The sequence below is a fragment of the Passer montanus genome, unplaced genomic scaffold (assembly GCF_014805655.1).
Source record: "Passer montanus isolate IOZ18808 unplaced genomic scaffold, ASM1480565v1 scaffold107, whole genome shotgun sequence".
NCBI lineage: Eukaryota > Metazoa > Chordata > Aves > Passeriformes > Passeridae > Passer > Passer montanus.
The window spans coordinates 361,042-505,220 of record NW_024357281.1 but is presented as its reverse complement, the minus strand read 5'-3'; the positions used below and the strand labels follow the sequence as shown (position 1 = coordinate 505,220).

Genomic DNA, 144,179 nt, shown 5'->3' with positions numbered 1-144,179 from the left:
CAAACAGCCTGTTTAAACCTTGTGCCTGGCTCTGCAGTATCCTTTCTGTGCTATGGCTTTGGGTGTCTATGGCTAAGCTCAGAGGAGGTAGCCCACAGCACAAAGAGAGGACACCTCTGCTGCCAAACTCATTCAACAGCATTCAATCCTTCATACTGGAAGGACTTTCAAAACTTGAAAGTTTGTTTCTTATTTCCTGCTATAGAGATGTAAAAGAAATGGTTCATCTCCTTGAACTCTTTTCTTCTTGAAGCAAAGAGGTCTGCTCATTCCATTGGTGCAGGTGTTAGAGGCCAATAAACAGAATTAATCTATTGAATTAAAGAAAGTAATGAACTTAATGAAAAATGTTGTAGCAAAATACCATTGTCCATTTGATTAATACTGGATATTTACAAAAAAGAATTTTAAAAAGTCACAGAATAATGTAAGTATACTTTATATTACATAATTAATCATATGAACCAGATGCATAATTACTCTAACTTAGAAAATTAATCCATAGAGAATGGGGAGAAGGGAAAGAGGTACAATAAAGAATATTGTTTTTGAATAACATGAAAATCATGTCAGACATATGTATAATTTAATAGCTATTGTTCATTTCATGTCTTATATTTTACATTTAATCCATGTGTTAAATAAAAGATAGGGTGAATAATTCTGTTTTGGTTCCCTTTCATGTCCTTGAACAAGTCTGTCTTGTAGTGTCAGTTATCCTCTTTATCCTTGAGGGTAAAATTATCAAAGAAACAATCTAATGTCATGTGTGGAAAGAGCCAGTTGTGAGTGTTCTGTTACAAGTAAAGTCTTACTGTTGCTTGATCACTTATTTAGCTCTTTCTTACTTAGAAACACCACCTTAATTCATCCTGCTTGCTTCCTGGCTATTTCAGGTGACAAGGACTTTGAAACACATGGTGAGATATGCTAGGCTGTCTGATGACAGATAGCAAGTCTGAAACAGGAAGAAGGAGTCCTGCTGAAAATTGAAATGACAGAATATGCTGTTTCCCGCAGTGAAAACACTTTGCACATCACAAGTAATGAAAATGCATTCAAACTTTCTTAAAGCTTTTTTGCACCCATACACACACTTGTGCCTAAATAAATGTTTTAGACATGTACAGCAAAATTAAAACTCATAGCTGATTGCTGTAATTGATTTGGATGTAGTCTTTAAAATACAATCTATTTACCTGCTACCTGGTGTTAGAAGAAATCTTGTGATCAATGCTCTGCAGTGCAGTTTCTCAGCATAATCAAACCTGTGGTGATTTGCAGCCTTGAACAGGTTTATGCATAAATGTATACATTATCAGTGTGCAGTTGAATTATTCTAAATGCAAAATTCCTTGTGTCTTTCTGTTTCTTTTCAGCAGTATATTTTCATCATATTCAGAACAGGGAAGTATTGCTCCCAAGAAGTTTTCATAATGAAAATGGAAAGGCGGAGCACTATCCTGCTTGAAAAACATGTGGGTTTGTCCATGAAGAGAAAATCTACATTCTTTTGGGGGTGTGTGTATGTGTATGTAAAGTTCATTTCTGGAACATGTTTAGTCTGACAAAAAGTTCTGACTGCATTCTGTGGGTTACAAAAGCCCACAACAGAGGCAATACATTTTAATATAGCATTAGTGTGGCATGCTGCACTGCCTGTGTTGCACATATTGCTCTACTGCTTTAAGACCTCCAAAGGAATATGCATAAGTAAACAAGGGAATAAAAAGACGTTTCATCCATTCAGATGAAAATATACATATATACATATATACTGATGCTTGACTGAAAAATGAAGAAGGTATTCTCTGGTGGTCCGGAAGGTAGCTTTGGCATTAGGAACATGCTATCTTCGTGTGATTGTGATGTTTCTTCCAGAAGAAAATTTAAATTTGACTCTTAGTTTCAAGAGAGATAAGATGAAAGCCCATATGCTAAGACAGAGATCAGTTACCAGAATACAAGTCTGGTCTGCACATCCAGTTGCACCCTTATCCACTGATTACCCACTGCTGATCATCACCTGTTAGCTGGGATGGCAGAACCATCACTGGCTGGTTGGAGACTCTGGTGTTCTGGCTTTGGCAACTCCTCTTTCCTGCTGCTGAGGTGAAACCAGACATCCTGACTTGCCCTTCCTTATTTGTAAGCTTCAACATGTAATATGGGTGCATGCGCTGAATCCCTAGACCTTGCTTACTGACTTCAGTTTTATGTTTGTTAAATACATGTAATTGGGTACCAGCTGCAACAACCTAAATACAAAACTCAAAACACTCCTTAAAATGTCTGTGGACTTCAGCAGTCTACTTTTCTTCATGATCCACATGTAAACAAATTTGCTTGGTATTTTTCCAGTTACACAAGTGTTTTCTTCAATGTTGTCTCATTTCAAACCAAACCGAGGTTTTTCAAATGCATTTTCTTACATAGCCATGGAAAACATTTTTTTCTGAATTAACTGCACTGGTGAGAAGCTGTTTCTAACCTTTTTCTCAGCTAAACATGCACACTGCCATGTTAAATTTAAAAAATGGAGCTATTACTTCATTGAGACGACAGTTTTTACCTGCTGAGTTCAGTAGTGAAGAGAAATCTCATAACAATCACATTAGTGTAGGCAAGTGTATAAACATACACTTTGGGGGAAGCCATCCACACTCAGAAGAAAAAATTCTCAACTGAAGGCTGCAACCAAGAAAAGAGATTTTTATGTTGGCTAGACAAACTGCTACCCTGATCTAGCAGGGCATTTATCTTCATAAGTCTTGAAATGAGGGAAAGTGCTTCCACACAAACTTTTAAATGCCATCCCATTTCAATGATCTAAAATATTTTAAGGGATGCATTCCAGAAATAAGTTAATGCAATTTTGCACTATAGAATAGTCCAACAATCATTCATAACAACAAGGGGTCTAGGAAGGAAGATTTGATAAGTGCAGTCCTGGAATTCCATAAAAGAGATCAATGGATATTTGTAGACAGAACTGCCTGTTACCATAGATATCCTTAGGTAAGTTTGTACAAAACAGCACTAGCTTGAATATTACCACGTTTTCACTAGGACAGGATTACATCAGATTTAACATAACATAGCTGCAAAGTGTCTCACCAGCTCTCACAGCTCATCTGGAAGCAAAGCACAAAATAGCAGACATTTTAAATGTGACCTTCATGTTAGATGTCCTTTGGCATGTGAGAAACATGTAAACAATTTTTTCTGTGCAAATAAGTTCTAAAATTTGAAGCCAAAATTAGAGTAAACCAAGTTAATCAGGGAAAAAAATTTCATGGTTTCTGTTCTAAAGATACTGGAATTGCATGTATTCCCTCTTTCAAAAGAAAAAAAAATCCTAGAATCATGGAATCAATAAGGTTGCAAGAGACCTCAAGATCATATGAAAGTAACTAGCTGCAAATACTGAAACAAGTAATGATTATAAAATATTCTGAAGCACCATTTTGCTCTGTAATATGCTAAAGCTTTCCATCTTTTAGAACAAATTGTAGCAGTTTTTTTCTGAATCATCATTTAATTTGGCAGAGATAAATATGCATTTATCAGTGAAGTGAGTATTCTTTTGAATAGTACTGTATAAAAATGAAAGCAGTGATTTCAACTTTTTCAGCCATTGGATACAGGATAAAAGTTGTTAGTGTGTGCCACAAAGTGAACCACTAATCATTTTTGCTGAACACAGATTTGAAACACACCCTTTGGGATTTCTCTTATGGACCCTACATATTTGATTACATCTGCCATAATTAATTACACAAGCAAGCATAACCATTTAACAACTGAGAATGTGGATCTACATAGCACAAATAGTTCCTTTGAATCCTTGATGACATGAACTTTGAGGTTCAGGATTGGAGCTGGAAGTCTTTCCATCAAGTTCAGTGCCTGGAACAGATACAGAAAATGTAAACTCTCTATGCCAAAGAGCAGCCTGAGTGATTCGTAGAGCTTTGCAGCCACACTCTGCTGAATTCAGCACAGATCCTGCTGATTTCAGTAGCCTAGCTTGTCACATTTTCCTGAGACTGCTGGAAGCACATTTTCTGCTCATTTTCCAGTCAGGTGTGTTACTGGCACACCCTTCATCGGGTTGTAAAGACAAGTCACTCTTTTTTTCTTTTCATTCCCCTTTAGAAAAAAGTGAAAGCAAACCATTCTCAAATGTATTTCCTCCTATGTCCCCCAAAGGACACTACTGGTGAAACATTTGTTTCATTTGCTTTAACTGGTTAATTCAATGCTGCTTATTTCCACTTGTCCTTTTTTTTTTTTTACACAAGCCAGCTTTGGAGAAACACATTTCTTCTCTCATGGAGGACAAGTTTTAAAGAGGCTTCTCATGGGTTTCCATGATAACTCATTAAAAAGTTTTCCAAAGGGTGGAGAAACACATGATGTGCAGTCATAGCAGAACTTCAAGTGCTGGGCTGCAAAATACATTTAGTGAAAAGTACCTACCACACAACAACACTTGTGGTCAAGTATTTCTGAACAAAAAGTATATAAATAACCGCATAAGAAAAAAAGTTTTGTAGAGATATTCTTCTCGAAACACAGGGTCTTGAATCATTAAGTTATCGTTCAATAATTTGCTCTAGCAAATTTCTGAGTGGCTGAAATAAGACACATCACATTGCCACAGCTCACTCCATCTGTGTTCCCAATGGCGAGAGGTACTTCTGTACTGGAAACTGTATGAACAACCATATTGGCATCATGCTGTGCTCAGGCTAAAACTCTCATCAGGCAGAGAAATGTATCAGGAGAGTTTTGTAATTTCCAGTATATATCAGACCACTTTGTAGCATAGGCAGGGAAAACCAGATGTGACTAGACCTGTCTGTGCAGAAATAGCTTTCTTCTTGGGAGTACAGGGTGAGTTCCCCTTGGAGGGTTTGTTACTGGAGAAGGAGAGGTGGAGGATCCCTACGCTTGTTTGCGGTGTTGATGAGGTGGATGTTTTTAGCACAGCTCACTGTCTCTTGACCTGCTGAGCTCACGTCTCAGACATCTCATATACTCCTGTTTATACTACCAAGATTAGTAGGCAGAACACCACAGGGTTTTTGTGGATATTGAAGTAGTGTTTCCTGTTGGGCACTCGACATATTCATATATATTATTAAAGTCTATGGGAAATTGGGTGGTGGAGGGTTTTTTTCTGTTTACTCATTATCTCCCATCCTAACCATATTGATTTTTGTTTTCTGTTTTATTTTGCTAGAAGGTATCTTGGACTGAAGTCTCATGAAAGAGACATTTTAATTACCTCGCATTTTTTCCCGTTGTGAATCCTTCAAGCATTATTGAACCCAAGTTGTTTTTAACTTATTCTTCACTCTTTTAAAGTCTGTTTTCTCCAAAATCAATATTTGATCCTATAGCCACATTTAACCTGTGTTCTACTCACAGACTTACAAGGCTGTTTTGTGAAGGAAGGATTAACATGAAATGAGCACTATACAAGCCTTAAAATGTACTTTTGGATTTTGAAAGTATTACATAAAGATGCACACATCTGCACTACAGAGTCAAAACTTTACACAGAAGAGAATTTTGTTTGCTGAAGCAATAGTTATACTATAATTTTTCAGATTTCTTAATTTGTGAGCTTTCGGACCAGATTTGGACTCAAGTTGCAATGATGTAAATTCAGACTAATTGCTTACCATGTTGGGAGCTTTTTCCTCAATAATAGGAACCAACCAGTCCATTTTTCATTGTACCTCTGGGACTAGTGCCATTGCCTGACTCAGAATGCTGGAGTCAAACATGTTTCATGGCAGAAAATGAGAAAAAAAAAAAGTATTCTTCAGGGTTTGAGAATTCAGGGTTTTTCTGTGTAACCTATAGGGACCCAAAAACATGTAACTGGGGTTTTAGAGATAGTTTTCTTGTCAGCCTCTACTTAAATAATCTGAGAGACAGGCCAAACTGTTCTACATGAAGCTAATCCTTAGCATATTGATACAGCATACCAATATAGTACAACTGCAGTATACTAATCCATATTAAGAATGTGATCGCACCTTAAGTTAACTAACCCATCAACCTTTCGCCTGAGAATATTTGAGCTGCATTTTCAGAAAATTAACAGAAATTTGGATTACCTGAGATTTTGACTGTCATAAAAATAATACAGAGGATTTTCCAAAAATGTCACAAAAACCACATCCTAAAGCCAGAGGCATTTGAGATAGTCTACAAAATTAAAGTTAAATTTGAAAATTTTAAGGATTTAATTAACTAATGATTTAGTTAAGTATAAAGCTTTTTTCTAGACAGACAGAATCACTTCTCCACAAGGATGTTTTACTGAGTCACAGCCAAATATTCTACTGAATATGAAAATCAAAGGCTACCATTTTAACTTTGACTCTTAACAAAGAAGAATTGGCACCTACTTTCATGGAGAATAATAACAACTGCCTGGCCATCCCTAAAGTGTGTTACTGCAGTCTGTGTACTTAATCTCTTCACAGTTGTGTACACTATCCTTCTTAGTTCCTCTTTCTGCTAAAGGAGGTCCCAAAGGTAGAAAAATCAGTTATTTTTATGTTAGCATCAAACAGTTTCTTTTTAAAAAAACAATTAGCTATTTTTTTGTCTTCTGAAAATGAAATTCTAAAACCTTTTGTAAATACCAAAGATTTGAATTAAAAACAAAATAAACAAGATTCCCTGTCAGAGCTTCAGCAGGCCAAGTTACTAGACAGAGGAATCCCATAGGCATGATTGTTAGTCTGCTTTTGAAAACCTCTTGCAATTCCCTTTAGTAAGAAGTATTTAAAATAAATACAGAGGAGCAAACTTGCTTGGATGCCTTCCAGTAACAGAGAAATATAGTGTTGATTTCATGTGGAAGACAAAAGCCCATTACAAAAATGAAAAAGCTTCCACTATCTTCAGTTTTATTAGACAACGTCATATTGTAAAATTATGAATCTCTTTTCATTTTGTTAAAATAATTTATAAAAATACTCTTCATATTCATCTATTTGTATAAGACCATTTTCTCTTTCTTGTTTCCTTCATATATCATATAAGACTGAGCAAAAATTTTACTGAAAGGAGGCATCAGATATCAAGAGCACTGTTTTGAAGAGGCAGTCTTATAGGTGTGTGTTTTCACTGCTTTGAAGACTGTGTTCCTGAAAGAGAAATTTATTTGCACTACAAAACATATTCTTTTTCAATCTACATTTTTTCTTATAAGTAAGTCGTCTTTTCTTTGAGGGAAAATGTCCCTTGGAATTCCAAAGAGAGTTCAAGGAATGTTAATTTTAATTCCTTTTACCTGACAAAACTGAGCACCAAATATAGTATGTTCTTGCTTTTAGGTGAAGAAAGAGAAAGTTTATTTCCTAAAAAAAAATTTACAGAAAACTTCTCTATTAAAGTGCTTGTGCTCAGATAAATGAACAACAAATGGAGCATGCAAAAAGAACCAGTTGAATGATGTATTGCAAATAATAAAATAAATGCAGACATCAATACTAGGTAAATTACTTTTTTCTTTAAATGATGTGAAAGAGGAGCACTTCAAATTATGTTGAACATCTTTTACGAAGGTTCTTCCCTAAGAGCCAAAGCACACCACAGGGCATTCAAAAACATGAAATTACATGAGGACAGCTGGTGTAATTATGTATCTCTTTGCCCATGGTGAGTCTCCCAGAAAATAACTTGCATGTGATTTGTAAGAAAAAAAAAAGAAATTGTTCTAAACTTAAATGTCATTTTATTGTCCTAGCGAAGTCATAGTCATAGACTTCTTGGAGAAGCTAGGATAAAGTTAAATCACTAATTTCAGTCCCACAAGGGCTTGATATGAAGACCTGTTTCTTACTTGTCTTCTGGCAGTTGTAGGAACATTCAAGGAAATTTCTTTCAGATAGAGTTGTGAAGATGAATAATTTAATGTATCCCAAGTGTATGCAACATAAATAACATTCAACAAGATAAGAACTAATTAAAATATTTTTGACAGCCTTCAGAAACTTGGCAGTCCACTCAGTAGATTTTTCTACTGGGTAGTTTCAGAAAGCCCTTCTAAATTGTATGCTACTGAGCACTGTCCTCATCTATTAAAAGAGGATAGTTATCCTTGTATTTATTGGTAGCTTTTCCCTCTACCATTGTCACAGTGAAAATAAACTCACATTATTTATGCAAGTTTACACAAATCAAGGTGTAGATTTTGACATGTTCATCACTTTCGGTTGGCTGCATGAATATTACAGTATTTGTGCCAAAACAGTATCTCTGAACAGTGTTCAAGGTACATTAGCTTGGACAGAATAGCACATAATATGCTTGCTAACTCACATGTTTTATGGAACACCATTATGTATTCCTACATAAATGTACTTTCTATTGTCTACTATTCAGTATTCTGCAGTGGTGCTTTTCTGACTTGTTTAAAAAAGAATTACTTATTTAAATTTATTCTACTACATTGGCTTTTCTTTCTTCTTTTTTTTTTTTAATAGAATTGGTTTTAAACCTTACAAGTTCTCTATTTCCTCAGTTTTATGTTCACTTTAATTACCACATATTTTGACCACACTTGAAATGATAAAAGACATCTCAATTTGTGAAAATAGTGTGTTGTTTGGCAGAAGTGTTATGTTTATTGTTTTGATAGAAAAATCCTTCTGTGTTAACTTAATTTTCTTGAACAGTTTGCTTTTAAAAGTTACTTTATTAATAAGTGCCTTGGAAATCCATGCGTATGTTTATAGCATTGTTAGTTCTAGTTTTCATCTCTTCCAGTGCATTGAAGAAGATTCACCTAACACAAGAAAATTTGCATTAAATTAATATGAGAAATCATTCAACACACATCAGAAACAAAACAATAAGAATAACATTTAGCAGTTTTCCAACAGGCCCCGAATAAAGTATACGTTTTTAAAAGTTGGAAATTTTGATGTGTTTAGGGTTTTCAACAATCTTAACATTTTCAGGTTTTAGCTCTTCTACTAAGCTCATGAAGCACACAGTATTGCAGCATTGTGCAGCAAACAAAACCATTCAAAGTCACAGACTACTGCAGTGAAAAAGAAATTAATTGTTTCTTAGAAAATAGATTTTCTACAAAATTCAGAGAAATGAATTTGTAGTTTCAGAAAAAGGTATAAATTTCCATAATACATGATACAAATATCCATGTTATCAGTCTGAGGTAGCTACTGACCCTCATTTCTATTCCTTTTAAATCTTAAATTCTTCACTGGAAATGGTTATGCTATTGTTTGTCATTTCATGTTGTAGCCTATGTCCAAGCATACATTATATGATATCAAATTTTGTTACGTTGCTCCTCCTTACTGAAAAAGAAAAAATTGTTGTTGAGCTATGGTTATTTGCAGTAGTTTATAAGTAGGGAAGCCGGACTATATCACATCAGGCAAGATGAGAAAGAAGAAAAGAGCACACAGCACAAGAGTGAGTGTGCTGAATTAATAACAAGCTGGTAACTCCAGAATTCAGAAGTGAAACACCCACGTGAAAAGACACAAAAAACTAACAAGAATGTGGAAGGTCAGAAGATAGCAACTCAGGGAGCTCAAGGGATCATCTTGCTCACAGGAAAAAAGGTTTGCACGTCTTCATCTACTTGGGCATATCTTGGACAGCAGATATGAGGGAAGGCAAGCATACAGATGTCTGGCCTTGAGGCATACTGCTCAAGGAGAGTTACCAAGAAAATTCTTGGATGCTAATAGATCATGGGTATAATTCTATTTTGAAGTCTGCACACACGGTAAACAGACACCCAAACAAAAGGGACTCAGAAATCTGAGGATTTATAATACTATTTGTAAACAATAATAATTTGCCTCTTGACTACATACAACATCCCAAACCAGGAGTGATGTACAGCAATCCAAATAGAAAGTCATGACTAAGAATAAAAAAGGAAACCCAAAGCCAAAATCAGCACCTACACCAATGCCTTAAGCACAATTAGAGCACAATCAAATATAGCAAAATATTTCCAATGAACCCATAGGCCCTAATATTTTTCAGGGCTTTACTAAAGTCAAGGGAGAAAGTTACCTTCCCTTATCCATTAAGCCATTCACACATCTGCCATTCCATTCCACATTAAATGAGAGCTTTGAAGAGAATCCCCGCTGACATCTTGAGTTGATATCTCTCTTCCTAGCTCTTAACACTTTTACCTCAGCTGTGGAGTGCCATATAGGTATAGTGGAGATGGAGATGGAGCAAATTGAGGGCAAGAAACTTGCACTTCAGAACTACAAGGGAAATATTAGAAATGGAAGAAAAAGATGGAAGTTATTGAGGCTTCATGCAGATAATTTATGAGGAGTGAGAGAACAGTTGGGTGACAGCATTCTTCTATTACTGGAATTCAAAAAGGAGACTTTTTGCAAAGTAATAAGAAGGGATTTAATAATAGTACTTAGAACAGGAAGTAATAAAGCTGTGAATAAGAGATAGGCATAATTCACATGTGAACTGATTCTTGTTTGCACTGCTATAAAAACACAAACAGAGAGTGAAAATGTGTAGTGGAAGAAGTTCGCAGTTGAATCCTAATGTTTGCCTTAGTGATAACCATGGACATGGTTATCTTTTTCTTCTAAGACTGCACAAAGAAACTTCTCATCTTTGTTTCTGTTTGGAATGAAAAGAGGCAGTTCTTTGCCACTATTAGGCATCTATACACTTAAAAAGCAAATGTAGTTAAATCAGTTGTGTTTCTTAATATTACCTGGGTTACCTAGGAGACATGTCACTGGTTCTGTGCTTCCTGTCTTTGGGGCCTAAAAATACATACAAGGATCTTTTAAGAAACAACATCAAACATGATAAATAACGGCTTTTGTTGTTTGAGTAAAGAAAAGTGCAAAAAATATGCAACTATACCAGAAAAAGCATAGCATTTAAAAAATTCATTTATGTGGACTGAAACTTGCACCTGTGTCAAGCTGTTGCTGAGGTTTCATTGTAAATAGCTGGCCTTGTACTATTTTATAAAGTACCTTGTATTTGTTACAAACCTAGCCATTAATCTACCCACTTCTTGAGGTCCTAATCTGCATGATTTTTTAAAAATTTGAGTGCAGTTGTGACTAGATTGGGAATTATTATTCATTTCTTTACCTCTGCTGTTTAGTGCACTGCTTCTAGTTTATAAATACAAGTAGAAATGGATTAATTATAAAGTAGGAAGTGAAGGTGGGGATAGGAAAAGCAGAATATATAATAGTTTTTTTTTACTCCTGACAGAGCTAGACTGCACCTAGCTGGTTTACTGAAGACTCAGGTAGTGTCCTGGTGTTCATTTCACTAAATACAATAGCTAATGAGAAGCACATTATGCCACTGACATACTTTTCCACTGGAGAGGCATCCTTTACATGGTAGCTTGCAGTAATTTCATGAGGGAACAACTGAGCAAAATCTTTAATTTAAAGTCTGATTTGATTTAAATATGGATTTCCTGGTATTTGTGTTCTCTCCTAAACTAGAGCTAGTACACTGCTTTCTCTTGAAGCTGGGCATTAAGCAGTATTCCAGCTCTGGTGAATGTGGTACTGAATGGGGACGTGATTCTGGCATAGGAGATTTTGCCACGTCAGAAGTTGTGTTCAGCTTTGGGAAGAAGACTCACTGGCTCAGTGGCTCAGTGACTACTGCAGTCCCTGAAAATATTTTAGCCACTAAGTTAGAAGGACTGTGGTGAGCTGAGAAGAAGGATCTTGTTGATCTGTGGATTTCTCTACTGCTTGGTAGGCAGTTTGTTTGAGTCTGGGAAGCATGCTGGCTTCCATCATAGGCCATGATCTGTTGCTCTTCTCCTTATTTTGTGTTCAGAATTCTTTAGATTTGTGGTTCATGCAAAGCTTGGGAGGACTTGTGTTTGATTTTTTGGGTTTTTGGGTTGTTTTCTTTTCTGTGGGAAAATGTGGATGGGATTTTTTTCTGGGTTTGTTTTTTTTTCAGTTAATATTTCTGATGCAATAATGGCTTTTCTTGGCTCTTTCTGTGCTGACTGCTGGTGGTCTATGCATGGCTGATTAAATGCTTTTTGTTTCTGCTTTGTGTTCCCAGTTCCAGAAAAAGTATATTTCTGAAATGTTTCAGTTTCTCTTAAAGTGGGCTAGGTGCAGCAGCCTGTTTACCACTGTGGTTTATGAGTATCTAAAGAACTCCAGGGCCCTTTGTGCTAGGTACTGCCAGACACTGAATGTGATTTCAAAGAGAAAGGAGAGAATCTGCCTGGTGAACAAAATGTGAAGTATCTGTAGGGTCATGTGTGGATTCACCTAGCAACCCACACAAAAGCTAAGGCACTTTAACTCAAGTCTGTATAGATATCTAAGTATTTTCAGTTAGATTCTTCTCTTCATGTGTCTCAAATATGGGTTCTAGGCAATTGTATTTGACCAAGGTATGACATATCTTTTGGCAACATATCTTTTGTATCAAGAAGATACATCATCTTTTGAAAAGGTAAATAATAGCTCTTTGAATGAGAAGAAAAGGATTCCTTATTGTAAGGAGCTGACTTGATGGCCCAAACTTGCCCACAGGACAATGGAGTTGATGGGAAGCTCTTCACAGCTTCGAACCCTGTACTACTCGCTAAATCTAAGAGCATTTTCAGTCACTATTCTACCTGAGAAGCTGTACTTAAAAAATAATTTTCCCACTTTTCCATCTCCTTCCTCCAACTACTGCAGTACTTTTTTCACTAGTTTTTCTTTGGCTAGAAGGTAGCCTTTCGTACAGGTAACTGAAATTTAGTACTTGCTACAATTTGGTTCTATTAATGCCAAACCACAAAATTTTGCAACTGCAAAAAAAACCCCCAAACCTCCTGCCTTTCATCTCAGAGGAGACACCCCAATAGTGTAACTGCTAATGGATTGCATAAGTTCCTGTCAAATCATAATTTAGGTAGCTATATTTTAATCAGTATTCATCTAATGTTACTTACCCAGCATCACAGATTTAATGCCATGTGTTTGCCATTCTTTTTACTTCCAGTGTCTGTATCTTAGAAGACTGAAATGATTCCACTCAATTTAGACTGAACTGCAAGAGTTTCAGATTCAGTGATTCACATGAAAATACTTTTAATTTGAATTCATGAAAAACCCCAACTACTATAAGCCACAAATCAAACCAAGTCAAAATACCCTTTTCCACAGGATTAAGCAAGAGAAGACATTGAGTTTTCTAGCTCACTGATTTCACTGCCTCATGATTCAGACTTGCTGGTTTGCTGCTACTGCTGCAAAAAGTCCAAAGGAAACTCCAAAGTACATGCTCTGCCAAAACATACAAACAGGCTTTAACTGTAGTATATGGGATTCTGGATAATAAGATGATTGTGGCTTAATTCCAGCCAGTTGCTCATTCACTGCCCCACCAGTGGCATGGAGGACAAAATTGGAAAAGTAAGAAAATTAATGGATTGAAATTAGAACAATTTAATGGAGAAAGCAGAAGCAAATACAAACAAAGCATAAAAAGGAATTAATTCATCATTCTCCGTGCGCAGGCAGGTGTTCATCTCCAGGAAAACAGGGATCCATCATGTGTAACAGTGACTCAGGAAGATAAATGAAATTATTCAGAACTTCCTCCTCAGAACCCTCTTCCTCCTTCTTCCCCCATCTTTATCTGCTGAGCATGACACCATATAGAATGAAATATCCCTTTCATCAGCTGTGGTCAGCTGTCCCAGTCATGTCCCCTTTCAAACACTTGTGCATCCCCAGTCTGCTCGCTGTAGGAGCAGGGTGAGAAGCAGAAAAGGCCTTAATTCTGCCCAGCAGTAACAAAACCATCCCCGTGTTATCAACACTGCGTTCAGCACATCTCCAAAGCACAGCTCTGCACCAACACTATGAACAAAATGAACTCTACCCCAGTCAAAACCAGCACAAAAGACCAGTGAATAGGACACATATCTGGGAGCAGATTGTCACAGTTGGATTACGTTCAATTTGTTTTCCTTGTGTAGTAAATCTCTTTATCTTTCAATACACACTTACATTACAGAATCAGGATGGCAATCTTCATTCACATTTTAGGCAAGTAGTTATGATTTCCTTTTCTTGAGAAAGAGGAAGAACTCTGTCCCATAGCTCAAGATCAATGAATGCATCCAGCCCTATAATTCTTTTTATACCTTTGTAAAATATTTCTAAGTGTTATTGCTGAGAAATCATAAAGAAATACAATTTCAGGGGAAATTTCTTTCCATTTGATGCAAAGGTATAATCATACAATAGGAAACAAATATCAAAAGCATAATTTCTCTTCCTTCTCCTGCCCCATTTAATTTTGGCCTAAAAATATAATTAAATATATATTGACTGGTCTAGATCACCAATTGTGAAATGCAGACAATTATCTCACAGTTCATTGATTTCTGTAAGTGCAGTTTATCTTGCTGTCAGATTTTCCTCAGTCACTCTCTCAAAGTAGGTGGAGAAGGAGACATGTTTAAGCAAAGCACATGGAACATATAAACCCCCTCCAGATGCTACACTATTAATGTCTGGTCAAAGAGCTTCTGGTGGAAGAAAATCTATGAAGGGGAAGACACCAAGGAGTGGGAGGTACAGAAGGCATATTCAGCACTCATTTTTCTGTGGCTCATTCTTAGTGAGTCAGTGGTTAAAAGTGCTGAATCAAATGGCCAGTTCTAATTGGGCAAGTAACCACACCCCACAAAACTCGTGATTGTGCAGTTGTTATTTTTCCCTGTTACATTTTGGAGATTTTGAACCAGACCTTTTGGGTAGGGGTCTGTGCTAGGAATTAAGGGGTAGTAGAGGAAAATAAAACACTTGGTCTTGAAAACAGAATTCATTATATCAGACATTGAGAGAAAAGCCTGTGTTCCTGACAGGACTAGGGCATGTACCAGAGTTGCTATTTTCTCCCCATAAAATCAATTTTGCACATTTTAATAGGTATTCTCAGCCTTTTGTTTAAATTGATTGTATTTGAAGTTTTGTAGCATGTAGAGTTTTTGCTTTGGTTTCAGCACAGACCTTTAATTCTTATCCCCACAAACCCCTCAGATGTGTCAAAGCATAATTACTTTCTTGTCAATGCAGAGGTAGCCCAGATCACAATCACTGACCTAAAGTTCAAAGGCCTAATAACTCATCTACAACTTCTTGAATTCCATCTTTTGCCACACTCCAGTTGTTTGGTTCTCTTTCTCCACTAATATTTTCTTATTTTCCATAATAATGAAGATTTTTCTTAACAAAAGATTCATCTCCCAAGCTCAGATACTGAGTAAATTTGATGCATTTTCCTCTGCATCAGTTTCTCTGAATAAATGCCGTGAAAGATGCTTTGACCATAAAACTAGTATTTCAGAATATTAAATATTAATATTGCATCTCTCTCCCTGTCTTTCTCTCTCTTCCTTCATTTGACCATATACAATGAGTTGGAGTCCTTTTTCTGCCTGTCCAAGGTTGTAGTATTTGCTTTTTTCTCTGGAAAACTTTGGATTTTGAGAGTCTACCATGTGCAATTTTGTTTCGAAATTTGGTCACTGTGTGAAGACACATACTGGTAACCAGGGTGACCACTAAACCACAGCTGAAATGCAAACAGTAGATTTGTTTCATTGTCTTGCTAACAATGATGGTCAACACAGAGATTCTCCATCTCACAGAGTGAAATGCCCAATATTTAAATGGGGAGGAGTTGAACAGAAGTGGCTGATCACAGCATGGGGAAAGCTGGCCATCAGTTAGTATGTGGTGAGCAATTGTATTGACCATCACTTGTTTTGCTTCAGTTTTAGTACTTTCTCTCTCTCTATCTCCCTTTGGATAGTAGTAGTAGCAGCAGTAGTAATAATTCCAAAAATATTTTACTTTATTTCAATTTTTAAATTGTCCTTATCTTGACCCATGTATTTTACAGTTTTCTGATTCTCCTACCCATCCCATGGCAGGGGAGAGCAGCAGTCATCTGCATGGTACTTGCTTGCTGGGGATAAACAATAAACAATATAAACAACAACAATATATCAAGTTTCTTCCTTACATCCTACTACAGATCCAACAGACAGCCACACTGGCAACATATAGATTATCTCAACCTGTGTGATAATCTAGTAAAACTCACTCTTTGGAAGCTGTAAATTAAAAATAGAATTTCTCCCTCCTCTCTACAAAAGCTGCTTGTTTTTGTCTAGGCTAAGAGGAAAGTATATAACATTTAAATTACGAAGAGTTACTGAAGGAAATAAAATAGTGAAGTACAGTTTTTTTTTTCCTCAGCAAGAACTTCATAACAGTTCTTTTGAATCTAGAACGAAACTGCAGTGTTTCAGTGAAAAAGGGGAGAGTTAAATAAATGGTAAGTGGATAACATGAGTTAAGGACATCAGACAAAGTAGTAAACATGTCCTTATATCAATCATTCCAGAAGCAGAGCTGTTCATTTTTAGATCTTATTCTAACATGGATTAAAGAATGAACAAGCAAGGCAACTCTTTTTAGTAAGTTGGCTGGTGAGGACAACAGGAAACCTCCTTTTTCCCATTTGTGTTCAAAACCCTTCTTAACATATGAACTGCTAATTAATACTAAGGAGATGTTTATATTTTTGCTTTAAACTAACATTGACTGGAGCTTCAGTAAAAGGATGCTTTATCCTTTTATCAGATATATCTGATGAAGCGCATGCTGGAAAGTGGGAATGAATATAATTCTAGCGTATTCATGTCATAGAAGTGAGGGAAAGCATTTTGGATAGAAAAGAACCCTTATTTCATAGGTATCTGTTTCAGTTTTGTTTTCATTTATATCTTTAATAGATGTATTTAGAGATATTTTATCGTGCATTAAAACTCATTTGACTTGCTGCTCATACTGCAAGGCTTTCCAGAGGCATCTAACTTTTCACATGCTTTGCACCAGCTGATGAGTGTAGGCATCAAGTAACACAGGAAATTAAAGCCTGAAGTTTTTAGCTGAATTCAGTAGGAACCTACTGGCTGGACTGCAGGGTAGGTAGGAAGAATACTCTGCCAATAAACTCTTCAAAATGAGGTGCCTTCATTCAGTTTTTCCCAAAAATTGTATGTTTCAGAGATTTTGAACTGCTAAAATAAAACACTTATTTTTCCTACCCTCCAAAAAATGTACATCTAATGAAGCACATTCTGATATCTTCCTTTATCACAGCATCACTGAACATGCTGATAATATTTCTTATCTCTCTGTTGGTGGAAGAGCCCTGACACAGGTTAAAGTACCAATTTCTCCACCAGTGTGAGAACTGCTGATATTTCAGAAGAATGTAAGAGCAACCACAGAAAGCTCAGATCTAACACACTTCTCGTTTGATCTAAACATTAGGCAACTAACAGAACAGGAAATAGATTCTGGCCCTGGTGTCCCCTGAAGTACAGACCGTCATATTTTGAAACTGAAAATCTCACTCCTACTGTCACAGTCTCCTTGCAAATCAACTGAAGACATTAAAACATACTTGCAACTGTTCATTTAACTCTTAGCAGTCTTATACTTAGCAGTTTCCTACTCTCCAGGGATTAGTCAAACAAGGATTTCTGCTTTCCTTGGTACTGTGATGTTTTTGGAGTCAGTGCTTTTATACTAGATTGAAACTAGAATATATGTCTTTAAAAACCTGATGTCCAGGCTTGAATCCAATTCATCGGGTGCTTTTCAAGAAGCTCTTGCTTGGAGTTCTAAATTATCTTTTCTTCAATAAGGATGGAAAGACAGGAAATTGCTGGTCCAGCTACTACTCTATTGATTTAGATTTCAGCTTGAAGTTGTGGATAGTGGAAGGGATAACTTCAGCTAACAAAGGCACCTGAAAAGTCAAGATTTGTTCAAGAACCTGGCATTTGTGTTCCTGAAAAAGAGCAGAAATATGACACAAGTCAATCAGAAGTATTGATTTTAAATATTAATTCTGAGCTATAGCAGTGTCATTTCTTTCCAGGTTAACAAACTTGTCCCCTCTCTTTCCTTTTCTAAACTAGGTGCCTTCTTGACACTATCTTGATCATGCCTTCTTGACACTATCTTGATTATGGGCATTTTAAAAAGTGAGGAAGGAGATATGATTGATTAATCATCAGATGCTTGTGTTTTCCAATTGCTTCTTATTTTGGTGGAGATCTCCAAATATCACACTAAGGGACTATGCTAGACTGAGAAAATTGTCTGGAGGAGTTTAGTCAAACCAGGTCAAGTATTTAATTTTCCTGCTGCACCAAGATGATGTGCTTTCTAGAGAGGAGTGATCAACTCAGCACAGCAGAGTATTGCATCACAAAGGCTTCTGGGGCATCCTCATAAGCAAGAGGGGGGAACTGTGCTAGGCCAGGGGAAAAGGTGTATTTGCAAAAATATCATTGCATAACTAACTCTATGACCCAAAGCTGCCCCATCATCCTGGGCAGTGTCAATGGGAAAACAACGTCATTTCCTTCAGGATTGCAAATCTTCATCTGTTCATGCATTTACCAAATACAGACTTTAAAAAGCCTTGGACTTCTCTGGGATTAGGCATTGGCCCAGCAGCCACAGGGCTCTTGATTGCTTTTCAGGTGTCTTAGTTTGAAGTCTTTTAGCACTAATATGCACAAGCTCTGTTGGATCATATCAAAGGGGCTAGTAAACTGCTGCTGAGCAAAACAAATAAAATCCATTTCCTTCCTCTCCAAAACACTGAGTAATTTAAGAGATGCCAGTGGGATGAACTAATGAATTCTTAATTTCTGGTTGTTGCTATAGCAATACACTCAACATTTACACCAATGAGCTGAAAGGGAACCAGTTTCTTTATTCTTTTTACATTGGCCAGCTATCGCACAGCAATAGCTCATCCACTGGAGTGTAAGCAAAATAATCTTGGTTGCTGCCTGAAGAGTTAAGGTCACTTTATAAAAAGCTGAAGAAAGCTAATATGTTTGTAGGAGTACTTTTGTATAAAACAGCTGGAAACAGTGCATTATGAATATTGACAACAAATAATTCATTTGTACTTTAGTTCCATGGATTGTATGCCAAAGAATGAAGGACAGTGGGTGCTAATAAAATGGAAACTTCCAAGTATGAAAAGGTTCCAAAAATGTGACTGACTTTGGTTCAGCAGACCTTTGTTGTTTTTTGTGTTCACTGGGGTAGCTCTGCTGATAGTTCCTTTGTTACTGGTGAGACAGTGAAAAACTCTTTACAGTTCTGTGCAGTTGGAAATTACCATTAATAGAAATGACATTATTCCCTTTAAACTTTTCATCTTACTGAACAACATCTAATCACAGTAGTTATGCCTATGACAGGATGCAGTACTGGTTCAACGGAGCAGACTTGTTTTCAATTCCTATTTATCTGGAGAAATATTTCATTGTGAGTTGAATTTTATTATGAAACTTGGCCAAAAAGTCAGTGGCAAAATTCAAAACAGTGAAAATTATTTGAAAGATATTAAAATGGGATAAGATTGGAAAAGATGGTTTTTATTAGATATTCAAAATAAAGCAGCATATGAGTCTCACTCCTGAATAAAATACAATTTCTCAGCATATTCCTTTCAGAATCTATACTGGAGCACTGTTACATCTCTGTTGTGATAAGAAGCTTAAATGAAAGAAGTTATTTTTGCTGTACACCGGTAGATGTACATCACAAACTCTGTTTCAAGATGTTTGTACAGAAGTTCACTTCACACAAATTCCTTTGGGGAGAGAGACCCAATTCTCACACTTGACAGCATTTTTGCATCACAAAGAATAACCACTCTGCCTATTCCTGTTTGAGAGCCTCTGAAACTCTTTCACAATACCAGGAAAGAGAGCCTACTTTCAGATTTGCCAGAACAAATCTTATTTGGTATAGTAAAATGGTAGAAAAGGAAAAAAAATGCCATTGTTTTTATACTGAAAGGTAATTAATAGAAAGTGACAGAGTTGCATACCCTTTGCATACAACTTTTTGGAGGGTCAGGAATAAAAATTTCTCACTGGAATATAGGCAAGTTTCAACCTCATGACCTAATGCTCTAGAGTTATACTTAAAAAAGGTGTCTGTGCTTTGAAAAAAGAATAAGCCACAGCTCCATTTGATGAGCTGTGTGTTCTAGTTGATATCTCAGACATAGTAATGAGTTGATATCTCAAACATGATATCGAGACAAGAACCCTGAGGGGAGATAAGAGGAACACCTCAGGGTCCATTAGCTCTAGGTCTAAACACTGCAAGAGCATCACTCTGCCAGGTCTAAACACGAGAGCATCAAGTGGTTCTCAGTACAGCAGCTCTGGATAAGCTTATAGGGGCTTTGGCACTTGGGGAACACACCCACCCACTCAGCTGGCTTTGAGTGCCCTTGGCTAGACAGCAGTTGAGAAGCCACCCTCTGACAGGAAAGGAAAAGGGTATGGATACATCTTCTTGGCATGGATGTGCCAGTGAAGACATCATCATCTCGAGTGTACCATCAGCTGCTCACCAACTTTCCTCATCCGAAGGAACATTGCTCTCCATAGATTGAACTCACTGTTCCCCTAAACTGGATCAGTCAGGAAGAACCAAACGACCAGAGACTTGCCATTTGAAACAATTCCTCTGTTTTTTGCTTAGGTCAGTTAAAACAGGCTCACACAAATCTCTCTGCTGGCAGGTGGGTGTCAGAGTTAAGTGCAGGCCATGGGGCACAGGCTAGCTGTGACAGCAGATGCCAACAGCAGCAGGACCATACCTTCCTCTCTCATGAGGCACAGCTCCAGGAAACCAAGGTTAAGGAGGGCTGGTACCATGGCTGGGGCCCAGGGTTGGTTGCAGTCCAGCAATTGCCAGGTTAAGCTGCATCCATGAGTTCTCAAGACAGAAAACAAAGAGGGAAAAACAAAGTCGGAGTCAGCAATGCAAAAGGAAAGGCACAGGCACTCCTGCAAGAAAGTGTGGGTAAGGGAGGCTGACAGGCAGCAGCGAGAGTAACAAAAGCTGTCTGTGGTCAAATCTCAGGTCTTGAACTAATCTGACCTTCCTTCCCAAACATATACAGCCTGAGGGAGACATATCTTTTTCTTGTTAGAGCAGTGTGATAAATAAGCAGAAGGCAAAAGGACCCTGCTGTGCAGGATCCAATACAGAATGGATTTGATTTACCCAACAATGCTCCTTCTCTGTAAATTTTCTCCCTGATTGCACTTACAAGAAGCAAGGTGAGAAACTGTTATGGTTTAACTCCAGTCAGCAACAAGCACCACAGCCTCTCATTCACTCAAACACCACCCACCACACTCATGGTAGGGAGTAGAATAGGAAAGAAAAGGAAAATGTTTGTGTGTTAAGATAAGAATGCTTTTAAATAAAGTACTACTATTACTACTGTTACAAATGATATTAAGAATTTTAATGAAAAGGAGAAATAAAGCTCAGGAAAAACCAAGTGATGCACGACACAATTGTTTGCCACCTGCTGACCGATGCCCAGCCTGCCCCTGAGCATCAATCAGACCCTTATCTAAATGACTCCCACAGTTTATACACTATGCATGGCATTCTGTGGTATGGAATATCACTTTGGCCAGTTGGGGGTCAGCTGGGGTCCTGGCCATGCTTCCTTCTAGCTTCTTCTGCAGCTCCTCACTGGCAGATCATGGGAAACTGAAAATCCCTGACTTAGGGTAAGCACTACTAAGCAACAGCCAAAGCATCAGTATCAACCCTACTGTCATGCTAGGCCCAAACTACAGCACTGTACCAGCTAGTAAGAGGAAAATTAGCTCTATCCCAGTTGAAACCAGGACAGAAACTTGCACTGTTCCCTATCATAGAGGAACAAAGGGTTTAACTTCCACCTTGATTGGCCAGGTAGAGAATCATTTTCACATATGGAAAACTGTTCTCAAAGTGAGAAGAGTTTCAAAGATTAATAGCCAAATTTTGTTGATCACCTGTTCCACTAAGCAGACTCCTGAGCTCCCATTTAAGAGCACATTATCTTCTGCATTATCAGATTTCTTCTCATGCAGTGAATCCTCATCAGCTCATAGAAGCAATATGTTCCTCATCAAGTCTGTTCATTTTAATTATTTTTAATAGGCTTTGCTTCTTTGCCCGAGCCTCATCCTCAGTGCCTCTTCAGCAAGCTGTATCAAGGTAAAAAGGAGCTTCCCTTTCAACTTAATTCAGCTAGCACAAACTCCTGAAATCTGGAAGTACCAAATCAATTTGGACTCTTTACAACATTTGCAGTATTAGATATGGTGTGTGGTTTGTCAGCAGTGCTCAGACAAGTGCTTCCATGACTCTGCATGCAGAATGTAATATTTGTGAAAGTACAGATGAGCTTCTGCCCTGGTACACTGCCATCCATATAAGCAACTGGAAAAGAAGATAATATGGGACTGTAAAGGACTGTGCTGTTTCACTTGCAGAATGCTTCTGCTGAACTGCAACTCATTACAACATGCTCTCTGACTGTGCCATTTACGTGAAGCCCACATCCTGCTCCTGTTTTAGGTATTCACCATTAGTCTTGCTCTTGCTTCATTTGCTGTAATGATACATTTCTACCACTTCTGTTTTTCTTCTGTTGAAAGAGAACTGTTGAACTTTATATGACCTGATTCAGATAAACACTGTTGTACTTCATATATCAGTGCAGAGACACTTAAGGCAGAGGCTAACTTAAGTGGATATGATGTTATACAAAAAAATATTGAAAATTACCCAGTCTTCTGTTCCACCAGGAAGGTTATTATCACCAAATTTTCTTCATTTTCAGTCTCTGTCTCTGCATTGGCACCATGGAGTAGAAGGAGCCCTCTAAGACTACAGTTCCATTTCACTGGCCTCACTCAAATCCTGCCTCATAATTCTCCTTGGAATCAATAGTCCTTCCTTACATAAGTGGGAATGAAGCTGTTGTCTTGTCGCACTTCCCTCAGTGATCTCTTTCAAAGCGTTTATTTGCTGTCTTGTCTCACTCTTTGCACATGAACATTCAACTACCTTTTCTTTATTCAGATGGTATTTTGCATCAAGATGCAAGAAGACTTAGATAGTAGCAAAAGATAAAAGTGTTGATAAAAATAAACAAAATAATAGCATCTCTACCTGACTGGCTTCAGCTGTTGTCAGTATCAAACAACTCAGCTCCAAAGTATGAGATTTGGTAGAAAAATCTAGCTGTTTGATTCACATTTTGTAAACATGAATTAATAATCTCAATGCCACAGTTACCATTAGCTGCAACTCTTGACTAAATGTGAATGAAGATATATCAAGTTCTGTATATCCAGCTCAAACAGCTCAACACTGAATTTTTCAAGCAAAAGCATTTGATTAATATTCAAGAGGCTTCAGGTGGGTGGAAAAAAAAAACTAGTACAACAACAACAAAGCAAAAATGCAAACATTTTGTGTTAGCAGCTCCCTCTCTGGCTCCAGCATTCAGTAGGATCAAGCTACTCATGGTGTTGATGATTGCTTATTTGAATATTTTTCTCTTGTGGGGTAACTAGTTATGTAAATATGGGTCTGTTGAGAGAGTAGAGCTGCATGGTGAACCACGACCCAGAAAACACCTTCTACACTTTTCTGGTAGAAGAACCCTTAACCTTTCAGTGCAGTTAAACAGAAAACATGAATCTTACCAATACCTGTGTCACCCATGGTCTTGAGCAGATTTCTGCTCAACATAAACCTTAGGCATAACACTAAACAGGAACTATAGGTAAAAAATCATCCCACATTCACACTTCAAGGGTTCAAACTTTTCTCCCTTTCATTTTCCAGAATTTTATTAATCTGTGCATTTCTCATTTCATCTTTGCTTATGTAGAAATGGAAAAGAGAGGAGGAGCGGATATTTTCATATATTTTGTTAATGTTACATTGCAGTAGGATGCATGACAAGGTTTTGATAGTGAGGGGATGGTGAGACTACAGGGCTAGGTTCTGTAAGGAGCTTCCAGAAGCTTTCCCTATTTCTGATAGAGCCAATGCCTGCTGGCTCCAAGGAAGAGCCTCTTGGCCAAGGCCAAGGCCAAGACCAAGACCCGACCATGGTTGCTCCTCGGGATAATGTATTCAAGGAGAAAAATAACACAGACTAGCTGCAGCCTGAGAAAAGAGTGAGAATATGTGAGAGGAACAGCTCTAAAGGCACCTAGGTGAATGTAGGAGGGGGAGGAAGGGGTACTGCTGGTGCCAGAGCTGAGATTCCCCTGCAGTCCGTGGCACAGACTGAGGCCAGAGAAGTCCATGGTGGGTCAGATATCCACTGCAGCCCAGTGAGGACCCTGCCTTGGAACAAGGAAATACTGTGAGGAAACTCCCCCTGAGGAGGAAAGAACAGCAGACACAATACGTGAACTAATCAGAGGCCTCATTCCCTGTACTCCTCTCCCACTGAGGAGGAGGAGGCAAAAAAATCCTGAATGCAATTGAGTTAAGGAAGAAAGGGAAAGCTGGGAGAGAATGTGTTTTAAGATTTGATTTCTCCCTATCCTACACTGGATATATTGGTAATAAATTAAATTAATTTCCCTGAAGTTGGGTCTGTTTTGCTTCTGATGGTAATTGGTGAGTTTTCTTTCTCTGTCCTTATTTCAACCACTTCACAGGAGAATGAAGGAATAGAAGGCATCAAAATGGAGTCCAACCTAAATCAATCAACATAATCATGTAGTTAGTGACCCTACAGAAAGGAAAGTATTAAAGACATTTATTTCAGTGGTCTGTCTCCAGGTTGAAAAAAGCTGAACCTCCTGAGAGGTTCTGTACTGAGAATGCTTTGATTCATCTAGTTTGTTTTGTTTACATTTCCATTATTTGAACAGGAGTGACTCAAATTAAACAGCTGCCTCTTGCAAATTTTTATCAAAAGAGATTAATAACATATCTCAGTGTATCCCTCCATCTCCTCACTTCTGTTTCATACCTTCCCTGTCACTTTCTGAGCACAGATGCCACTGTTACTCCATCTACCTGAAACTCCTGCCAAACCCATCACTTGTCCTTGAACTGCTATCCCAGTTATTTTTCACAGAGCTTCTTACAGTTCCTTTCTTGTTATCCATGCCAAATTTCCTCTGAATCCATTCAGTTTGTTATGTATTACATTAGTCTCTGTGCAAATTATATAAACTAAATCCTGGGCTCTATTAGGAGAAAGATGACCAGCAGGCTTAGGAAAGCTTTTAGCCCCACTCTGCTCAGCACTGGTGAGACTGCCCTGGCAAACTGCAAACCAATCATGTGCCTCCCTCCTCAAAAGGGATACAGAGAAATAGGAAAAAGGTCCTGCAGGGAACAAGAATGATGGACAGAGGCTGTGGGCACGTGTCCTGTAGGGGCAGGTGGAGAGAGATGAAGTGGTTAAACTTGCTGAGAGGGAACTAAGGCACATGTTGTTCTATTTATAGAACCGAACCAGGATTATGGGGCCAAATGTCTCCTGGCAGCACCAAATGATACTCCAGGAAGCAGCAGTCACAAACTGTTACTACACTGAGATTTGAAAAACCTTTTCAGTGACAGAGTAGGGCAACACAAAAAGAGGTTATGCAGAGACTGTGTCAAAGCTTTGGAACACCTGGTTAGACATAGGCAGAGCTGGTCCAGACTCGGCAGCAGTCCTGCCTTTGAGCAGGAGGTTGATCTAGATGACCCCCAGTCCTCAGTTTGTGACCTGAGATTTGATTAAGCTATGCCAGCATCAGCCACCAGCTAGAAAGTTCATTTTCAGTTCCTAGGGAGCGGATAATGCTGTAAGCCACAAGGACCCCTAACTCAGCTTCAGTGATGGACTCAGAATTAGTGGAATAAAATCTCAGAACAGAGACAATAATTAAGATAGAAAGATATTCTGAATTATCAAACATCTCAACACTTCATCAGCTATTCTCTCTTATGTTTATTGTACCTAGAGAGAGAAATGTGTGATTTTCTTTCATTATTTTTTAGTTCAGTTCTTTAAGTTTTGGCTTGTTATTCGTTTGTCTTTGCTTATGGCCTGCCTAGATTGGTCCCTTTTGATGAAGCTATAAAAGTTATTAAGTAATTCTTCATAGTTATTTAAATTCTGTCTTCTTTTCAGACCACACAAGCAAACACGTTATAACAAAATATATACACAGGAGAAAAACTTTTTTTTTCTTTTTAATATAGAATGGGTGATCAGATTTAATGGGGAACATACATCAGTCTCTGCTGGCACAGGCTGATACTACATACACTCTGGATTAATTGGCAGAAATTAAACATTAGACTTCTGTCCTTTCCTATAAATTCTTCAGCTTTTGATTAGATTTCAGCCCTGACATACCATTGTCACTCTCATCTCACTGATAACATACACAGTGAATAAAAAATGGACTTATTTTGCAAATTCCAAACAATAGCATTGTCTTGGAAAAGGCTTCTTAAAAGTAGTTTCCAATGAGTAAGGGTAATTTTCAAACCCCTTGACTAAATGCTCAGATAATGGATTATAAAATGAGAGATTAGCACTGGTAAGGTTTATCAGCTAAAACAGCCATGTTAAAGAAAATATACTCAGCACCTCCCAAGGATAAGTATTCAGTAAATATTGTAAATGACACGTGAGAAATGTGATACATCAGCACAAATCAAAACTGATTTTTTCAGCACATTTTTATGGAACAGTAACTCAAGTGTTTTTTTAACTTTTTTCAAAGTTCCATTGGACTGGCAGTGGAGTCATCCCAAAGCACATGGAAGCGTAAGTGTTACTGTATTTTTGAAGAAAATATGCAAAGTGTACTTCTGCACCTTTAGCTATATAATACCCACTTAATTGTCAGGTTAAATTTAGTTTATCTCAAGTATGAGGTCCCCAGAACATTAAAACAGTACTGAAATATATATGTATGTGTATATATATATATAAAAATATATATATATATATACAAAAAAATATATTATATATATATATATATATATATATATATATATAAATTTCATATCTATATAAAATTTCATATATATTAAATTTTCCAAGATCAAAGCTGAAACCATGAGGAGACAGAGTCAAATGACAAAAGCACCTTTTGCTCCTGTCTTGTACAAATGTTGTCCACCCACCCCTGTCCAGAATACCTCACCAATTAAATTGCCATTTCATGTTGTTTTCTCACTGTGATTTGGCACTGCACTTTTCTGCTAGAGTGGTTTTTCCTATTTGGCCCAAATGTGAGCCTTTTGTCTGAGATCCATTTTATACAATGAGCTCAATTCTATAGACAGCTGGTTGATTATAATCCTTATGAGTGGGGCTAATCATGAAGCAGTTATTGGTCTGGATTTACTGTCTTGCAAAGAGATTTATAGAGGAAGATCAGTATTATAACAGTTATTTTCAGCTATATTGAGAGAACTCCCTCTCCCCGGCTACCTTTCCCCTCCCAAATATGCTTCCATGGTAACATACACAGAGCTGCTGCAACAGTGAAGTTAATCTCAGAAGTTGGCTTTCCCAGTTCCTAATATACTGAACCGAATCTTACTTGAAATCCTAGTAGCACATAGAAAAAATAATATTTGGCAATCTTCATGTTACTTTTGCTTCCTGATATATTTCCAGTTATCTTCTAATTCAGGTAGTATTTTAAAAAGGACTGCTGTACAAAAGAGACTAGTATTAAAAAAATATATATAAATAATATAATCTTAAAGGTAAACACTCTAAGGGAAATTAGGATAATTCATGCTTTACAGATGATGCACCATAGAAATGTAATAAGTGTTCCAGGGGAGGAGTGGAAGTTGTGTACGTGGATAATAAATTGTATGAAAAAGCTCATGGCATCCTTGGTGCTGGGCACAATCAAATTCTAAAGCACCTTCTGATAACACTTGTGAAAAATGTAAGCCAACATATGTTGTTCTTATCAGGGTTGTTCCTTTTTACTGGGAGGACAGTCACAAGCTCTTTGTTGAAGAGATTTGATAATAAGTGAGCTATATGATTTTGTTATTGAGAATAGAATTTTCTGTGTGATATGTCCTCAAGCACCTATCACTATTGATGCAGAACATCCAGAAATAACTGGCTAGAATAATAAATATTAAAGTATTGTACGTCTTTTATCCCTGTCAGTGCAAAATCAAATTTGTTACACAATTTACACATCTTATTTACTTAACAGGACTTGAAGGTTAAGTTTATGAACAATTGCAACTCTCTTCCAACTAAGAAACTATACTTCTGGTACTGTCATGAACATTTGTATTATGCAAAATATATTTTGGGTTTACTCAAAATCTTCTTAATTCTAAAGAATCCCAGGTTAGCATTAATGTAGCTGAATTAGTTTAGTCATATAGCATACAGGGAACATGCTATTAGTGAATATGCACAAAAATACTTGAAGAAATTTCCAAACACCTTATAGGAACTCTGCTGCAAAATGAGGATCTTCAGAGGGGCATTTATTTACCTCTTTAACAAAAAAACTTTTTCCTTGTTGTCTTACTGTAGATGGACTCCAAAAGAAGCATCAAATAGGAACAGTGTCAAGCAGATTTTTTCACTGTAACTCCCTTTTTAATAGTCTAAACAAGAGCCACAACAAGCCTGTAGTCCTGCTGAAGGTAGATATGGTCAGTTTGTGTAAGAATTATAAATAAAGATTAATTGGAATTGCCTGAGCAATCTGATTTTTGTTACTCTCAATTCAAAATTGTCTTATGCTATATAAATGTTGTTCCTTCCTAACATGCAAGTATGAGAGACAAAACTGCTTGTCTGTATTGGTTGCAAAGACTACCTTTCTAAACATGAACAGCTGCTATTTTGTTCTGGCCTGAAGAGCTGGGCTTTGGGCTGTATGAACATTTTCCATTACATCAGCATGACATTAACCTGCAAGTAATGTCATAGCTAAGGGTCACATCTGCAAACAGATGAGACACACACATAAATGGCCACTTCTGCTTGCAGCCAAGCTGAATGTCAATCAGGCAGTTGCCTGTGTAGCAAGGCAAGTGAGCAAATGATAGAAAATTTCCAGCACATTTTCCCTCTCCAGAGAGAAATTCTGAATGAAGCACTAGTTATACTAACAGATGAAAATTACTAATGCTTTATCATGTCCATCTTTCCATTGGCAGTGAATGGAATCAGCTGGGAATTGAGTTATTGCCATTCACACTGCTGCTCATGTGCTTTGTATTCTTCCAGCACCTTAGGGGAGTCAGACTCTCTGCCTCTGTGGTTAGGAAAGTGGAATTTTGGAGCCCTTTGAGAATTTTGCTTGTAGTAAAATACTGACATATTCAGCCTAAAGTAACTCTTCACTATTATGTTTGCTACTAAGATGCTTTTGTAAACAGTTTAAACTGGTGTATATAACAATTTCTTTTATTGAGTGAAAACAATTGAAGGAATCAGAATGAAGATTAAGACATAGTAACAAGTAGGGTCGGTTTAGTTTTAGGTAGTAAAAGAATGGCATAACAAGGAAAATATTATTCCTGACCTAGCATATAGGAAGAAATGAGGATTTTTACTGAGCTAACTTCAGTTTAAAACTGTTAGAAATGGATATATGCAATCCTTTAAAATAATGTACCTTATTCCTTTCCTTTTTAAAATGCAGCTGAAGAAGGACAGAAGGTAGGGAAGAAGATTATGAAAGACTTCAGGATTGTTCACAGAAGCAACTGCATTTTTAAAAAATCTGTTATATCTGATGCAGTACAGATCAAATTATGGTAATAAAGGATATAGGACATTGCTTTACCCAATGGGACCTATATTTTTTATCAGCAAGTGATCTTTCTCTTGATTTTCATGTTTTAGCAATGGTGAAAAAGGCTGTAGAGTAACTATACATTAGCTATACACACAAATGTAACTTTCTATGAATAGTAGTAACTGTACAATCTTAACTGAGGCTATACAGTCAGTGGATTTGACATGCAGTGGATTTGACATGTAGCCTTACAAACTTGTAAAGGCTTAAGTCAAATTATTCAAAGATATTCCTTCAATTACATATATTCCTTCAATTCACCATATATTGCCTTCTCGATAGCCTGATATCAAGCTTTACAATTAAAAAGACAATTAATTTCAAACATATTTAATGGCTGAGCAGAAAAGAAGTTTTTTTGGCTCTTGGTACATGATACTATTAGCGGATTTTCATGGTCTTTGGTAGAAGAAATTGAATTTCCCAGTACAATGTAGAATTATAATCACCATATCAAACAATGACTGTCTAAAAATGAACAAATATGCATCACACACATGCTCATTTCATTTTTACAGCTTTGATTAATTCATGTCCCTCTTCTTCCATTTATTTGCTACATAAAATTGTATGCATATGATAAAAAAGTTATATCCATTTATTGTTGGTAAATCTGTGTCAACTATATAAAATTGTATAATAAATGAAAGTAAAATTTTCCTTCTAAAGTCATTATGAATTTCAGTAAGGACAAAAATATATTTCACATACATATAATACATTTAATTTCTCCCCTTTTGCTTCCTTATTTCCTCCTTTTCAACCTTTGCTCTAGCAGCAGAGCTAAAAAATACATTTCAGGCCCAAGAGCAGACATTGTAGTTTCCACAACTATTTGATGTAATACACCAAAATGGATGAAATAAGAAGAGAAACATCCAATTTAACACATTTCTGCCGAGCAAGGTGTCACAGAAGAAGCTTGGTGGCTTATCAGCAATGGGAGTTGGATTTTCTATAATCATCTTATAGACAATATCATTGTGTAGTACAATGATCCATGTGCAATCATGTACAAAGTTTTAACAGCAAAACGAATGTATCAATGAAATTGTACTTTGAGTCCATAAATGACAAAAAAACCCCCCAACTTTTGTGAACTCTAGTAATCATTTTGCAATAGTTCATTTTGTTCAGCCAGACTGTAGTATTACAAACATACCTTAATGCTGTTTATAAAGTCAACTTTTAATATGCAATACTCCTTTAAAGAGGCAGCTCCAACAGATCTCTCCAAGTGTCTCTTTTGCAAAAAATTTCAGGAGAATTGGGAAAAGGTCCATAAGGTTTCCTCACTGGAAGGATACTTACTGGAAAATGAGAGATGGAAATCCATCAATTTTCTACTTTTTTGCTATGAGAAGTGATGGTTGACTTTCTGATCACTAGGCTTGAAAATCTAGTCCTATTAAAGTCTAAACCTTTTTGGAGGAACACAACAAGGAAGATGGTCAATCAGGTATATTTTTTCTCATAGTGAAACAAAAAACTGATAGAATCTCATCTCAGAGTATTTCTCAATATCTTTCCGCAAAATAGTGGCTGTTTAACATCTGTCCTCTGGTTGTTTTCTTAGTTGAGCTACCTGATGATTCTAAATACTAGAAGTAATCAAAGGTTTTAGTAGAGTGGTTTTGAGAGAGTTCAAAAGCAGAGCAATTACTTTTCAGCAGTTCAAGCACTCTGAAATGCAGGCTCAGAATATCAAAGAGTCAATCATATCTAGAAATTTGAGTCTGAGGATTTTGGAAGAGCTGCAAAGCTGTAACTTGGGCTGGCAGCACTTCATTTAGGAAGTGTAATTACTGGCCTTTTTCTTCCGCTATAGTAATACAGTCTGTTTTGTTAAGTTTGCATCAGCATGTTCCAAGCACAGTATTTAATCTTGGGATAATCAAGAATTATTATCTAATATAAAAATCCTCAGGCCAGTAGTTCAAATTTTTTTTTTTAGTTGTATACTTGTGTGTGTGTGTTTTCAGTGACTGCAATTCATTTGAAAAGGCAACTCACATGGACAGACAATAAACAGTCAATGAAATTATTGATAAGGAAATACAACAACAACCAGTTCCCTCATCCTGATTTTAAAATCAGAGCCATAACTTTGTATATTAGACTTCTCTTGTGGATCAAACAACTCATGAGTTTCCCACACAGGGATTTAGAGCAGCAGCCCAGATGCGCTGAAGCCAAGACCCTCCCACTCCCCAAGCTGGCATGGAAAGGTGTTAGGATGGCATTTTCCCCCTGATTCTGGCTGTTCTCCCTCTGAATTATAAGGAGAAAGCACACTGATTCCCACTCTGAGAAAGCAGGGGAAAAAATCAGCCAATCACAGCCATTTGAATGTTATTTTCCAATGGAATGATGAATTGCATGTTATGGTCCACGTGAGCATTATCCAGGGAGGAGGAAGGAAAAAATGGTGAGCTAGGACAGCTGACTTGCTTAGGAAGATTTAACAAGACTCCTATCTGCTGAGAATGGAAGGTGTCAAAAAAAAAAAAGGATGTGCTCTTTCTCCTGAAAATTCTTTTCAGTGGGATGCACTCAGCACCTTTTCCCCTATAGCTATCACACTGGCCTTTCCTACATGCAGGGCTCCCAATGTCCTGGAGAGATGATGGTGTGGTGGGTGCCAGGCCAGGCTCGGCACTCAGGGAGGTCAGTGGCTGGGACAGGAGCAAGGCTTGGGTCTCCAAAGCAGCTCCCAAGCATGAATTGCCTTCCCTGCCTCAGGAAGTCCAGCCAGTGGTGCAGTCACCTCTGTCTTGCTGCTGGTCCTTACAGGCTGAGTGCTTGCAAGAGTTTCCAGTGTGCAGCTCAGTGAGGGAAAAGAAATGTGATTGTACTGTGTACTTCATAAAGCCATGCCTTGTGTCTAGCTAGAGCTAGAGCATTAAACAACAGCTGCTCCAAGGGACTGAGATAAAGGAAGAACAGTTTTCTACTTAACTAAGAACCTAAAGAAAGCAGACTTGAAAAAGCTGTTTTGCAGGGTTTTGTAGTTTGCAGTGCATCAGCCAGACCCGCACTCACCAACCTGTAACAGGCACAAGTCAAGGGTGCACATCCAGAGTGATGCCAGATGGAAACAAATGGGTCCTCTCCTGTTTGGATGTCTTGCCACCTCCTGGGATGTGCTGTAGCAGCGGGGAGAAGAGCCAGGAAATACCAGGGTGCCTCAGCTATGAACTCACAATTCGTGGGTAGGGCTGTGGCCAGCAGTGCATCTCAACATAAAGCACAGAGCTTGTATTCTTTTCAAAACAAGGCTTGTTAATTTTAGTTAACACACACACAAAAAAACCCAACAAAAAACCCCAAAACAAATTAGAAAACCCACAAAGCCACAAAAAACACAAGCACCCCAAAAAACATAGCAAAAAACACAAAAAGAAACCAAAACAAGTCAAAACAAAACCAACCAAAACTACTCAAACGAAAAAAGAAAAACAACAGAACCCTCACACCACACCAAGACAAAACAAAACAAACAAAACAAAACAAACAAGCAAACAAACAAAACCAAAACCACAAAAAACACACCACAAAATCTCCATGTAAAATACACCTCCCACTCTGCAATATCTCTACCTCTCTCTGTTTGCTTAGATAACTAATAGTTTCAAGGTAGACAGTTTAGGAATTGTGTGCACTTCAGCATATAACCTTGTTTACCAGCTTAGTGCCACAAAATCCACTGGAGATTTGTGTAGTCTGCACTAAGCCTCAGCAACCATTCAGCAAGAGACTTGTGTGAAGGATGTCAAAATTCCAGTGGTGCCTTTGGGGTAGGAAGAAGATGCAAAGTCTCACAACCATATTAATATTTCATAAATTTAGTTGCAGCTTCTGGGTGACACTTCAGAAAAACTTATCAATTCAGTTCTTGTTGTATTCATTTTCATCTCTCCTCCTGCTTTTAAGCCTATGTGATAAGGAGTAAACCACCCATAGCCCTGCATGACTCTTGGCATCTCACTGAACCTGAAATAATTAGCTTTTGTGAACTGACCTATGTTGCCATGTGAACAGGTATACAGATTCTGAGTATAATGCAGGCAAGATAATTTATCTTGTAGAACTAAACTCCAGCAAATGTTGATCTCAATGAGAGTTCACCACCATCACCAGAACTTGATATCAGCCAGCTAAACTTTGACTGCCAGAAATAAAAGAAGTAGTTGGAATCACCCATGCTGCAGTGCAATGAAGATGCACAGTAAGAAAGCTTTTGTAACAAAGGCAGCTTTTTTTCATAAATCTTCATGTTCACCGAAAGGTCATTATGATGAACACAAGAAACAACTCATCTTGCAGAGACTGAAAAGTGAGCTATTGGTGGGGACTCTATTTCTCTGTTTAGACTAATCTACAATGTGAATTTTTAAGGTTTGCTTAGAACATCTATTCAAGGTAAATATGTAGAACTAGCTTGGAGAACCAACACCATTTTTTATGTTTGAACTTGCTAGACTTTAAAGTGAAATCCATCTTACTTGCATTGAATTTCTTTCCCCTGCAATGCAGCCTTTCTGGTTTTATACTTTTCCAGACACAGCTGCACTTCCATAACTGCACTGTGACAATTGATTTTCATTATTGTTCTTTGTGAGAAAAGCTTTGTGCTTGCCTGATATGTCAACATTTTCTTCGTAGGCTTGAAGAATTACCAAATACTCCTTATCTATTCTGAGAGTAATGGTTTACTTGGTATCTCAGCTGAGCATGTTTAAGCCACAGCTAGGCAATTCTTTTGAATCTATTAGATAAATGGCTAGCCCAACTTCTGTAGATGTTTGTAGAAAATTCTCATAGTTTTGCATTCAGAGTGTTAGAAGTTTGAGTATAAAGTGTTTTCCTCACCCCTGTGTCTCTTTCCATCAAGCTCTATAAGTAACAACAGACAGGGAAGACTAATAATGAAAATTCAGTTTCCTGAAGATTTGATATAAAGCTTTTCTTGAACAATGTAAGGTCTTTTGAAAGGAAGAAAAATTTTAAAAAAACAAAATAACCACAAATGACAAAAAACCAAGTGCCTGTTGTTTCTAGCTGTGTCAGAAAAGTATAAGGTACATTTACTTACATATATAGAAGTTTTAGATCAACAAAGCAACAGTAGCCAGGGGTACTGATGTATAGGCTAGCCAGAGGAAATTCACATCCTGAAGTTATAAAGCAGCTGAAATGTTACCTGTTGACTTAAATATGTGACTCAGAAAGTCAAAGGACTATGATTTGAAGACTTCAAGTTATTTTATCTCAAGTGATTTTCAGCTATCAAACTGTAGCTTTGCTACGGTATATTTTTGTGATCTATGTGTCTGTGCCTTTGGAAGATGAGCAGACAGACAGAAACTAATAATGACAAAGGACCCCAGAGTTTTCTGGTTTATTAATATCTGTGTGTTTATGGTAGAAGTTTCCTGGATTAATCTGAGAGATGTACATCCACTGAAATAACTCAGAGTAAGCACTTACACAGCAGGTGTTTAGGCTGGGTTTGGCTGAGATAGGGTAAATTTTCTCCACAGTAGATGCTATGAAGCTGTGTTTTGGGTTTGTGCTAAAAAAAGGTTGCTAATCTACATGTGTTTTTGTTCTTGCTGAGCAGGGTTTACACAGAACCAAGATCTTTTCTGCTTTTCACCCCAACTCAACAGTGAAGAGGCTGAGGGTGCAAAAGGGTTGGAAGGGGACAGAGCAGGGACAGCTGACCCTAATGATCAAAGGGATATTCTAGACCAAATGTAATCATGCTCAAAATATAAAGCTGGGGAAGGAAGAGGAGAGGAAGGGAAATTTGGAGTTATGGTGTTTGTCTTCCTAAGTAATTTCTATCAGAGGTGAATCCCTGCTGTCCTGGAGAAGGCTGAACACCTGCCTGTCCAAGGGACCTGTTGAATGAACTCATTGTTCTGTTTTGTTTGCATATGTGGCTTTTTCTTTGCCTATTAAACTGTCTTTATCTCAACCTACAAGTTCTCTCACTTTTATCTCATCAGTTCTCTCCCCCATCCCACTGGTGGGACAGTGAGAAGGCAACTGCATGGTGCTGAGTTGCTGGTTGAGTTTGAACCATAACACTGTTGACACAAACACAACCCATAGCTAAGTCCTGAAAGTCACTGGATCCACTGTTAACATGAGACTGAGCACTTTTATTCCTGCAAAACTGTATCTAATGGAAGCCATAAATTTCTAGTACAGCTGAATCTGCTTTGCACTGTACACTATTGCTCACAATGTTCTCCCAGGTCTTGTCTTCTGTGTTATTAGCCCCACTTGAGGATTTAACCAAAGTGGTAGTTAGCATTAAACTAGAGGGTTTGACATTTTATCTTATCCATTGGCATGAAAAGTTGTGTTTGCACTACAATTAACACCTGTTATTAGGTTTGCTACGTCACTAATGTAACAGCTTTACACAGTCTTCTCAATATAGGTTATTTTGATGTGTAGCTGATTTTTTAGATCATTATTAATTTATTCATTACAGTAAAGCAATTTTGGAAGAGATTTTAAAATCTACCTATCACACACATATAAGGATAACGCTGTACAGAAAAGTTAAACATGACAACATGACTTTAATGCTACTAAAACCAAGAAAACAGATTATTACAGCTGTACAGGAAGTGTATTCAAATGTATGAGCACACAGGTTTAGCTGAATTTGAAGCCGTTTTGTTAATTTGTGGTTAAAAAAATTGTACTCTATAGTTGAGCTGGGTCTTAACAGTAAAGATAAATCTTAACAGATGTTATTTCTTGTGGTAAACTGACAGATCTATATCCAGCTCCACTGGACTTCTAACTTACTGTACAGTGGTGTGACATTTAAACAATTCTTATGAGCTTGTTATATTTCACTGAGGCACTCTGAACTGTCAAGAAAGTCCTACAAAGATATCTAGATTTTCAGACTAGACCTGCCAAAAACCTCTTGGCTGGTAGAATTTGCAGTAGCACAATGCATCACTGTGAAGCTCAATCAACTGATTCTTAAGCAACCATTATTGGGAAGTAGGGAGTCTGGTCATTAGTGGAACTGAGTGAGGTGCTAACAGAGAGCACTTTACTGCCAGTTTTCAGAGCTGCATGAGGAATATGCAGAAGGAAATTGAGCCTTCAGAATCTTGATTCCTCATCATTACAGCTACACCCTCAGAAATGCAAAGAAAACAGAGGACCAGTTTTGATGACTTGCCAAAGGTTGCCTTTTACAGCCATTCATGCCTCAGATGATAGTTTAATCATATCATGTGCTTTTCTTCAGACGTCAGTTTGGCAAAAGTCTAGTCACTAGGCTCTTATACCTCTATTTAGCCTTGATTTATCAGAAGTTGCTGCTGTGAAAAATCCCAGACTTTTAGAAAATGCAGAATGACTGCTCTGTTCTAGTGGTGGGAGGTACATATCCTTCTTTCACAGCCCTACACAAAAATGAACTTAATACCACTTGTGAAGAGTTGTCAGGGTATATGAGAAGCAACTATATTCTGCTTTCATCTCTTCAAAGGTTACATCTTCTGATGCAGTTATAAAACCTCTTTCCTGACTTCAAAACCCCATTGCAATCAGGATTTGACCCTGAACCTTCAGAAGTATGGTACAGACAACTAGACTGTAAGAGAAGAACTCCTTACCAAAGACAGTAACAGTAAAATTCAATTTTAAAATATCAATACTGGTTCTTAAAGACTTTATTTTGAAGTTGTTGATATGGCTTCTTTTCTACCACCTCTGCTGAGAAACCTGAGAATATCAAGGGCAGGATGATGGAACTTTCCCTGTTTAACGAATAATAGGGTCAATTGTCAATCATGCTCTTCTTCTCCAGCCTTGGCAGGGAGCTTCTGCTCAGACAAAAGAATATCTAGACCTAAGGTGTTTGGCAAGGAGACATCAACAGGATTCTTCTCTTCTCCATGAAGCGCTAGAAATTCCTAGTGCTTTTGGATGTTACGGTGAAATTAACAAAACTGCAGCATTTTTTTACTCTTTTGAGAGAGTGACACATACATCAAGAGCTCAGACAGGAGGTCAGAAGCAAAAATTACTATACCCTGTCTCAGTACATTTGAGATATTTGATGAATAGACTTTTGGGGTGAGCCTTTTTCCTTTGCTTGCCACAACATCCCATCTGAATACACTTGGAAAAGACTGCAACAACATTTTAATGTTGAAAATTTTAGTTAACTGAGCTGGTAATTTCTCAGTCCAAACACACTTCAAGTTTTCATGGTCAGATAAACTTATAGATGATAAATTTTAAGCTCTGTGACATTTTGACAATTATGATAATTTCTTGAGATTACATCTTTCAGTCAATATATCATGAAATTTACAGAATTTACACTATTGCCACATGACATGTAGCACACATTTCATTAATAGTTCAAATTCTCAGAGACCAGCAAGAGACACTATTAATTCCAAGTGCCACAGGACATGGAAAAGAAGCTCTAATATATCCATTATCTCTGTCAATCTGCATTTTAGATATAACTTATTATTTCTGATATTTATTATTTCTGCTATATTTTGCCTCTGGTCATAGTTTTGGTTTGCATCTGTTTCATGCTGCAGTTTTCTATGCTTTTATGCCAAGCAGTATTACGTTTAAATATACCTACTCTTTATTACTTATTTAAGCAATCTTAGAAAGATGAGTATTTTTTGTTTAAGTTCAGCAACATATCACACACCTTTCTTGTGTCCCTGTAAAAGACTGCTTGAAATGTGAGAACACTTTCTTCCCTTTTCTTTTACTGATATTTTTCAGTACATACCCAGAGGTAGCTGTAAAATTAGATTACAAGGGGATGCAAGTATGTTTAGAGTAATTTGTTTTGTCAGAAACTGGACATGCTCAATGCATTGTAATATCACAATTTCCTTTTCAATGTAGATTGTGTGCAATGATGAAATACATACATTACATCTGATGATCTGAAAAGTGTTAAGCAATTGTCATGGCACTGACAAATCACCACATAGCAGAACATCAAATACAACTGCTAGGGGCCTGTATTTTCCTGCAGAAATAATAAGTAGGTTTTAGACTCATCTATTCAGCAAGCCTCAGGTTCTCCTTTCCGAGTAGTTTCTTTCTAAGAAGTCAGCTCATCCATTCCTGAAGTATATTGACCTACAGTAATTTCTTCTCCATTAGAAAAACAAATCAACGGAATGACCTGTCTCAGTCTGTTCACACTGAAGTGCTGTAATCTAGAGTCTTACTTCTGAATAAATAAATTGCACCAAGTAGATTAGAACCTCTTGCTTCAGGCTTCTGACATCTGACCCAGTAAAGAGAACACAACTCTTTCTGTCAAGGAGATGATGGGTGAAAAGTTATGTTCCATTATGCATAAATACCACATTCAATTTATTATTTTCTAGAAACAGGCTCTTGAACTCATGACATCATCTCATCATCTTCTCACCAAAAAAAAAAAAAGTACAATTTAATACTCAACTGCCTTTGAGGACTACTGCTAACTTTGTTTCTTATATGTGATTCTGCTATGAATCAAATGACAGCACAGTTGGGAATTGAAGGATGGATGATCTGTACATTTCAAGGGAATGTGCTGGCTACAAAATGGTGCCACTACTTCTGCCAAGAGGTTTGAAGTGACACTTGATTAAACTATCCTCAGGCAGGAGCTTTACTCTCTCCAAAGCAAATAATGATGCTAAGTCCACAAGTGAACAGCTACAAGCAAAGCATTACAAAGCGCAGTAATTTTAAAGGGAATGTATGTCTTGCAAAACAGATGGCCTGTAACTTCATGATCTTGTTTATTGAAGTCAGATATCTAATCTTCTGCATTTTAATGTGTGCAGAAGAACTCATACTCCAGCCCATCAAAATCACATCTGTGTTTGCTGCTCAAAAATCTCCACGTTAGGGCAGACAATGCAGTAAAAAGGATTATTCAGTCTCTTCACTGCATGTATCAACTGATTTAAGAAGGTTATAAATGTTGACAGGGTAATGAATGGACACATACTGTTACTGTGATGTTGACAGAAACAGCAAATTGCATGATGTATGCTTTACTCAGTGTGTTCTTATGACTTTCTTTGGAAAGTCCACAGCATTTCTGGACTTATCTGGCTTGGGGGTTCTACTCAAGAGAGAAGCACAATCACTCCTCCTTAATGTACGCTGTGACTAACACTTTTCTTTCCTTTAAAAGAACACGCAGGCATAAAACAAGAAGATACAGAAACTTAAAGATTCAGATATTTCTGCTGTAAGCACACATGTGGAACCACAGTGTGAATATTTAATCAAAGCCATGCATTTAGTCTGTGATCAAGTAAATGCCCTGATTATATTGAGAAAGTCTGCCCTGAAGTTTCTAGTTATGAAGCACAATTCACAAATTTAGATTAAGAGTTCTGACAACTTTGATTATTTCTTTAATTATGCGACCACTTCTTATCAAGAGCCAAAAATGTGAAATAAATTTCAATTACAGGTGTCTGTCGTAGCCAAGAAGAATTTTGAGGCGTGCTTGTAAATAATTATTTTTGTAATAAATAATGATGTAGGGAAAGGACTGGATGACAGCTGGCAAAAATCAATTTCTCTCAAGAGTATTTCACATATATTTTAGCTACCTTCAGATTTAAAACCTGACTGAACATTTGCAAAGTTAAGACAATGAAAAAAAAACCTTTACAGATATTTTTTATTTTACAAGACAAACGGAAGCAAGGACGTGTTTTAGAATTATAATTAAATACACTGAAATACAACCAAAATACAATTTTTCCCTTGCCCTTCCAACCTAATAACAACTGCAGCATCCCAGAGATATGTTTTCTGTTGCAAGAAAACATTCAGATGGATTCCTTAGAAAATAAATATCCTTTTTCAAAGTGGGGTGTTTGTGTCTTGACATAAGACCTGTCCCCCTCCATAGGCAATAATCTGCCATTAATGTCTGCTTTATAGTTTTGTCAGGGCTTGCAGCTTGCTTTTGTTCAGTCTTTGAAGAGTCTTCTGTGAGAGATGATTTATTTCCCCCGTGATTCAGATGTCACTATTTAAAATGCATTCTGGTGAACTTTAAATGAGGGCATAACAAATTAAACAAGAGCAGGCCCTAGGCATTTATAATATAAACAGCTGGAGAACTAACTAATATTTTTTCAATTAGAACAACTCTAGTTCATTAAGTGTGATGGAAAAATCATTTCAGATCTTCAAATACAACAGGTTACTAAACAGTCAATTAACTTTTGAGTCATGTCTTGTCATCCAAAGTGAATGTAAATACTACTCTATTACTTGAACATTATAGCTGAGAAAGAACAATCCATTTCATACCTAGTAATTTTTCTAATGAGGCCACTTATAGGCCACTGCTACTGCCATGTATATTACATTCCTATGTTCCATGCACCTACTGTCTTCACCATTGACTTTGAGTTTTAAGTTCTGTGCAATAACCAAAAAAATAATTGTGCTGCAATAGTGAGAGTGCTGGTTACAGATAGTAAAAGTTACATTTCCTTTCACTTTCATATAAGCAAACTATTTTACAACTTTTATCCATCACTTACTGCTTTCAGTCCTGCATATTGCAGTTAGTAGACCTCTTAGCATGCATAAAGTACACATTTTGAAAAAATGCACTTATGCATAAGAAATGCAAGTGGAAATGTAACTTGAAGTGCAGAATGATTTTTACTCTGTTGAACCATATGCTTTACTGTAAGGAGCAGAATTAGAAATGGCTGAATTTTTTTTTCTAAAATTTACTCAGAAAAAAAACTTCCAGAAGTAAGAGTAAGGAGATGATAATTTGAGAAGAAGCTTTGAAACAGAAAGGTACCATGGGTAGAGTCTCAGCTCAGATAAACTACTATAAAGCAGAGAGTAAACTCTAAGTAGAGTTTAAGTAGAGTAAAAAAAGAGAGTAGCTCCTTGTTGACAGAGGACAAAATCTGATTAAGAAATCACTGTATCTATGACTGTAGGCTAGAGATCTGCACAGCCAAACCCAGAGTTTGTGGAAATAGCTTTCTGAACTCAGTGATTTCTCCTTACTTATGAAAGAATCATAGAACATCCTGAATTGGAAGGGACCCAAAAGGATAATCAATTCCAACTCCTGAAATAAAGAAGGAATATTAACTGAAGAAGGAAACTTCATAGATTTCAGAGAGGAAGATATTTACAGTAATGAAAGAGTTTGCACAGAACTGTTGAGATTCCAGATGTATATACACCATGTTATCTTCAAGAACAACAGCTACTTCTTAATTGTTAAAGCAAGATAATATTTATCATACATGTTTCATGGATATGCAACAGCAGACAGATATATTTTGAAGAAGAACTTTTTAAGCAGAAAGTAATGAAGTAAACCCTGTTCACCAGAGATAACTGCAGCCAGTTATCATCACCCTCCTGACAGGTTGGGTACTGGGAGATCTGAGCCTGAACAGGGATTTTTTTTAACAACTTTTCCCCAGGCAAAAACAACTTCAAAAGACTTTGGTTTAACCCTCCTTCATTTCATTTTTTGTTTCATGAAACAAGAATCACAAGGTCAGAAATCATTAATCTCAATGAAGGCCACAAGGATAGAGATCAGGACCATCCTGAGGGTTTAACACTGTAGCATGGCACTTGGGAACTGCCTCTAGCCTGGGAAATAGCCTTCAGCTCCAGGATGTCTGACTGCTTTTCCTTTGGAGCTGGTAACACTATGCCCAGAGTCAACTCCTATCCACATGGCAGCAAATACTGATTTAGCCAACATGGCTCCTACTTGCTGCTCTGCTCCAAAACTCAGAAAGCATATCACATTTTGAGGGAGCATGTACAACTATATAGAGAACAAAATCCATAAAGCTGTTTTGTCCAGGACAATAACTATGACAATTTATACCTTGGAGAAATCAAAGTTCACTGTTGAATTTAATGCCAATTAAATAGACAATTCACATGCAGCAGCAGCTTTTACAAAAAGAAGAGTGAAAATAGCCCATTTTTAGTTTTTCTATGCAGTACGCTCTTCTTTCTCTATTTCTATAGCCCAAAACCACATCTTAAAAATGTTATTCCCTTCCATATATTTCTGGAAAGAAAACCCATCTTCATTTTCATTCTTATATTTAATAGCTATAGCCTTGTGCTGGATGTTATGCCTCTTCAAACAAGCAACACAGATCTGAATTTCTCTTTCTCTTGTGAAAATGTAATCCTACTCTATGAAAATCTAATCCTCCTCTATCAAGTTTATGGGTTCCAGTGACATTTTCATACTTGTTCTGTGTCAAAATGTAATGGTAGTTTTAAATTGCTTTTACTTGAAACAGAGCAACAACTGGTAAGCATTAAAGGCACTTTTCTCTTCATTCTGAAGAATAATTTGTCTTGGAGAAGAGAGTAAGTTGGTACAGTAACTGTAGAATTGAGAAATGTCAGCTGCATTCAACCTGTCTCCCCAGGAGTGATTCAGTACAGATCGATTTCAAAATAACAATGACAATTAAATGAATGTTAAAGAGCAACACAATTTTGTATGCAATCTCAAGCTACTCTACACTCTTAATATTCCTGTTTGAATGTAATTTTCTGCAGTTATTCTAGTATAATTTTATCCTCATAAGCATTCAGATGAGAACCTCTTGAGCAGTGAACAAAGATAACAAGAACTGTTTAACCTGGAATGTTAAAATTGTGTCTGAAGACATTACTTCCTGTGGGAACAATTACCTCAATAAGTGGGTACCGGGAGAAATGTTCCCTAGCAAAATGTTTTTACATCCTGACAGCTCTTCTCCAATTCTTGAGCCATTTCAGCTCAACACAGTCTGAACAAGTATTTAGACATATTTTAAAAAATAAGAAAGGTACCATATTTCCTGGTAAGTTTCCTTGTCTGTTTTGGTGGGTTCAAAACCCTCAGTTTCACCGTTTTACACAGATGCAGCCGATTGGATTAATACAAGACAAAATTTCTTGGGACAATGAGGCATCTCTTGGGAACTTTAAAAGAATTCTGCTATACTTAGTGAGAGGTAATGCTTTCTAAAAACATCCTGAAATTTCACTCAGAATAATCTCCCTTAAATGTATTTCACTGACATTTACATCCAGAGGAAAACGAGCAATGAGAGGAAACGATGAATGTATATTTTCTCAAAGTAAGCAAGAAATTAAGGAAATTCCAGGTCCCCTAGAAAAGTCTGTATGACCTAGTAAGTAAAGACTTCAGAGTGCAATTTATTTTTGCAGACCTGTGGAGGTTTCTGTCTGATCTGAAATATGTATTCATACTCTCACTCTTAATACTTCTCTGGCATTTCAATTCATAGCTTAGGACCACCACCTGGACAGCTGTCAGCAGAGGTAAGACATGGAACCTACATGGGATGTTTCCATGAACTTCTAGTCCACAAACACCCCCTATTCCGTTCCCTCATGGCTGCTTTCAATCTGTTCTCCACCCAGCCTACATCTTTTCTGGGCATTGCCCCAACCCACGTATAAGACCTTGCACTTGGTCCTGTTGAACCGACTCTTGTTAGTAATAGGTTAGTTCCCCAAGAAACTTTGGGTTAGAGGACCTAACAGTTCTCCCTCAACTCTTTTGGGGGTCAGTGAAACAACTTGATTCTTTCTGTTCAGTGTTTGGGATCTCTTTGTTCCTGAAAGCTCATATAGGGAGAGTTTGGAGTCAGACTGGGCTTCCAGGCTGTGTTACCGTGCACTGTACACTAAAGTGCTTCTGCCTCAGAAGACAGGTATTAAGTACCATTTGACCTCATCAGGAATCAGAAGATTTCATATGCCAAGTCCCTGCATGATTGAAATTCTCTTATTTCAGAAAAAGTGGCCAATCCCCCTAACTAGTGAGCAGTAGAAGTGAAGTATATGCCATTGTTCAAGGACATGAAAAGCCGACAGAACAATTTATGACCAACAATGATGAAGTAGTACAGGAAATAAAACCTCACTTAGATGTAATTAATATGAGAAAGATCTCAGTGACAAGGGCACAATGCACACATTTCGCAAACAATAGTTCATTTTTTCTCTCTACCAGGAATTTAGTGGTGCATGACACCGAGTGTCTTAACCATCAAATACAAGAAAAAACTTTTGTGAAACAGCCTCATGTTAATTTCCCTCATGGAATAGAATGATAAAATACTTTGGGTTAGGAAGAGCCTTTAAAAGCCTTCTAGTTCAACATCCCTGGAAAGACCAGGACACCTTCAACTTGTTCAGGTTGCTCAGAACCACATCCAGTCTGACCTTGAATTTTTCCTGGTAGGGGACACCTAAGTAGTGCTTACACAGGGTCTTTGCTGCCCCTCACTGCACTCATCCAGAGAGGCGGCTGACTTTCGAGCAGCTCCTGAGACCCACACCACAGCTTCTTCACCCTCTTCTGCTTTTCCCTTCTCACTGTATCACACGTCCTCTTCATCAACTACCACTTGCTACAGCCACTAAAAACCACTTCTGACTCAAGTCCCAGTTCACCCACTGAACTCTCTGGACCCTCAATTATATGATTTACACAGCAGAAGCAGAGCTTGGGGCATCTCCTTTGAAATTTCCATTCTTAATATGCTATTTCCTTTTTATCAGGGAAATGTTAAACTATATACACATTTAATGAAATGTAAAAAAAACTAAAAAGAGAGCTATAACTAGTTACACTGAGCTGGGGAAATGGAAAGAAAAATATTTATACCCCCTGGATGAAGCAGCTGTTGCCCTTACAGCAGGTGCTTTAATGACTGCAATCAGTTAGTACCTAGACATTGCTAAGTGGCACACTGAGCACTGCAAGCAAAAGTAAATGAAGCATTAAGCTAGCCATTGAAAAACTTTTCATTTTCTCAATTCAGCAAGGAGGTATAAGATTGCATAAGACCAAAGAAAGTAATTTTATTTACAGATCAAGAAGCTTCCAGATGGTTGAAAAAGGAAAGCCTGACATAAATTAGCACAAAATTTAATACTCCAGGAGAATAAAAAAAAAGTGGATTTTTTTCTCGTGATCTCTTCCCCAGTTTTGTGTCTCAGTGTGCAATTAAAAACTAATGGAAATGAAATTTGCTGTACATACATATTACTGATTACTTATTTTGTAGACGGTAATGTCCAGCCCTTTTAAATTTCTTGAAGTCCCAGGTTTGACTTTGCAAGGCAAATTGGTGAGACAACCTTTAGCATGTGTTTTATTTGCCAATAAAATAGTCTTCTAAAGCAAAAAAATGGCTCAATTTGCAAAAGGATCATGCTGATCGTGACCTTCATTTAACCCGTAGAAAATAACTTGTCTTCAGTAAAGGGCTGATTCTGATGGTTTTGCCTTTGCTGCTGCTGCTGTTAAGATGCTCAAGATTCTCCTTAGACTGTCAGACAATTTATTCTCAATCTACAGCAATATGAAACTCATCAATTTCAGATTACCTGGAAAACACTGTGTAAGAACCCACATTTTTTTCTATCATCTCTCTATCCAATTGTTAGGAAAACCTCCAAACCTAGTAAAAATATATTCACAGATAAGTGTAATCAAAGCATGTGTTTCTCACAGGCGTAGTGTTGCATGGAAATATCTTGGCAACTTGTGTTTCAGAGAATAGCTGTGTCCCTTGCATGTATTTGCTGCTGATCTTGACCTTAATTGTGTTTTCCTGCTGCAGATATTCTGGAGCTGTCTTTGGTTCCAAAAACCTCTGGTTTGCTGATCCATTAATTTCCCTTTCACCTCTGCTAATCCACCCCAGAATTTACTGGAAGAAGATCCACAAAGCCAGCCAGCACTCATCTGGGGCAAGAGGAGATGGAGAACCATAGTCACAGTCAGTCCCACCATATGGTGGTGATAGACGTCTCATTGCTTTAGAAGGCTACACATTTTTGAGAACTTCTCTAGCTCTGCTACAGACCAAATTACTTCTCTTGGTCTTCCATCTATGGATGAACAGGGTTTAAAGTGTTAATTCACATCCTTTCACATGATGGTCTATTACACAGGGCAGGTAAGTAGGTCTGTCATTGTGTTTTCCTTCCAGGACTGGAGAATCATGACCAACAGCCTTTGTTGTCCTGAAATCTTCCTTAGTTTATGATGCAATTAAAGCTTCCAGACTAAAGCTGGGATTATTTTTTTGCCCCATCAAATACCAATGTGACTTGTGTGTATGACCATATAAAATTCTTGCTCCTGGGAAAACATAGAAAATTGTTTTGTCTAGAAATTTCTTCTCAGGCTTATGCTTTGCCACTGGAAAATCAGTTTCCCCAGTGTGCCAAATACAAACAACACATTGTTTTCCTTTTGTGTTTCATTTTACATTCTTATCATCTAAAGAAAACAAATATGTTTTCCCTCCCTATAGCTATCATTGTTTAAAAAGAAACATATATACAACTTGACCTTTACCGGCAGACTGATTGCGTCTAATCTTCCAGCCTCAGGAAATACACAATTCTGAAAATCAAAATTGTACCATCAAAGCATAGCCACAGCATTGGTCCTACTAGCCATGGGGAGAACTCTGAGAGCATAAACAAATTTGAGATAATATCAAAGGTACTTAGTCATCATAGTTCATAAACAACTGACTAGATCATGTGTTTTCACTGCCAAATCACAAATACACAAAGAATCACAGACAGAAAAATTTTGCAGTAACAAACATGACAAATAATTGAATTACATTTCCCTCTTCCTTTTCTCCTTTTCTAAGTAGAACACTCACTGTGATTGTGAAGATTCAATGAAGTATAAGTTGATAAAGATTGATATATGTTTAAAATTAGTCTTAATGAAAGATGCACTGCTGTGCACAGTGTCATTACAGATTGTGACCACAGTTGCAGGTGCACACTGTCGTGCTCATCAGGGATTGCATTGTACAGATTCCAGCTATGGAATTTAGCTACAGGTTCTTCTTGGACAAAGACAAATAAGCTGTTGATAACTCTTTAAATACTTTCTATGGGCAAATATCTAAAGACATCGATGACATATTTGTCATACCTACGCCATGCTTACAAGTTAAATTGCATATTTCCTTGTCTTAATTGATTAGTAACATGCCATGCAATACAATGATGGTTTTCTTTGTATACCTAGGTATAAAATGTGCTGCCACTTGCCCATTACAGGATGGGAAGAAGAATCTGAAAAAAAAATTTAAATCCTGTATTGAGATTAAAAAACCTAATTATTCTAAGAAAGGAAATATTTCCTTGTCTTAATTGATTAGTAACATGCCATGCAATACAATGATGGTTTTCTTTGTATACCTAGGTATAAAATGTGCTGCCACTTGCCCATTACAGGATGGGAAGAAGAATCTGGAAAAAAAAAATTAAAATCCTGTATTGAGATAAAAAAACTAATTATTCTAAGGAAGGAAATATTATTATGATAATAATAATAATAATGATGATGATCATGACAACAACAACAATACTAAAGGAGAGGAAGAGAGAGATTTAAAACCCAATTGAAACAAATTATACACAATCCAATTGCTCAGCACCTGCTCGCATCAATCAGACTCTTTTCTGTGTAAGTCCTCCAGTTTATATCCTAGGCGTGACATTCTGTGTTATGGAATAGCCCTTTGGACATTTCAGGTCAGCTGTCCCAGCCTTACTCTTATTCTTAGCTATTGTCAGGATTTCTTTTTAAATATATTTTCCTTCTGAATTATGCAAGTTTTAACACTTTGATCTTATTTCGATTAATATACTAAATTTTTCAGATGAAAAACTTATATTCATACATTTCTTTAACCATACAAAAAGTTTGATTCCACATTGAAGCAAATACATTAAAAACATAAACAATGTTGACCAACCCAGTATGAAATTTTTTTACAGATTAATAGAATTACAGATAAAAATGCCAAAGTTTTGTTATTGCCAGTGAATCAAAGAAGAGGTGAATTTTTCTACTTACCTAAACAATAATTACCAATTATTAATTATAAAATTAGGCACCAAAAATAAGACCACAAACTACAAAAGGGAGAAATGGAAATTTGAAGAAGTATCTTTGGCAGGTTGGGAAAAGATGTACGACACAAAAGAAAGGGATTATTATGGATCACATTTATATTTGGAATTTTCTCCTAAAAAATCTTTAAGTAATCAGACTCTCTTCTGTTTCCAGTCACTTTTCAAATATTTATTGAGCTGTGCCAGGCATTTACCAGGATTTCCCCAGAAAGCTGATGAATCACAGGCAGCATCAAAAATAAACATACTAGTGGGAATACATGCCCAATAGTATTCAGTGCTTCAAAAGTGTTTCTTCTCCATGAGGGCAGTCCCAGGTATTTTGTTCACTGAATGGTCCTTCTTTTCACCTGTTGGACCTAATTAAGAGGATATTTTGGCAACAGGCTTAAGCAGCATGGCTGTATGAATAGGTTCTTAGTAAGACTTCTTGTTTGATGATTCTAGTGTCACCTGCTCTGCATTGTGCACAAGGTTGTGATTTAAACAATGATATGTAAGACTGGCATTAGAAGTGGCTAAAGTAGAATGTTTAATACTATGACACTCAGGGTGCAGAGGTGTTTTGTGCCTTATGTTTTTTAAAGTTTAGTATTGATCTGCTGTCTAGAGAGAGAAAATATCAAAAGAATTAAAGGCTTAGAAGAAAAAAGAAGAGAACCAAGGTAAGGAAGTAGATGAAAAAAAATCCAGGAATGAGTAACTGGGAGGGAACAGAGTTTTGTTACTAGAATTGCTAGCCTACTTGAAATCTGAGAAACAGGGAGAAAAGGGAACTACTTCTATATTCCTGCACTGTCTAATGATACATGAGTGACTTGTTAGAAAAGAAGCAGCATCCATAACCTCATCAAAGAGAGAAGTTTTAATCTGCAGATTTCATTCTGTCAAATTTCCTATAGAAACCAGAGTACCATATGTACTTTACAAATGTGTTTCACAAATGCATTTATATTTCTGCAACTTGTAAACAAGGAAGTTAAAAGTCTTGTCAGTGAACTATTTCTGTCTGACGTGATATTATCATGTTCACCAACACTTTTGGACTATCTGGGAAATGGAAGTCACTAATGCATCAGCTTTTGACTTGTACTTCTAAGGAACTTTTATGACTAGCTTTGAGCAGTGCCATATTAATTGAAATAAAATAGCACCTAGAGGTATGGAAACAAAATGCATCCATATTCTGACTTTAGTTACAGACATTTCTAAAATGATACTTAAAAAGAAAAAAAAATCAGTGTTTACTGAGGAGGATCAGCCAGGTCTCATTTTAATGACTGGCCTAAAGCTGAGGTAGGTAGTAAATCAGAAAAGCTTACTGGAACAAGGGGCATCTGAATCTGGGCAATTGAAATTAGACAAATGATATCAGACATTCAGTGTTAATAAGAATTGGGTAGCTGGTGACATTCTTAGAGTCAGAAAATAAAGTTGAAGTAAAAAAGAAGAAAGTCCCAAGGCAGGTTTTGATACATTAAAGACAGGGATTTGAGTTAGCTTGGCCATTAGTATTCAGAGCTGAGCAAAATCAAGCAGCAGGGAAGGACAACCTGGTGCAGGGCACAGTGTTCCAGAAGGCTTTTGTACACCTTGGAGTCTTATTAAATTTATGTTGTCGAAAACATGTTTAGAAGCAATTACAAGAAAGGCTGGAAGAGATGCTGGGCAGCAAGCAGAGTACAAAAGACATAAAAATTAGAAAATAATGTAGTACAGTGATATTCAGTACACTATTCAGATCCATATTAGCAACTCTGCTGGGAGTTATTTATTGACTGCACATTGTGACACCATACATTAAATAAATATAAGATTTAGTATTGCCTAGGGCAGGCAAGAGATGGACACATTTTAGATTTGTTTTGGGAGAGGTAGTCCGAAGTTTGCAATGGACCTCATTCTGTAAAGCAGTGAAAAACAAACATAAATTAGTACTTATTTGTTTTGGCAAGAACCTTGAGTAAAATGGTATGCTAACAATTCTGCTAAAGGCATGAAATCCCTAAGAATGCAGCCCAGCAGACAGTGCAATCCACTGTGGTAGAAGATATGCAAAACCATCAGGACATTCATGGAAGCTGCCGAAAATACATAACTAGCATTTAGCAAGGGAAGGCTGGAATGATTTTTCTCTCTCCACTGAGATGGCTCCTTCCTTGAGAGGGTAAGTATCCCCGTTTGAAATTATTTAAGCTCAAAGAAAATGGCAATAAAATGATAAAAATAATACTCAACCACTATACAAAACCAGACAAAAATTTAGACCAGAGCCATGTCTTAAATGCTTGGGACTACAGTGAGTAAAGCTTTCCTTTGCAGATGTGAGCTCCTTTATCTGAGAGAGGGAGGAGTTGGGAGTCCCTTTAAGTCTGCTGGGACATGAACACCAGTGAAGGGACTCAGCACCTTCCAGAGCTGTGCTTGTGACAGAGAAACAGGGCAGACAGTGGTCCACAGCCTCAAAGGCAGGTAAGGAATAAAAATAGTGTTGGGATCCTGGTATGATTCTTCTTGAGGTCATTGTAGACCTAAGCCACACTGCCTCTCTCCCAGGACTGGTCTGTGGCTTAGCCTGATGACAGTGAAGGAATTTGTGCCAAAGCAGGAGCTGGGACTGGATTTACTGGGTTCCTGACTATCTGCACTAGGGGGTGGGAGCTGCACCTCTGCTGTTATGAAAGAGCATTTCCTCTTGCAAGAGACATTGAAAGCTGAAGACAGAAAATGAATGTCTTTCTTCCTTCCTCCTGAGTGGCTGGGACTTACAAAGGGTTTGTAGCACTGATGGGAACAACAGGAGCCATCAAACAGGACAGGAGGGGACCTTCCAGTGCTCTTCCTTGAAAAGGACCCATATTATGGATCTCCTAGAAAAAGTTCTAGAACTGTTTAGATTGGAAAATATCTCTAAATTCATTGAGTCAAATCATTAACACAGCACTGCCAAGTTCACCACTAAACCATAGCCCTAAATGCCACATATGAAGATCTTTTAGATAGTTCCAGGGAAGGGTCTCTTCCCACAAGACTGATCTTGATGGAGAATTATCTTCTTCTTCTTCCTCAGTAGCAGCAGAAAGAAGATATTTATGGAGTTGACTCTTCAGCCCCCACAGTTCAGCTCTGACCAAGTCTAGGGTGACTGACTCACAGCATCATTACCAACAGACAGGAAGGGACAGAGCTGCCACAGACACTGAGACAGAAGCCTCAAGGAGGGGAAGAAATGGTAACAGAGAACACAGTAAACTCCATCATCTGACTCATCCCCTGTTCATTCTTCTTGGAAAAGCTCATTTTGTTCCACAGTGACAAGCTGGGAATCCACAGCGTGGCTGGGGTGCAGAGCTGATGACACACAGGGAAGGCAGAGGCTGCTCAGCATATCTGGTTTAAGGCCCTGTTTCATTCTGCGCGCAAATGTGTGTGTGGTTGCTCAGGTTGATGGTGCATCTTGGAAACTGAGCCACAATTACAACAGAACTATCTCTACCACTGAGGAATATCTGCAAACACCCTCCAAATTGGGCATCCTTACTCCTCTGTGCTGCCAAAGGGAGCAGCAGAGCAGGCAGAGGCATCTAGACACAAGAGACAATATGAAGCTGCTGACTTAAGACAGTGCTGCTATGCTAATATCCTCAGGTGGGTTTATTTCTAATGGGCCTTCATGTCCCATCCTTGCAGTGCTGATTAGGAGTTACGCATTGCAATTTCACTGTCTGGTTCTGCATAATACATACTGAAATAAGCTGAGAGGAAAATGAGGGAGAGACACTGGGAATGGAGGATTTGTGCATCTGGTTAAGAAAGAAGCCATATAGGGCAAAAATGAGAAATAAGAGACACCTGTTTCTGGATCGCCTTGATTACTTTTCACCAAAGTAAAAAACAACCTTGTAAATGTCCTTAATGTAGAAATTAATGTCTTTGTTATTATGCGAGACTGGCATTTTCTGGCATATACACAGCCTGTGTTAGTCAGATTTCAGATGATAACAATTTGACATTCATAAACAAAAATTGTGCCTGAAAGGAAGATTTCTTAATTAACTTGGAAAACAAACAGACAATTCAGGATGTTATTTTTATGCTGCAAAACCGTGGTGAACACATGCGCATGAACCAGCATAGGCAGGGCACAGGAACAACCACATGACCACAGATAAAAGGCCAAGAAGTTTAATTTTCACTAAACAAGGCACCCCAGAGGAGCATCCAGGCAGAGCTGCAGGCACTATTGGGTTTGGTCCATACTAAAAGTTCTCCCAGCTTGGATCCTTTAGCCCTGGCTGCCAGGCAGCATTTTGCCCTCCCTTGCCCAGGCTTTCCCCAAGGAAAACTGGTTCTCACCTGCCCATCCAGGAGATGCTCAGCCATGCCCCACACAGGTTTTTTGTTTTCTACAACCTTATGAAAAGCCCACCATGAAGCATTTTTAACTTTAAAAAAACCCAATCTTTACAGAAGCAGCACATAATGTGACTGCACTTCATTGCTATATGTGATGTATGGCTGTTTATAATGTATGAAGCATTAAGGATATTGGCTCCAAGGCTCCTTGTGACACGTTACAAAATCACAAACAAAATGGATCCATGGTCATGGAATTTATTCTACTAGAACAAATATTTTAAAGAAATTATATACTTACAATCTATAATATAGTAATTTACATCAACAGCAGTAGTAAAAAACACTAAAAAGCGCACAAAGTCTCTGTAAAGCAAAGAGTAAAGTTAGCAAATAAACTCCACCATTTCAGAAGAAATTACAAGCAAAATTTATTCATAATAAAAGGTAATGTTCTAGGTAGCATTTTCTTTCCTGTTTCAGTTTCATTCCCAATAAATCCTGTGTGGTTTTTAACTCTGAAGTGCCAGTTTTCTTTAGAGCTATATTGATTTCTAAATTAAGTAGTTCTAAAACTGTTATTTCCTAAATAGCAATACTGAAATGAGTGAAAGCCTGGTACAGAATGTTTTGCTGCTGACTTCAGTGAAGCAAAATCTTTGTTTCTGAAAAAGCGATCAATTCCTTACAGGATTTAAAACATAAAAGCATACACGTGCACACATACTTTTTATCCTCAAAATAATGTAGAAGTGAAAATACCAAGCCCAATGTCTGTATATTAGGGATATTATCTAAGCCACCAATAAAATATTCTAAGGCAAAATAAGACATTAGTGAGACAGAAAATAAACATAAATGATATTCTGTGGATGGGGCAGAAGCCATGAGCTGCTCTAGAGAAATGAGAGGGTCATCTCAGCAAAATAGATAGGAAAGATCACTACACAGACCAACAATTTTAAGGGCATCTTTAAAACCAGTTCTTAAAAGACATAATACAACTCAGGAGCAAATCTGTTACCAAATTACAAAAAACATACATAACAGAAAACCATTTTAAGAAATTATGTATTTTAATTTTTTTTTACAGACGCAAAGAAAAGGGACAAAATCCCTCAATTTATAGACAAAAAGTCGTTTCTCTTGCACCAATTTTAAGAAACAAGATGGTAAAAATAAGAATTACAGCACTAATCTGAACAAAGCCAAACAGGTAACAGTTCACATGCAGCTAATGTGGAGAAAGCAATGCAACCCAAACCCTAGCTGGGTCACCTTGGGTTCTAGTGCCACCTGCTGAAATAACAGCAGTCTTCCCCTTGCAATCACAGCTAATGAACAATTTAAATTAATCCTCTTCATTAGACAGCAACACAAGAAGAAAGGTCATGAAGAAGATGAAGTGTTTGAGTAATCTAAGTGCACATCCAGCGAGCCATACACTGAACGTAGTAAATCAAGAACCTTCTCTTGAATGATGTCAACCTGCTCTGAAGGGCAGTAGTCATCCAAACTTGATCTGTAAAAAAAAAAAAAAAGCAGCATGAGGCTACAGATATCACAATATCACAACCATAACCACTTGTGTATTCCTGCAATTCTAGGCTAAAGCTTCTTTCAAACTGTGGCAAGTTTTGCCTCCCTCTGAAGCATAGTGTTGTGCTTCTTACCACTACATGTTAAGTTTAATAGAAAGTCTGCAGCAGATCAGGGACATGATCTTTCTTGTTCTGCTCTCTCCCTGAATCTGGCACAGAACACACTGCCAGTCAAAGTTCAACCAAATTATCTAATTAAAGGACACATGGAAAATTTAGATTGAAAAATTGAAATGCTACTGATAAAGTAGGCAGGAAAACTTGAAAAATATCTTCACAATACCTGGCATACAGCATTTTCAACAGTATCTATTAATGAACTTCAAACAGATAGTAGTAAAAACTGACTTTGTGAACTTTTTAGCTGTTAAGATCTACAGAGATGATAGAGGTTTCTCCACAGCAGTGGATAATAACCCGGCAATTGGCCCGGGGAATAGAGTTTTCTTTTATTGCAGCCATTAGCCATACTAGTTCTTGTTGCCAAAACCAGTTTCATATCAGCTTCTGCTATTGCTGCTGGCACTTTAAGAGCACAACTGTATTTTTGACTGATTAAATTGCAATAATTTGTCACGAGCCACACTGTGGTCTTCAAAGTAGATTTTTTTCCGACCAGTTCTTTGGTTGTCCTAGGTTCCTGGCCTCAAACTCCATTCTGTTATTCTAAATAAAACCCTTACAGTCCTGGAAGCCAAACTTTTATCCCATAAAAAGTTTTACTAGAGCTTTAAACAATATAAATGCCTTTCAGTCTACTAGATGAAAACTCGTTCCAGCAAAAGTTTCACTGAAAAAAAGAAATCCTATCTGTGGTACAATAAACCCTAGAGCAAGAGAGTAAGGAAGGTGGGATTTCAGCCCAAGCCACCTATGCTTTAATTAGCTCAAGGAACACAAGTAGAGATGTACAAACTCCAGTGACAGCTATCAATCCCAACACACACAAGGCCTCACCACAGCCTTTACATAACCTGTGCTGAAGCACTGTAAAGCTTCCACTTTAATAGAGCTTAAGAGAGAACTAGTACTATATTGACAGGATCATTTAGCTTCATAAACATAGTCTGGATACTTTGAAGTGAAAGGATCTGCACAGTCATACCGAGCAACTGTCACCAGAGTGGGCTTGGGCAGATCTGTCAGTAGAACTTTAATGGATTGCATGAGGCCTTGGATCTCATCTTCAGTGCTAACATGGTGAGGAAGCTCCACATAATCACAGGTCAGACCAGCTTGATGGACCTGTAGGTAAATTAAAGAGAGATTTAATTTCTGTTGATAAATTATAGATACAGCTTATGCATGTAGAAAATCTTTAGAATATCATCCCTAGCCCGTCAGGTAACTTGCACCTCTTCCCATACTGGGATTTCACCCCCAGCTTGTTCTTTAAACAAGTAAAATTCTGGAGGTTGTATGGATTGTTATCTCCAGTACACTGTACCTCTTCTTATGAATTCAGAGTACGCTGCAGCCCTTGAAAGATGATATAGCTCTGATATGTTACAAAAATAGGTACCTTATTTTAAGTTCTGCAAAGGTGATCAACAGACTGGTGAAATTTAGCCTCCATTCACAGGATGCAGCCCAAGACATCACAGTCCTGGGAGATCACACTAAAGTTGCCTAAATATGGACAGACAAGCAGACTAGAATTTTAGCAGCTTTGAGAGGAAAAGCTGGTCTAAGTAATAAGACATAAAACCTGAGGAAAATTACCAAAAAGACATGAAGTCCTGAATCAAGAAGCAAGTCTGAAAGGAAGTATGACTCTCTCCCTCTCTGTTGAAGCCATGCTTTTGACATCTGTCTGCTTTTTTTGGTCACCTACCATTTCATAGTCTGGGCTTTCCATCCTGGTTTTCAAACTGTGAACTAGTTGAACAAGTGGCTTCATTCTGGAGGTAAAACAAAACCAACATTTGTTACGAACAGTTGGAAACATTTATATACCTTAAATGGTTAGGAAAAAAAAAAGGGGAGGAAAAAAGAGGGAAGTAGAAATGATGGCCTAGGATTTGAAAAGGAAATTTGCTCCTCTGTCATCTTGCACCTGCAAAAATGGAAATTATCAGTATTATTGCACTGTTTCACCAGGTTTCTTATAAAACCCCTATAGTTATACTTGCCTCTGGCAAATATTCCTTGTGCTTCGTTTAGGCTATATCTGCAGAGAAGCTGTTGCAGCTCAAAAGTCATATGAACTTTATAGGAAATACTTCTTGTCACTGTTACAGAGGTCATTCAGTAATTGGTGCATTTGCTGTGGAAAATGAGTGATTTTCCTATCAAGGAAAAGCTCACTTTGACTGTCTCTTTTCATCTGAAAACTTTTCATGTGAAAACATGAAAAAGTTCAGTTTAAAAGCAGAGTAATGCAGTTCAGATGTCTAGTGGAGACTGTTGCTCAGGTACAGTTCCATTAACTTCTGTTTCTCCAAAGAAAGCAGAACCTTTGGGAGCACCAAAGAACTGCTTCTCCATGCCCTCCTTGGTTTGTTGCCTTTTTTGAGAGCTGTGCTACACATGAATGACCAAGGTTTTAGTCACCAAATATGCCTCTATCCACAGACAACAAAACTTGCATGAAGCTTGTACAAGACAGAGCTTCCAAAGCTTACAGTAGTGCAGAAGACAGTAGGCTGCCTTTCTTTTTTTTGTGTCTCTTTTTCCTCTAGAACTAAAGGAAAAAGTGTGTACTTGCACAGATCCTATCCTTTTCTGTTATAAAAATGCTGGACTAATCAGTTCTCAAACTTCTATTTGCAGTTTAGGCCTCTCAAAATTCCTACCCAGGATATGAAGCCCATTTCTGTAGGGTTTCTTCATCATCACTGTCACACAAATCCGCAAATGCTGCTTCCAGATCTTCCAGCTGATGAACACGGTTTTCAACACAATCCAGCAAATCTTCCTTTAAATAAGTATATACAAAAGTATGTTAGGAAAAAAAAGAGGTAAGAACATCTGACTTATTCTATGATTTATTTTCTGTAATGATTGATCTACTGGAAGCGGGGAATCAAACAACTGATTCATTCCAACACATTTTTTCAAGAGGATCACAGCAAATGCCTGCAAAAGCTGTTACACCTTCAGAATCAATCATCTCACTTTGTTCTGGTCTTCCCATCACAAATTTAAAAAAGCCACCTTTTAAATATGTACCTGTCCTTATTCCTGGTTAACTAAGAAATATAAAAAACTATTTGCCAATATTCAACATATCTTTATTTCTCTATTCACATATATTAATTAGGTTTCATTTATTTGTGATAATTAAATGTGTTGAATCTCTCTGTATTAGTGTTCAGATGAGATTATGAAAGCCTGTATTTCCATGTTTTAGAAGCACACAGCACATAAAATAAAAAGTACATTACAGTACTTTCTTGCAGTACTTCAAATACAGCATAATACCATCCTTTCCACATCTGAACAAAAAGGCAAAATACCAATTACGCATTCATCACAGCTCTGATTATCAAGAAAGAGCAACAAGGGAAGGAATGGGAGAGCCTGGAGGGAGGAATGAAAAAAAAAAAAGAAAAAAGAAGCAGCTACCATAAAACCAAAGAAGAAACACCCCACCAAACCTAAGCCCAGTTAAACCACAAAAAGAACAAGTTTTCTGGTGACTTACTAGGTTTTCATTCCTTCCATGCCAATTACCATTTTGTTTACAGAAACAATTTTTCACACTCATACTAAATATTTATGCAATTAACATGTTTAATCAAAACATTTAATAGAAAAAAATTCTAAGATGCTGTTGATTAGCATTCAGCTGCATAGCTTAATGTGAGACCACTTCATTAAGCACCTTTGATAGGTTCCTTCCTGCTGTCGTAACTCATTTTCATTGGGTAAATAAAAAGAATCATTCCTTCATACGTTCCACAAGGAAGCATCATACCTCTGTTGCATTTTTATGTGGCTTCTTGAAATTGTACAACTCTTGCAAAAGCTCATATTCTGTCTTTGAAAAAGAAAAAAAAGAAGAAGAAAATGACTCTTCAAATGAGAAACCCAATCCTCCAAGCGTTCAAAAAAAGATAATTTCCCTACTCTAGCAAGGCAGACAATAATAAGTATAACAGCCTCTCATCAGGACAAACTACCACTCTTTGGATAATCAACACTATTGCGCCTTTTGAAAGGCAGTCTCCAGATACTATCATAGCTTTCTAAGCACAGGTTATAGCAGGTAAAAAATGATAAAGGCTCTCATCTCCCCTGACGTATCTTGCTGCAGGTATTTGGAAGGTAACCTCTGGAAACCCAACCATAGCATTTTGTCCCAGAAGCAGAAGTTGACTATACCCCTGAGTTTCAACAGACACTCAATATTGATACCAAGTGTAAGAAACTCCCCCATTTGGTGGTTGAAATTTTTTACCACATACACTCCCTTAGAAATATTTCTTTAAAATGGAAATACCTCTTTAAAATATTACCATGAATCATTAACCATGATCAGCTAATCTGCTAATTTAGCTTAGATGAGCGTTTCTCCTAGACATAAATATTAAGGCTGGGACTCTTTTGTGAGTGGTTTGAGGCTACTCAACTTCCACACTTACCTGTGTGTACATTTCTTTAAATGGATTTTTAACTGAAAAAAAATCTAAGTCGATGTCCAAAACATATGCATCCCCTTTCTGCAGTACTTGGCAGACATCTTTAGCAATGTCCCTTACTGGACATTCACTGTTTTTAAGATAGCTTGAAGCTGAGCCCTCTGCCAAAGTTTCTGCCCCATTTAGGGCACCTGCATTTTGTATTTCCTTTTTCCTCACACTGGGGATGATGTGATCAAAGTCATCAGGAGCCTCTGAAGAGGAAGAAGTGGCACTTGCTATGTCATCTGTATTAAGCTTCAGTCTTTTAGCAGATGTTACTTCACCATTTCCTTCACGGCTGTTTGATGATTCAGTAGGATTGATGAGAATGACGTGCAAATTTAAAGGCTTCTGGTTTTCTAGCTGATCAGCAGGAACATAAAGACCATCACTTAAGAAGTAATTATCTGTGCCTGTAACCCTACAATTGACAATAACTCCCAGTTAATACACATCTTGGCAAAGAGCTTAGGAAAAAGCATTTTATACTTTAGGGATTCAGAGAAGAATGAATAGATGTTTGATGGCTAATGAAAGCAATAAAACTGTGTAGACACAATTATTTTTTTTAATCCTCAAGTTTAAATTATACTAAAGTTTTTTCTACTTCTTTATTGTGGAATATATTAAATGTCATTCTATATTTATTATGATAGCCCAAGGTTTTAATGGATAAAAAAAAGATAATGCATTATGTGCTACTAAGATTAATTTGAAATTGAATTGCATTTTAAAGACAACATCCAGAATTGACAAGATATTATCAATATTGTGGCACATAAGATTACAAACCTATAGATATTTTGTCTTGATTTTATAATTTTCTGGGAAAATTATGATAGTTGGGCTTGCAAAGTGCCCTGAAGTGCATAAATATTGACTTAGTGAAAGTACAATATGAATTCATAAGTAGAATTCAACTTTTTTTTTACCCCCAACACATTCCCTAAGTAATAAACATGATAACTAGAGGATAAATAGCTAACTATCAATTTAATCCACTTTAAAAAAACCCCACAAAACAACTAACCAACCAAAAGCAACACTGAAACTTCTGCTTACAGTGAAAATTTAAAGAACGGATTTCAACCTGTATGGCAGTACATTAAGCCTTAAGCATCACAAACTCAAATTACAAATAAGATTAGGAAGTGTGAACTTTGGCTTGCTTGTGGCAAGGCCTCATTTGAATACAGGGTATTCAAATCACCATCAATCAACCAGAAAGACAAATCATTTCCTAAGCAGAAGAAATTTGAAGTTCAGTTGCCCAGTGTCTTGTGGATGGATTACCCTCAGTTTGTCAAGGTCAGGGGCTGGATTACAACCCCATCTTGTTGACAAGGCAATCGCAGCACATCTTCCCAGAAACTCTGCAGGGCTCACCATGAGCTCATAGCACGTTAGTGTCCACTCATGATGAGGCTTTTTCTATTGCCTATGAATCTCCTGTCATCAAAATTTTTAGGACATTTGTATGTATGAGGACTCTTTCCCTTTCTTCCGTCATGATTTTGGTAAGCCTAGAACCTGAAGAAAATGTACCTGACTTTCTTCAAAAGGAAGTCTGAAATGTTGTTTCCATGCCTAAGGCCACCAGTGAGAGAGCTATTTGACCATCATGAATTATTCCTATATATTGGCTAAATGATTAAATGTAACAGAAAACACTAGCTTTTTAAAAAAAAATAATTTAGGCTGTCTTTAGGCTTCAGATTCAGAATTTTAGAGCTTTAATTGTTTTAATTAAGGTGGCAAAACAAAGCATTTCTCTGCTGTTTTCTGTTAAACTTGCTTTAAAATATTTATTTTGCTACGCTCACAAGAGACATGATTTGCATATAGCCCCTAAAGCTGCCCAAAATCACAACACTATGAATATGGTGAATGTAAGATTATCATGGACTGCATCCTGCAGAATGATGAGGGCTCTGATTCGAACTTGAGTCACACAATAACTAAGATTCAAAGAGACAACTGAAGTCTCTATAGTCGATCATCTGATCAAAGCAGAACTGACTTCAAAGCTAGATGAGGTTGCTCAGGTGAATTGTCCTTTATCAAATGATGGAGAATTCACTACCTGAGTGCCTGTTTTAAGTACTTAAATAAATAAACTTCAAAAAACAACAACAACAAAAAACTCCAAACAAACAAAAAAACCCACCTCACACTAGAAAAAGTCATGGCTGATACCAAATAACAATTTCACTAGTTAAACCAAAGACCAAATTGATACAAGTGTAACTGCATTAGGTTCTAAGGAAATTATAAATACAAATTAAATGTTTGTTTTTATTTTTATTTATTAGTTTTGTTTAAGAAAACAAAAAAACTCCAATGAAAAGCTATAGAGATGAGTTTTGTATTACTAGTATATGCCAGCAGACAATTTACCTGATTGTTGTTGTTGATACATCTTTCCCAACAAGAAAACTGTGTTTCCCTTCTGAGATCTGCTGAGCCCAGGGTGGGTGAAGCCACACTACTTGAGAAATATGGCCAGCATAAACAGCAGGCATAATCCAGTTTTCAATACTTAATTCACTACAATCAGTAGAGAAAGACAGAAGATAGCAATGTTACTTTCCCTATAAAAATGGTCAAGAACACCACAAATATCTTCCACATCTTGAAGTCCCCTGTGCAAATAATCTAAAAGTAGTACTCCATGTAAGAGCAACATCAACAAAGAAAGAAAAAGAGGGAAATCTTTATTCATAAGACAAACCAAGAACATCTGTAGTAGGTAAAAAAATGTTTGGACATAGAGTGGAATCGGCTTCACTCTTAGCATGGCACTTTGATTATAAACTCCTTAGTGGTAGACCTGGCAGTGTTAGGTTAATGGCTGGAGTCGATAATCTTAGAGGCCTTTTCAACCTTACTGATTCTGTGATTCTATGCCCTTTGTGTCTTGATACATCAGACAGAGGAAAGTGCAAGGAACATCATCAACATTGCTGTAAATAACTTCAAGCTGACCTCATGACAGTGTTTTATTGTGAACTGCACCAAGTGTATTTTAAATGTCATCCCAGTAATTAAAGCGAGTCAATCCACAGGATTAGCATCTTTCCTCATTATCAAGACCCTATTTTTTTAGGTGTATGATGCCAACTGTATCCTGGGCTGCAGCAAAAGAAGAATGATAAGCAGGTCACAGGGGGGGATTCTGCCCCTCTTTTCTGCTCTTGTGAAACCACACACCTGGAATGCCGCATCCAGCTCTGGGCCCCCCACATAACAATTACATGCATCTGTTCAAACAGGTCCAGAGAAGGCCACCAAGATGATCAGAGGGCTTCAACACCTTTCCTATGAGGACAGGTTGAGAGAGTTTGGGTTGTTGATCCTGAAAGCTGCACAGATACTTTATAGTACCTTCCAGTACCTCAAAGGGACTACAAGAAAGCTGGAGAGGGACTTTATACAACAGCATGCAGTGACAGCACCACGATTTAAAGTGAAAGAGTGTGTGTTAGGATTAGATATCAGGAATAAATTCTTCACTGTGAGTGTGGTGAGACACTGGAATGGGTTGTCCAAGCAATTGTAGGTGACCCATGGCCAGGAGTGTTCAAGGCCAGGTGGGATGGGGTCCTGAGAAAGCTGGTCTAGTGGAAAGCGTCCCTGCCCATGGAAGGGGAGTTGGAACTACATGATCTTTAAGGTTCCTTCCAACCCAAGGTGTTGGGTGATTTTGCTATAGAGTCCACAAAACCTCTCATCCAATAAAGAGAACGAAATATTGACTCTGGCTAAGGTGATTCAAGTACACCAAATGCATCAGCTTGTAATTGCTGTAAAGCACAATAATAATAGTGAAGCAATAATACTGAAGCAAACAGTATTTATTTCAAAACAGGAAGACAAGTAAAGATCATAGTGGCTTATCACCTACCTACCTACCTTAGATGATGGGGGAAAACAGTGGTATTTATGATTGTAATAGGAACATCTTGCTCTACTTCACATATTCAGCATGCCAACAAAGGATGTGCTATTTCCATCTTAAAGCCATTTTTTCAGTGTGAAGAGAGAAAGACTGTTTTATAACTAGAGCTTTTCAGACAAAGAATCCATGCAGAGTCCTTTCCTGTTACCCAGAGGAACCACTTGGGATAATACCATCATACACTACTGAGCTAATACACAAAGCAAACTCACACACCTTAAATTGCTTGATATGCAAGGTAACTTTTGTCATTAAAAAATAAAGTTTCAGCAAAAGTGAAATGACAGAAGATGCAACTTGAATCTGACTTATACCTCTTTTGTTCATCCTTCCTAGACAGTCATAGCAATATTCACTGTGAATCAAAGGGAGCAAGAAGTAGACTTAAAGCCTATTCTGATGCAGTACCCAGTACTTACCTAAAAAGAGCTTCTTTGTCAAATACAGTGTCTGCAGGCATATTCACAGGAATGAGAAGGTCTGGATGGGAATCAAGATGAACAAAACTGATGTTACTGGCAGGAAGATGCTTTGAACCAATGGCACGATAGATGAAAGGCAGCACCTAAAGCAACATGAATAAAAACATTTTTATGATAGCCAGTGGGCTGAAAAATGCAACAGCTTTAGCAGCAAAAACACCAGTACCACTTTTATTCCTTTAGAATTTGGATTAGAGGGAGAAGGAGACAGAAAACAATACAAAGGGGAAATAACTCCAATGGCAAGTCAACCCATGAACAGTAATCAATATAGGCTCAAGCATTCCAGATGAGAAACTGCTGAAGAACCACAGCTTTACACACTTTTTCCTTCTTTATAGGAAGTCTTGTTTGCAGCAGCTCTTCTCACTAGTCATTCAACTCAATTCCCAGATGTTTGGGGTTTTTTCCATTTACTACTAAGCCCCCAAAATGCCTTTCTTCTTCTGCAGATCATTGCCCATGTATTTCTTTCCCCATGCTATAAAGTTTCCTTGCCGTGCACTGGTGCTATGGAGATAAAAGCAGTTTGTTCCTTATGTTTTATAAGTTAACTGCTATAGATTGAAAACTGACCCCACCATGACTTAAACTTTAGCTGACCATTAAACCTGTTCCTCTTGAAGAATTAATTTCTAATCTCTCCATGACTATGTGTTTGCAATAGAGACCACTTTTCTCAACTGCCCAACTTTATTCCCTGCTGAAGTTCTTCGCTCAGAAGAGTGAAAAACAAGAGATGAGGCAACTCAACAATTTACAGCATAGCAAACCACTGAACTGCAATAACATAGGAAAGTAAAAATGAGAAAACTGATGTCTGATTGCTCTTGGAGCTTCAGTACTACAGAGTCTCTTCCACAGTTAGACGGCATCAAACAAAAGATGAGGCAACTCACCAATTTACAGCATAGCAAACCACTGAACTGCAATAACATAGGGTGGTAAAAATGAGAAAACTGATGGCTGATTCCTTTTGGGGCTGCAGTACCCAGACTCTCTTCCACAGTTAGATGGCATGAACTGCCTTGGCTGCCAGAGCAAATCCAACAAGGACTGTGAATCACAGCCCTATTATACAGGGAATGTGAAGACTGTGACAAGCAATAAAAATTATGAGTGACCTCTGCATTACAACAGCAACTGAGCTACTTTTTTTTTGGCATAAAACTGATTAAGATGACAACCCCTGCATACTGCATAGGCATAACTGTAAAATACATGTATATTACTGCAACAGTAGATAAAACAAGACTAAAACCAACATGGGTTCCCTGACATATGGCTTTTACTTCTTTGTAAAAAAGAAGCAATCTGGCCTACTAAACAACCTACAGTATCTTCAATTAAAATTGAAGCTGCACCTCAAGTAAGTGCAACTACAGTTTGTAAGAGACAAGAGAGACTAAGTTCTCTAACCTTGCAGCTTCTCCTAATTTGGATTAGAACAAAATTTCTTTCATGACAGCTGTTATTATTAATCAGTGCATGATGCAGCTACTGACAACTTGCTCTAGAGGAACATCACTGTCAGCAAGGCCGATATAAAATTTTCTGCGAAGGTCTTACACTTTGGGACAAAAAGCCATTTATGTTTTATGCAAGATAGACCAGTTCACCATGGCTTTTACTTCTACGTAAAAAAGAAGCAATCTGGCCTACTAAACAATCTACAGTATCTTCAATTAAAATTGAAACTGCACCTTAAGTAAGTGTAACTACTTATTGCAAGAGACAAGAGAGACTAAGTTCTCTAACCTTGCAAGTTCTCCTGATTTGGATTTAGAACAAAATTGCCTTCATGACAGCTGTTATATTAACAAGCTGACAACTTGCTCTAGAGGAACATCACTGTCAGCAAGGCCGACATAAAATTTTCTCTGAAGTTCTTACATTTTGGGACAAATAGCCATTTATGTTTTATTCAAGATAGACCAATTCATCCACACTCCTACACTGAAAACATTTTAAATTAAATATATAGTATTAATAGAACTTTAAGTGAAAGTTAGTTTTGAAAACAGAAATATAGAGACTAAAATAAAGAAGGATCATTAAGAGGCATTATCTCAGAATTCCTACTACAGTGACACTCTAAGTCCTTGGCTACCATGACAAATTAGCTGTCACAGCATCACATATTCAGTGAGTCTTAGCAAAAATGAATTGCATTGAAGTACTTAACAATTTGTAAAATTATTGTCTTTAATAAACTTTACTACACTAATATGTTCTCTTTTCAAAGAATCTAGTACAGAAACTGTTATTTTAGGATTAAAGCCTCAGTTTATGCTTTTATTAAAAAAAAACAAAAACAAATCATGAGAAACCAGAAGTAGCAGTTCAAAAGCAATTCCTTCTTCACTCCCTTTTTCAATGACTCCAAGAAGGCAAAGCTCCAGATTTTTAACATTTCTCATCAAGTGGGAGTCGATCTAACAGTTGAGATGGGATTATATTTACTTATCCTCTGCTGACATGGCGTACACTGGGTAGGGTTGAGTTTCCAAGCACCCCACTAACAGCTAGCAAATTACAACAGCAGTGTTAGGTAGGTATTATCTCCTTTAAATCACAGCAACTAATGATACAAAGAAGAAAAGAACATTCAGCAATTATTGCTTTAAAATATGCCAAAATGCGATCACGGCAATAAGTAGCTCAGTCGCTGAACCAGGTCACCTGGGCGCTGAAGTTTATCGATGTTTCAGCAGCGGCAGGGAAGGCAGCTTTAGGGCCTGTGCGTGGCTGCGGAGGAGAGGGCCGTTCCCAAGGAAGCGCCCGGAGACGGGAAAGCGCATCTCCCGGGGAGGCCGCCGGTGACGGCACCGCGCACCTCTCTTCGCTCCCATCCGCCGCACTGAGCATCCGCGCCGCGCAGAAACACCAACCAGCTCCCGCGAACCGGGACACACGAAACCCCTGCCCATGCCCCAGCCGAGGGAGCCCCCACCCGCCGCAGCCCGGCGCCGGGCACTCACGTCCTGGTGGTCCTCCACCACCCACACGGGCAGGGCCGGGTACCGCCGCCGGGAGGCCGCGCCGGGCCGGGAGGCATCCCCGGGCCCCGGCTCCGCTCCGCTCATGCTGCCGCTCCCCTCGGGCGGGCGGCGCTTCCGCCCGCAGCGCCTCCCACCGCTTTCCTGTTCCGGAGCCGCGGCGCTGCGGGCGGCGCTGGCCTCGGCGGCGGCGAGGGCGCCAGGTGGGTCCCGGGCTCGGGAGCGCGGCGGCTCCGCGGGGCTGGCGGGGCCCGGCCGGGGGCGGCTCAGCGGCTCCGTGCCCCCGGGCCAGCGGGAGGCGGCGGTGGGGTGAGGCCACTGGATGGGTCACGTCGGAAGGGACCACAGTGGGTCATCTGGTCCAGTATTCCTGCTCCAGCAGGGTCCTCCCAGAACACATGGCACAGGATTGTGTCCAGACAGTTCTTGGATATCTCCGGTGAGCGAGATTCCGCAAGCTCTTTGTGGAATCCGTTCAGTGCGCGGGCATCCGCACAGTTGAAGAAGTTCTTCCTCATGTTCAGGTGGAACTTCCTGTGCATCAGTTTCTGCACATTCACTCTTGTGCTGTTGCACGGCACCGCCGAGAAGAGCTTGCCTCCGTCCTCTTTGATACCCTCTCTTAGACACTTACACACATTGATGGTGTCACCTCTCGGTGCTCTCTTCTCCATGTGTCAGTGCCCTGTTGCTCTCAGCACGGCATCTGCAGGGAGAGGCGAGTTTATTCACTGTGCTGCTTTAGAAGGGACTGTCTCCTGTCAGTGCAATTCCTCTTTAGGTGACGGGGGAAGGGGAGTTTGCCCTTTCAAGTGTTTTCGAAGTTACTTAACTTTGAATGAAAGTTGAATGTGACTTGAGTTTGTAGCAGAGGGAGCTTTAAAATTATTTGTAACCATGTAAAATAGTTTTGTGTCTTTATGAATCTTTTTTTCCAGTTGTGATTCTGTGCATCCTGAAGGACTGAAATTAGTGGTAGAACAAGAGCAGTGCTCTGGCATCAGGGAGATCTGAGAGCTGATAAGCAAGACCGTTTGTTTGAAAGCTGCGACATGTTAGAAAGAAACACACCTAAAGACAAGGCACTGTGGTACAGCCTGTTTAGATAAAATGTGTATGTGACTGTTAGCAAAGTCTAAAACAGTCTTCTGTTAGAAGCCTGACTTGTGTAAGAGCACAGCAGGAAAACCAAAGTAAAATTAAGTCAGCATCTGATGGATTATAATTAGAAATATCAAAAGGGTGCACTATTGCCAGACAAAAAAGACTATTGCCAGGCTTTTTTTAAATTATTTTCTTATTTTTATTTCTATTTTTATTTTTTTTGAGAACCCTTGCAATATTGGAGGGTACTGAGCAGGTACAAGCTGACTGAAAGGAGCAAGTGGCTTTATACCATCATGGCTGCTATCTTCTCAAAGAGTGGGATTCTCACTTGCATTGGCCCTCGCATTGTTCTGGAGAGGGAATGACCACCACCAATTCCAGTGGCTTCCACTAAGCCCTGCATGTGTAAGGAGGGTCCTCTTTGATATCAGTCCTTTGCCCCTGTGTTTCTTTTCCTTTCTCCCTCCAGTTCACCAGAAGCTGTCTACTCTCTCTCAGCAAGTGCTGCATCTTTTCCTGCAGTGTCACCAGAATGTGGCTGACAGTAGTGCTCTGAGCAGTCCAGGCTGGCCATGTTGCACTATAGCAGGTGGGAGAATATTCTGTGCATGTACTTCAGCATCAGCAAAGCCTCAGTGAAAGGGAGGCTTTGTTTCCTTTCTCTGGTGATCTTTCCAATTGTGTCTGTGTGTGTGTGTCTCCCCTTTCTTTCTCTCTTCCCCTTATGAAACACAGGATTTAGCTTCTGGAGGTGCTTAGATCATTTTTTTCACCTCTCCTTCCATTCCGGCCATAGATTTTCTTAAATGTTTTTTTCTTCTTTTTTCAGGTTTTGAAACTTAACATGGTAATTAAAGAATCAGTTTAAACTTTAATGAAGTACAGTGCTTTCATTTATAAACATTAATGGCTTAAATATATGTCTAGTTTTGAGCATCACTTAAACCTGCTTTAAGCAGTGATAGTTTCTCAAGGGTAATAGGGCTGAGAAGGCAGATGAGGGATTTCTTGGGAATCATTTATTTCAATGGAAATTAAGGAATGGCACAGTCTACATGGGGTTTTTTTCATAACCTGTAAGGGGTGTAACCTGTTTTTCCATAAACATGTACCTACCTCACTTAAAACACTTTGGAGGGTCTGTTGAATTCAGTCCTTTGGTACATTGGGTACTCAATAATGAGTGTAAATTGCTAGTATTTAATTTAAAATTTACATGATTTGTTGGACCAGGTGGCATGCAATGAGGTATTAGTCAAGTCATTCTGCCTAAAGTTTAGAATTGTGTTCTAGAGAGAACTCCTTGTTATGTATGCAACATTGGATGACTGCTGCTATTATCAGTCATGAGTGATTTCTTTGGTGTGGGGTATCCAAAGGTTTGACATCAAAGTGTTGAAGTACTAGTGGAGGTGCTTGTATCCTTGACCTGTCATCATAACAATAATTTGTTGAAATTACATTGTCCTAACTTGTAAAGCATGATCCAGCTTGGGTTCTGGCTTAAAGACAGTAGGTACTTTTATGGATTAGAGGCTTGAAGGAATAAAAAGGGGCATAAATGGCCTGCACTAAGGAGGAGCACAAAGCTCCCAGTGAAAGTGGATATTCATTACTGCTACTGTTAAAGGAAACTGCACTTTCAGCACTTCAGGAATAGCTCCTGCAGATGCATTGAGGACATCTTACAAAAATTGTGTGACTCTGGATTTTTATTTCCCTCAATAAAGGTGAGCCATGTCTTTCCATTCTGGGCGAGGATGTCCCCGTGGCCAGGGGGGACCAGGAGCAAGAACTTCAACACAGACCTACCGCCCTCAGAACCTCCGGCAGCTTCACCCACAGCAGCCGTCCGTGCAGTACCAGTATGAGCAGCAAACTGCCCCTCCGACAACCTACTCCAACCCTCCAGCCACCGGTTACATGCCTCCCAGGCCAGACTTTGTGCCCTATCCTCCTCCAGTGCCCCCTTCCACACAAAATCCCATCAGCCAGTGTCCCATGAGGCCACCATTTCCAAACCACCAGATGAGGCAGAGCTTCCCAGTGCCTCCATGTTTCCCTCCCACCCCTCCACCAGTGCCAAACCCTAGCAACACTCCCGTGCCAGGAACACCTGCTGGACAAAGCACCTTTCCTTACATGATGCCTCCCCCCACAGTACCACACCCTCCCCCCCCGCCAGTCATGCCACAGCAGGTCAGCTACCAGCCCGTGTACTTGGCGGGGTACTCGCAGCAGTCATTCCCGCCACCCAGCTTCAACAGCTACCAGCACAGCTCCGGCTCCTTCCCGAGCGGCACTGCCAGCAGCAGCGCCAGCAGCGGCCACTTCCGGCACACGGGGCAGTACCAGGGAGAGAAGTCCCAGAGTGAGCGGCGCTCCCCAGACAGGAGCAAGCACTACGATGAGCACCGGCACCGCGAGCACGGTCACATTCACGGCGACAGGCATCGCTCTGCTAACCACGGGGATCGTCGGGATCGGGGCCGCAGTCCGGACAGGAGGAGGCAGGAAAGCAGTCGGCACCGGACGGATTATGACAGAGGAAGGATATCACCTCATCACAGAAGTTATGAGCGAAACAGGTAACTATTATCTGCCTGCAAGGGGAGAGATGTCATCATCGGTATGTGTTTGCATCAATGTTCTTCCCTTACCCTTGTTTGTCAGTCTAGCTCGGGAAGTAGCCAGTAGTCAGTTCTCATGGAAAAAGTTACTGTTTAGACACCTTCCAGATACACTGCTTTGCCTCACGGTTGTGAGCTGCACTTGTCCACAGAGATAGTTTTCAAACAAGAGCTTCTTTACATCCCACTGAGTGGATTGTTGAGTAGTGCTCAACATATTTACCGTAGAAATTTACGCACATGTGGCAGGAAAATAGAGTTGGCACTCTAAGACTTTAGAAAGTTGAGTCTTACAAACAGTTAAGCCACAGCACTTCAAATTTCAAGATTTAGGTACCAGAGTTAGGGTGCCAGGTGTTACTTTCTTTCAGTAAGTCTTGTATTTGCAGTGAATACTGACTTGGTGAGGTTTATAGTCTGATAGGGGCCCATAGCTAGTACTTGCAGTTATGTGTTTTAGTGAGGAGCATGTTGTGTTCAGGGTGAATACCTCAGCAAGCCAACCTCAAGAGAGGACTGAGGTGAAAACCAGTGTGGGACAGTTGTAGGCTTCACTGATGTCAGAGTGTGCATGCACTACTTCTTTTGGGATTTATCATGAAATGTGTGTTCCTCTTTGTCACAGTTTTGGAGACAGACCAGTGACACGACACACTGAGTTCATGCAGCAACAGTTCACTTCTTTCAGATCTTGACCAGTCACAGTTTCACTGGTCAAATTTTACAAGTGAGGTAATTCTGTAACTGATCACTGATTATTTCCCTTATAATTTTATATATTATTTATACTTTGAGGCCTACAGGCCAGCTGTAGGCCACCACAGTTGCCCCTTTTTGTTTTTAAATACAAAAGCAGTGTCTGTCATCCTCTGCAGGCAGATGACAGGCACGGCTTTGTGTAAAAAACTTGACCTAGCCCTTGATTGAGGCCTTCAACTCAATCAAGCTTCAACAGGCTCAGACCTCCTTTTAGTTAGTGATGTATCCTATATATTTTGGAATTTGTAACATTCACTCTAGGGAGCTGTCAGGTGGGACCACTAGCGATACAATTTATCAATAAAGCATGCTGCAGGCTTGTAGCTTAACAGTTACAAACTTACAACTTAACTCTAACAACTGGAAACAGCTCAACAGTTACAAATTTACAACTTAGCTCTAAGAATAACAAACAACTCAATGGTTACAAATTTACAACTTAACTCTAAAATAAGAAACGGCTTAATCTATAAACAAAAAATATTTAAATTCTCAGAACTGCGGGAAAAACAACAAGAAAAACAATATTTGTTCAGTTCTGTTATCTATAGTCTTAAAGGAATAAAATCCTTAGTCTTCATTTCTTTAAATATATAAAATCAGTGTCACCTGTTTTAGGGTATACACAGCACCAGGCATTCCCCCTCTTCTGTTTAAAGAGTATATTCTAAGTACTGTGTAGGGGATATTAGTGTTGTAACATACCCTATAGCTGTAAGAATTGTATTTAGTGAGGTATGTGACTGCTTCGGAAAGTATTATTTACAAGACTAATTCAAAATTATCAAAGGAAGCATCACATGTCTTAGGTTTCACAGGCCACATCTTGGCACATGAGCAAAAATGATGCATCTTTGTGTTTGTAAAGTCTTTAAAATATTCGATTCTTGAAGTATTTGAGTAAAGTTACAAGTGAGTTGTCATTCTCAGGGTTCCATTGATGGCCCAAATTGTATTTTTCCTTGAAGGATTATGAATAATCATTAAACTGAAAGTGACAAAGTTAAGTGTTATGTGGCCATTATTTGGAGTTATCACATATGTCTAGTTAGATATACAGTGATAAAGTCTAGGTAAATATCATGAATATTGTTTGAGAATAATGTACATAAGGCTTTCTTTTACAAGCATATTGAGTAGGTTAACTTTTGGTGTTTTCTTAATAACCCTATAAGCTTTAGAACTTTATTTGTACCTTTGGCTGGCTAGTTTTTGTCTAACAGCTTTTATCCTTAAATAATATGTCTGCACCATTCTGGATAACTGAGAACGCAATTTTAGGCTTGACACGGGGAGACCCGCCAGGGTCGAAAGGGAGAGTTCTGCGCTGTCGTGGCTCAGCAGTGGCAGAGGCATCTTCTCTGGTGTATGTTGTGTTCTTAGCTGGTGTATAATTTAGGGAAAACTGACGTTCCAGCAGCATTGGAGTGATTGGGACAGCAGCACCGCTTCCATGTATGAGGTCTCTGAGCACTCCTGGTGACGCATTTCTCGGGCTCACCTCCATGTCATGGGGATGGGCAGGTACATGCCCACCCCTTGGAGACTGGACAGAAAACGCAGGCACGCCCCGTGGAGGGGGGCTGGAGGCTGTGGTCTTGGAGCTGGTCCAGTTGGTCTCGGGAGGAAGTGGTTCTGGTGCGCTCAGGGTTTCTCTGCATCAGCGGCAGTGCACCCTGTTGACCATGCATGCTGGTTGTGGGTGGTTACAGAGGTTTCTGCCAGCACGGCAGAACAAGGGGCAGCAGAGCACAGAGCAGGAAAGCGGCCAGTTGTTTCAGAGGCCTTGGCAGCCACGGCAGGGCACGGAGGGGCTGTAGAGTGCCCATTTAACACAGCACGGCTGCTTGGGGTGGTTTCGCTGATGGCCCCAGGAACAGCACGATCTGCCAACAGATCCTGGTTCCAGAGGGTGTCAGGGCACTCCCCAGGTAGGTCACCCTTGCCTGGGGAGGCCCCATGACTCCGCCAATAAGCCTCCCAAAGCACTGTACCTTCTGTACCCATGCTTTTCCTTCTCACACCTGGCACAGCATCTGCCTGCCCCACCGCCTCCCGCGGTGCCCTGCTTTCGCCATTCACCTTGGCATATGGCGCCCGCTGTGTTCCCTCTGCCATTCTCACTACCTGCTCGCTCTGCAACGTTTTTATCAAGTTCATTATGAGTCTCCATGGTTTGACAACATAAATGGCAGAGTCATCTCTTGTGCAGGCAGCTGTTAGGATATGTTGGCCGGCCCGCTCCCAAGTTTTTAAATCTAGGGCAACCCCTTCTGATACATCTGGTCTGTGGCTCTCACACCACATTATGAGGGCTAATAAAGCCCCTTCCTCGTATTTTTCTAATCTTTTCTTTAAAATGGGAGTCCATACCTTCAGGAGAGGGTCTTCTGGTGTTGAAGCCCATGCTTCCATGCTGGTGGTGTCTTCCATTTACAAAAAAGAAAAATTAAAGGAAGAATTAAAGGAAAAATTAAAAGGAGGGGGTTCTGGACCAATCACAACTCTATATGCCATTCTTCACAGCTCGAAGGCTGCAGGCAACTCGTCCTGGTTGCCCCATGGCGCTGTTCACGCCGCTCCTTGCAGCTCAAAGGCTGCGGGCAGCTCCTCCTGGTTGCCCTGTCTGTCTCCCCGCTCTGTTGGCAGCAGCTGTTGCAATCACATCAGAGTCCACCAATTGTCACAGTTTCGGAGGCAGACCAGTGACAAGACACCCTGAGTTCATGCAGCAGCAGCTCACTTTATTCAGACCTTGCTCCCTTATATACCCTGGGAGCCCATGAGGTTGATCCTCATTGGCTGAGCCTGTTACTTCCTGCTCAGCCAGCCAATAGGAGCCTGAGTCTCCAACGGCCTGGGCCTGCTCTTACTGGCCGAATTGTCTAAATAAGGTAATTCTGTAACAGATCACATATTTCCCATATAATTTTATAATTATACTTTGAGGCCTACAGGCCAGCTGTAGGCCTCCACACCTCTTCTTCATGGACACAAATAGCTTGAAAATTATAGGCTGACCTGATGTAATCTGCTGTGGTGTGTTTTAGAGCAAGCCATCATCAGTTAAATCTTTCTCATGTCTTAGATATGTTCTGTTTGTAGCTCTATGTGTGTCTAATGAGCTTTGCCAAAATATTCAAAGAGCTACTGGAAAGTTAAGTATTTATCAGAGTTCCTGGATCACATACTCTTAATTTTAAAAGCTCAGAATTTTTTCATACTACGTGTGGAACATGAATTTGCACAAAAATCCTGTGTAAATGAAGCCCCTTTGATTTAGATATGCAGAGACTTAATTACAGAATCTTAGACACCTGCATTCAAAAAAACAACACACTCAGTAGGTTTACTTCAATTTTCAAAATAGGATTTTCCTAAAACTGAATGCAACTGGCATTAAGGCACTGGCCTTTTCTGTTTGATGTGCTTGTGGAGTTTTCTCCTTTTTTCTGCATAATTTCAAGCTTCAGTTTTACGTTTTGAAAATGCATGTTTTCAGTAGCTTCTTTCTCAAACACTTTTGAATTGCTGCTTTAGGCCGACAGCTTCTGGATCTACTTGGTAATGTATCTACTTATTTTATTCAAAACTGTTTGCCAGACTTGGGGTTGATTTTTTTTTTTTGTGCAGCATCTGTCTCTCAAGCAAATTTGATGGCATGGCTCTCTCTGAAGACTGAATCCATGCCTGAACAAGGCACCAACAAATAAGGATACACGGGACTGGGGATAAACAATAATCATTTATCTGAACATTTTGCTTTGTAAATTTGCGTTGTTTCATATTATGAGCGTGAGAACAAACATATATATATGTTCATAAATAATTTTGACTCATTCTGTTAACCCACCAAGCCACTTGAGGCAGCTGTTTATAATTCCTAGTGTATCATCAGACTAGAAGTTTTAACAGATGCACAATGGCTTACCAGCTGTTAGCAGAGTAAAAAGCTGCCTGTGTGATCTTTCCTGCCTAATAAATACAGTAATTTCATAGAATCATTTAGATTGAAAAATGCCCTTAAGATCACAAAGTCCAACCTGTAACCTAATGCTGCTAACTCTTACACTTAATTGTGTCCCTAAGTGCCCTATCTACATCTCTTTAAAATGCCTTCAGGGATGATGATACCACCACTTTTCTGCTCAGCTGTTCCATTGCTTGATAACCCTTTGGGCGAAGAAATTTTTCCTGCTATCCAAATAAAATCTCTCCTAGTGCAACTTGAGGCTGTTTCCTTTCATTCTGTCATTTGTTACCTGGCAGAAGAGGCTGAGCTCCACTTGGCTACACGCCCCTCTCAGGCAGTTGTAGAGAGCAATAAGGTCTTGCCTGAGCCTCCTTTTCTCCAGGGGATACAACCCCAGCTCCCTTCTGCTTTGCCGTTTGTAACAGCAGAAGAGGAAAAATGGTAATAAGTCATGTGAGGAATTCATAAATGTCACCTCTGCATGGTGTTCATTAACTCTAGTATTGAGATGGCTTTGTGACAAAGGTGGAGGACATGGATGCTTGACTGCCTTTTACAAGTTTCTTGAAGGTCAATGTTAAGAACATCTGGGTTTTTAGCAGTCAGCATGTGGATGTCATTCTGCATAACATGATCTTAGGCTGCTTTTGTGTTCCTTTCAGGTGTAGAATGTATGAAATACCAGATTTCTCATTTAACTTATGTTTTGAACTTTTCAAGGGAGCGGGAGAGGGAGAGGCATCGGCACCGTGACAGCAGAAGATCACCATCACCAGACAGATCTTATAAAAAGGATTACAAGAGAGCAGGAAGGTAGGGAAGGTTGTGTGTGGTCTCATGAGCATTTGAGGCTCTGTGAATCCATTCACATGAGGTTTTGTATATGCATCTGAAACCTAGAAAAAAGAAAATCTTAAATTTATAATCATCTAGTGATACATGCCAGTTATCTCGACACTTTACAGCGTTAGGAACAGGGTTAATATCTGGAGAGAGGGAGTTTCACTGCTGTGTCCTAAAGACTTTCTCTTTAGTCTTCTAATCTGTAAAAAATTTAAAGTCACTCTAGATTATCTTTTAGAGGCTTTTCTTATATTATTCTTATATAATAATATAATAATATAATATTCTTACATTATTATATTATATTATATTATATTATATTATATTATATTATATTATATTATATTATATTATATTATATTCTTATAATATTCTGAATGCTGGATAGTTGGAAATATTGCAACATTATTGGTTTTGTGGGCAGAGGAGATAAAAAAAAGTAGGTAGCTTCTGTACTCCTCTTTCAAAAGCATTACTCTTGTGATGCACCTTATGTTGTTCAAAGATGTGCTAGAGTAACAGAAGTGTGGGGTCTATATAAGCCTTTTAATAAAACTCAAGTTCTTTTTTCATACCAATAGTTTGTGGGCTGTGCTCTGGAACTTCTTATTGTAACTTCTAGTTGTGACTGATGTGACTTAGTTTTTACCAATGAGTTCCTAACTTAAAATAAAATCAGAAGAAATTCACCTAGAATGCGAGTAGGAATTTTAATTTAAAACGGCATGTATTTTTTATTTTATTTATTGAATATGGTTTAAAAGTAAAAAGCACATCGAATTTTAAGTCATTTTTATAGTAGTTCAAAACTACAAATTGCTCTTGTACTCTTTATGGTGCAAGAGTAAAAAAGCTTTAAAAGCTGGAAAGGTAACTGGATTTTGCTGCAATTTGTATGATAGAATGACTTACTGATCTCAAGCAAACTGTTTTTCATTTTCAAATAAGAGCATTGCTTTTGTTTGCTTTCTCCCGCTAAGCCGGTCTCCAAGCAGAGAGAGAAAGAGAACCCGGTGGGAGGAGGACAGAGAAAGGTGGTCTGAGAACCAGAGCTCCAGTAAAGAGAAAAATTATACTGCTGTCAAAGACAAAGAATCAGAAGAGAATGCATCTGAAAAAAATGAAGAGGAAGATGAGGAATTGCTTAAGCCAGTCTGGGTTCGCTGTACCCATTCTGAAAGCTATTATTCCAATGACCCTATGGATCAAGTGGTATGTCAGGGAGAACTCTAAAATGACTGCAGACAGTCCTTTGTAATATGAACCCTTTAGCAGGATCATCATTTTGTGTCATTTAATTCTTCTCTCTTCCCAATCATCTCAGTCTTTTAACCCTGTTAGGGGCTTCATTTGTTGCTATTCTCTGTCTGTTAGCATTCAGCATTCTTCTGTCTGTTAGCATTCAGATAAGTGGTACATCAAGGTGTACTTTTTTTTTTGTCCCCAGGAGGGAAAGATCAATTTTTTCCCTGTTATACAGTGTTTAATCTGTAAGCAAAGATGCCTCAAGCACCGTATATTCCTGCAAACTTGGAGAAGTGCTGTACAGGCAAATGAAATAATTGCTCTGCTAGTTGACCTGGTGAAGAAATGTAATAGGTGTTTCCATGTTTCACTGAAAGATCTGTCTTTCCCACCTTTTCGGTTTTTTTTTCATGAAATGCTGGTAGATGTTGACTTCTTGTGCTATTTTAACACTGTCTTTTTTTTTCTTCTGTTGGTGTTCTAATTTTTTTGTTCTGCTGGTGTTCTAATTAACAGGGGGACTCTACTGTGGTAGGAACAAGCAAGCTCCGGGATCTGTATGAAAAGTTTGACGAGGAGTTAGGAAAACGACAGGCAAAGGCCAAAGCAGCCAGGCCACCATGGGAGCCACCAAAAACCAAGCTGGATGAAGATTTAGGTAGGTTGAAGTGATGACAAAGCTCTGAAATGGAATAATCTGTAGTTAACCTGTTGAGGCAGTTGTATGTATTTAATAATGTTGGTAAGTCTTTTTTTAAATCCCTCCTTTGTATTTCATATCCATGGGAGTTTTACTGTAGCTTTTGGTGGAAGTAGGGCTAGATTCTTTACCCAGAAAGCCTGGGGGGAAATAGAGAGTATTGAGCAGTACCAAATGCTAGTTTCTTCCATGGCATGGAATACCCTGAGCATGATCAGATAGTCCAGAGAGTGGCACATGAGAGACTTTAAGGGGCTCTTGGTTTTACATTTCTAAAGAACAAGCAGGAGTAGTGGTGAGAGACTCTGTGCTGTAAATACAAACATTTGAGTTTTTCTTCAGTATTGTATTTTGGTTGTGCAACTCTGCTTAGTGTGTTCAGACATCTGCAAAAGTATCAGTTTTCATAACATACATTATCTGCATTATCTTGTTCCACCTGTATGGATCTTCTGACAGTGAAATATATCCAGCAGCATCAAGTACTGGGGAAATACTGGCTGAATTAGCAGGGCAGAGGTTTTTATAGCAATTTGCCTCCTCAGAAGTCAGTGAAAGCTATTTTTCTTGGTTTGTTTTATGAAAATTGTTCTTTTCATACTTCTATCATTTCAGTGTTTCATATTGTGTTTTTTAGTCCCTCGCTTTAGTTCAAGAAATTTGTAGGCATGTCACAGTAATTTAGATACTCTGTTGGGTTTGTTTTTTAAATATTACTTCATGTTGGCTGGGTGAGCTGCTTCAAACTCTCAGGTCTCATCTTAGTAACTCATTAAAAAGTCACATATCAAAAATTCCAAAGCTGAAATACAGGCATAATTATATGGTTACATGCTGATGGTATAAAAGGATGCAATGAAGAGGAAATAAAAAAACTAAATACAGATGAAGTAAAATGTGAACTCACTTTTGTAAAGGAGTTCTTTGCATTTTTTGAAGAGTGAATTTGCATATATTTAACCTCCTTCAAGAATCTCTAGCAAAGTTAACTCTAGGGTTTTTAGGAGGTGTTTTTCCATGTGTGGATGAATCAAGGACATGGCTGCTATACTCAACATACCTGTGTAAAGCCTCATTCCTTAGATCTCTAAGGAAGAAAGCCTGCTGCTCCAGGCTAAAATGTGATAGGGCCAAGGGCAACTTCTGCATTTTTTCCCCCACTCTTTCTGGAGAACCCTAAGGCTCTATGTCTTCAATGTTCCCCTGGGCTGACTTGGTGTCCGTGCCAGCTTCTCCTACAGCCATGTAGTGTCTAGTAGTTTGTCTTATTTTGTACTTCAGTAAAGGCTGTCTCTGTTCTGGCTTGTGTAAGCAGCAATCGTGTGTTGCAGTGGGATAACTGTGCTTCAGGGGCACTTTTAGATCATGAAAGGCTGATGATGGAAGAAATTCTTTATTGTGAGAGCAGTGAGGCACTGGAACAGGTTGCCCAGAGAAGTTATGGATGTTCTATCCCTAGCAATGTTCAAAGCCAGGCTGGATTGGGCACTGAGCAACCTGGTCTAGTGGGAGGTTTCCCTCTCCATGGGAAAGGGAATGGAATTAGATAGTCTTTTAGGCTCCTCCCAACCCAAACCATTCTATGGTTGTATAATTTCAATACATTACATCAAAAAGTTCTGTGTTAGTCTTTTGAAACTCCGGCATACTCTCACAGATTCCATGCATATTTTGCACCTGAAAATAGACTTCAGTATTAATCAGATGTATATCAGAAAGCTTTTGAAACTTATTTGTAAGAATACACATGCACACTTTGTGAGGAAATTCTATTTCAGCTGAGAATAGATGACCTATGTAAACCATGTGTTCCAAGGACATATATTGATAACATCTTATGCCAAATTATGAACTGTGTAAAAATACATCTTGATAAAAAAAAAGGAAACATTTTCCTAGTGATGTTTTCTCATTTTCTCTCTCTCCTTTTTCTTTCAACTAAGGAGAGTCTTATATTCAGAAAAATATGTACTTTGAAACCACAGTTTCGCAGTATTTGAATAGTAATATATTTGCTCTTATGTCAAAACTTAAAAAATGGAAGAAACATTGCATTTTATTCCAAGAATAAAATAAGCTTTACTTGCATAACATTTACAAGATAAATGTCTTCGCTATGAAAGCATTTATTTAGATTGGAGCTGAGGATATCTGTGGAAATGAGTGACTAAAATTGTGTGCATAAGAAAGGAAGTCACTCCACAGTACCACAGGAGATTAGAGATATTGAGATCAAGGTCTTTGTGGGTTTTTTTTTTTTGTTTTTTTTTAAATATTAACTCCAGACATTAATTCATGATAGAGAATGCATTACTATGGAGAAGAGAGCATGTGGAAATGTTTTTCAGCCATCTTTATTTCTTCTGTGTGAATCAGAGAGCTCCAGTGAGTCAGAGTGTGACTCCGAAGATGACAGCAGCTGCTCCAGCAGTTCCGATTCGGATGTTATTGACGTCATTGCAGAAATTAAGCGTAAAAAAGCACACCCTGATCGTCTCCACGAGGAATTGTGGTACAATGATCCAGGACAGGTAGGGTGTGTGGGGCAAGTACTGGGTGTCCAACGGTTGTTCTCCCAAAAAATTGAAAATTTTGCCTTGTTGTCAAACATGCAGAGTGACTTCTATTTCAAAATTCTTTCTTTACCCCTGTTTTCCCTTTTCTCTCTTCTTCAAAGCACTTCACTTTTGATTTCAAGAGTGTGGGTCCAGCTAATTAATCCTGGGGATTATTCTGTTGGAATCATGTCTGACAATGTTAATAAAAACTGAATGCTAACAATGTGCTAATGCTGTCCTTTTAGCCTTGAGATAAAGGTACACAACACGAAAAGGCAATATGTTTACATCCTTTACAAATTTTCACCTTAAGCTCTCAGCTCATAATGATAAATAATGTTTTAAATATGCATTTAATGCTTCTAATTTCTTGTCTAATGGTTCTTTTGTAATTGCATGGAGACTAGTTCCCATTAAATGTAATTGCTGAGCTCATGAAGTGCTGTTTTGAATGAACACATTGCACAGAAGACTAGTTTTTGTTTGCAAATTCATCATCTTCATCTTTCTTACTTAAATATTTTACAATCTATTCTCTCATTTCATGTGACACCTCAGTAAATTTATTTTTCTGTCGCTTTGTATGATGCATGAGTTTAGCATGCAACAAATCATAATGTGAAGAGATACTGGAATGCATATTGCCACAGTGGTAATTCAAAAGTCTGTTGAATATTCTATTACAGATTCATATTTATGCTTCTAGTTAAAAAAAATGATTGAGCATAGCTAGCTGTTTTTATTTGTATGGAAAACAAAATTAGCAAACTGTTTAGATATTTAACAGAAAAAATTGTGTAGCTCTTGGGCACACTTCAAAGTAATGTTCTATGAAGAATATTAACAGAAGAAAAAGGGGAATAGCTGTAGAAGGAATAGATCCAGGAATGTTTGGTATATGAGTTTCCTGCTGAAAAACGTTCTTTACCAAAAACTTTCTTAAGACTGACTCTTGATCTTTCTTGAAAAGGCTAGAATCAATCATGGTGAGCCTGTCAATGCTGTACACTTCTGTGTAGATTTTATTTGAAAACATTTTATGAAGTTTTCATAGGTATTTATCTGCTTTTTGTCAATAATTAAAACAGGAATGATTGCCATGCACTCTGCCATGTACAGGTACACCGTCTGACATGGAACTAGATTTGTGGGTTGGATCTTCCCTGCCCTTCAATCTGAGAAGCTTGTTTGTTAATTTGGGTAATCTCCAGCAGTGCTGGCAGTTGCCACAAAGTAGATTGTCAAATTCAATGCCACCACAATGGCTTTTGCCTTACAAATGTGATTTGCTTGTTTGTGTTTCTCTGTTGGTCAGAGAAGGCATTGCCTATGTAAATTTGTGATCTCTCACCATCATTTTACCATCAATTCATGATAGCTCTCTGCAATCTCTGCATTTTTTTTTCTGTGAGCAGTGTTAGGGACAAGATAAATATGTATCTGATTGTTTCTCAAGTCTTGGGCTTTACAGGTGCTTTACATCTCTCTCAGTTTTGGCCTGTGCATTTGAAATAACAGAGGCCCTGTTCGTGCTGAGCAGTTCTAAGAATTAAGGATGACATTTTCAGAAATTCATAATGATTATTTAAATAGCCTCAGTAGATGCTTAGTTTTGGAGCAGTGATGTGCAATTAGCTGTTGACTGCTTTTTTAATTCTCTTCTGTTTTGTTGCTGTACAAGCCACAAAAAAAGAGAAAGCTTCTGCCTATGAACATGATTCTATTTCTTTGAACCTGTCCTTTCCTCGAGGGTCTCAGAGTATGAGAAAAATTGTGTAAACAACAAGCTGTCACGTCACTCCATTGTTAAGATTGTGTGACTAAGTTTCCAAAGGAGTAGGGAAGTGTCCTGCTTCTTATGTTCCTTTGCACATTGTGCTAGTCTGAAGAAACTGAAGTTAGCATCAAAACATAGAGGTTGCATCCCTATCCCCGCTGCTTAAAGCTAACATTAACAGTGGTTTAGTGATTCTTGCTTCCTGTGGTGTCTTCACATTATATCTAATATGTGATGATGACATTTAGCCCCACCATGGATGCTGCTTATGTTTTCAGACTGCTTGTAATAGCATGGAAAGTTCTGCTGGTTTTTCCATTGCACTGTCTGTTTGGTTGATTGGTTTGGTTGGTTATTGTCTGTTTGGTTGTTTTTTCCCCTAAGGCTAAAAGAAGTTTGACTTTTTGGATTTAAGCTTTGATTAAAAACTGGGGTTGGGAACTTTGTTTTTCTGGTTTGTTGCTGGGCTTCTTATGTTGGATTTCTGCAATGAGTATAATGTAAGAGCAGGAAGCTTAAGGTTGTTGCAGTAGCTGATAGTCTGCATTGATCTTGGTCATAAAAGTGAAAAGAAAGACACCAGCTCTATGATGTATTGCAGTGGCCCTTTTTGGTATAGGCACTTGATGCACCCATACAGAATACTCAAGTGGGTATTTTTTTTCTCTTTTATCTATTTTACTGATCTATTCACAGGATGGATTTGAAGTGTTCCCATCAGTTCTTTAAAGTACCAAGTAAAATATTTGATTGGCCTGCATTTTAGAGGATAGCCTTGTTCCATGGCAGAGGGCTTAGTCAAGGATGGGTTTTCCATCAGAGAACCCAGTGGAACTGTTTGAATATGGATAATTCAGCATGTAAATATTGACACATGCATGTTGAGGACCTGAATTTTATTTTAGGCAGTCAGCATGCTGTTTGTGTGTATAAGCAATGGAAAAGAGGTATATTATAGCAAGGTGGTAGAATTCTGCTGAGAATGTTTTTCCATCTTGTGCTTATGAAACAGTGATGGAGTTCGGATGCTGCTGTTGCATTAGTCTGCAGTGGTTTTGGTTTTATTGGCTTAAGAACATCCACTTAATCTAAGCATGACAGGCTTTTAGAAGCGTCAGCACTCGCGGCATTAAAACCAACATACTTTTCCAAAACCACTTTTCAGTAAAACCAGAATCCTATTTTGTTTTTGACAGATGAATGATGGACCTTTGTGCAAATGCAGTGCTAAAGCCCGGAGAACAGGAATAAGACATGGCATTTATCCTGGCGAAGAGGTATTAGTAATTCTAAGGATTGCAATTATGAATACAAACCTGCAGCTGCATACTCCTACTTGGGTTGATTTGAGGGGGTTTTCCTGTGGTTTACAGGCTGAGTGAAAAAAAACCTCTTGTGCAACTTTAAATCACTTAGTTATGTGACCTCATATTTATAATGCAGTACTAGTAATGAAATCCACCTGGAAACTATAGAAAACTTTTCCTGTGTTTGTTTAGTTTTAGGATTGTTTGGGGGTTTTCTTTAAGTTTCTGAAACATGATTGTGTTAATAGAAAAGAAGTTGTGATCAAAGATCTGCTGTCTTCAAGTGGATGAATGTGTTGTGAAGGGCCCACTTTGTGAAGTGATTGCTTTAAAAGAAAAGTAAATAGTAATTCTGCTGCTGAAAGAAGCAGAAGACTTGTCAGGAGGCATTCTTACCTTAGCATGTAGGCTTTGCCATTTATCTCCGTAGTTTTTCTTGAAAAATTTTATTTTTTGCTTGTCCTTCTTACAGATATTTACTGAAATAATTGTTTATTTCTCTGCAGTTAAGGAGTTACAAACATTTCTGTGAATTATTTGAGTTCAGAAAATTCACTTTGGTGTGAAGCTTGCTATAAATTTCTCTAGTTCAGAATCTATTCCTCCCCATATTGCAGCTAGGGTTCTTCTTGCAGAAAAGGAAGAAAATTTAGGAGGAGAAAACTACTATATATATAGTAGTTTGTTTTGTTTGGTTTTTTTTTAATTTTATACTTTATATAAAACTTGCTGCATGAAGGCAGCTGCTCCCTGGAACAATGCCATCTGGGAATCCCAGGTTTCACAAAATCTTTTTGGATATAAAACTTCTCACAGTGTCCTGTAGGTGAAACTGCCTGCTTTTGAACTAGCTTGTTTGCAGCTGCCTTATTGCAGCTATGAGAAGCTTATTTTGGGGCTGAAGAACCACCTTCCTTACTGCCAGAGCAACGTAGTGGTGTAGCTGTCTTGCCATCACCATAGGCCAGCTTTTGTTCTGCCATTCAGAATAGTACCCTGCTCACTACAGTGGTTTTATTTTTTTTTTTCCCAGTGTATTCCAAACAGGCTGGTGGCAGCCTCTGAACTGCAAGCTGTATGTAGGGCATATGAAAAACTGGTTTTGTCCAGCTGTTGAGGGGTTTAGGTCTTTATACAGGACTGCTTCAGTACAAGCTGGAAGGAAACATGAAATTGCAGGTGTCTGGCTGCCTTTGGGCCTCAAAGTCAAGCATTACAGCCTGGGAGATAGAGTGGTGTTACCAGAGCCACCTCTGTAGTGATAGACTAATCCCTTCTCTTCAGGCCTCAGATTTCCCCCAAGCAAATGAGCTGATACCTATCTTGATGATGTACCTTGAGATCTTCTCATGATGTCCAGGCTCCTCTTTGTAAGCTTTTAAAATGTGTTTCCTGAAATAAATTTATATAGGAAGGGAAATAAGTCTGGAATGTAAACAGCTAACTGTTTTGTGTAAGAGAGATGGAGAGTTAAATGCAAGATGAAAAAAAAAGCAGCTTTTTTGCATTTGAACAGCTTTAAAAGAATTTCTTCATGTGAAAATGGAGATAAGGCCACACTTTCCTCCTTCCCAGAATGCTTAATTATGACTACCTGCTTTTATTTAATTTTTCCTAATGCGTATTTCATGGCTATTAGAAATGCTTTATTCTCTCTTTTAATCTAAATTTGCCTTGACTCTACACATAATTCTACTTATCTCTTTCTTTAAGCCCATTAAACCATGTCGTCCCATGACCAACAATGCTGGAAGACTATACCACTACCGAATTACTGTGTCACCTCCCACAAATTTCTTAGTAAGTACTTTATAAATAATTCAAACTAGGACTCTGATTTTGTTTTCTGTGACAAAAGTCATACTGCTTCTTGCTTACTCCCTGGTGGCTTTGTTTGCTTTTTTAAGACAGACAGACCTACTGTTATTGAGTATGATGACCATGAATATATCTTTGAAGGGTTCTCCATGTTTGCACATGCCCCGCTGACAAATGTAAGTATGCTCATTGCTACATTACTTTAGGTTTACAATACTTTAGGTTTCATACAGGGGATTTCTTTAGAAGGTGCTCATTCTACCCTGAAGCAAAACGTCTCTAAAACAACAATACATATATGCTACAAACATCTTACCAGCACTGGGCACAGGGGAAAGATATTTGTGCTAATGAATCTCAGATTTTGTCTTGACTGATTGTGGTAGGCAGTGTCTTTGAACTGTGACTGAAGCTGTGATGTGCATCGAAGTAATGTTTTTATGTGTTTCACAGTTTGGAAGTGAATTAAACCATGGAAGAACTTTTCAAGACTGCTAATTGGATTTAAATTGGCTGAGTGAGTTTATTAAGTTGGCAAAGTTTAAAAAAAATAGCAATAACAACAAAAAAAAGGTTTTCCTTTTAAGTGACAAATGAAATTTTTAAGAGATTTCTCTGTGCAAAGGGTTTTCTCTCTTATGTACCCAATACTTTGTAACTACTGTTCAGCTTCTTCAGGATCTAGCAAGTTATAATTTTTAGTAAAAATTGTAGATATGTACAGGTGTTTAATTTTGTCTTTTGAAAGCACAAATATCAAGAAAAGGACATGATTGGTATGTGACTGCCTTGCTTTTCCAGTACAAGCTGAGTTAGCAAAACATGAATGAAAAATAGGCAGATTCTTAATTTCTGTACACTTGAAGATTTTTTTTGTTATCTTGGTTATTTCAAGGTTTTCTCAAAAAGTTCAGTGTGTGATAGTTTCTATGGTTTTTATACCTATTACTAGCTACATCACCAATGCCACATCTCAGTGTAAGAATTCTCATGAACACAGGACAGGGATGGAACACAGGCCTGGAATGTAAGGATACTGGAACTGAGAGGCACTGAGGAGAAATCACTTTGACCCTCATGGTTTGCTTACGTGATGGAGATGATAACACTTCACTTCTGGTGGTCAAGGGAAGGGAGTCTTGTTGAGAAGTCAGTGAGAGAGTGGAGTTCAGCCTCTGGCATGGCGATGGGAAGCACTGCTGCCCAGTAGCATTAACTCAGCCTTGGGGTTGAAGGCAAATTTATCTTAAGGCTTTACGTTTTCACTCTGAGAATAAGCAAAAAGGAACAGTTTTGTTTTACTCACATTAAATAATAAAGAGACCCCCTTATTTTTTTGTGTCTACTGTATGACAGAAAGGCAGAGTGTTATGGAAATCTTCAAGATACAGGCAACAAGGAAAACTCTTCTTTGATATGTGTAGTTGATGAAGCTGTTAAGCTTACTGTAAAATGCATGTTTACATGCACTTCCAGATAGGGGAAGTGATCAGCGGCAAATGATTCTTTTTGACAGAGTTGAATACAAAGGCGCACTGTGGTGCCAATTCCTGTTAATAACAGATATACAGCCCTTTGGAAGGAATCTCTTGATGTCATGAGATTATACCACGTAAAACCTGCTCTTTGAAGGACACTTCGGAACATATTTGATAAAATGGAAGTAGCAAAAGGTAGTAAAAATAGAGATCTGAACACCAACATCCTTGCATTAATCACATTTCTGTAGTATGTAGTCTTAAGTTTGCATAATTAGGGTTACTGAGTTGCTACTGTTATTACTGAGTAATAACTGTGCAGCTCAGGTATTAGGGAAGATGGTTATACAGTCATAGAAAAAATTATTTTCATATTGTAAATACTGAACCAGTTTTACAGTGCCAACCATGTACTCCTTTAATGTGTATTTGCTTGTGCACATGGAACTCCAGTTCAAGGAGGTCTTTATTGTGGTCACTTCTCTAAAGTATTCAACTTCTAGTTTTAATATGTGTTAGAAAGTAAGTAAACAATCCCTGTGCTTTTTTAAAAGCCTCACTGATGTAGGTGTGACAGGTTTTCATTTGCTCAGATTCTAAATGGTATATTTAGCTTCCAAAGTTTTGGGAGGGTTTTGTATTCACATTTAATACTGTTCAAATTGTAAGAAATGCTGTTTTGTTTGGTGCAGCTTCATAATTTATCATGCAGATATCAATAGATTTTTGTAGTCAGAATAGTCTAATGTTTGACAATGGGCTGTAAAAAGATGCAAGCAGAATATTGCACTTCAGCTATGTACATTGATTTCATTGCAACCCCAGCACTGTTCAGATATTAATTGTGTGCTTATAAATGTAAAATAACCTTGGGCTGCTTCACTTTCACAGATCATAGAATTGTTCTAACATTCTTTCATACCTTTGAGGCCAGTGAGTAGTAAAATTTGATAAGACCTGTAGATGTGTAAGTAAAAATGAGGCATTTTTGTAGTCTTTTAGGAATTTAGCTTTTTTTCCTCAGAAAAACCCATTTAAAAATGAAACAACTTCCGCAAGTTATGGACTGTAAAAAGGTGAAAAAAAGGAATTGTTTGTCTTGCTAGCTAGTTGGATGAAATTGAGAATATTTATAGCATGAAATTAGTATAAAACTGCAATTTGTCTGTAAGCTATAACATTTGACTTAAATTTGAGACATTTTAAGACAGCTGACACAATTGACAGCATGCTAAAAACACCTTGCTTTCAGATCACTCTATCAATCTGACATACCGTGTCACAAACAAATTCACTTGCAAATATCCAAGCGAAAGAAAATAGAGGTTTACTGAGGTTTATAGGTTTACTTTTTCTCCTAAAGAAAATTTCATCTCCAGTAGATGGCATTATTTAACTTTCCTTCACCATCATTCCTGTCAGCACTGTGTTTTATTCTGGAGGTGAAGGTTGGAGCTGATACTCCCTTTACGTGTGCTTGTGTTCTTGTCTTTGCATGATCCCCCAGAGCAGCTGTTTCAGTAAGGGCCCTTTTCAGCAGACAGTAATACCTTTGCATACAAAATTGTATTAACTATACATTTGATGCTGTATAGTTTTTAATGCTGAGAATTTTCTCATTTTTTTCCAGATTCCTCTATGCAAAGTAATCAGGTTTAACATTGACTATACAATTCATTTCATTGAGGAAATGATGCCTGAGGTAAGATGGAAAATTAGTCTCAAAGTCAGAGTGGGTTATAAGTTGTTGATATGTTTCATGGATTAAACTATTTAGTGTCCCACCTTGTGAGGTGTTAAGAGACTGGCTCTGTTCTGAATGAGTGGCTGAAACAGTACTTGAACTTGTAGGTACTAGCATAAATCTGTCTACCTAGGCTATCTTATATTAAAATCAAACAATAAGAAGTGCTTATGTCATAGGTTCCTTTCATTTTAAGTTACATGCAATATCTGTAAATTGAAGTAGGCAATACCCTTCTCTTACATCTGACAAAAATAAGGCATGTGGAGGTACTCCTTTGCCAGGACCACATAAGACAATGGCAGAGCTGAAACTTAATCAGAAGTTTGAAGCTCTGAAGATTGCTTATCAGTACTTAATATAAGCTGTTGCCAAAACAAATTTCCTGTGGATACAAACAAAGCACATTGAGTTCATAATGTTTGTGGTAGGGTTTTTTATTACTAATTAATGCCTGGTGGAGCCAGTTTGTGAAGTAAATTGCTGCAGTGGAACAGGGTGTATAGGTACAGAAGCACCCCTGCATATTAACTATGATGATTGGATCATTATTTAATTTAGTCATGTATATTTACATTATTCTTTCTAGTTATCTCCTTTTTTTTTTTTACTCAACAGCATCTAAATTAATGCAACAGCCCTGAAATGCCTCAGAAAGAATAATATGATCAAAAGAATTAATTTCTTGTTAGTGGATGTACTATGTTGTCTGCAGATCTTGAACTTAAGCAACAAATGGCCACCAAGCAAAATAGAGGAGTCACCATTTGGGAGGGCTTCTGGCTAAATGGCTGCAGCATTTTTTGCAGACTATCTTTACTAATGATTTTTGAAAGAGATTGTGGTGTTGAGTTTGGAATTTATGGCTGATATCATACATGCACAATTTATATTAATCTGGCCTGATTTTGTTTGTTCAGGAAAGTTTATATGTTTATTCGCTGAAGGAGCTACTTCCTCACTTGATGAAAAGTGTCTGGTTTTGGGTTTTTTTTCCCCATTTCATCTTTTTTCTTTTTTTTCTGTTGGCTATTTAGGCCATAATCCTCAATTTGTGTTGTACTCACGCTTCCTGTGGAAGTGATCATGATACCACAGATCGTGATTTATAAATGTTTATTCTGAGCATGTGGGAAAAAGTGAACTATGAAAAAGATATTTCTCAGAAATGTGTCATGAGCTTAGCTTGCTCAGGTGGAAGGGGTTTTACTGCTTGGCAGATTATTGCAGGTTTATAATTTTTGCCTATACTGTTTATTTGGACATTGAGTGAAAAGGGTTCAATACCATTCTTTCTTGACAATGCTTTCTGAAGAGACCACTGTGCTGTGTTAGAGTACATGATCACAAATATATCAGTACTGTTTCCAGAACCTAGTGTATAGTGCTTGGCAGATATGAAGACACTGTTTTCTTATATTGTGTTTTATTTAACTGTATATGAATGGTATTATTTGTATTGCAGCATTATATATTTATAATTTTGGTCTGGATTTTTTTGTTTCCCCAGAATTTTTGTGTGAGAGGCCTTGAACTGTTCTCTTCGTATCTATTTAAAGATATTTTGGAGTTGTATGACTGGAATCTTAAAGGTAGTGTTCTCTTTAAGAGGATCCTCAAAATAACAATGTAACTGCTGTTTTCCATGAAAGGGAAAAACTACATCTATTCTTCAAGAAGACGAAATCAGAGTTCAGTGGTGTGTGCTGTAGCAATGAAAATGCACAAACTTGGCACTGTATTCTCACAAATAAACTGAATTTCTGCCTTGATCCAGAACTTTTATATTTAATCAAACAGTAAATATTATTGCATGTTTGATAATACAGAGTATCATGTGCATGGTATTTTGAAAGTCAAGGTGTCAGGTAAATTATTCTCTTATTTTACAAGCTAACAAGTTGCTCATACAGTATTTTTCTTCAGTCAGCTCAGCAGTGTCATGCAGACAGCTGTGGAGAGTTAAGGTTATCATTATAGCTGAATGTTTTTGTCTTTTGACAAGATGAAAATGCTTGTTTCTGTGAAGACTGCAACAAAGGAGAATGCTTCTCATGGTCTAAAAGAAAAATGAGAGTATTAGAGGAATTGCATTTCATTATCTGTAGGGTGTCTTGACTTTGTCTGTGGAGTTGCACTCTGCACTTTATGCAATTAAACAGAAGAGCACACAGGTTTAATAGATTTTTTGCAGCCTTTGGTTTGATACTAAATATATACTAAATATATTCTAATATCAGTATTGTCTCTCCTGTCACTGCTTCTGATTGTTCTTTCTTTTTTTAACACCAGGTACTTGCAGGCTTAGTTTTTATTTTCTTGCAAAGTTTTCTTGATGAATAGGAAAAAAAAAAAAAAACAGAAAAAAAAAAAAAAAAAACCAAAAAAACAAAAAAAAACCCAAAAAAAAAACCAAAACAAAAAAACCCACAAAACAGTACTCTGGAAATTTCCATGTTCTCTTTGATATGGTGAATAAAAACCATCCCACTAATTGGGAGGAGATAAATTTGTGCTTGTACCTGTAAGGCTTAAGTGTAATAATTAATTAATTATATAAGCCAATCTTTTTCTATTACTTAAAAAGTTTTATTTAAAAGTACTGGGTATTTTGTTAGGTTCTTATTATTTTTAAATTATTTAAGATTTCCTTTAAATTGTCTGTGTGAAAAGTTTCACTGCAAGTTCTCTTTTTTTTTTGTTACTTTTTGGATTGAAATTTAAGCCCTATCAAATGTAATCACCATTCATTGATGTTATCTGCAGCAAAGTTGCCTCTCCTCCTTTTGCAAATATATTGCTGTTCATAAATTTTCTGTATTTTTTTTTTTGTATTTAAGGTCCTTCACTTGAAAATGATTCTATTTCCTGTCCCAGATATCACTTCATGCCACGGTTTGTGAGATTTCTCCCAGGTAATGTTTGTATTATATAGCTTTATACACATTAGATCTAAAAATCTTATAAAAAGCCCAAAAACAAAACAGAAAACAACTCTATCCCCCAGAAGAAAAACCTCCTCAAAAAAACCTTTATTGCAAGTCACATAGTTCAGACCTGAAGTCTTTAGTGCTTGCTGGCATTATGGATGGTTTACTCAGAGCTGGAATTCAGATGGACAGGCTAAGTCTTGCTTCCAGCTTTTGTGTCTGTAGTCATTTTAGGCAGTGCTGGGTCCTCCTTGGCGTGCTCTGTGGTGGAGCTTTGGCATTTGAGGAGTGCTGTTATCTAATCTTGCACATTTTGTGTGCCCCCAGCTCTTCAGGGTGCCATGTGGTTAGATCACAATTCTTGATGTGCGAGGGTCAGCATCACTGGCACTCCTGAGCACATTTTTCTGATTGTTTCTTTATCCTAATGCAAGCTTAGACCTTGTAGCAAATAGCGAAAGACAAAAGCCTTCATTCCAATGCAATTCAACCCTGGCCTGCCAGCCGAGGACAAGATTCCATGTGGAGCATTGCGCTCATTTTGAGCAAACAGCTTACGTAGGCATTTAATGCATCCTAAGACACCAGGACAGACTTTCAGTTGATGTAAATGTCATGGCTCCATTGAAAACGTGTCCTGCTGAGATCCTGCCAGTGATTGCTCCAGGAAGGTTGTGTGGACAGAAGGATGTGTTTCAGCTGTGGGATTTAGGGTGCAGATGAAATACGGAACGACCTTCATCGAGTGAGCTGTGACCTGGAGGTGCTTTCTGGTCTGGGCTTTGAAATTTTATTGGGATATTAATTATAGCTGGTGCAAAATGAGTTTTGGCTTGTTACTGTGGAGAGTACTGATGGCTAGATGACTGTATTTCTAATTGTTGTTCTTCCTGGATACACATTACTCAATCAGAAGCAGAGCTCTGAGGCTTGCTAGCAAACATTGATTTGGTTTTGCTGAAGCAATTTACAAAATAAGCCATCAAGCCACATGTGGCTGATTAACTTGACCTCATCACAAAATGAGAACAAGTTTGTCCTGCCTAGTTTGTGTAGCTTAAGGGTGCTTTCCTGTTCAGGGTTTTTATATTCTGATTTTTTTTTTTTTAATTTTAGATTAGAAGTCAGCTCTCTCTGTGCTGTTGGGTTGTTTACTGATAGGGAGAGATAAGTCTCTGTAATATGTATTCCTATGTGCTGCTTCTTCTTTAAGGTCCCCAGCCTTCTAACTCTTTTCTAAAAATGTCTTTTTCCTGATATTTCTGCATATGTAGTTGCCTTTTAGCATCTTTTTGACAGGTTTTTTTTTTAATCAAGCTTTCATTTTTTATTGATTATTTTTTGAAGTATCCTTGAAGATTTTTAATTTTCAGAGAGTAGAAATCTATTTCCTTCAGGTGTGTTTGCAGAACACTTCCTAAGTCTAATCAAAGAAGACGTTGGTGCATCAGATCTCCACACATCCATCAGCTCTCTTTAAAGATAGGAATGAATTGCTGATTTCCCATCCCTTCTACTTTTTTCTTTTTTACTTTCCTAATATTGTCTAAAAATAATAATGTTTGGGATGTCAGGTTTTCTATGTGGATTTACTTGGGGACAGGCCTTGGAGTAGCTCTGACTTAGTCATATCTGGTTTACTGAGATGCATAGCATGCAGAACAGTTGCTGTATTGTATCCATTTTCATAGGTTTTTATGATGATAAATATATTCAAAGAGTAAAAGCCTAGAAAAAACCACATTTGAGGTCCCAAGTACTGCATATTCTGATTTAAAAAGGGTCTCTGATTTTCACATAGCACAGCCATCTATAGCAACCTGTACATAATCTTCCATGGGTAAGGATACACTTACATTTTAGTGACTGGCGGATGGGGGCTACCTTTTGCATAAGAGTATAATCAAGTTGTTGACAAAGAACAGCCTTATAACTGGAGCCCCCTTTAATCTGAAGGAAAATTTTACACATTTAAAAATCTGTCCTTGTAGCTATTTAGAAGTGTTTTCTTTTTCCAGTGAGGTTTGGTGTGTATTTTCCCCACTTGAGATTCCCTCTTGGAGTGAGTTAGCTGTTCTGAGAGGCCAAGTTACACCATTGCCTGTCTTCATTTCCATGCAGTAGTGCTGTAATCCCAGCAGAAGTAAGAGAAGGGAGGGCTTGGTTCCTCACATACCTTGTAGAGAACATCATCTTACGCAGTGCTGCTGTTGTGCAGCAGCTCTGCAAGGCTTTTCCACCATGCCTGGGATCACTCTTTGTGCTGTGGTGTCGTCCCCCATATTGCTCTAAGGTTTTACTTCTGGCTTGTCACTGTTTCTCTTTTGTGGGTGTAGTGATGGAAAAAAAACATACCCAGTGGCTGGACTAGATTGTTTCTGCTCCCTCAGGGAAGGAAATCAGTGTTTATATTCCATGGGGCTGAAACTCGAAGATTCCTCCATACCTACAAATTAGCACTGTTATTAAAGGAGGGAATTAGAGAGATGTATGTCAAAATTAAAGCATTGTGGGGACATGCAGTGACTTTACTGACAAGAGCAGACTTACTGGATTTGAATAGTCAGTGATCTGAGTGATTGCTGAGTGGTGATCTGTCAGGACCATCACTCACCTTTCCTGTGTGCATATTCACATCTGTACCTGGCTACCTGAAGCCAGTCAGATTATAGTGTCTTCTTTTGTTACAAACAGCCTTTGCTGTTTATTTTTCCTGGGGTCTCAGAGGTGTTTAGTAATTTTCACATGCCCTTGATTCATTTAGTGACAGAAGACAGCATGAGGCTCTTTAGTCTTCATTACTGCAGTTATGGCATGTAAGCACTACAGATGAGTTTAAAGTGCAGGGATAGCTTACTACATTCATCCAGAAGTATCCTGTAAAATTTTGAGTGTACTTAAAAAAAGCTGCATAGTACCTAAAGGCTTTTTAACTGCTGTTGTGAAAAGAATGATAAAATTGTGAAAAGGAAGATGTAACTGGACAGCATAACTGACTGTTCTGCTTATTCATTTTAAAGTTTATTCAGGCAAGTTAGAAACTTCAAGTTTACAGTATGATGGAACTGTTACTCTTGCCACCATTGCTGTTACTGCTTTAGTTTAGCAATTACGTTTATGTGTGAGCAGTATTCATCAGTAAAACATTTGTCTTCATATTTGTCAAATCACTTAAGCATTTTGCATTTTATTTTGCTCATACAAATGCTTTGTGTTCTGCATATTTTCTTTTATGCTCATGCTTTAGGAGCATCTCTGAAATGTGTTTTTTTTATTTGTGGTTTTAAGATGGAGGAAAAGAAGTACTCTCAATGCATCAGATTCTTCTCTACTTGTTACGATGCAGTAAAGCTCTGGTGCCTGAAGAGGAGATTGCCAACATGCTTCAGTGGGAAGAACTGGAATGGCAGAAATATGCAGAAGAATGCAAAGGGATGATCGTTACCAGCCCTGGCATGGTAGAACAAATAAATAATTTTTTGGTTTTTTGTACAATCCAGTGACATGTACATGTCTTCTTTCAGAGAGTTTGTTACAGGCTAAATTAAATCAGGAAAACCGGTGGCAGTTGCAGATTGCAGTAGGAACAGTTTATTGACTGGTTCTAACCCTGAATTGTCCCCTCTGCTGCTGTGCTAAAGGATGTATTTTCACATGGGCACTGTTTCAATGTGCATGTTAAAAGGAAGAGCTATATTTTACGTGTGCAAAACTTTCCTATTTTCCTGTTTTCTCAGACAGTCTTTGTGTGCATGATCTCATTCTCTTTTCCCAGACACAGCACAGAGAAATAGTAACTATTTGCTATTTACTTTCCCTCCTTTGACCCCCTATTGACAGTTGTATTTAAAAACACTGGCTTGAATATGGAAAAGGTGTTTTCTACCTATGTAGTTTTTTCCACATTGTTTTTGTGTTGCTCTCACTCACACTGAGGAATTTTGTGTATGTTAATTAATGCATGTAATAATTTTTGGTGCCTAGTTTGAAACCCCTGTGGCTTATTATTTTTGGAACAATTGGTATTTTAAAGCACATGTTCTTGAACACAGCTCCTTTCAACTCCGGTGTGTATGTGAATTCAGCCCATTATTCTGAATTTCCCTTTTAAGAAATGTAGGTCACAAGAATAGATGAATGTCCACTAAAAACTGCAGGATTGTATTTGTAGAGTTTTCAAAAGGGTATCTTAGAGGCATATTTTGGACCTAATATTTGAGACTGACATGCAGCTTTCTCAGTAGTAATACCTTTCTTTTTCTGACTTCATTTTCCTCCTTTGCTCATCGCTCAAATTCTTAGTTTCTTAAGAAAAAGTGGGACTTGGTACCATGCCTAAGAAGAAATCTAGTTTTTCAACTGAAAATCCTGTCCCCAAACTGCAGCCAGGGTGACATGCTAAATATATTTTTTCAGTTCATATTTTTAAATATAGCGGCATAACATTAGTAAAGTACTTAATAAGCTAATAATAACTTGGGTCAGATAATTTTCCCCTTGATTTCATTCTGAGTAAAGTAAAACTTTTGAAACAACAAGAAAATTAGCCTGTTTCTGGAAACATGACATACAAAAATACACGTGAACTCTCACTAGGGAAAATTCTACCTCAACTGCTTTAAATAATTGCTAAACCAGAACCCTATAACAGAAATTGTTAGAAAACCTAAACAGCCTTAACTTGCCTGTGGTTTCTGTGATACAAGGTACATGCCTGTCCACAAGTTGTCAGCATCTGAATGCTATGCACTGACATAACTTCAGTTATTTTGCTGAAGTTATGCTGATTTCAGCTAGCTGAAAAATCGCTTTTTTGTTTAGCATGGAGCAATGCATGTGTGTTCCTTCCTTGTGTCACAGAACTCTAAATGTCTGTATGTACAAAGCAGTGTGATTTGTGAGCCATAGCGTTAATTCTGAGATCTTGTGTGATTTTTTACTGGCAAACCTTGCATTCTACAAGGCAGCATTTTTAGAGACATGTGGACATCAAAATATGTAAGCATAAAAGAAATCTATAGTGCTTTGAAATGTCATGTTATAATGGCATCATTAGAACATGTTTTTTCTCTCAAGATTGCAATGACATTCTTAGTTTGTGGATTTTTCCTGTACATTGCAGCATATTGGACTGACTATGAATGTAAGTGAAAAACAGAGTATGAAACTCTTACCTATGCATTTTCCAACATTAGAAGATAAAACAGTTCTGTTGGAGAGACAATAGTAAACTGTTTTAGAAAATGACAGCTCTTCAATTCAATTATATCCACTTGAAACAACAAAGTAAAAACACTACATTTTGTTTTGTTGCACAGCATGTAATTCCTCTTGTGATCGAATCTAGGTTTTATGTATATGTTTTATTTTTTTTTCAGTGTAAGGTGTATATATGTGCAATATGGAGAAGGGAAAAAACTTATAATAGGATATAAATCCCACTTAAACAACTAACAGTATTTCAGCATTATTTAAAATTATTTTGTTTATTCATGGTGTTTCATTACTTCAATGAAGCTTTGTGTTGGAATAGATTTAGAAGTTCACAAATTTTAGTTATCTTTCATATTTCACTCTTCCTAAAATATTGTTGGTTTTCTCACTACTACATAGATGTATGTATATATGAATATACTTCTGTACTGCATCTGCGTGCAATTTCATGTTTTGTTCTAATGTCAGGAGAGCCTTGATTCATGAGATTTGGAGTAGGAGACAAAAATAACAGACCTCTGTTCTGTTAGAATTTTTTGGTTTTGATGTGACTTTAAAGGCAAGGTTGTGATTATTGGATAGTCTATCAAAGCACTTTTAAAAGAGCACAGGGATAAAGCTCTGGAAGAATAACATCTAATTTGCTTGCATCCTGTCTGCTGGTGTGCAATTTATACTCAATGTTTCTGTATGTTGCTGTTTGTTCATTTAACCTTCAGAAAGGGCACTGGAGAGGAGGCTGGTGTTCATGATGAAATAAAAAAAGCATAACCCAGCTACACCCCTCTCATAGCTGTCAGTGAGGGAGCACTTGTGATTAGGTCTTGGAGAAGTTCTTTTGTCCTGTTTGCTGTCAGCCCTCTGTGAGGAGCTGTGTAACTGACTGACAACTGCAAGACAGTGTCACGGAAATGAAGAAGGCTTTGAGTAGTCCTGAGTTCACACATTTAACACAGACCCTGCTATATTCATAGTGAAAGATGTCCTTTTTGCACTTATGAGTATTTCATTGCCTCTGTTGATGTATCTAAATTGTGTTTGTATTTTTTGATTGTATTGATTATAATTGGTATATTGAGTACAATTATTTTTTAATATTCTGTTAATTATATTTTGCTGACCTGGTTCTCAGAGGAGTGGTGTATCAAGGCTGCTTTTGAAGGGGTACAGAGATGGGAGAAGTTCCTCAATTTAATATTAAGAGTGGGGAGAACCAACAAACAACTTATAAACAGACAAAAACTTCTCAAGCTGGTGTTGTGCAATCTCGAAAAAAATTAAAAACAATCCCCTAAAAATAAAATTAACTTTATCCTTAAAAAACAGCACCTTTAAGCTCTTTTTTTTAGGGAACAACAGTTTGTCTGGTGCAAATCTTGCCCATTATTTTCTTTAGGGCTTTTTTTGTTTTAATAATTTTTTATAAGAAGTGCTATGGGGAAGACCTTTTTTTTCTTTTTTTTTTTTTGAAACCATCAGCTGTAACTAACTAATTTCATTAGGCTAACTATTAACTAACATAAATATTTTTTTCTTCTGGATTTTTTTGGCTGGGTAGATGTAACTTTATGTTCGGTCATCTTCTCTAAAGGGAAGCTGATAAGCATTGTTCCCTTGGAAAATATTTCTTTATCTGAAAGTCAAGCATTTAAGTAAGTTGTTTTTTTTTTAGAATAAATTGAACTGTAGCCATATATAGCTTTGCTTTTCCGTGCAGAAAATTATTCCTGTGAACAGTTCTACTAAGGTGGTTTGGAGGGTAAAAGCTTTGTTCTTGACACAGTTTTTATTGTTTTGTGAAGAGAATGGTGGGAGCTGTTTGTGTAACACTGAAACTCATCTTTGAGTGCATCTTTACAGTGCTAAATGAGAAGTTCTGAGATGCAGGTAACTAGAAGTAATGCCCTTTTTCTGAAACCTAAGACAAGCAAAATATATTGGCCTCATCCAGCTGATTGCAAAGGGGGGAGAAAGCAGGCACATTACAAAGCAGCCTGACAGGTAATGGAGAAGTTGTTTACTTGGAGACAAACTGTGAGCCTTCAGCTGAGTTTTTAAATATGCTGGGTAAGTGATCAAAAGCTCTGTGAGCAGCATGTCTGCTACAGTGATGTGCAATTACTTACTCTCTGCGTTCATAGAGCTGAAGCAAAAGTTGCCTTCTTTTGCACTGTCCTTTTTAACAATGAAAAGAACTTCTGTTTTAAACTGTTAAAAGGGCAAAAGTCTCCTCATTATACAAGACTGTATTCCTCCTTGTACACATCAGCCTAGGAACCTTTTGTGAGAGTAGTGTGACAGATTTTTTTTGATGCTGTTTAGTCATTGTGATTGAATGGATCTAATAATGCCTTCATTTGCTTTGGGAAATCATGAACTAGAATTAGAGAGGTAACCTGATCTTAGCAAACTACTCAGGCATGTGGGTGTTTGGATGCCAGAATGCTAATCCTAATTTTTGTTTCTGGTGTGATGCTTGACCAGAGAAAGTTGTTTTAAGTTCTTGGAAATAGTAAAAGTAAATTTCCAGATGTTTAAAATTAAAAGGCCTTTTTGGATTTTTTATTTGAGTGTTAGGTCAATTAACTTTGTTTCAGTTATTGTTGTTGCCAAGTGTTTATAATAGTATTAATGATTAGTTTAATGTGCATCTTACTAAGTCTGGAATGTTGTTGCTTCGTGTTTCCTGGATAGTGTGGGCATGAGGCAGTAAATTTTCCATGGAGCTGCTGTCAATTTAGTTGCATTTTGTTTTTTTTCTCCTAGAAGCCCAGCTCAGTTCGTATTGATCAACTAGACCGCGAACAATTCAATCCTGATGTAATTACTTTCCCTATTATTGTGCACTTCGGGATACGACCTGCTCAACTCAGTTATGCTGGAGATCCTCAGTAAGATGCTTTTCCTTTTCTTTTGTACAGGAACTCATTACTGTTGTCATTTGTGCCTTAAATAGGGCTTGGTTTTGTGCTTACTTGAGTCCAGTATAAGGCTTAGCGCTTATGATATCGGACACAAGCTCCTGCAAGTTAGAAAATATGAGGAGTAACTTTTTCTCTGGAATAGTTCAGGATCTGCTGAAGCAAACACACATGCACGTGTGGTATAAAACGTCTTAACCTCTCAACAGCTCTTCTAGGTCCAGCAAAAGGTGGTTCCTCAAGCCCCATGTTATTTCTCTGAGAGGTCAGTGGTGGGTTTTCAGAGAGAGAATAGCACAACAGGAAGGCAGAGAAGGAGAAGTAGTTACCCAAGCTTCCTTTATCTGTAGCATATAGACATCTGGGCTAGAGGATGTATTTAGGTAATTTTGTTAAACAGCCCTGAGTGGATGTTTTTAAATTTCTCAAGTCACTGTTTGAGTTTTCTTATGCTACTGACAGGGAGAAGATTTCAGGTAATCACTTCACCAGTACTATTGTGTATCATATGCAAAAGTAATGATTTTTATTTCAGAGCTGTTGCTTCATTGTTTGATTAGATGTTCTTCAGGTAATGTAGCCATTTTCTGTTTGATTGCTTCACGGTGATTGTTTCTTGCATACTGCTGTATCCTACTTGAACATCTCTTTCTGGGCTTTGAAGGATCATGTCTACATAGCGTTTCCTAGCTTGGAAGCTTTTGCATCCATGCTACTTTTCTGTACTTTTAAAATCCTGATCGAGTTTGGGAGGAATGTAGAGAAGGAGTAGAGAGGGAATCAGGTCTTTGGGCAGACCAAGAAATAGTGTTTCACTGTGGATTGATGAAGGGACGCAAAAGTGATGACTGGATTTTGTTCCCAGTTCTTTTCTTAAGCTCTGACTATTTCAGGGAATTCTTCCAGTGACTGGGACATCTGTTTTCTGCATGATGACAGTTATAAAGCCTGTCTCTGGTGTGTGTAATTAAGGTTGTCTTTTTCCTCAGTGCAGTAGTTTAGGAATGATATTCCCCAGTTTAGTACTCCCACTAATAAGAGAACCACAAGCCACTCCCTTCCCCTTCCACTGAGAGACACGAAAAGGTGGAGACCACAGGTTGAGACAACAATGATTTACTGGAAATAGCAATGAGACAAGAAAATGAACAGTAACAGCAACAATACTAAAACCAAAAATGCAGTAAGAGAGGATGATTTATGTGCAAAATGCTCAACAGATCTGCAGTTTTGAGGCCCAAACATGCACATGCATGTATGACAGTTGTATTCTTTTGTAACTGCTTGCTGAGGATTTTAAATTCAGCGTGGCAGGACGTAGGAATATTGAGTGCTAACCCAGATAATAAGATGGGGTTTTTGACCTTGATCATTAGCATATCTCTTTATCTTTTAGTTTTCTTGTCCATAAAAAGGAAATAATTAGACCCAAAAATATAAGAATTATCTCTACTTTGATGCTGAATTTATTAGTAGCTGGAAAGTTCTAGTATTTTCATTGAAAATAGTATAAAGAGACACATTATTCTTCCCACACATTTTTTTTCTTGAAAATTTATTTGTGGGCTTGTTTTTTGTTTTCGGTTTTAACCTTGGAGCTGCTTGCAGAACGTAGGTATGTTTTGTTTTATCAAAGTAACAAAGCATTTTTTGTGAAAGACCTCTGTGGCGCTGTCATAAATGTCAGGCTTAGCTCTGGTGTATGTGCACCCAGAAGAGATTTTCCTCTAATGTGTCTTTTCTTTGTGATGATGTTCTAATGCAGAATTTTTTGTAATGGTAATATGTTTATTAATTCTCAAATTTAATTGCAATAACAAAGCTTGTTTCACCCTTGTCAATACTTGCAGAAAAATGTGTATTGTAGATCACAGTTTCAGGTTCTTGTTTTTGGGTTGAAACTTCCTCAAGGCATTTGTTCTTTTTGTTTTGGTTGATTTGTTCATTAACTTAATTTTTCTTTTTTGGGTGGTGATTTATCGAAAATAGACGTGCTGTTCTTCAGATTGTAAAAGTGCGGTGAATTAAGCATGAGAAAAATCTATGGATCTATTGATGTGTTTGTAGACTGAAAAAGTATCAGTATCTCCAGAGGCAGAGAGTATACATTCAAGAATGCTGCAGAGAAATAGCTGGGGAAAAAATGCCAATAAGAAAAGATTTGTTTATGCATCTGTAAATGTGGGATGCTGGGAAGATGATGAAATAGTAAGAGCTGCTGCTTCATTGACTGCTAAGCCACTAACATGAAAACTTCCTAGTAAAACCACTGCTCTAAGTTGTTGCTGGGGAAGATTGTCTTTTATAATATAAATACAATTAAAAATTAACTTGAGTAAACTTCTTTCCTCTGGCCTCTAATTCCTTGCTTCCTATTCAAAGTCTGATTTATGGTTGTCCTGAATACAGAGGTTACATTTTGAAGGTAGGTAGCATTGTTTCCTAAGGACACAGGGTCCCTGTCATGATTCTCTTTGTTGCTCCTCCCATTGTGACTTTTGAACCTGTTGGTCAGTTACAACTGAATATAATGTTATGTTGTTTTCAAATGGAGTAAGTCCTTACAAATTTGGTGAAAGTTTGTGCTAAATCACTGAGGGACTTGCACCAAGGAAAACGTTGTAATTGGGGTTCGTATGTAATTAGACACTGCCAAAATAAGAAAAGGCTAGATGGTTGCAGAAAACCAGAAAACTTAAGTATATGCTAGTCTCAGAAATAACTTTAATTGCTCTTTTCATTCAGTACAAACCCATAGGGAACAAAACTTTCATTTTACTTTTCACTGAGTAACTTCATGTTACATGTGACTTGTAGAGCTCTTCCTCACTGAAATGTTTGAGCTGGTGTAAGGACAGATACTTCCTGGGGAAGGGTACTACTCCTTTGCAGTGAGTGATAGGTAAACCATGTAGAGAGGAAGGAGTTTTCACCTGCCTGAATTGAGTTAAGGGGCAGGCACGTCTTTTCAGCATGCAGAGGTGGCCCTTTGGAGAGGATGGATGGGTATCTGGGACACCTGGGGTCTGCCTGGATCTTTGCTGTTCTTTACCTCACTGTGCACACCAATGCCTCTTCTCTGCTACCTGGCCCACCCTGCTGGAGCAGCTACCCAGGCACTCTCACCTCTCAGAAAAAGCTTTGAGATTATTTTATTTCTGTAGCAAAGAGGTGCTTGTAGACATTCTTTGTGTACATTGTGTGCATTATTAGCAGCTGATGTGTTTCTAATGACAAACAGGGAGACACTTCTGTGCACTGACCAAAATACTTGTTTTCTGGTTTTGTTCTTCAGATACCAAAAGCTGTGGAAGAGTTATGTGAAGCTGCGTCACCTACTGGCTAACAGTCCCAAAGTCAAACAGGCTGATAAACAGAAATTATCACAAAGAGAGGTATTTTGGACCTTCCTATGACTGATAATTGAGCATTGTAATTTGGGAGGGAATAAAGCTTTATGACTGTCCTGTTTATGGAAACAATAGAAATCCTTTATAAAACATTTTCTTTCCAGACTCTTAACACAGATTTTATTTTTATCTATGCTTGTTATTGAATGGAGGTTTTTTCCTTTTTTCAGCTGTCAAACTGCTGCAAGTTTTTTACCCAATTATAGAAATTATTGTTATGGAACCATAACTTCTTTATAGCTGTTGCCATTAATGGTTTCAAGAATTAGCATAGAGAAGGACTTTTTATTTCATAATACACTTTTAACTGGCTCATAATTTTAAACATTTCTTTTCTGAAATAAAAGCTGCCACATTTGTGTGCATAAACCGTAATTTATTAGGTGGTATGGTGACATTGCTTAAGATCTTTGACTTGAAATCATCTGGTTGTTGTATGATAGACAAGATATTTTTCTCATTTTGGTTTTTTCCCTGAAAAGTGATGAGCAATAAACATTTCCTAAGTGCAAATGCTCAACCAGTTGGGAATTAAAAGCAGAAAAACAAACACTCCTAAATATAGCCTAAACCAACTTATTTCTCTAAACCCATGGACTGAAGGTTTCAATTTGTCTGATGAGTGTCCATCAGGCACTCTTGATTTGACAACCTGTGTAAAGAATACACAAAGGAGAAATTAATTTCTCGAGTACAGGATGGTAATTAATTAAGTGTTATTGTATTTTTATTTGTTCATTAGAAACACTAATTATTCATAAAATCATAGACTACCCTGAGTTGGGAAGGATGCTTGAGAATCATGGAGTGTGATTCCTGAGACTTCCCCAGTTTATTGGGGAAGTCTCAGAATTTGCACTTTCAGAATTACTTTTGGTTGCAGAAAGTGTTTGGTGTTTGATACATATGACATTGCACCTGAATTTTTTTCATTGTTGCAAAGTATAGTATGCTGTTGTGTGAGCACGAGTGTTAGTAAACATTTTATTTATTATTAATGCTGATATTAAATAAGCCCTTGGCTTCCTTACTTGTAAACAGAAAAAAAAACCAAAAAACCAAAACCAAACCCACAACATTGACTGAACTGTGCCACAGTTGTAAAGGAAAAAAAATATTTGTTCTTACAGAGGTGATTTTGTTTGCCACAACTACACACAGAGCAAGCAGAAGATCATTGTTTCATGGGCATATTTTCATTAGGGGGGTAATGTATAGCTCATTTGTAAAATTGTAGTGGATTGTTTGTAAGGGCAGGATCATATTTTGCTCCAGAAGATAAAATATTCATTTGTTATTTAGCACTTGCTGTGGGCTGCTGTTTTTTGTTTCTAGACTGTATTATCTAGGATAATGAGTTTTACAAGTAGCTTGCCAAGAGGGAGGCATACAGGGCTGAAGCTGAAACTGTGAGGGTAATCTATGTATTTGCCAGTAGAGGTGTCAGTAACTCAGAAGGAGCTTTAGGACTGTACCTGACTAGTACATGGGCTTTTAAAGATTATGAATCACATATTATGGAGTGCTTCTGAGCCAGTCAGACTGAAATACAGCCAGGTCTGGCAAACACTGTAGCACCTTTCTCAGAAAAACTCAGTGACACACCTTTGACAATGCACAAGGGGTGCAGTGCTGGCAGCATCTCTGTTCCCTCTGCCATCAGTCATCCACCACTGTGAGGCTGTACAATGATATTATTTGTGACAAGGTCATGCCTGGGGCTTTGTTCCTCTAACCTAACTTTGAGCATTTACAGCAGATGAATAAATTAGGACCTGAAGGCTCACTTTGAAGTCAGTGGAGGGAGAAATGCATTTTTGAAGCCATTTATCCTCTTCACTGAATATAAAAGGAACCAGGGCTATCTAGCGTCTTACCCTAGACACCTCTTTACTGGGGTGTCTGAGGTTTGATGAATCTGTGTCTGGACAGATGCACCTGTTGGAACTACTCTGTGAGTCTCTGCAAATCAGAAAACAGAGCCTGTTCCTGCCCAGGTATGCTCACAGGCTTCAAACTGGGAGCTGGGAAGAGACAGCTTTGAGCAAGTGCCCTGCAATGAAAAGGAGAAGGAGAGGCAGGATAAGTTGCAGCTTTGAAGAGCTTTGTATTCTGAAGAAGGCAGAGCACTGAGGGGTTAGTTCATACTGTGTGGGGAGCTTGCACACCCCAGGGCTTTATAGTATTGGAACCAAGAGATTCTAATCCAGGGCTTATTTATTTTATCTGTTTTTCTTTCATTTCATTTTTACAGAAAATATTTTCTTCCAATGATACTGTCAAAATCTTTCAATTATTCTGACCCTTTCATGGTTTCTAGAGACAAATTGTTTGCCCACCACCAAAATAGCCAGTGGTCAAGGTAAAACATACTTTTAATAATTCTTATTGAAATAAAATTGGTGGATTTCAGTCAGCATATTCTCCAGGACTGGTGAATGCTGACCCCTTTGCCAGACTGGGCAGAGTGACATAGCTGAACAGGAACTGTTGCAAAGTAGCCAAGATGTCAAAACAAAGCCTGTTTTGCTCCTCCTGAATGTTCAGACCAGGAGTACGCACAGAGATGGACATGAGTGAAGAGGTTGTTTTGTACATCTGGTAAAGAAAGTGCTTTCATTATAAGGACTTTACCTTTCTTACTCATGTATCATCTTGGATGTTATGAGTTGGACTGGTTTGTTTCGTCATTTGCAGCAAAGAAAATGTAGTCACGTCTGTTCTCTCCTTGGTCTACCAAAATCCCCTGCCTACACTGTATTCCAACACATCTGCCAGTCTGTGTCTGGGAGTTATCAGATCTGTACCAGCCTTAGAAACTGCTGACCAAAACTGAACCTCACATGGTATTGTGAATGTCCTGGTGTGTGCATTGCTTTGCTTTGTTGTAGCAAGCTCTTCACAGGAGCTCTGTTCTCTCCCTGCTTAGGAAGCACTGCAGAAAATTCGCCAGAAGAACACAATGAGACGTGAAGTGACTGTGGAGTTGAGCAGCCAGGGCTTCTGGAAAACAGGGATACGCTCTGACGTCTGCCAGGTGACTGAACCAGAGAGATGTATTTTCTTTCTTGGTAGCTGCCATTTACCTTTGCAAGGGTTTCATCCAGACTGAGGAACCAAATGGAAATGATTACCTCAGTAATATCTGTTGATCTAGGGAACTATTCTAGTGTTCTGTCCCCCGCTTCTATACACACAAAAAAGGTAGTACAAAATTTTCTCCCAGGGGTTGATTAGTGCAAGGGAGAGAGGTTAGGAATGGCCAGCTTGAGGCTGCAGGTTTGCCAAATGTTGCATCTAATGTGGAACTTAATCCATCAGCTGGCTTGGTTTTATATATTTTAATTTTATTATATTTTTCTATTTAGATTGCTTTTAAAAACACCCCAAGTTTTACAGTAAAGCATGAAGAAATACCTTTTTACTTGAAAGAAAGTAAAAAAAACCTAAAACCCCACCACAATTACCTTTTGAGGTGAGCCTCAGTAGAAAGGTATCGTTCAGCTGCACTGTTTCATATGCATGACATCTCCAAGGAACATCTCTGTCAAAACCTATTCTGAATCAGTTGACAGCAACCAGCTTTGTGATATGATAAGAATAAATGCAATTTTTATTTAATTTTGTATTAGTAAAATTCAAGTAGTAGTAACAGCCAAATAATTATACTCGGGACATACTTGCATTATTTTTTAGCTGTTGATTTGGTGATGTTATTTAAGAGTTAAATGCATGCAACTTAATATTAGCTTAACAATGTGAAGTATAAATTAGGGGGGTTGCTAAGCAAGGGTATAGGTAGAAATTCCATTGTAATCTTAGAAGTCTGGTCAGGCCAAAGGGAGAAATTCTAGAGAGAAATGCTAGTAATTACAATAGCTTCTATCTGAATCATTTCTTGTGATTCTACTATTGCTTCTGAAGGAAAAGGAGAATAATGGCACAATATCTCCTCTCATAGCTCAGGAACATCACAGTCCTTTCCTATTTTTTGTGTTGTGAACTGTATATCTTTTTACAGCTTAAGTAAACAGTGTAAATTTCCAGTTTAGGCACTTTGGAACTGTTGTGTGTTATTCATAATATCTTTTGTGATTCATCTCCTAATGTCTTGAATATTCCTGTTTCATTTTGTTGAAGGACAGCAAAACACCAAAGAATGATAAAAGTAAGGCTATTTCACAGTTTTTGTGCCCATCTGCAGCTGTAACATCTAAATCAGCCAGTTCTGGTATGAAGGTCCTTTGATTTGATTTCTTAGAGAGGCCAAGAATATGCAACTGTATGTCTGTAAAATGAAAGATTGCTGCTGTTGCTACATGCTTTTTCCCAGATTAAAGAAGACTAAAACTAAATACGCATAAATCAGCTCTGGGGGCAGAGCTCAAGTGCAGTGATTTAAAATTACTGCTTTTAAAAACATTGCAGTTTAGAAGATTGAAACTCTTTTAAGTCACTTGTGATAGCTTATACTTGCTCTCAGTTCCATGTAGCCTTAATGACACTGGTCTTTGCTGTCTCAGAAGTGAACTGCTTGAAAGGGGAGGAAAAATGGTGAGTGGAATGTTTAATGAAATGTCTGAGTTCTGACAGGCTCACTTGAAGTTACCCAGTATATCAAGTGCAGTACTTGGCCACTGAGCTGGGCAGCACATAATACACAGTGTGGCAGGATCTGGCCACGCTGAGAAGACACCACCTCTGTTCCACCTCTCCACCCACACCATTGTTGCTGGTGAGCTCTCAACAGCAGTGTAGAGTGTTCAGCATTTCACACATCCCAAAATGTTTCAGCTCACCTACTTCCCCTTAGTAGCTTCAGGTCAGGAGCACTTGCTGTCCTGGGGGATGAGAGCACTATCTAAGGGCACTTGAGAGAGTCTCTGCCTTGCCATGCTAGCTGCAGCAAGACAAGGACATGCAAAGTATTTGAAATCATACATATTTTAAAAACATCTCTTCTACAGAGATAAATACATAAAACATCAGAAACATTGAATAACTGTAGTCCAAGATGACGGATGTTGATTGAATCAATCAATCAACCAATCAAATAGGAAAGCAGCATTTTGTCAATATAACTTCAAGAGTCAAATTAAAGTCTTTCTGTGTGCTCCCAGCTGCACCACAGCTCACTGCACCACAGCTGATAAAAGTCTGAAACTTGGTATCTCAGTCCTCAAATTCAGGGACACATGTATTGTAAAGAATTAAATGTTGCTTGAGGAGACTCTTTCTGTCTAATACGGTGGAGCGTAGAGGCAGGGAGGCACAGTTGTCCTGTGAAGCAGTTCAGGTTTGATTGTTTTGGTGGTTTTCAATTAATTGCTTCCATGAAGGAACACATATGAAGCACACCTCTACAGTTTATATGGAGATAAAAGGGATGTTCTTACAAATACCCCAGAAAAACTGTAAATGAGTGACATGGTAACAAAATAAAACTTCCTAACACTTCCTAATTCTGCTTGGAGTGGTTTCATATTTCTCCGCCATTTGGAGATCCAGAGAGTCTTTTTCTTGCCTGTTGTCTGGTTATTTCATCTGAGAGAAAAGGACCAGGGGGAAGAGTTCCTAGTCAACAGCCGACTGTACATGAGCCAGCATGTGCCCAAGTGGGCAGAAAGGCCAAGGGCATCCTGGCCTGTATCATCAATAGTGTGACCAGCACAGCAGGGATTGTCCTCTGTCCTCAGCACTGGTGAGGCTGCACCTTGAATCCGGTGTCCAGTTTTGGGCTCCTCAATACCAGAAGGACATTGAGGGACCTGGAGTGTGTCCAGAGAAGGGCACTGGGACTGGTGAAGGGTCTGGAGCACAAGTCTGATGAGAAGTAGCTGAGGGAGCTGGGAGAAATGGAGGCTCGGGGGAGACCTTATCACTCTCTGCAACTGCCTGAAAGGAGCATGTAGCCAGGTGGGAGATAGTGTGTTCTCCCAGGCAGCAAGTGACAGGACAAAAGGAAATGGTCTCAAGTTGTACCAAGGGGGTTTAAGATTGGATATTAGGAATAATTTCTTTGCAGATAGTCTGGGCAGGGCTCGAGATAAAAACTTGATTAATTAAGTGCTTTGATAAGTGACGGATGGGTAACTGATTTTTTTTTTCCTCATTTAAACCAAAGCAGTAAACTAGATGTTGTCACAGTTGGGAAGTGTTTGTATTTTTAGCTCAGTCAACTGAATTCTCTGTATACTAAAGTTGAATGATTTTGCTTATTGCATTTGTTTTTTCAGCATGCAATGATGCTTCCTGTCCTCACCCACCATGTCCGCTACCATCAGTGTCTGATGCACTTGGACAAATTGATAGGCTACACTTTTAGAGATAGGTGCTTACTGCAGGTAAGATATGAAAACAAAACCCCAATGTCTTGCTGGTTTCTCTCCATATTACTGAGCTCATCCATAGTGCTGAAGTGCACAGCATTGCCACAGCTTGGATGGACCTCATCACTTGTACTGCAGATCTTTTGAAAGTTTCAGTTTTTCCAAGAGACTTCTAAATAGAGATATCTATTATTCACATAGATATTATACCTACATTTGCTCCCGTGGTAGATCTGGATTTGCTTGTAATGTGTAGCCAGACAAAAATGCAGTTACTGAAAAGACTGTAAAGTACTCATTGTTGGGCAAGTTCCTTTTTTCAGGTGTTTATAGAGAAGACAATGTTATTCTGCAGATGAGTGGATGTGCCTTGCTTCTTGTTTTTATAGCCAGTTGTTCCAAAAGAGAAGAGATAAAACATTGCCCTTTTTTTTGCATTTGTAGCTAGTGAATAGAAATTTGCAAACTTCTGTTCAGCTCTTGATTTCTGCAAGAACATGTTGAAATTTTTTTATTAACAAGCAAGAGCAGGAAGTGGAAAGAAGTTCTTACTTGTTTTAGATACATCCATGTCACATAACCAACCTTTTATGTTAGTGCTTATTTGGAACTAATTACCTCTGAGGCTGATTCTTTGCATGATGGCCCCTTTCCTCTTAGACTTTTTCTGAGTTTACTGAAGGAAAATGGGGACTTCTATTCAGAACTTTCTTTCAAAGTAAGCATCATCTCCCTCCAATGACTGGGCTAAGTTCAAAACATGGCAGTTTTTTGCATTTCTTTAGAGATTTTACTCCCAAATTATTTTAAGGAAATATCTTTTCTCACAGATTTTCTGGTTTCTAGGATTTGTTTTCCAGGCATTTTCCTACTGCAAGTTGTATTAAACATTGAGCATTTTCTAGGATTTGGTTGTTGGCAAGCTGTCTTTGTTTTAATGTCAAAGATAAAAATGCAGTGATGGAAACTTTCAAAATATTGAGGCCAAACACAAACCAGCAAATAAATTCTAATCAAAAAGAGCTGAGAGCATAAAAATCAAGTGTTAGTCATGTTGGGTTATAACAAATGTATTTTTTAATACTTTGTCCCTACACTCGTTTATTTAAAACCTAAAAACATTTTCCATAACAGGAAGAGCTTTTTAAAAATCTATTTAGTATCAGTAATCTGCTTGAGCATAGGCAATGTTAGATGTATAATTCTGCATTGATTGTTACTTATTTTATCGTGGTATATTATTTTTAAAGTACGAGCAGGTTAAAAAAAGATTACACTGAATTATCTATTCAGAAAAGCTGTAATGTGTCATCTAGTCCAGATGGAGCAGAATCTGAGAATGTGCAATTACAACAAACTTAGTAATACTATCAAGGAATTAAAAAGAACTTGGAGAAAGTTCTTGTTGTTGATTAACTGTAATTTTACTCTTTAAGTTTTATGCTTTGAAAGCAACAGACAATGTTTGAATGAATTACTGAATGTCTTTGCTCACAGTCTGCAGCACCAGTCCTGCATGTGGGTCAGAAGTAACTGCAGCTTGTATTTTCCAGTGTTTCCTCTTTTTCATACACAAGTTTTGTGTGCAGATACTTTTATACAAGCACAATATTTTGATCTGTGTATGTGTAAAGAAGGAGAAAATGTAGGCGTTTGCAGGATGGAGTTTTGAAAAACAAGTTCTGTTTACTGCTGCCATTTCTGCAGTAGTGGTGTCAGCAGAAGAGTAAGCTTTTGGTAATCCTTGGTGGTACAAAGGTAGAACAGAGGAACCAGTCCTGTAATTCCTCTTCCATTTGAAGAATGAGTCTTCTATGGTCATGAGGGAAAGAGTTCTGTGATTAACTCTGCCAAGAATAATGTACTTGTTGTTGTTTCATTTTTTGAGCTACAAGAGTTTTATAGATACTTTAATAATATAAATGTGGATGGTTGAGAAGCTCTTTTAATTGTTTATTTTTTAATATGAATATTTATAGTTCAGTGTTAGAGTGAATACATTTTTAAATAAGCAAATGTATTGAAATCAGGTCAGCAAAGCTGGTAAGCAAAAGTCTTAAGGCAAATTGATAGCTCATGCTTTTTCTCTTCTAAACTAATTTTTCTTTAAAGAAAAAAAGTTATGAAAGTTAATTAGTTAAACTGATGATTGAGCATAAATGTTGCTTCTTTTTGACATCTGAAATAGCTCACCCTACATTTAAATTGCTGGAACCAAGTTTCTGATTGACTGCATCACTTTGTAACATTCCTTCAAACTGAAAAATAACTATTACTTGCTACCGGTCTAAGATAATGTTTTTCTTTCATTTACAAAAGTACATTTAACCCTTTTTTTCCCCTATGTATGTTACACTATAGCTTGCCATGACTCATCCAAGCCATCATTTAAATTTTGGGATGAATCCGGATCATGCCAGAAATTCCTTATCCAACTGTGGGATTCGACAGCCCAAGTATGGAGATAGAAAAGTTCACCATATACATATGAGAAAAAAAGGTATGCTATTTACACCACTAACATTTTTCTCTTACCTCACATTTAATCAGTAAGAACACCCTTTGTTCCATTATCATTTCCTTGACCATTGTTCTTTTGAGAGATGCCTTCAGTAGACGATTTCAAAGATTATATGGATTATATGCAGACACTGGTGAAGTCTTTCTAAAAGACTGGATTTTGCAAATTAGTCAGTAAGTAAAGAGCTGAGAACAAGCAAAGGTAAGAAGTGGGAGGATGTATTTGCTTACATTTTTGGCAAGTACTGTTTTCTTAATTTGCTGCTCAACATGGTGAGCAAACTGGAATATATTTTGTAAATGTGTCTTACCAATGTGAACACGTTGATTCTGCTGCAAAATATTCCTCACCCCTTTAAAGTGTTTTCAGTGATAATGAAGTAAATTGTTTGTTGCTTATGTAATGTTTAGAATGTCCTTTTCATGCAAAGGTGGTATTTATCTGGCTCCCTGAATGTAAAAATTCAATACTGTTGTAATGGAACTGTGGTCAGTTAGGCAGAGAGCATTGGTAAGGATTATACTTTATGTAATGAGCCCTGTAAATAACAGGATAATCTTGTGTACAGCAATTATAAAGTAACGTTTTGAGTAATTGTTTTCTACATTTATTCAAAGTGAATTAGTGGCTGTTTACTTAATAGTGCATTGTTTATGTTTTTAGGGATAAACACCCTGATAAATATTATGTCCCGTTTGGGACAGGATGATCCAGCTCCTTCCAGGTAATAAAAATAGTTGTTTGCAAGTAGGGAAGCTGCTGCAGTGGGATATATTTAATATAAACAACCAGCTTACTGTCAGCAACAGCATTGGCAAATAGTTGAAGTGAAAAGTAATTTTGAATTGACTTTTATATTATGAAGGTGTGGTGAACCTCCATTAGTAGTGACATAGTAAATGTTTGGTCATGCCTGCAGAAAATGTCTGAGGAAGGTTTTAACAGATAATTCTATCATTTTTGTTGATCCTTGAAATGAGGAGGACTAAAAGGCTACCTTTTTTCTTTCTGCAGAATAAAAAATAAGATTTGTTGTTGTTGTTATCAGTGCTATAAATTGGATTCTTCATCACGTTTTCTCACAGTAGTGCCTTCCTGGCATGGCACCTTGTTAACAGGAGTGTGGTGCTGAGCATGGGCTTTGCTGATTTACTATTCCAATTTAAAGACAGATGCAAAACCCATTAATGTTTTAATGCAATAATCTGTAAATGACCACTAAGAATTCTCTGGGTATAAATATAGTTTAAGATGTGGTTTACAGCCACAGGCAACATATTGAGCTGAAGTTGAATAAACAAAGCTCACAAAGCTAATGCAAGAAACAGTTGCAAGTGCAATCTTTTAAATGCACAAACTAGATAGCCATGTGTACTTTAGTCAGCTAGTGCTGTAGCTGGACTGTTCAAGAGCCATCATTTTGGAAGAAGCTTGGGAATAGAAGAAAATTAATTCTGCATAAATTATTGTGGCACTGTTCCCTAAATACTGTTTCAGCTAGACCATGCCCTTTTCTCTTCAAGCTTATTTGAGTCCTCTGAAGATAACATAAGGCTAAATTGCATTCATTCTTATGAAATAACATAAAAATGTAAAGTCCCATCTCTGAGAGAGGTGTGTTTTCAGTTATGTTGCCACACAGAGGTGTTGTAGATTTGCTCACACATTACTGTTTTATACAGCAGAACTACTTGAATTTTTTCAGCCCATAACTAAGGCCTGCTATTTCAGAAATTACACTAATTATATAATTGTTGGAGGAATGAAAATTACAATAAAAGTTGCCAAATTCTTGACAAGGATCTTCTGAATTAAAAAAAAAAAGTCCTGTGGCAATTGCCTTGATTCTTCTACAGTCATGTGTGAAATCAAAAATGGTGTTGCTTACTTGCTTTAGTGTCTGGAGCAGAAATTTGTATGTATTCAAAGACAAACTCACATTCTTTTTCAGCTGCTTGCCCTTTTAGTCCTTTGAATATAAGCAGGCAGACAGCTTGAAGGAAATGAGACTTTATGGAAAACAAAGGTAAATCAGGAGCAGTGATGAAAGAAAACAGGAAATAAAATATTCTAATAACTTAATGACATCTTTGAATGCATCTCCTGGTACAGCCATTTTTTCTTTTGAGCTCAGAGGAAGTTACAGAAGAAGGCATTTAAAGGTGCTGTGAAAAATCCAAGTTTCTGTTCCCTCTGCCATAGCAACGATCTGCTGCAGGGTCATCCTGCCCTGCAGGTGTTGATGTTAATTAGGTAGAGCTCCCTAGTGTCATGCACAAGGCTTGGAACAGGCTGTTTGTTTCAATCAGCTGGTGCCCTCTGATGGACAGAGAAACCTGACTTCAGTGCCAGGCAGCAGTCCTGTTTCCTTTTCCCATTTTGTGAAGCTTTGACAATAGCTCAGAACAGAACATACAGAAATTTCTAAGTTGGTGGTGTCAGTCCTGAGTCTCATGATTCACATAGTTATTACTCTGTTTTGGAAAGGATTGTAATCCAGAGAGGGTGTGGGAGGCTGCAAAAATTAGTATAATGACTGATTAGCAACCAACTCTGATTTTTTTCCTGTTTTAATTGTGTTGTGTAAATAATCAGTATGTGCTACTTAGGTTATGGTGAACTTTAAAATGCCTTTTTCAGGATTAACCACAATGAGCGTTTAGAATTTCTGGGAGATGCTGTGGTGGAGTTCTTAACAAGGTAAATGGGGAATTCTTCAACAGTTCTCACCTTTGTATGTTATTATTATAGTATTGTGTTTATTGAACTTTCCAGTGTCTACTTTCACTGTGAATGTTTGCAGTCCTGCCTGATATTTAGACCTGCACACCTGCAGACAACACTCTTGATAATTCTTCCAGTGGTCATGATAAAACAAGAAAGATTACAGAACAGAAAGTTAGAGTTTCTGTTTCATGGAGTGTGATTTTAAATTGATTTGGGTTAGAGATTATTCAGCTGTAGACAAGTTGAACATTATACCCCTTTTTTTAAAGGAAAAATATTTTTCCTAGCATGCTATTTTGTTTCCATGGGTTCTTTTTGTCCTGTTGCAAGGGAGAAGCATTTATGGGTAATGTTGAATGTGTTGCAGTTCTTGTATTTCCAGTAATTAGGGCTGTAACTTCCATAACAACTTAAATAGTTAAGCACAAATGCAATCTCATCAAAAGTAATGAAAAAAACTCCATGGTTCATCAAAAATTTTTCCAATTCTGGCCTGAATATTCTGAAATCAGTGAACAATACAGGTATATTATTAGTTACCTCCATTGTTCTACCTTACCTTAATAGAGGCAAACAGGTTGCACAATATGAAGATTATGATCTATTTTCTGCTTTGTTCTACTGTTTTAAGTAGAGGTGTAGTCTTGTTTACTGCTAATTTGCTCTTTAAGCTAGTTTGTTACATGAACAACAAAACTGCCTTTATATCTTTGTTCCCTACTAGCCATTAGCTACGTGATATTAAAAACTATTAGCCCATAAAGGTCTCCACTGCCCTTAAAACTCATGGCCTTTTCTCTCATACAACAGTACAGGCTGATAAGATGGAAGACTTGCTGATTAAAATGTCTTGCATTTTTCATTGTCATTGTTCATCAACCATCAGTTCACTTTCTGAGCTAACTTTTGTCTCGATTCAGAAAAAAAATGGAGCTCAATTTTTGTTCAATAGAGCATGTAAGCACTTATTTAAGTCTGATTTTTTTTCTACCTCTCTTAACTTCAGGTGTCTGCTGTTGTGAATTATGATGCTTGATTGGATCGCCTCTAAGTTTTATAGCAGTTTTTGTCCTTAAATAACCTTACATCAATCTGCATTTTTCTCCCTGTATAGTGGCTTAATAAAATATTTTAATAATTAGTGCCATACAGTGCCTTAATTGGAATGTTGAAAACCCTCTATGTATTAACTTCTTTCAATATGGGTTGGATAGTCATAGATGAAAGTATCCAAAATCATTTATTCATTACTCAGATCTTGATGGGATCAGTGAATTACTTGTTTTGTTTTGTTTCTGTTTTATTAAGTACCTTCTAGCATGATGACAAATACCATTAAAGATTGTTAAAAGCCTGTGATTTTTACTTTTTTTTTGGTTGCTTGTGATATAATGACTTCACACATTTGATAAGTCCGGGCTGTTGAGTTCTGTTCTTTGTTTCCATTAGCATCTGTTAAAGTACTTTAAGAAACATGTATAAGATAGATATCCTGTTGGCAGCAGCAGCACCTGAAAGCAGTGTGTACCCACAGCACGGCGTTTCTCAAGGCTGAGGCTTCCCTTGTGCTTTATTCCTCAGCATCCTCTAGGTGTCAGCTGTGCTGAGCCCTCTGCTGCTGCTGATAGAGAGAAACCTGAGATGAGGGAACTGCAGGCTGGGAACTGCAAGGATTTAGACATAATGTGCTGCCCAGCAGAGAAGCAGCACTCTTCCTGCTCTGCTGCCAGTGCTATCCCATCAGATCAGATTGTTTGAATGTTGTATCTTTACCTTACTTCAAGCTGAATTCCACTTTGGGAAGGGACCCACCCGTATTACCCACTAGGGTCTGAGGGAAGGGCACAGTTCTCTTTGCGTGGTTCCTCTTTAATCACATGCTAACAGCATCTGGTTTGCTTTTTGTTTTGCCAGTGTCCACTTATACTACCTGTTCCCCACTCTAGAGGAAGGAGGGTTAGCTACGTACCGCACTGCCATCGTACAGAACCAGCACCTGGCCATGCTGGCTAAGGTACAGCTCTCTGTGTCTCTGTGTTTGACATCCGTGGGTGCAATACTGTAAGTGTCTGGTCTGCTTCTTGTGGGAGCTGCCTGCTTTGAACATAATTTTCTTTGCTGTGTTTTATGTAAAAGATTGGGGATGCAGGAACCCTTATCAGTTTGAAAGTAGATTTTAAAGATAAAGGAAAACTTTATGTTTTCTCCAAAGCATGCTTTTGGGAAAAGTGATTTTTGCAGGCATAAAGTTTTTAGCCTTTGTTGAAGGTGTGCCTATACTTGCCTTTAATTTGCACAAGTAATGAAGCTGACAGTAGAACTTCAGTGAAGAAAAATAATCAAACTTATAAACATGTTGTTTATAGGAGAATGTTCTGATAGAATATGTAGGGAGAACATGGCAACAGGAACTAGAAAATAAGGGGGGGGAAATGGCGGTCATTTTCAATATGCAGTCATTTTCAGGTCCACTGTAGACTGGCAGATTAGTCAGCAGTATATTAAACAGCATTTTGGAGAAGAGTTGTGTTATGCCCTAGGAAAAATTAAGTTGCCTTGGAATTTTATTTAATTTAGTTCTGTGAATGACGGAGTTTTTTGTATTTCTATATATGATTCTGGTGTATGGTATTATGATACATAAAGTTGATTTGATCTATTCATAAATAGGTAGGTATTCCCTTATTCATTCTTAATTTTGTTAGCTTTTTTTAACGAACAGTCTGAGACTTTCTGATGTAATTGATTATGCCACACATGTGCACACACTGTCCACTGTGTACTGCTGATAGTTTTCAAGAGGCTCTTTTAATCTTTCCTCTCTGTAATCACGCAGTGCCCTAAACAAGCTTATCCGGTCTTGGGATTTTGGCAAAAACTGCAGGGTTTCTAACATATCATCTTTTTTCTCAGCTCTCAGGAGAGGCTTAGGGTAGGCAGTGAACAGAATAATTTTCTTCCACATCTTTCTTTATTAATTTAGATAAGCATGAATTGATTGAAACATTTCACATCAGGGCTTGTTTACAAATATGGTATTGCCTGACATTTGAATTAATTATACTATTTTTAAATCTTCATCAGAAAAGCTCATATATTCTTCAAGTCTATTCATAGTCTTTATCATTGTACAAGAACAATTTTTGAAATTTTTTATTACAATATTTTAAAAACTGTAGATGCAGCTGTAAATATTAGATTTACAGCTAATATATATTCCCAATATATTCCCAGTATATTCCCAATTTTCCTCTCATGTGTCTTATATGAAGTTCCTTGTTTCATCCCCTGCGGTGTCATGTTGCATTCAGTTCATTTCATATAATTCTCAGCCTCTCAATGTCTCTTGAACTTCTGGAATGCTGTTCATAACTAAGAAGCAAATGATGAGTATAAGAAGTTGAAATTTTGTATAAAACAATTAATATCCTGCTCTTATGTTGACTCTAGGAAGTGCTCGCAGTGCATTATGAAGTGTGATGGAACACTGTCAGTCGTAATTCACAGTGTTCTGGAGCAGTGAACAGGCTGCCATTCATTGAAAATGGAAAACTCTCTTTGGCAATTGAAACATGCCAAAATGTCTAAACCATGCATCTCAAACAACTTAGTCTTCAGCTTTACCTCTTAAATATACTCTGGGAGGATGAAGTTAAAAGTTAACAAGAAATTAATCAGTAGAAACTTACACCTAGCTGGGAAGAGCCTGTTCTCATAGAAACTTTGCAAGATGCATGAATTTCTTCTTTAAAAATCCCAATAATGATTTTGTGTCAAAAAGACAAATATGTAAGAAGAATCTAGGAGCTCTTGCTTGCATTTCTATAGCAGAATTATCATGTATTATAGAAAATATCTAGCCTACTGTCTGAGATTTTGACTGGCAAGCAGAACTCAAGTTCAGGCAACAGAAAAGTGTTAATGATGCACTTTTGAAAGGACAAAGGAAGCTAGGTGGCACTGCAGATTAAAATATGAGCTTTCTCTTGCAGTGCCCAGAGGCTGCCACCTGTTGATGGTCTTAGAGGGGAAAGCCAGATGTTCACTGGATTGTGTCTACCAGAGTTCCTATTCCTCACTGTTCTGCTTTAGTTTCTTTTGGTTTGATAATTCTAGTTTTTCCATGGTATCAGACTCCAGTTTTTACCTCTGATAAACAAAGGAATTTTTTTATTTTAGCCTGTGTCTAAACTGAAACTTTGGAGAAAAGCTTCATAGTTCTTTCAAACCTAGTAGCTGCATGATGACAGTGTAATTGAACTTTAGTGACTAAACTGGTACTCTTGTACTTCTAAAGCCATGGTTTTCACTCTTTCTACATATTTTGCAGAAGCTGGAACTAGAACGATTCATGCTCTATGCTCATGGTCCAGACCTTTGCAGGGAGTCAGATCTCCGCCATGCCATGGCCAACTGCTTTGAAGCCCTAATAGGTAACGTGTTTGCATTTGTGTGTGCAGGCAGATACGTTTTTTACATGTTTGTGTGCCCTGTTGACTGTGATGGAGGAAATGTGGGCCTGTTGAGCAGTGCTGGTAGGAGTAGGCAATAGTAAAGCTTCTTGCATCATCTCTGTCCTTTTCCCTCTCCTGCACATACGCCACGTGTATAAACAAGACTGTGGTAGGAGTAGGCAATAGTAAAGCTTCTTGCATCATCTCTGTCCTTTTCCCTCTCCTGGGAGGGGGAAATACACATACACCATGTGTATAAACACGACCATGTAGTACAACCATGAAAATCTCATATTCCGTATCCTGGCTCCCACACACTGGAGGTGAAGCCATTTCATGTCACTGCAGCACTCCACCTCTCCTTTGCCAACATGGCATGACACCTGCCCCCTGTCTGAGGGGAGCAGCTCAGTCGCCATGGCCTGGCAGAAGATAAGCAGGTTCACTGCTTCCAGTAGTGCTTGAACAGACCTGCAGCCTCAGCCCTGAATTCTAGCAGCAGCTTGCTGAATGCATCAGGCACTCCCAACTGAGTCACCAGACTATTTAATCTGTGCCCTGCTAGCATTCTGTGAATTTGCAAAGTAAATGCCTTTTAGTCTTTGCATTTTTCTTACAGGTAAAAAGCATGGTAATATGCTGGTGTAATAAAGCTACTCTCTAGCTAAAGGTGAAGGAGAGTTGTGTCAAATTTGCAGTTGAGCACTAAGATGCGGATTAGTGGCTGGCTGCTCTGGTCTATAGGTTTATATTGCAGAGGAAATCAGGGCCTGACCACAGTTATCAAGCCAGGAGGGTGAAAATCTCATTGGTTACATCTGCACAAGCTCTGTTTTAAATAGCATATTTTTATGAACCTTTACTTGTTTGAGTACACGAGACAAGTTAGTCTCACTGGCTTGACTTCATGTTCATCGAGATGTACTGTACAAGTTACTAGCTATGGGAATGATTTAGCCCTGATGCAGGTCTTTATGTACTACATGAGCTCCTAAAGCATTTTGTCCTGCTTTGAAAAATAGATCATAGTTGGCTTAGATGTCAATAGTTCTGTGCATTCTGCCTTGGGCCAGATTGCATTTCCTCTTATCAAGAAATAAGAGTTTTCTTTTTAACTCTGTTTTGCTTTCCATGAATGCTTTGATCTTTAATTTAAAAATAAAAAGCAAACAGAACAGGAACACTAGATATGTATCTGTGTCTTTGTTCATAGGCTTCAGCTTGTCTAGGATGTAGTGATGAGAACTATTTGGCAAGCATTGAGATTTGCTGAGAGAGCAGGCTTGCTGTTTAACCTCCAATACTAAACTGTTCAGCAAGTTAATTGAGCAATAAGATTTTGTCAATGCTGTAGCTAAAATGTGGGAGCTTGTTAAGAGACTATAAAAGTATATATAGGTCTGGAACTCCTACTTGAGGCTCTTTTACAAAGTCTGGTGCTTCCTCACAAAGTCCCTGTGATGAACATAAACAGAAGTATGAGCAGGCTGCCTAGGAATTGTTTAAAATCTTGTGTTCTCATAATATTCCTCTTCAAGATTAGTCTTATGTTTATAACTGTTCTTTGAAGAGTCCAAAGAGTAGTTGACCTAGTGAGGAATCAAAGAGGAAGAGAAAGGCAAGGCAAATCATGTTCTTCCTGTATGTGGGAGCACACACTCACTTTCTCTGTGTTCTTGATGTAGCTGTGTATTCCGTTTGCTTTTATGCTTACAATAACAAGTTTGAGATTTTCAGAAGTTCTCCTGTAAAACATTTCAGAAGCCAAAATGTAGATACTAATTTAAGAAATGCCTGTGCAGATACAGAGTATATCAGGTACACCAAAAAAAAAGTTAAGTTTTGCAGAGCTTGTTACTGATGGTCATGTGGAGAGAGCTAGTGGGGGCTGTGCATGAAGTTTAAAAAAAACCAAACGTGGTCTTCAGAAACTGAGATGTACAGAGATGCCCTTTTCAGCTCAGACAATAAATTATGATGATACCAATAAGGAAGCATGCTCCAGGAAGACCTTGATCTTTGCAATAGTCCTGATGCATTGTTTATATGCAGAGTGTAATCTTGTTGCAAGTATAGAATAAATGGTAATTGTTTGCTAGTTATTGAAATGTATTTCATGGGTTTCCCTGTCTGCAAATGTTGTGGTTTATCCTCAGCCAGCAGCCAAGCCCCATGCAGTGCTCGCTCACTCCTCCACCGGTGGGATTGAGGAGAGAATCAGAAGGATAATAGCTGGAAAAGTCATGGGTTGAGATAAAGACAGGAAAACAAAAGCTGTGCACACAAGCAAAGCAAAACAAGAAATCATTTCACTGCTTCCCATGGGCAGACAGCTGTTCAGCCATCTCCAGGAAAGCAGGGCCCTGTCACACATAATGGTGACTTGGGAAGACAAACACCATCACTCCTAACATTCTTCTTCCCTCCTTCTTCCCTGCAATTTATACACTGAGCATGATGTCATACAGTCTGGAATATCCCTTTGGTCAGTTTGGGTCACCTCTCCTGACTGTGTTTCCTCCCAGCTTCCCAAGCACCCCTTTGTCTCCTCTCCAGTGTGGCAATACCTAAAGCAGAAAAGGCCTTGACTCTGTGTGAGCCCTTCTCAGCAATAACAAAAGAATCTTTGTTTTATCAACCTCTGTCCAGCAAAAATGGAAAACATATCCCTGTACTAGTCACTGCGACGAAAATGAACTCCATCCCAGCTGAAACCAGCATAATTGTCTAGTTAGTGTTTACTGAAAAGTACTTCTGGAAATAGAGGTTAATTTGTATAAACTTTGCTCTTTGGATGAATAATTTTCTATCACTGATATAATTATTTCAGGTTTTTCTTTGCATTTTATGACTGTTGATTTACGCTGGTGTTTAATGTGCTTTAAATTTCTCCAAAAAATAGGTGTTGCTACAGAAAGCATGCATTTAAAAATTAATATGTTGGAGATGAAGTCCAAGATCTTTGACTTTCTCATGCTTAGTAATTTTCTAAGTGCTAATTGCATTATTGACCTTTGACATATTGGTCCTCTCATGTAGGAGCTGTTTATCTAGAGGGAAGCCTAGAAGAAGCAAAACAATTATTTGGACGCTTGCTCTTCAATGAAAAGGTATTTATGTACTTACATGATTTGATTTCCAGTTCAAAAATAACTTGATGTGCTTTCGTCTCCATTGTTTTACTTAAGGATCACAAATGAACAGAAATACTCTTTTATGCAGTTCCTGGAAATTGAATTAGGACAGCAAGCCATACTGATCCAGGCAAAAAAAAAAAATTGTGTTTTCTCAGGTGTGCTTTGGGTTGCTCGGCTTAGGTAGGGAAAGGGTGGCTGGTGTGGGAAACCTGGCAGCTTCCATTCAAAGTGCTGCTCTGAAAATATACATGGGTGCTGCAGTTCCAGGTGTTTGGCTCTGAGGGAATGATGCACATGTCGAACAGATATTCTGTTTCATCAATTAAATCATCCTACCCTAAAAGCTTTAAACGTATATTTGGAGGAAAAAAAATAGGAGGGTGTTTCATCCAGCATTTACCCAATTGCACAATTACAGTGTGTAAGAATAGATCAGGCTGTATCTTAGATGGCTGTTAGTTAGAACTTGTGCTGTGTAAAAGTGAAGGAAAGCACCCACCGCTGGGATAGCACACGTGGCAGTGTGAGAGGATGAATTGCATATTATTTTCCTTCCTTTAAGTCTTTGAAATGACAAGCTTATTAGAAATAAAAGTATTTGGAAGCCCATTGTAACTCACTGTTTATTTGCTGCTCGGTGGCTGTAGTGAAAAAAGCCTTCGTGAAACAGAAGAAAATAAGTGGAATTTTTTTTTCTTTTTCTGTCCTCTCCTTTGAAGAAGTCAAACTTGCTACTGAAGAGTACTTGCAAATAAAGTTAGTCCTGAGGCTTAAACAAATCTTTTTCTTCCTTTAACCACTTTTTATGTGGTTCAAGGATTTTTCCACCTCTTTGACACAAGCTAATTGGGAGAACTACAGGCAGTTTGAACAGCAAATACACGATTTTAAAAATTAGTTTGCCAGCACTATTGAATTTGCAATAAGCAGAGTCAGCATCTGAAATAGTTCAGTATTTCAAGTAATGACATTTTATTTAGTACTGTGGAATTTGTTAAATGACTCCCTTGAGCATTAAAGGCATCTCTCAATGTTTGCAGGACCTGCGGGATGTATGGCTTAATTATCCACTACACCCACTCCAAGTAAGTGTATCCCTTTCTGTAATAAATTTCACAGTTCTGTTTTATTTTCAGGGATGCTTTTCCATAGGTTTCCATTGTGATGACGTCTCAGAAATTGTGCTAAAGAGTAGCCAAAGGAATATATATATGTTTTCCTTTGTGTTTGACTTGTGATTTGTTTGGTGTTTTTAAACAAGTAGTGAGTTTTTGCCTCTCTGAGAATTAATCATTCACCTTTCCTTGGCTCATGTCTGTTGTATAACTGTTCTTGTACAGTAAATCCAATGAGAGGTAATGTTTTGACAGCTTCTTGTTTGTTTTCTCAAAGTTGAAGGAAAAGGGTGCAAAACCAATCTATGAACATATTTTCTTAACCTGAAATTAGGACTGAAACCTTAATAGTAGGAAGGCACATTAATTGAATGCCATAGAAGTTTTTATTTGATGCTATTTTGATTTTGTGTGTTTGTGCCCATGCAATGATAGCGTGGTTGTTTCAGTGATTCCAGTAACTTTAATACCATGTAAAGACAAAAATTGTGAAGGTGTGTGAAGGCTAAATTATCTTCCATGTATCAAAGGCTGCAAGTTCACAAGCTGTGAGTTTATGAGGCTGAAAGTTGGGAGATTGATGTCCCAGTCTGTTCTCCTTTACTGAATTCTTGAGCAGACATAGAGCAAGTCTCAGAGCCTCTCTGCACTGTGTCTCCTTGTCTTCAGTGCAAGCAGGAGTGTGCAGGGGTGCTGCAAGAAGAGCAGTACATGCACAACAAACAAAATCTTCAGCAACAAATCAGTGCATGTGAAGAATTTTTACAACCACATCCCTCTGAGTATAAATACAAAGTACTCTTAATGGAAGATAACATTTTGAGATTCAGCACTAGCTGTCCTGTGTGGTGGCACACGCAGCTCCAAAGATTGTTCTTGCTATAAATTTATTTCTTTTCTCTTATTTATTTTAACCTTTTCATCCCTGCTTTCACAAAGACTTGCACTCTTGCTTAGAAATTAGCAAGTCATTGTAGGAAGCTTATAAATTCTTACTACTACTTGGGCTTGTGTGATAAAAATTGTTCTCTTCCACATCCCAAAAATCCTAGGAGGTTTTGCCAGTATGTGAAACACAGGCAGCTCGGACTGGCCTTTTGGCACAGCTAGCCTGAAAAATGGTGTTTTTAAAAATTACTAAAAATCACTGTAACAATATACCAAATGAGATCCAAATCAATGAAAAAGAAAACCTCTGGGTAAGATAACAGAGTTATAGATCTTCAGTTCTATGTATTTAGCAGTAGCCAAGTCTGTAGAAATGGTTTAAAAAATAATTAGTGGTCATCTGGATACATAGGGATTCTAGAAGGTGTCAACATGTAAAGATGAGTCCTGCCTCACACATGTATGGGAAGTTTTAGGAGACAAAACAGCATGTGATAATGCAGACAATATTGTCTGCTGGGTTTCCTGAGAGGCTGTTGGAAAGACAGTCAGGAAAGGCTTTTAAATTTTTTTTTGGTTTTTTTTAAGAAGCAATAAAAAAAGCAACTCCAATGAAAAATGTCAGTCCCTACCAGATTAAAAGGAATGGCTGAAACATAAGAAAGGGAGAACAGGAGTGAAATGACCACATCTTGCAAGGAATGGTGATCACTGGCAGATTTCCCTTGGGATCTTTGCTAAAGTACAGGCTGTTCTCATTGACAGCCTAGGGAAGAGGATGAGCAGTGAGGTGGCAGTTTGTTGACAGTACCAAATTATTTCAGGTAGCAGGGACAACAGCAGACTGAAGAATTGCACTCTGGTTGTGAGAATGCAAGGGTGTCTCACTGTGGAGTTTAAAAAAGCAGAAGAAATTCTGTGTAGGCAAATAGGAAGGGCTGTGCAGGATGAAGCAAAAAGCAGTCTCAGCTCCACATGCAGCTGAACTCCAAAATGACAATTATCACCCAAGTGTGGAATTTTGGTGCAAGGGTATGTAGCTCTATGAAAGTGTGGCCTGAACACTCTGTACAGAAAAAAGACAAATTGAATGTAATCAATTAATAGAAAAGGGGCAGACAAGAAAACAAAAATTATCTCAATGCCCGTTTAAAAACTGTGGTTATTCTTACTTTTCTTTTAGGCATCCTCTTCTGGATAATTCCTCCTCTAAGACATATACCAAAGAGATGCTCAGAATGGGTGGAGGAAATGCTTAAGCCATTTCCCAGCTCCACAAAGGCATTTAACAGTGTCATCACAATAAAGACATCAGACAAAAAACTGATAAGAAAAGATATTGACCCAAAGCAATAATTTTAATTTTCTTGTGTTAGTGTGCCCTTTTGAATTTCATATTTAAAGTATTTATTCTTGATTTTTAATACTTAAAGAAAGTGGAAGAAATTGATTTGGGTTTTGTCTCATCTTGACATGCTGTCAGTCTGCCAGCCCTATTCTAATAATTTTTTAATCTGTTGCTCAGTTGCAAACAATGTGATCATGTTAGAAAATGCAGAAATATACAATTGTACATGTTTTGTGAAAGTTTGTATTATGCTACAATGAATCCACATGTAGAGACATACAAGTGATGTGTTTAAATGCCTCAGCTGTTAAAGAAGCATACCTCAGAGCTCATATCTTCCTTGAGTGGTAATTATTCAAGACCAAAAGGCAGAGGAAACGTGGTTTTCTCAGTTCAGCTGTCCATGGAACTTGTTCATTGTATACTTTGCCCTTGATTTAAAGAAGGCTTGCTTTTCTCCAAAAATTTCTGCACCAGTCTGAGTTTGTCATTATTTACACTTCATTTTTCTTGCAGCTGCAGGAGTCCAATACTGACAGGCAACTCATTGAGACCTCTCCAGTTCTTCAAAAGCTTACAGAGTTTGAGGAGGCAATTGGAGTCATCTTTACTCATGTTCGGCTTCTAGCACGTGCATTCACTCTGAGGACAGTAGGCTTTAACCATCTGACTCTGTGAGTACATAGCAAGAGTCATCATGTAGCTCTGTTGGCCCTTCTGTTAGAGTATTCCAGATTGCCTAGTTTGTAAACAAACTCTGTTACATTTATTTCCTGGAACAGAGCAGCTATGTTCACAAGCCCACCTGGCTCAGTGTGCCACCTCTGACGGTAGTCAGTAGCAAATATCTTGGGAAAGACTGTAGAAGGTGTTAGAGACCTATCCTGGTGGTTTTTTTGAGCTTTCTGCATGACTGATATTTGTACATCGCTCTTGAGACCGTAGCAAAACATACCTGGAGGTACATTTGGGCAGAGAAAAGAAGTAAAATTATGCTCTTTGGTCCAAGCACAGCCCTTGTGTTCTGTTGCTTGCAAAGCTGTCAGGCCCTGTTTTCAAGTAAACAGTATTATAGAATATGCTGAGTTGGAAGGGGCCCATCAGGATCATCAAATCCAACTCCTGGCCCTGCATAGGATGCCCAAGGAATGCCATGTGCCTGAGAGTGTTGTCCACACACTTTCTCAAGTAAACAGTATTATAGAATATGCTGAGTTGGAAGGGGCCCATCAGGATCATCAAATCCAACTCCTGGCCCTGCATAGGATGCCCAAGGAATCACACCATGTGCTGTGACCACGTTGCTGGGGAGCCTTTCCAGTGTTAAACCACCCTCTGAGTGAAAATCCTCTTCCTGATATCTAACCTAAACCTGTCCTGACTCAGCTTCATGCTGTTTCCTTGAGTCCTGTCATAAAAGTGAAGAGATCGGTGCCTGTCCCTCCATTCCACTCTACAATGAGGTCTGCCCTCAGTCCCCTCCAGGCTGAACAAAGTGACCTCAGCTGCTCCTCATATGGCTTCCCCTCAAGACCTTTCACCATCACAGTTGCTCTCCTTTGAACACTCTCTAACAGCTTAATATTGTCTTTATATGATGGCACCCAAAACTGCCCTCAGCACTCGAGGTGAGGCTGCCCCAGCTCAGAGCAGAGCAGGACAATCCGCTCCCTTGCCTGGCTGGCCATGCTGTGCCTGATGCCCCCCAGGACACACTTGGCCCTCCTGGCTGCCAGGGCACTGCTGACTCTTGTTCAACTTGCCATTGACCAGGAGCCCCACGTCCATTTCCACAGTGCTGCTTTTCAGCCTCTCATTCACCACTCTATACACACCACTGGGGTTGTCCCAGACACAGAATCTGGCACTTGCCCTCATTAAACTTCATATCAGTGGTTACCCAGGATCTTGCATGAGTTTAAACCCTGATTGTTTTCTTTCTTGTGAATGGACGTTTTTCTCTGTTGAAGTATTGCATTCATTAGTTAATTTTCTTAAAACAAGTTTGAGATCTTATCCCAGTACAGATTTGATGTTAACTGCTCTTCTCCTTCATTTAGTCTGTGATCTGTAATCTAATGATTGCATTTATTTGTAACTATCCCGATTTGCTTCTTGCCTGTAAGATGGTGTTACTACAGTAATGAGCTGTGTTTTCATCTCACCTGATTAACACTGAAAAATTGTCTTAAATGTGTTTGGAAATGAGCAAGGCTCACTTTCAGATCACTCTTCATTTTAATTTGTGTGAGCATGCTGGTTTTGGTTTTTTCCTCATGAGTGCTTATTGATTTTGCTGCACTGATGTCTCATTTTTCAGAGGCCACAACCAGAGGATGGAATTCCTGGGTGACTCCATAATGCAGTTGGTAGCCACAGAGTATTTATTCATACATTTCCCCGATCATCATGAAGGGCACTTAACGGTGAGACTGCCATCAATCATATTCTCCATAAGAGCAAGAGTGGGATGGAGACCGAAATTATCGGAACAACCAGTGAATTGTTCTGAGTTTGATTAATAGAAGAAGCCTCAGCAACCACTGCTCTTAATAAGGCTTTGTTAATTTTAAGTCATGAGTACTGCAATGAATAGAAAATGGTGATTTATGAGCCCACTGCAATAATTTATGTTCAGTCTGTGACATGGATCAAAAATTTTAAAGATGTCAGCAATGAAATTGAGGACTAAGACTAGTTCTTGTTTAAAGATGGATGTCTTAAACCATTTATTTAAATAGAAGTATCACATGACTTTTTTTTATTCCTGTCTTCTAGTCTGTTGAACATGCATACAGACAGCGTTATACATCCTGATAAAAAGTTTTTACAATTTGTTTTAGTCAGGTTTTCCTCTTGTCTTGACTCTGGACTTCCTGAGGTACCTTCTGAATTTAATTTTAATATAGTTATAGTCATCTGTTGATTGCTATAGCCTTTTAGGCTCTCTTTTCTGAGCTTTGAACAACTAAGTTTGGGGACCTTTCAACAATTTACCGTATTTTAAACACAACATGATAGTTTAAGTAGTTTTTTTTCCTGATTGATGCATTTAGCTCTGCAGCTGGAAAGTTGTGGCTTTGTTTGAAAGTAACAAATTTTTTTGGGCTTACTAAATTTTCTTAGTTTAGTTGATCAGCAAAGCAATACATATATCAGGAATGTGAGTCAAGTTTTCTAGTTAAAGTTAGGAACTAGCTGAATTTTACTGTGGTTTCCTCAGATCAATAAAGGCATGACAATGCTAAGTCTCTAGCAGGCAATGTGTTATCAAGAATATGATTCTTGAATCTTTTGGGGTAAAGCTGTTTACAAGAGGAAAAGAAAAGTACATGCTATGAATCAAAGTTACTTGAATTTTTCTTCACCATTTCCTAAGTTTCAATTATATTTGTGTGGGTTCTTCTGCACCATTGAGGATACAGGATATAAAGCCTGGTGGGGTTTTTTGCTTTCTACATGACTTTTAAGAATGTAGGCATCCATGGTCTTATAATTCTTGCAAGAACTATTTGGCCAAAAGGATATGGGATGTTGCTGTTAATGGATGTAAATGCCCAGAACAATGATTAGAATGTCTTTTTGTTGCTTAATGTAATGATTAGTGAGTTGGAAAGTACAAGTTGCACACTTCAGTTTTTAGGCAAAACTGAAAAGTTAGAGTGGAGTGGATGCTTAAAACACATAAAAATACGAAGAAGCGGGCAATGCCTAAAATAAAATTTGAACTGTGGAGACGTGTTCATGTGTAGAGAAAAAGAAAACTATCTTAAAATGTTTTTAAATTTGATGACAAAGACATCTGAGAAAGGAGGCTGATGAAGTGGAATCTGAAGAGAAACTGCAAACGCTATAAGCTCTTTCTCCTGTCATCTGGGAACATACTGAAATTTGAAGTAATAATAGAACATCATTAATGGTGTCTGGTGTGTTGAGGGCAATTTTGGTCAAGGATTCTACTTGACTGGCAATGTAGTAGCTTCCCAGTTGGAGTGATTACTTGTGGAGAGATGTCTAAAATAACTATACTTAAGAAAAAGAAAGGAGAACATAGTCTCATCTACATACTTGGAGATAGCCAAATAATGTACCAGAAGAGAAGCAGACATTTTGTTGAATGTTGGAAGATACAGCTTCTCCAGTACTGAGTTATGGATGCATTCTTCTGCTACAGTCGTGAGTAGTGGTATGTTGGGTGAAGATGGAAGAATTAGGAAAAAAACTGCTTTGTAATTAAAATCAAGCTCCAGTTGAGCATATCATGTATCACAGCATCTGCAGTGACACAGGCTGTGTGTTACCAGTGTAGAGACTAACTCTAAAAAAGCTGCTGGAAAAGCACAGGGTCTGTGTCTTCTCTGTATCCTTAAGAGGAACTGAGTTTCTTGCCTGATCACACTTGTAGAGGAGTCAAATTCTAATATAGAGCAAGTTGATAACCACAGTGCTATGAGGATAACTGGACTTTTTTTTCTACCTCTAATTCACTGGGTAGTGTATATGTGGCTCTTTGTTTTATGATACTACTAATCATGATTATGGATCCCATCAAAATAAATAGTCTGCAAATGAAACAAAAGAAATCCTTCTTCTCCCATTACAAGAAACAGATTTTTGTCATGGGACACTGCACTTCTGTCTCATAGGTTACATATTAGGATACTGTAGTTAGCATATTACTGGGGAAAATATAGTTTATTTATCCTAAGGACATAAAAGAAAAGAATTTTGAAAATGAACAAGTAGTAAATGAGTTTAAACAGAGGTTAGGGAGAGAGCTAATAATACTATCTGCACTTTGCCTGGTTTACGAAGATCAGGTTATGAATATCTGCTTCATACATCATTGACAAACAAATTATGAACATACTGTTCTTTGTTTATCTGTTGTGAGAGATGAAGTATCAAGTGCAGCAAATAAATCTTGATTTTTCATAAGCTCAGTTGACATGCTGGAGCCAGGTAGCATATAACTTGTATCTAATAAGCCAAATGTGATATGGAAGACAAAAAAAGGAAAAAATGTGTGTGCAGCATCTCAGCTCTAGATTGCACATAAACTGTGGAAAAGAGACATTCTTTGCTTCTCACTCCTACCTCCTATAGTAGCTGTAACTTCTTTAATGCTGTTCCATTTAAAGCAAAAAAGCAAACAAGCAGGAAAAGCGCTGACCTCTCCAAAGGTTCAGAAATTCTCCCTAAAATTCCAAAATACTCCTTTAAGCTGTGTGGTAGTTCTGTGTCTTTGTTAGAGCTCTATGTTTAAGTAATCTGTCTGGAGCCAAGGTTAAGTATTTTCTTGTCACATCCTTGACATTGGCATATATGGAACATGTTAGGGCAGATCTGTGTCCAGGATGCATCGGCTCAGCTGTGCTGCCTTCTAGCAGAGCAAATAGTGCATACAGGCTGTCCATTGTGTATTTTTTTCTTTGGCCAAAAGAATGGAGCAGCTTCTTCATCTGCTCATTCTGAAACACTGAACTATCTTGCTTTAATGTTTATTTGTTTCAGTCACCACCTATTTATTTATTATTTGGTGGACACTGGGGGCTGTTCCATGGACTCCAGAATATTGTTTACTTACACTTTATGTGGGAAAATGTATACAACTGTGTATTACTTAAACTAGAAAACTACAGGTTAGCTGAGAAAGTACAGGACTTATGAATGGTACATAATTGCAAGGAAGCTCACAAATAAGCATTTTAAATGCATGACATATATACAGAAGTAATGTGTCCATAGAATAAGTAAAGATTGGTGAGAAGAATTGAAACAGAAAAAAAATCACCAGTAGAAAGAGTGACAGAGTGTGTCTCTATATAAATCACTTGAAATGTCCTGAATCAATAAACTGAGAAAGGTGAGAAACCTCAAGGATAAAAGTAACTTTTTCTCCCCAGCTCTCCTAGGTTTTGTAGTTTGTTATTGGTAATTGTTACTATGGAATGGAACTTCTTTCTTTTGCAGCTGTTAAGAAGTTCTTTGGTGAACAACAGGACACAGGCCAAGGTGGCAGAAGAGCTGGGCATGCAAGAGTTTGCCATCACTAATGACAAGACAAAAAGACCTGTAACTCTCCGAACTAAGACTTTGGCTGATCTCTTGGAATGTGAGTTAATTTGGTTATAATAACTTTGTATTTAATTACTTCCTTTTCCTTGGGGCTTGTTTAAGAAAGCCATTAGAAATCCCCTAAATCGCTATTAAAAATGTATGTTCAGGTTTCCAAATGATTTATGCCTATACCTCTGAAAGCCAGATTTTTGAAGACTAACCTAGATTTTTGAAGTCTGTATAAAAGCATGGAGGAGGCATAATTGCAAATAGAAAGTTGAAGGCTTAGAAATTGAGGGGTCGAGATGACCAGGTCAAAAGCATGTCTTCAAAGTTAAAGCTTATGCTCTGAGTTGAGCTATTTAACAGCAGTATCAGTGTTTAATTAGTATGTTCTTGACACTGTTGGAAGACCAGATAGTTCCTTCAGCAGGTGAATATTTCCATGGTTCATTTGTCTGCATTTGAGGAGGTTTTAAAATGGTTGCTCCACAAGAGGAAAGGCTACATGTAAATGAAATTATTTTTAGTCAATTTTTGGAAGTTTGTGCTGACTTCTTTCCCATGAAATGGAAACAGTAATAAATATTCTGCAAGGAAAGTTAATCCCTGTCTTGTATGTTTTGATGTATTTTCAAGCCATTCAGACCACTTGGCTTTTGCAAAATCCAGTAAACAAATGGAAATAGCACACAAACAGGAGTGATTTATATCTAAATTGTTTTATGGTACCCAGTAGTGATTTATTTTAAGTATTCATGGTCTCCTGGCTAAAATGTGAGATTAGAAGCAGAGTGTTGTTTCTAGCACTTTAAATGACTGGGTGGATTTGGGTAAATCACTTAATCTTTTGGTCAACTTGATTTTTATTTTTTCCCAAGTATGTAGGATAATACCCTCATCAGATCACTGCTCTGAAACATAATTGAATATGGCTTTAAAGCACTCAGAGATACTTGTTTCTAAAAATGCAAGCCAATAATACCCTCCTTGGAAGACTGACAGTACCTTTTTTTTCCCCCAGCCTTTATTGCTGCCCTGTACATTGATAAAGATTTGGAATACGTTCACACTTTCATGAATGTTTGCTTTTTTCCACGGCTAAAGGTAAGATCAGTCAGTTTCCTACTTTCCTGCCACTGTGTTTTAACACATTGTGGCATTTGAAATCCTTACTGCAATCTCTCAATCATAAAAGCATCTTTGTGCACTTTCTACAGGAATTTATTTTAAATCAAGATTGGAATGATCCCAAATCTCAGCTTCAGCAGTGCTGCTTGACTCTTAGGACGGAAGGAAAAGAGCCGGACATTCCTCTCTACAAGTAAGAGCAGGCTTCTTATGGATACCAGCTAATTATAAATCTTACTTGTATATGGAGCAACATGTGATCAATCACCCTGCATTTTCCCTGTAGTTTGCTTTTCTTGTCGTTATCCAAGCCCTATAGCCTTTCTTTATCTGAAGAAGGAAAATACTGTTTTCTAAGCCATAGGTGTTTAAGCCATTACAGGGAAGAGTTACTGAGCATTTTACCTTTACAGTTGTAAGGAGAAAATAGATTTTTTATATTGGAGTGGAGTATTTAATCGGAATATTTCTATATATTCTTTACTTTTAATGTAAAGAATAGCAGTATTAAATGAAAAGAGTTAAAGAAATGGTTGTTTTGTTATGAGGTCAAGATATTTCCATTCTATTCTCACTAACATATGAAGTTTCTTGATATTATTATGCAAAAATAATGCCTTATGTTATACCTGCCAATTATAGTCACTGTTTCTTATCCACAGTCAGGCACTGAAGGGCAATGCAAGTTTTGGACATTTTTCCTATGTGGCACAGCTGACAAATGTTCCCGTCTTCAATGACAGAGAGCTCAGGGCAGTGAACTTTTTAACTTGTACACCTCGGTTAGATACCTGAAGCTGGATGGGATAGATCTTCCTTTTCACTTCCACTTGCTAAATAGTGTAATAGCTGCTTCAAAAAGATAATAAATAATAAACCTTAGGCTGTATATTGCATCCATATCCATTCAATTAATGTAGGAAAGGGTGCAATGTTAGGCCCAAAAGAAGAGATAAAAGCTATGAAAATTCAAGGCTTGTGTTGTTGGGATTATTATATCAAAAAGATGTGAAGAATGAATGTATAAGTGCATCCATCACAGGTACTGAAGTAAGGTTTCCAATGCAGTGTAGCAGTTCAGTGACAGTGACACACACTGCACTGCAGAATGCCACCCCCTTAACACTGCAGCCAGTGCTCTGCAGGTCTGACTCCTCTGTCTGTGTGAGGGTTCAGGGCTTTATCTTGGCTGAGGGGAATGAATTCAATAAAAAACAATTTCCCATTTTTTGTAAAAACTACTTAATATCAAGTACCAAATGTTTGTTTTGTTTTGCTGTGATGATAAATTGATTTTTATCGTACAGCTCAGACCTAGTAATACGCTGTTATCTTCCTATTATCTTGTTGAATTCCTTTTCTCAGGGTTATCTGTTTCGCTGCAGTCAGTACTATTGCTTTTAAATTTAGGGTAGGTTTTATTTGCTCTTGTCACAGTGCATGGAGAGATAGAGTACTTTAGTTAGATACTTTAAAAATTGATGTGAAATTTGTGCTCCTTCTAAAAAGAAACAAGGTAGCAGACAGAACTTGATCTGAAAGTGGGGAGAGATTTGGGACAGCGGTAAGAAACTGCAAAAGAAGCAATTCATTGCACATCTAGGGAATTACCTTTTCCCTTTTAGATGGTTGTTGGTGTATGTCCTAGACTCTGGGTCAAATGGAAAGTTTGGTTTGTGAGAAACTAACTTTTCAAAGCTGATGGAAAATTTCTTTGCGCTGTGATAATTCAGTGTAGAGAACTACCATGTCTAATACAAAGTCCTTATAAAACCTTGCTACCTGCAAAACTCTCAGGGACTAAACTTCTAGTGCACGCATAATTGCATGGGTGTGTTTACTTGCAATTGCACAGCTATGCATAATTTATTACTTTATTACAAGTGTTTTCACAGTGTTTGAACACTTCATGTTGCAGTTTGCATTTTTGCCTTCAGGTTAAATAAAGTTTTAGTTTCCATGTGGTGCTCCTGAGTGAGCCTGGAGTAATAAATGTGATTGGTATAAATACTGTTCCAGTAATCTCTGGGTTCATGTGATCTATACAGACATCCTTCAACCCTCGCTCCACGCTTTGTTAATTGCACTAAATATGTTGACCAGACTGAAAGCTTGGTGAGCTATGTGTCACAACCAGATTCTGTGTTTTAATCCTCCCTGATTGAATAAAATATTTCTTCTTTCAGGACCCTGCAGACAGTGGGACCTTCTCATGCCAGGACGTACACAGTAGCTGTCTACTTCAAAGGGGAAAGAATAGGATGTGGTAAAGGTCCAAGGTATAGTAAAAAATTAATCACATAATGTTGGAGTGTGGTAGTGTCCAAAATTACTAGCCATGGAGATAGACTGTTAGTATGGTCTGATGTAGGAAAGGAAAGCTGTAGAGCCTTCTTCAAACTTCTCTGCTTTAGGAATACCTAATTACCTACCTTTAGGAATACCTAATGTTGGTTTAATTTTGGATCTTAAGCTTTTTTGGTGAACTTGCCTTCAAGGTGGCTGGCAATGGTAACTATTTGTGGCTTTTGGAGTAGTAACTGCAGAACAGCTTTCAGGAAATAGTATCTTTATCTTGGTATTTGCTCTTGGATTACTATGCAACTTACACTGGCAGGTTTAAGAGTGCCACACTATTACGATTTTTTTTTTTCCTGAGGTTACTACTTCTAGCCATTTTGGAATGGTTCAAAGAGTTCAAAGACTTCAACCATGAACCCCAAAAACCTCATTTTATGTTGTCAAATCTAGTGGTGGTATTCTAAAAATATCATTGCTTTTTTTAACATTCATGCATCTGTGATTTTGTTCCTTTTCTTCTCTCAAGTAAAAGCAAATGTGCAGACTTGATTTTGATTTATTTGAATTTGAAAGAAAAGCAAATGTAAATAGTGAAGAATGGACTGGAATATTTTGTTATTGTTACTAGTCTAAGTTAAGAAATACTCTACTGGAACTGTAGTATTATTGCTCACATATTTATGGAATGTCTGATATATCATACACTTACAAGTTGCTGGTTATCCAAAAAGTTTCATTACAAAAGAGTAACTAGTGCTTCACTTTGTCAGAAACTTAAGTTTATTCTGTACAGCTTAGATCTCATGTAACATGTTTTTGTTTGACTTTCACAGTATTCAGCAAGCAGAAATGGGAGCTGCAATGGACGCACTTGAAAAATGTAAGATATTTGGGCAACAGAGTATTTGTAATGTATTTCATTGTTCTTTAGTAAGACAAGGTGCAGATTTTGTGGGGGATAAGTTTTGAACAGAACACACATGCTAAGTGCTGTCAGCTTCTAAGTAGCAGGTTTTTCTCTTAGTACTTTCACGACAGTTTTGTAGCAGTTGAAGTTAATATGATCCCACCAGGTATTTGTTAATGGGAGCTGATCAGGTACAGAGGGTGCAACTTCAAGGGAACCCTGTACAGAAAAGTTTCATTGAGGTTTTTCTTGCTTATGCATGCAGTGGGATAAGACTGCATAGTCTTGGATGCTCGGGTTGTCTCACTCTTTAATTCAGGAGAGGAGGAAAGTGCAACCTTAGAAAATAAAATTTGATCCCAGATTATCAGTAGACTAGGTTAAAATCTAAGAGGCAGGTCCCCAACAATTTAAATTGATATTTATCTGTCAAGAAGGGCTAATATCAGCTGCAGATCCAGGAATCTGTGTATACATCTCTCTAAATTACATGCTGCACAGCCAGCATGAGAGCAGTCCTTCATTGAAATGTAGTCTGTGATATGAATGAGTGTGGGCAAGCTTCTTATATTAAATAACTTAGGCCAGTTGGGTTAAGGTGCCAGGTGTGGGTGTCCTGTAAGCAAATAGATTACAAGCATTTTGTGCAGCAGAAATTTTCTATTGAGAAGATCATAGGAAGTCTATTTCTTGCATTTCATTCAAAGGAAACACATGCAGTTCCTCAGATGTCAAAGGTTTTTAATCTGTTATCTCTGCATCTGGAAATTCAAGAGCTTAAATATTTCAGAAGGCAATGAATCTGTGTAGTTCAGATATGTTTTCATATCCATCTACTAAACATATACTTCTCAGCACCAGTAGATTTGACAAGTAGAAAAATGTAACTTCCCTTCTCTGCTGAGTATCCGCAAGATGTTACTGAAGTTTTCTTTGAGTGAATTTTCTTGTATCACCACTCAAGAGAGCTGTGAGTTTCATGGCCTATCAATCCAAGGACTTCACAGCTATCTTCTGACATATATATTTGTTTAAATACCATGGAACTCTAGAGGTCTGTGCTCCTGCTGCCCTTCAATTCAAAACAGAGCCAACTTTGAAGTTCGTTTCTCTGTGCCTTCCCAGTCAAGTGTTAATTGTCTTTTGGGATGGAGGTTACAAAGCCCTTAAGGGCCCTGTTGTATTATGTATATGGTGATGCAGTAGAGTTGTTTGGTTTGGTTTGTTTGTGGGGCTTTTCAATGCATATGTAGTTAACTTCAAGTGAAAGTGGTTTTCATATACCTATTTATATGATGTCCGTGATGAATTTGTTATATGAGTTTCCTTCTTGCCATCCTAAACATATTAGAACAGGTTGCTACCAAGCTGAGTTCTTAAAGAATCATGTTACAGGCACTGCTGAAAATCTGATTTTCATTTTATGGGGCACACAAGCAACAGAATATCCCAGAACTCCATTAAACAAAGCACTAGTGCTTTTAAAAACAGCAGCAATTTAAAACCAATTTTGTTTAGATTGCTTTCTGGTTTAAGTAAATATACTCTCCTATGCTCAAGTTGTAAATAACTGATGAATAAACCTTTTATTCCTGTAGTATGTATAATAAAGGGCACAAATTTCACTGGCCAATAAAACAAAGCAGTAGAAAGTTATTCTGCTATATCACAAACTCCTGCAGTTTATGTGGCTTCTGCACTGCATTCTCTAGCTGAGAATCCGTGCTGCCTGGGACCCAGAAAAACAGGAAAAAGCTTGATGCCAAGGTACTCCTCCCTGAGAAGCCTCAGCTGAATTCTCTCTCAGTAGTCAGCAAGAGAGAGAGCAGTCCTTTAGTGAGGCATCTACCAAATTTATGGCTTTAAAGGTCAGTGTAGTAACCTTTTGCATTCATCTCAGACTGGTTAGGTAGCCAGTGCTGATCCCAGAGTTGTGTGATCCCAGCAGGATTCACCACCAGCTGCAGCCTGTCACATACTGCCATCCCTTTGCTTTCTGACTGGCTGGAGGGTGCAGGTCTCCACAGTACAGACACATGTGGATGTCAGCACCCTGGTCATGCAGAAAACATCACATTCTGTGAGCTGTGCATTAAAGTGAGAGCAATTCCTTTCACTTACATAAGCTGTTCTTGCAGTCTCAGTACTAATGTGTACCTACACATCAGCCAATGGACAAATGCCTGAAAGCAGAAGCATCCATCTCCCCAGCTATTTCTCCATCACCTCAGCCTTGTCCAGTCTGTTTCAGGCAGTCTTCACTCATCCATGCTCTTAGACTACGCTAAGGCTGCCTTCTGGTACATAGCCAAGCATTAATTTTTTCAGGAACAGACTCAACTGTGTTCCATCCTGCTGCACTATTGCATTCCCATTATGATCCCTGCCATAGTGTGGGGCATACAGTTGATTCTGCATGTTCTAAAACAATAATAAAAATAATGGAAACATCTGTGCAATGTTTCCATTATTGGAAACCAGTGGCTCATACTTTCTGGAGTGAGAGCAAGACAAAAAACCCTGACAGCATTAACAGTAGTTTCACATTCATTTTTCAGCATCGACCACCTGTTGCTAAGGGAACAGAATGTAAAATCCAGGTAATACCTGGTCATGTCGCTATACTGGGATTTTATATTTTGTTTTTGTGAGTATATTAGATTTGGCAGTGCTTTGTAGCAGGAGAAATAGATGTAAAGAAATCATGAAGAAACCGAAGTCTTATGAAACAGTCCTGGTTTACTATGTATTATAAGAAATAAATGAGTAAAAATGGGAACAACATTTTTGCCCCCTTCCTCTAATAACATCAAAGTTTAAAACAAAATGAGCTGAGGCTTTCTCTGTTACCAGTTTGTTTATTAATGTAAAATATTTCTCCTTGTGTCAGATAACTTTCCCCAGATGGCCCATCAGAAACGGTTCATTGAACGGAAGTACAGACAAGAGTTGAAGGAATTGAGGTGGGAAAGAGAGCATCAAGAGAGAGAGTCAGAGGAGACTGAAGAAGCAAGGAAATAAAAGGAGGGCACAGAAGCAGTGGCATATTTACTTACTTAATAACTCTGACTGTGGCCTATGGAGACCTAACCTAGTTTCTTGCAGATGAATGAAGAGTGCCTGTTGATATCAAAAAGAAAATTGTAATATCTTCCTTTAAAAGTGTGTGCAAATGCAGTATTTCTTTAGTTTGGTTTTAAGTTTGGCTTTTTAATAAGATTTGGGTTTAATTTTTATGAAAAGTTGTTGATTATTTTTTATTCTTTTTACTGTCTTGTATGAAGTAATAAAGTATTCATTTAAAAGCTAATAGGAGGAAAAGCTGTTTAACAATTGTCTCCTATGTCTAAGTGCTGTGTTATCAGTGACCAGCCAAGTTATTGCATGAATTCTGCTGCGGGGTGGGGGAGGGAAGTATTATGAAAAACTGATTCAGCTGAGCACTTAGGCATGTACCTAACTTACGTTTTGCAGCTAAATTTACTTCTTGAGTCTGCTAAACCAGAGCTTTAAAGTTCAGGCTCTTTTTACAGAAAATAGTGCAGTAATTAAAAGGAGATACTCAGTTTTGCTTTGAACAGTGGATGTCACATCTGAAATGTGGTGCAGTTGTGTGTGGAAGATTGAGTAGTTTTTTTTTTAAATCACTGTTATAAGACTTGAAGGAGAAGATAATTATGAAGCAAGAGAATGGCAGTTTTTGTAGAGAATGTACATGTAGTTTACATTAACAAGTTTAGTTTCTTTCTAAGCTTCTTGTTCTGTCAGGCTGGTGTCTAATGGATTTCTTTGACAGGAAGATACCATTAGAAACTCTATATGGGTGCTGTTCCAGAGAGGTTAATTGAAAACAGTTTTTGTCAAAAGAAGGGCAAAATTTGTCGCCAAAGTGGTGTGCAGTTTTAAGTCACGCAGTTTCCTTGGGTTTTTTTGGTGTCTGTGGCTTGTATTAGACAGACAGATGTTTCTTCTATAAAAGCTCTGAACAGCACCAGAAATTAAAAATCCACTGTGTCTGTTGGTATTTTTCCCACTGTTTATCGGTGTTGTTTGTTCTTTTAATTTTGCTGCTTCAAGCCATTTATTTCCATTAAGCTGGTTCTCAGTTAATGCAGTCCCTTGGTAGGTATTGTGATTTTTCATCTTTATATTCTGATAAGCAAAACAGATTGAACCCTTGTTTTCCTTAGCTGCATGTTTTCTTCCTGAAAGAAGAACAGATCCTTTTTGGCCAGTCATTTAAGCATGTCCACATGTCCCACAGTTGTATGTGTTAAAATATGGGGCAGCATGGATGCACAAGTTTGGCCCAAGGAATTCTTGCCACCTCATGGAAGAAAACTTCTGCCTGACGGCCTCTCTGCACTGAGCAGCTTCCTCAGCAATTGTCTGAAGCACCTCTCTCTAGGTGTGGGATGGACATCAGGAGAAGCACTTCATTGCAGGTGCCAAAGTAGACACCAAATGAAGCTGAAAAATTCAGGCTACACTAATGTCTTTCCAAAGTTTCACTTCTGAGCTAATCAGTATGTGTATTTTCAGAAGCATACCTTTCTACACTTGCAATGTGAGATGCACTTAACTAAGGGGGGTTTTTTTACACTTGAGCCCACAACACTACCTCACTTCTTCCAGCTCTATGATTTGCCTTTTCCTAATGGATTGATGCTTAAAATCCATTTCAGAGGATGAGAGAAAAGGAAAAAACAAAGACATTCTCTAATATAGAGAGTGATAATAATGGAGGGAATAAAAACAAGGTAAAGGCAAGGAGCTGCTCTCTGCTGAATGCTGCTGCCATTTGACTTTTGAGAAGTGATTGTAACTTCTTTTAGCTTCAGTCAGTAAATAAAAGCTGAAATGCTTCTCAAGAGTAGGAAGCTTGGAAAGCACCAGCAAGTCCCCTGTCCACAAGGCTTTTGTATTTCAAAAATGTATTTCAAAAATGTATTTCTTTTGTATAATTGCCCATCTGCTTCTAGCAGTAAGATTAAATGGTGTGGTGCTAGAGGGTCAAGTGTAATTGTGTAAACCATTATTTTATTTTTCCCTCTTAACTGTGACCAGTTTCATATGTTTAATAAATAGAAAATGACTTCATTTTTAGGTGCATGATTGCTTAGCAAATTTTAGCGTATTTGACATCACCAAAGAACCCCAGTGGAATTGTTAGCTCATAGGTTTAACATTACTTTCATTATTCCTATATACAATTTCACTTTCCAGCTGTAAGACTGCAGTCTTATTAATAAATATTTTCATTAAATTAGATTGAATTTATCAGATAGGCTGTTTTGGGGGAAGAACCCAGGACTGTTCTTTTTTTCTTCTTTGATCCAGAAATTGCTTGGAAAAAACCAAACTTTTAAAATAATTCCTGCATTCCAGTTATTGCAGATAATGAGTTTTAGGCTTTCCTCAATAAAGTGTTGGTGATAACTGTGTTTTTACAAGTGGGCTATTTTCCCTTTTTTGCTGTGTAAGTGTGGGCTAGGAAGATTGCCTGAAGCAATTTTGTTTTCCTTGTCTTCAGAACAAAAAACAAAAAGTAAAAAAAAAAATCCTCTTTCCATTATTCAAACCGCAGTGTCTTTCTGTGTATGGACTGTAAAAGCAGTGGCTGTGAATGTTCCTGTTGATTTCAGGAGTTGTGTAGAATGTGAAATGTGAGCACAGTCCTTTACAACAGCCGCCAAGGAGGCCTCTTCAAGTTGCCTTGGTAAAAATTATCATTGCACTCATGCTAATCAGTGGAACATCTGTAGCTTATAACGAGGCAGGTTGTGCTGCTCCTTTGTAGGTGTGAGGGGGTCTCTGGTTTACTGATAAAGTCAGTCCTTTTTTGCTTCAGAGCCTGTTCTCTGTTATCTGAGCTAGAGGTTGTCTTGCAAGATCCACTGTCTTGAGCTGGGTACAAGTGATGAATAGAGAACAAGACTGGGATCTGTGTGAATCCAAAAGATCCTGAGAATATTTTTACTGTGAATATGTACAGAGCACTGAATAGAATTGTAGCTGATTTGATTGGGGATTTCAATCGAATTAACATAAAATTCATGATGTTATTTGTAGACCCTAAGTTTGCTTTGTAAGATTTCAGTTTCTGGAAGATTATTTAACAGCATTACTAAGAGAACCTCGGTCTCTAAGATTGTTGTAAACATCATTGCTAATAAAGTTTCCCAGAAAAGACTTCAGGCATAGTTGTTACTTGCTAAAACAATTTGGAAAGATCAAAAGGCAAATCCTGATCATCTGTCTCCCTACTTCAAAGACTCTGATTATATAGGCTACATATTTAAAAGAAATAAGTGGTTCACTTGTAAAAGTTTCTTTTTGGGGGAAGTTTGTAAAGCCCTGTAAGAGCTCAGGGAGTTGTTCATCTGCATCATTTACCACTGTGCATTGTCTTTGATGAGGATGGTGTTGCAACAGAAATTTCTGTGACCCGTACATCCACCCTGCTTCTTCCTCCTACCCACATCACAGATTCACATTTTTTCTGGGGCCCTAAGATTAAATCAGCTGCATGCTCCAGCTGTGCATATTTCTCTATCCATCAGGGAGCAGGCTTAGCTTAGAGGGCCTTTTCTTCACCTGCCTGCTACAGGTGACAAAGGGAGCACCTACTTGCACCCAGAGTCTTGCTAACTAAGTATATTTCCCTTTGCCTCAGTCATCACTGTATTCCTCAAAAGGATTTCAAAGCCTTTCCTGAATAAGGATATAAGTGATTTGCCTGTGACTTACAACACGATCATACCTGAAAGTGTCAGTTGTGTTGTTCTGTTGTTCTTCACAGTGCCTTTGTGGAGGGAGTATTCTGTTACTGAGATGAAAAGGATGAAATTGTCACTGGGGGCCAGGGCTCAGGATGTCTGTGGGAGGGCAGTGATGTATTATCCAGTGAATGCTTTAGTCTGTGGCTTTAGTATTGTCCTTGCAAGCCTGCTATGGTTCTCTTGCCAGGCCTGAGGGGGAAAAGGGAGAAAAAAGAGCTTGGCTGTGCAGGCTGGGCACTGACACCCTCATTGCCTTTTCCTGTGGAGACTTGGAAAGCAGCGATCAAGAAATCTGGGGACTCTACTATGAGGAACAGAGTCCAAACAGTGTGCTGCCTGTATACCTCTTTAGAATAAATAAATAAATAAAACCTTCCACTTTGAGCAGACATTTCAAAAGTCATCCATTAGCAAAGGACAGGCTCTTGAGCTGACAAATTGTGAACATTCGCTGGTGACAGAAGCATCAGTGGTCCAGAAGTGCTGCTGCAGTGATGGGTGGGTAAGTGTTTGTCACTGGAGGTAGCTTGTTACTTATTTAAAGATAGGGTTGGTGGTCAGGGGAACCCATGGGACCCCACTGATGCAAGCTCAGCCAACATTTCTAAAAAAAATATAAAGTTACTTCTTTCTAAAAAAAAATAAAGTTACTTCCCTGCAGGTTTCTTCCTTCAGTCATTTACTCTGTCAGAACAGTTCTGACATGGTGACCAGTTCTTGCTGCCAACTAGAATTACAATTCAGGTATTGCAGCTGTTTCCAGAGGGATACTTGAACTGACAAACAAAAAGCAGCCATTTCTCAATCCAGCAGCATTTGAAAATGCTAATACTATTCTGCATCCAGTTATAAATTTCTTTTTTATATTAAAAAAAAAATTCTGTAAGGTAAGAATTTTTAATGATCTCATTGAATAAGTAATTCAAAATTTCTGCTCTTACTTTTTTTTTTTTTGTGATGAAAAACATTGTTGAAATACATGTGTCTTTAAACTTTATCATTAAGGAAAAATAAATATACCATCTGAAGGAAAAAAAAATAATTTCCTTATCCTTGATGTTTAAAATTTCTGTCATTCAATGCTGCTGTCTGCTTTCTTCTTCCAAAATCCAAACATTTTGTGTGTTCCACCTGTCAAAAGGTGTCAGATTTTACAACCAATATCCCATCTCAGTTGATGCC

The 144,179-nt window shown here is 38.0% G+C and overlaps 2 protein-coding genes across 3 annotated transcripts; one reads left to right on the top strand and one right to left on the bottom strand.

The window, feature by feature from the left end:
- Window positions 1–53,624: 53,624 nt before the first annotated feature.
- Window positions 53,625–66,996, bottom strand: CUNH5orf22 (chromosome unknown C5orf22 homolog). Its single transcript, XM_039722041.1, has 9 exons — window positions 66,866–66,996; window positions 63,822–63,967; window positions 61,842–61,991; window positions 59,406–59,865; window positions 58,739–58,801; window positions 57,615–57,736; window positions 56,654–56,720; window positions 55,925–56,064; window positions 53,625–54,740 (listed from the first exon to the last, which is right to left on the bottom strand). The coding sequence occupies exons 1-9, from the start codon at window positions 66,968–66,970 to the stop codon at window positions 54,608–54,610; spliced, it is 1,386 nt and encodes a 461-aa protein (XP_039577975.1). The 5' UTR covers window positions 66,971–66,996; the 3' UTR covers window positions 53,625–54,607.
- Window positions 66,997–67,029: 33 nt separating this feature from the next.
- Window positions 67,030–142,286, top strand: DROSHA (drosha ribonuclease III). 2 transcript variants are annotated; one of them, XM_039721908.1, is made up of 33 exons: window positions 67,040–67,086; window positions 68,460–68,579; window positions 69,721–70,578; window positions 76,073–76,165; window positions 77,176–77,407; window positions 77,957–78,098; window positions 80,517–80,671; window positions 83,672–83,752; window positions 85,496–85,582; window positions 85,690–85,776; window positions 88,709–88,780; window positions 90,333–90,414; window positions 91,663–91,737; window positions 95,041–95,210; window positions 99,733–99,857; window positions 103,183–103,282; window positions 106,227–106,334; window positions 109,534–109,641; window positions 111,988–112,126; window positions 112,811–112,871; window positions 114,788–114,847; window positions 116,789–116,888; window positions 119,205–119,307; window positions 122,368–122,438; window positions 123,506–123,550; window positions 126,333–126,490; window positions 128,137–128,242; window positions 131,790–131,931; window positions 132,901–132,983; window positions 133,097–133,200; window positions 135,194–135,286; window positions 136,142–136,188; window positions 139,106–142,286. In XM_039721908.1, the coding sequence occupies exons 3-33, from the start codon at window positions 69,728–69,730 to the stop codon at window positions 139,234–139,236; spliced, it is 4,011 nt and encodes a 1,336-aa protein (XP_039577842.1). In that variant the 5' UTR covers window positions 67,040–67,086; window positions 68,460–68,579; window positions 69,721–69,727; the 3' UTR covers window positions 139,237–142,286. The 2 variants fall into 2 exon arrangements, with proteins under 2 accessions (XP_039577853.1, XP_039577842.1); XM_039721919.1 differs by lacking the exon at window positions 68,460–68,579 and having other exon boundaries at window positions 67,030–67,086.
- The last annotated feature ends 1,893 nt before the right edge of the window (window positions 142,287–144,179 follow it).

Bases quoted from the DNA above. Each gene is read 5' to 3' on its own strand.
- DROSHA (XM_039721919.1), top strand. From the start codon at position 69,728: ATGTCTTTCCATTCTGGGCGAGGATGTCCCCGTGGCCAGGGGGGACCA. The intron at 85,583-85,689 runs GTAAGTACTTTA...TGCTTTTTTAAG, and splicing joins CACCTCCCACAAATTTCTTA to ACAGACAGACCTACTGTTAT. The intron at 90,415-91,662 runs GTAGTGTTCTCT...TTTGTATTTAAG, and splicing joins GTATGACTGGAATCTTAAAG to GTCCTTCACTTGAAAATGAT.
- CUNH5orf22 (XM_039722041.1), bottom strand. From the start codon at position 66,970: ATGAGCGGAGCGGAGCCGGGGCCCGGGGATGCCTCCCGGCCCGGCGCG. The intron at 59,866-61,841 runs GTAAATTGTCTG...TGTCAATTGTAG, and splicing joins GTATCAACAACAACAATCAG to GGTTACAGGCACAGATAATT. The intron at 56,721-57,614 runs GTAGGAATTTTG...TTTTACCTCCAG, and splicing joins AAATGGGCTTCATATCCTGG to AATGAAGCCACTTGTTCAAC.